This window comes from Dipteris shenzhenensis, chromosome 14 (assembly GCF_047967505.1).
Source record: "Dipteris shenzhenensis isolate YYH24624 ecotype China chromosome 14, Dip_SZ_1.0, whole genome shotgun sequence".
NCBI lineage: Eukaryota > Viridiplantae > Streptophyta > Polypodiopsida > Gleicheniales > Dipteridaceae > Dipteris > Dipteris shenzhenensis.
In genome coordinates, this window is record NC_141609.1 from 38318557 (window position 1) to 38462735 (window position 144179).

Sequence of the window (144179 nt, forward strand, 5' to 3'; positions counted from 1 at the left end):
AGACCTTCCATGCCTCCTCCGCTGTGGGACATGTTGCTCAACAGATAACAGGATCTTGTATGCAAGAAAGAAAACAAGATAGTATGGAGAATCAAAAATTTGATTACTGTAGAATTGATACAATAGATGGCGCTGCCTCCCAGCCGTGCGCTCCTATGCAAGAAGCTTCGATGGCGTGCTGAAAATAGTAGAAGACGGAGGCTGAATGCTAAGGAATCAAGGTTGCTATAGCCAGTGATGAAATGGGCTTCACGAGCTTGCTCTTATATAGCCACTAGTCGTAGTCAGTTAGGCTCAATTGGGTGGCCGACCCAGTCTACCCAAAATGGTCAACTAGGGGCCATTGACCATACGATAGAACCGGTGCACAAAATAGAGCAACTAGCCTACGGTCTCCATTCGGCCCACAGCCATCCGGGATCATTTGAGGCTCCAAACGGGTTCCGCAACCTGAGAGTGGGCTGCCCCAGGAAATGCTCCGTCTACCCTCAGTGCGGTCAGTCAATGGATGCCTTCCCGCACTTGCATGTAGCCTAGTTGATAGTGTGCCAACTCTATCTGAAGTCGTCCAACCATCAAGCCACACATGGCCCCCATCTGGTGTCTAAACCAGGACCTACTGGATAACCGAGCTACTCAAATGCCTTCTCCTCATATGGGGGGTTACAAGTAGAGTTAGCTGGTTCTCGCATAGTTACATAAGAGTGGAGCATTGATATCTAACAGTTTGTTCGAGGTTCCTATAAGGTTGTTTAGAACATCTCCTACACTCATGCCAAAAAAGCTAAGACTGCAATACTCTAATAATTCTTGCAATGTTTATTAGCCAAACATAAACAAAATGCAACCAATCTTGAAGGAGAGTGTTCTTTTGTACAAGTTCATGTGGTAGTGCAAACTCCTTTGCCGATTGTTCTCAATGACCCTTCACTGCCCTATGATTTTTGCATTCTTTTGAGGATGCTATACCTCACTATTTGCTAATGAAAGACCTTTTTAATTGGATCCTTCTTGTCTTTGTGCCAACATGGACTTAGGTGGAACAGAATGTGTGTGTAGAGTAGTAGCCATGCCTCCATCAGCTAATTTAACTACCAAGTAAGTACTCTCTCAGTCAGGACTTCTCCACTTTTCCTAGCATTGTTTCATGATGATGCTAACACCTGCTCCTCCATCTAACATTGCCATAGATTTTTGATCATGGAAGGAGATGGGTAACACTGCATTCATGTCATCACTCTCAAAGTATTGGCCTAGTTTGTTGACTGGCACCCTTGGAAGGTCTTGAGCTTGATTGGGAGATTCCATATTCTTAAGATTAGTGGATTGGGGTGTCACTATTTGCCCATTCATCCAATCCGAGATGTATCTCCATAGAGTAGGATTACCTTGTAATAATGTCGTGATGGGCATCATCTTAATCTTAGTGGTGGATAGGAATGAGGCTAATCCTGTGATGTCTCAAGGACCAGTGATGATAGGCTCCTTGCCTATTGATTTCTACTCTTCTAAGCCATATATGGACATGTTGTCATCCTCCTATAGTTGTTGCAAGGCAGGGTATTCTTCAAACATGCATTGCATTAGGGTGGATCCCTCTATTGAAGGGCATGACACACCTTATTCCTCTACCCTTTTAGGTATTTGCAAGGCTTTTGAGGCTCGAGCATTTATCTGATGTCTTGGATGAATTGCATTGGTACTCTTGCTTGGCTTGAGCCTCTTCTCACATTCCTCTTGGCACTTGTGTTCCAATTTATGCACCTCAATGAGAGCTTTTTTTAACACCCATGTGTTGGGATATTCACTGTGACCTTTAGGTGTTGTGTCTTGGCCATGAGTTAAAGCTATTATCGTTGCTTCATTTGCCTCATGTGGGTGGTTGTTGCTAGTATTGTTTGAGAGAGTATCACCAAAAGAGGAGGATGTTGCTAGGTAGGCTATCTCTTCATCCAACCCATCTTGGATGATGACCTTATTTTTTCCCTTCCCCAATCGTTTTTGCACCCTTGGTGCTTACTCGTGTTGATTCAGTTGCCCCTCTAGGATGTGACATGCTAGCTCTATCCCTTTTGGCTTGTTTGCAAAGCTCTTTATTAAGGGCTTTAGCTTGCAACCTCCTGATTACATTCAAGGATATTGATGACACTTGGCCTCTCTCAATTCTTAACAAGTTAAGGCTTGTGGACTTAGATGGCCTTCTCATCGAGCAATCCTTAAAAAGATGGTCCACACCACAACCAATGCACAATGGTAGTGGTGTATTAGACAATGGTGCACATGTGATTGGCTGCTTAGATTACCCCTTATATGGACACTCATTGGTTGGGTGTGGCCCTTGACACATATGGCATTGAATGGATTGTGTCTTCGTCAAGTTCATATATCCCATATTTTGAGGAATCGGTGCCATCTAGTAGATCGAAATGTATTGGCCACCTTGTATAATGTAGTGACTTATAATGTTGGACCAATTCTCACTGTCACCATTTTGGGGATAGTTGTGTTGATTGAAGGTAGGTTTGGGGTCTCCCCAATCACTAGGTAGCTCTTCCACCAATACTTGATTCAAGGGAGTAATTCATGGTGGTGGTGGTGGTAGTGGTTGAGGTCCCAGTTTTGGTAGGGTAATAGAATATTTTGAGCCCTAAATTGCCCTTGATTGGATAATGTGGCTCCTTGTATTGCCCATTGTGCCTGATTGGATGGATTGGGCAGTGGAGGCAATGGTAGATGTGGCCTTTATTGATGCATGGGTCGAGAAATCACCCTAGGATAATGACATTGGGATGTGTCATCATTTCCCAACGAACACAATGGGCATAGTAGAGTGTTGGCCTCGAGAGGGCATTCCTTAGTGGGATGATTTTGAGTGCATACCTCACACCATATGTTATCTCTTTGTGGAAATAGATGGGGGTTGCTAGGAGCATCTTCTGATGCTTCTATCTTCCATTGTTGACTCGAATTGTTTAATAGGTCTATGGCCAACTCTTCCATGTTGAGCACCTTGAAGGATTTTCTTGATGGGAACTTCCAAGTCCAAGGTCTTTGAATGTTCCACCCACTGCCCCAAGATGAAGTTGTTGCTTGCCATTAGAAACATAGTGAGAATCCAATGCTTCTCTTGAGGTTAGTGCATTTAGCAGAGCATTGTCAGACCTTGGCATCCCATCATGTACCAAATCTCCAAGTGCATGGTTATCAAATCTTTCAAGATTTCTCAAACACAAAGCCAATGAACCAATTGTGAAGTTAGGATCCGACGGCCACAAGGATAAAGAAAAATGACCATAACGTCCTTGACCATGTCCATGTGTGATCATGCCAGTCAAAGCCACTGGGAGCTGAAAGGATTTGTCTGTGTCCTTTGAACGATTGCGTAATCTAGGGATGGCTGTCTTCTTTTGGTCCATCTTATCATGGATAATGCACAAGTATGTCTGAGGATACATATCAGAAAATCTGCGCCAAGTGTAGTACACATTTCTACAACTTTTTTGTTGTAACATGTGCTTTCTTCTATCTTCCATCAACTTATTACGTTCATTTTGGCATTTTGTCGCTGCAAGCTGAGCCTTGATTGCACTACATAAACCACACTTAGAGAATTCACTTGTTTTTGACAAAGTTACATGCTTGAATTCAGAGTTCCATATGCGGTTGAATGTGGAAGTTGACATCTCCTTACAACCCAAACTATGCTTTAATTGCATGTTAACTTCATAGAGAATATCAACCTGCTTGTATATATCCGGTATCACCAACTGTGTTTCCCTTGATCCATCCTGAAGTGTTCTACTTTTGTGTGGCATACGCTCAGAATTGTTATCCACAAAATCTTGGATTATGGCTCTACCCAGTTCTATGTGGTCCCAACCTCTCCGCACGATTCCTTTATTACCATGTATGCACCTTCGTATACCAATTTCAAATTGCTCCCTGTATCGATAAAATGTTGTTTTTGGAATACCATGCATTTCATACCATGCTCTACAACAAACTTGAATACCATTCAATGAAAAGACATATTTGAACTGCCCATTGTCATCTTTTCGACAAGCAACCCCAAGAGTGTCATATACATAATTGGTGCGAGCCTCCAAACTTTGGCCCCAATACTCTATGCGTAATTTGGATATCATTTGACGATCGGAAAATTGACAACAATTTTGTTTACAACAATCAATCATAGATACTTTTATGATTGCATCCCTTGTGAGTCTAGATGATGCTAATGGCATGCCATGTTTTTTAGCTTTTCTCTTTATCATGCAGTAACGCCTCTTTTTTGTGGATTTTTCCATTGGGTCCTCATCTTCCATGTGCTTTTTCCCAGAACCACTTGAAGAATTCATGGTGTCATCGATTCTTAATGAAGTTCCATCTAAAAAGGTTATTTGTGCAATGGGCCATTTGATTAAGTGGATGGTATCGATGCCTGATACATCATTGTGATACTTTTCAATTCCCACACCTAGATTACCTTCACCAAGCATCTCAAAATTTATAGGTTCAAATGGGTAGACATATAAAACAACACCCTCTGCAATGCTCTTGGTTTTCTGCTCATCCCATATTAAGACTTTCTTGTCCTTCCATGATTCTCGAATGGAAAACTCATCATATTCACATAGAGATTCAACGTCAATGGTATCTAATGTTATATCATTCATTGGTACAATAGCTTCATTGACATTGTCCACACAACTCATTGATCGTGCTTTCCAACGAACAACACTACCCAAAGCCTCATAGACTAAGAATGCATCCATTGTAGGAAATGGAAGAGGTGCACTTTCATCCATACAAATATCGATCGCCACCGATACATTGTTTTCTCCCAAGGGCACACCTTGGCACATGTCATCATGTGATGTAGAGAATATTGTCCCAATGGCAACAATCTTTCCACTGACAAGCAAGTTGACTTTAACCCCCACTTTCAATGTGGCATCTACATAGTACATAGCATTTGTTATAGTTCAATATTGATATCTAATGGTGTGACTTAGGATGAAAATACTTTACAAGATTTCATTGCAAGACCAAATCTTCCTAAACCTTGGTGCTTTGAATTTTAGGCAGCAAAATTTGGCTACATGGCCAAATCTTCACAGACCATGGTGCTTTGAAAGGGAGATAGCAAGATTTGTCCACACAACCAAATCTCCCGAGATGCTGGTGCTTTCAAGAAGCCATAAAGATTTATGCACACATCCAAATCTACTTAGACCTTGGTTCTTTGAAAGAAGCCCACAAGATTTGGCCACATGGCCAAATCTCCTAAGACACTAGCGCTTTGAAAGAAGCAATAAGATTTGGCCACACGGCCAAATCTGCTCAAACCTTGGTGCTTTCAAAGAAGCTAGCAAGATTTGGATGCACAGCCAAATCCTTCGAGACCTCCGTGGCTTCTTTCAAAGCACTGAGAAGATTTGGTTGTGGCGTTCTTTCAAACTTGGGGAGATTTGGTCGTGTGGCCAAATCTTGCAGGCTTCTTTCAAAGCACTAGGGTATGGAGAGTTTTGGCTGTGCAACCTCCTCTTGCATGCTTCTTTCAAATCACCAGGTTCTGGGAGATTTGGCCATGTGGCCAAATCTTTCAAAGCATTAGGGTTTGGGAAGATTTTGCCGTGCTGCCAAATGTTGCTAGCTTCTTTCAAATCACTAGGAAGATTTGGCCACATGGCCAAATCTTATTTGAAATCACTAGGAAGATTTGGCCACATGGACAAATCTTCAAACGTTAAATTTAAAAATTGAAGATCCAGATTTTAAAATTTAAAATTTAAAGTTTAAAATTCAAAATTCAAAATTTAAAATAAAAAATTCAAATTTCAAGTTTCAAGTTTCAAATTTTGAAATTCAAATGTAGAGATCCTACTTTCAAAAAAATCGTACATGCTTTTCATGCTTTTCATGATTCATGCTATTACACTTTAAAATCATACTATTACTTTAAAAGCAAACTAGAAAATCTAAAACTATTAAAAAACCAAAACTTTAAAAGGCAAAGCTAAACAAGCCTTTTAAACCAAGCATAAAAAGTAAACCTATGAGAAAGAATTGAATTCGTCTTCATGGGGAATCAAGTGCTAGGCTCACCTTGTTCTCTCCCTTCCTAGATCTCCCAATGTGTACCTAGGGTGGTTTGAGAGCTTTAGGACAACGTCTTAGATGGGGTAGTTCTTGGAAAACACTCCTCCACCCTTGCTTAGCTAATTGCAAGCAAAAAAGTTCAAAACTATGTCAAAATAAGAGGTCCCGGGAGGTTCCCCATCCGAGTTTTGTTCTAGCAATGTGTACTTAACTATGTAGGTTTTAAAATTCCATTACCAATTCAACTCTCCATAGATTCCACACACAATAGTTGGATTAGAAAGAGGTCTTTTTTTTTTTTTTGCTCTTCATGCTTTTGGGGGGATTGCTCCCTTCCCCCCAAACTTCCTCCTTTCCCTCCACCTTCATCGTCTCCTTCTTCCTCGTCGTCGTCGCTCCTCCTCCTCCTCCTCAGCTCCCTCTCTTCATCCCCGTCGTGGCTCCCTCTTCCTCCTCGTCGTCGGCTTCGGCTGCTCCACCGTAGCGCCTTCCCGCCCTCCTTCTTCCTCGTCGTCGTCGCTCGTCCTCTGCTCCCTCTCTTCATCCCCGTCGTGGCTACTGCTGGCTCCCTCTTCCTCCTCGTCGTCGGCTTCTGCTGCTCCACCGCAGCGCCTTCCCGCCCTCCTTCTTCCTCGTCATCATCGCTGCTTCGCCTTCCCTGTACCGTCCTCATCTCCTCCTTACTCGTCGTCAGCTCCCTCTTCCTCCTCGTCGTCGGCTCCCTCTTCCTCCCCGATGTGGCTTCTGCTGCTCCACTACAACAACTTCCCATCGCGGTTTCTGGTCCTCCTTCCTTCATCACTGCAACCCCTTCCCGTCGCGGCTTCTGCTCCTCCTTCCTTCCGTCGCGGTTTCAGCTCCTCCTTCCTTCATCGCCCTTGACGCCTTTTTTCTTCCTTCTTCCTCCTGGTGCTTGGTTTCTGCTTCTCCTACCATCAGAGCCCTCGTCCTCCTTCCTTCCTCATTCCGTCCATCTTCTTCCTCATCGCCCACACCGGTAGAATTACTCCAGCAAGAAAGACAACTTCTACAATTGCTACAGCTACTCTCTCTTTAGCTCCTACGATGGCTACTCAATCATTCAAGTAAGAAAACGAAAGAAATCGAAAGTGTACCTAATTCTTGCATGTTCTCCATTTTCTCCATTTCGGAACACCACGATTTGAAAGAAAGAGTCTTGTAAAAGTAGGAATCTCGAAGTGTGATTTGAAAGTAGGGTCTTTAGTATATGATTTCACTTACATATCTTCAAATTTGAAATTTGAATTCTGTATCTAAGATTTTGAATTTTGAATTTTGAATTTTGAATTTTGAATTTTAAATTTTGAATTTTGAATCTAAGATTTTGAAATTTTCAGATTTGAAATTTGAATCTTAAGATTTGAATTTTAAATTTTAAATGGGGAGATTTGGCCATGCGGCCAAATCTTCTGGCTTCTTTCAAAACATACAACATTTGGCCGTACAGCCAAATCTCCCTAGATCTTGGTGATTTCAAAGAAGCTATAAAGATTTGGCATCACAACTAAATCTTCCTAAACCTTGCTGCTTTGAAAAGATTTGGCCACACAACCAAATCTTCCTCGACACTCGTGATTAGAAAGAAAATAGCAAGATTTGGCCGCATGGCCAAATCTCCCTCGACCCTCGTGATTAGAAGAAGCCAGTAAGATTTGGCCACACAACCAAATCTTCCTCGACACTCGTGATAAGAAAGAAGATAGTAAGATTTGGCCGCATGGCCAAATCTCCCTCGACCCTCGTGATTAGAAGAAGCTAGTAAGATTTGGCCGCATGGCCAAATCTCCTTAGACCCAGGTGATTTAAAAGAAGCTAGAAAGATTTGGCATCACAACCAAATCTCCTCAAATCCTGTTGCTTTCAAAAGATTTGGCCGCATGGCCAAATCTCCCTAGACCCTTGTGATTAGAAAAAAGCTAGCAAGATTTGGCCGCACAGTCAAATTTCCCTAAACCCTCGTGACTTATAAAAAGCTAGAAAGATTTCGCATCGTAGCCAAATCTCCCCAAACCTTAGTGCTTTGAAAAGATTTGGCTGAATAGCCAAATCTTCTTAAACTTGGTGCTTTGAAAAGATTTCGTTGCACAGCCAAATCTCCCCAAACCTGGTGCTTTGAAAAGATTTGGCTGCATGGCCAAATCTCCCCAAACCTGGTGCTTTGAAAAGATTTGGCTACATGGCCAAATCTCCATAGATCCTTATGATTACAAAGAAGCTAGCATGATTTGACCACACACAAATCTCCCCAAACCCTGGTGCTTTGAAAAGATTTGGCAGTATGGCCAAATCTCCATAGACCCTCATGATTAGAAAGAAGCTAGCATGATTTGACCACACACAAATCTCCCCAAACCCTGGTGCTTTGAAAAGATTTGGCAGTATGGCCAAATCTCCATAGACCCTCGTGATTAGAAAGAAGCTAGCAAGATTTGGCCACACGGCCAAATCTCCCTAAACCTGGTGCTTTGAAAAGATTTGGCCGCACGGCCAAATCTCCATAGACCCTTGTGATTAGAAAGAAGCTACCAAGATTTGACTGCAGCCAAATCTCCCCAAACCCTCGTGCTTTGAAAAGATTTAGCCGCACGGCCAAATCTCCATAGACCCTCGTGATTAGAAAGAAGTTAGCAAGATTTGGCCGCACGGCCAAATCTCCCTAAACCCAAGTGATTTAAAAGAAGCTAGAAAGATTTGACTGATTTGAAAGAAGCTAGCAAGATTTGGTTGCACAGCCAAATCTCTCCAGACCCTAGTGCTTTGAAAGAAGCCCACAAGATCTGGCCACAAGGCCAAATCTCCCCAAACTTTGGTGCTTTGAAAGAAGCCCATATGATTTGGCTACACATCTAAACCTCCCCTTCCAGTGCTTTAAAAGAAGCCCATAAGATTTGGCCGCACGGCCAATTCTCCCTATTGTGGCCAAATCTCCCTAGAATCTAGTACTTTTTCAAATCTACTACTAGGTCTAGTGTCAATTCTAGATTCTATTTCAGATATGTTTATCGATAATGTGTTTTGTCTAACTTTAAAGATTATAAAGATGATACTTTGTATATTGCTTGGGTCTTTTACAGGAAAGACACAAATGTGAAGAAGGTTGAGAAAGTTGTAAGTGGATTTGCAGAGAAAAGCATACCTTGGTACTTTGACATATATAGTATTGAGGGAGCACAGTTGACACGAGTTCACTTATTTGTTTTGTTACCTAATAAAAGTGCATACACTTGTGTTGGATCGGTACATCAAATCACTGAAGATGTGGTTGGAAAAGAGGGAGATATTGGATTGTTGATCATTATAAATCAAAATAAGAAGTTTCTCTTGGATCCCTGTGATTATGAAGCATCTCGTATGAAGTCTGATGTAGATGACAACATGCACTCAAGAGGCTGGATAAGTGTTGAATCAATTGATGGAAATGAAATTCACACAGTGACAACAATCATTCAATCATATCGCAAAGTTTCAGCAACATTAAAGAAGCGTAAGAGTGGGGAAGATAGTGGGGAAGGAACAAAGAAAGGTAAATCGACTATGGTTCAAGCACCAGGTGGTAGCGGAGAAGGAGCAAAGAAAGGAAAGCTAACTGTAGTTGATCTACCACAAGAAGGAACACCTCCAGAGGGTATGCTAGCAGTTGTGGAAAGAAGCAGTGGTAGTGAATTGGAGCCAAGTGGAAAGGTCATAGGAAAAAAAGGGCAAAAGAAACCATCAGGCTTGGTGGAATATGAAAAATACTACCCATTCGGGTTGCATGCAACATTTTCAATTCCAGTTGCAAGATGTCAAAAAGCTCCTCCAAGCTATGTATATAGAGGGTTGAACAAAGAGCATGTGGAGAAGCTTGCTGCAGACTTCGGTTATAACTCTAGGCCTCCTGCTACTGTAGCGGATTTAATGCCTTTCAATCCTGAAACAAAGCAGCCCCTAGAAAGGGTAGATAAAAAGGATTTAACCAAGTGCCACTACTGGATACTATCTGGACAACATTCAATATATGCTACTAAAATATTCACATCTAATGATGATAACAGCACGGCCCAAAGAAAGAACTACTACCGCACCCGCCAGGCGAGGATTGTAGTGAATTGTCCCGCACGCTTTTGTGTGGAGATATCAAAGATGGCAAACCTGGAGTCTCAAAATATCTTGAGACAATCTCCATACATTGATATACTTAAGCAGGTGAGGGGACAATGGATTCTCTTTAACAGACCCAAGAAAGCACAACAAGGGCTTGCAAAAGGACATCCAGATCGTGAGAATTGGGATGTAAGTACAGATTTTAATTATGAATCATTTTTTACAAGTTGGTTTTCTTAATGATTGCATTCTAATGGATTCATATATTTTGCAGGCTTTCATTGACACTGGCAAGGTAACATTGGGCAATAGCTTTGCCACGAAGGATGTACATATGATAATCACAAGCGATGCCATTTATGATGGTTGGATCTCCATCCTTGAGGATTACATTGCAGGCAAATATTCACAAGATGGAAAATGCCGTAGGCAACCCACAGTCTCAATGTTTAGATGCTTGCGTGGATTGAGTGATGATCAAATTGGTCAAATTCAAAATGACATTAAGGAAGGTAGAGTAGTCATAGCTAAAACAAAGACTGATGCCATGATTCTTGATATTGAAGGACGAGCTATGCAAATCAAGAGAGATGCTGCACTACAAGAAGAACTTTATATGTTTATATCGGCAGAACGGCCTTCTTTAATGTTAAAAAATTGGGATGAGTGCAGATCACATTTTAAAATTACTCCAGAATTGTATCATCGGATTCGTGGTTGCTCTGACTCATGGTTAAAAGTGAAGCTTCAACAGGGCAAGGAAACTCCACCATTGCCTGATGCTGCAAAGGGGTATCTGAGGTGGATTATGGGACAAAGTGAAGGTGCAAGTCATGGACCGAATTCCACCCGGCCTTGGAGGTTCTACACAGTCGGTTCAAACATGAAGGGAATGGAATTTATACATAATGTGTACCAAGAGCCAATGGCAATAGGGGTTGCCTTTTTGGATGTAATGTATGGACCAAGCAGAAGTAGAAATTGGAATGAGGATCGCTTTGAGTGTTTGTTGAAAAGCTTGATGACAATCGCTTCTCCCCCAGTGCAATTCCTTCTTGTGGTGTTCTTGACCATGGATCATGTATCATGTTTGAAGAATGCATTAAATAAGGCATGCGGACAATATAAAATACACTTCGGTTGCCTTAATTTTGAAACTACAGATATATTTGTCACTGGATCTATGGATGGCTTAATTGCCTGTGTACTGGTAAGCAAGGAAAAACATTTCAACAATATTGAGCGCTATACCAATGCACAATGTAAGCCATCAATATATGTTGCAGATGAAAAATATGAAAAATCAAGTGGTGCAGAAGAATCAGGTGATGAGGATGATGATGACGAGGAGGATGATGATGAATTTGACATTGAATTATCCTTGAAAAGAAAACGTTCAAGTATCATGAAAGACATGATCATGGGTTTCTGTCGAGAAGATGAGTATGTATTGGACTTGTTCTCTGAGGGGCTTGCTGCAATAGAGTCTCTTTCTTGTAAGAGGCGTGTTGTTTCAGTTGTTGAGACTTATGAGGAGTTGGCAAAGGTTGAAAGTATATGTTGCACGTATGCTTACAGTAATCATGAAATTCGACAATGGGCTGGCTTGCAAGAACCAATATTGGCAATAGAGGGGGTATCAAAAGAAGATGATACAATTGAAGGTGGAGGGGATAAAGAAATTGATACCATACCAGGACAAAAAGAGCTTCAACCCTTCAATGAAGAGCAGCGTGAGCATTTACAAAAACACGCTTCAAAGTTTTGGGAAACAGAAGAGGAAGCAACAGGTCCTTGAAATTGTCCTTTTATATGGTGTTCGTGTTTTCCATATGTTATCTTGCTATATTCTCCATATGATGTATTAATTTTGTTCCAAAGATCTTTTAATATTACTTGGAAATTCATTCTATCTCATTGCCATAATTCAAACATTCATATGTATTCTTGAATATGTTTAATTTTCTATATTTCATGAAAAGATGTGTTTGCATGTTGTAATACCTTTAGAGTGTGATACACATCCAAATTTATTTATGAGTTCATAAATGTTAAAAAGTGTGTTGAGTCTTGATCGTGATGAATGAATTAGTGTAAATTATTGTTTCTATCCTTATTCACTTCATATGAATGCTCAAATATGTTTTGGCCGCTTGGCCAAATCTTTTCTTAGTGGGAACACTCAGGCAATGCTAGATAATGTTGGACTCCACTCTATCTATTATGCAAAGGTTTTTGGCATTGTAAGGATATGTAGTTTTGGGGATTAAAATAACTTGAAAGGGTATAGATTCAACAACTTTAGGGGGTATACTAAGCATATGAACATGAATGCTTTCTTTTTTTTAGTATTCCAATTTTGTTTTAAAAAAGAAAAACATGAATGCTTTCACACAAACAAATTGCATTGAGAGCACACAACCTAAAGTTTGACAATTTGGTTTTCCATCTCAATATTCAGTTTGTTTCTACTTATGAATTTCATTTCCTTGTTTATCAACAGATATTGGCCATCTCAATTTCACATCGCTAGAAGCATTGCCTGTACATGTGACACCTGATCCAATGATTCATTATGTGCCTAATATGAACATTAGCATGCAAGTTCCAAGCTCAACATGGTTGATTGAAAATGTTGAGGATGCAATGTCTGCAGTTAATGTTCCATTGACAAATGTGAATGCAAGCTTAGAAGGTAAAGGAGAAGATGCAATGTCATTGTATGAAGCCAAGGTGCAGGAAGAAATCTTAGAAGGTAAAGGAGAAGACATAATGTCACCCTCAGAAATAATGTCAAAAGAGGTGATAACAAAAATAAGACTAGCGGTGATAATAGATTTGAAAGGGTTATTGCTCGAGCGTTGTTTTTCGAAGTCAAATAAACATATGAGCTTGCACAATGGGAAGCATTGGCTTGTTCTTCGTCCTGGGTGTTTGGAGTTTCTACAATGGTTGCTCGATCACTACCATGTTGGCATTTGGTCCACTGCAGGAGAAAAGGGCATGGTGCAACACATGCTGGACACTTTGGAGCATCATGTTAACAGAAAGTTACATTTCTTCATGGTTTGGGGTGCGATGGCATGCCACAAGCATATAAAGAGTAGAATCATTCGACCAGATAGGATGAATGTGGAAGCGGAGTTTAAACCATTGATGAGAGTGTGGTGTTGTTTTAAAGAGGAATGCAAACCAGCAAGAACAGTGTTCATTGATGTTTCGCCTTACACGGGTTGTGTTAATCCAGCAGAAAATTGCATTTTCCCTACAAAATTTGATATAGATTGTGGTGATTCTATTTTGCTTCATGAGTTATTACCGTACCTACAGATGCTAGATGATGCAGTAGATGTGCGCAGTGCCATCTCTTGTAACAGATTTGGTCAAGCTCCGATTGTCGAAGGGCATGATATGTTCTATTATTTTCAACCAGTGATCCTTGAATTCAAAGAGAAAAACAAAGAAGTTCTCGAAAGGATGAATGTCGAATCTCATATGTCTACTCGTAGTTCAAAAAAAGACACAGAGAAAGGTATTACTTCACCTATAACCAAAACTAGAGTGAGAGGGACTTGTCCTACTACAAGAAGTATGGTGCATGCTCAACATGTTACATTGAATGAAGAGGAAGAATGCATGCTAGGAAAAATTGCCAAAATGGGGCCATTGAAAGATAGTGAGGCAAAACGCTTTGCTATGGTTCTTGGATGCAAGGAAAGGGGAATCACTGCCGATGTTGCAAGGGCATTCTTAGCCAACTTGATTCAATTTTATTGCATAGACAACCATTAGGGAATGTGAGTGATCTTGTTACTTAGAGTTGTAGACACAAATGCTCAACTAAAACATTTGTACCTACATTCTGATTTATATTTGGACACTATTTGGTTAGATTCAACTAGCAAAACATTATGTTTCAATTTGTTTTGTGAAAGAATTAATAGACATTGAGTCAGTACCTTGTCCAAAAAATGCTATGTGCTTTGTGATGTGAGTTTGTATTCCTCCACTAAAAGAATGATTCTTTGATTTTAAACATATGATAGGTGTTGCAGATTGTCCTGAAAAGTTGAAGAGCTATCTTATTACAAATTTTGATCCTGCATCCAATGGCTTATGGAAACATAAATTGCCCATACCCATTGAGCACGTGTTCGAAATGGATGGCATCCATTATGAAGTAAAGAAATCAACAATACCTGGGGCAGGATATGGTCTTTTTGTACATACGAGCATCAAGAAAAAACAAGATTTGATGGTATATAATGGTCCAAAGTATGATTATGATACTTGGAGATCTCTCCTCAAGTTTTTCCCAAGGATGAAGACTTATGGAATGTTTGAAGATCCATTCATTGAGCCATTGACAGATGTGAAATGTATTGTGGGAGATGTATTGTATGGAAACATTGCTAGATATATAAATAGCTCAATGTATTATAAAGAAAGAACAAATGTTATATTTGTATACATCCCTAAACTACCACCTTGGGCTCAAAAGTCACAAGTAATAATAACGAATATTCTCCCTAAAAAGAAATAAATTAAAGTAATAATAACGAATGTAAGTTAAACTACTTTTAAAATTTTAATTTAAAATGTAATAAAATTAAAATTATACTCTTTATATTCCAAAACAAAATGCATTATAGTCTAAATTAAACTAGTAAATTAAAAATGAAAGTGAAACTCATTTTAAATTCAAAAACAAAGAAAAATTTAAAATTGAAGTTTCTACAAGTTTTGCTTTTAGCATACATTTGTCTTTTCACATCCACGGGTTTGTCTTTTGAAACACAAGGTTGTCTTTTATCACAATTTTCACATCCACGCGTTTGTCTTTTGAAACACAAGGTTGTCTTTTATCACAATTTTCACATCCACGCGTTTGTCTTTTGAAACACAAGGTTGTCTTTTATCACAATTTTCAAGTTTTCACACGTTTGTCTTTTCAAACACAAGGATTCATAGTTTAAAAAAAGGCGAGAAATTTTGAAATTCTAGTGAGAAATTTTGAAATTCTAGTTTCCACACGTTTCTCTTTTCAAACACCAAGGTTTGTCTTTTCAAACACAAGGATTCATAGTTTAAAAAAAGGCGGGAAATTTTGAAATTCTAGTTTCCACACGTTCTTCTTTTCAAACACCAAGGTTTATAGTTTTGTTTGTTTAAGTTTCGACTAAATCACACACCAATCTTCTCTAATATGCCTCATTGATCGTAGCTCCCAAATTCTTCCATCAAAACATCTCTCCTTTATCTCTTCTTGATCGTCGCCCACTCATTTTTTCTCCTCATTGGTAAGATTTTTTATCTCGATCGTACTTTCTCTTGTGCCCTTCCTCTCTAAATTTTCATCAAACACCAAGGTTTATAGTTTTGTTTGTTTAAGTTTAGACTAAATCACATACCAATCTCCTCTCATATGCCTCATTGATCGTAGCTTCTTCATCTTGTCTCGATCGTCGCCCACTCATTTCTCCTCTTCATTGGTAAGATTTTCTATCTCGATCTCTTCATCTTGTCTCGATCGTCGCCCACTCATTTCTCCTCTTCATTGGTAAGATTTTCTATCTCGATCGTACTTTCTCATGTCCTCCCTCTCTAAATTTTCATCTCTCTCACTCTTCTCTCTCTCTCTTTACTCTCCGCTCTAGTCTACGTTTCCTCTCATCTTAGTCTACTCTCTCCCCTCCTCTTCATTTCCCCTCTCTCTCTCTCTCTCCCTTTCTCCTCACCTTTTTCCTCTCTCTCACTTGCGCTCCCCACTCTCCTCTCCACTCTCTCTCTCACTTGCCGCAATCTCCCCCCCCCTCCCCTCTCTCTCTCTCCTCCCCCTCTCTCTCTCTCTCTCCACCCCTCCCTCTCTTTTGCTGCCGCGGCAGCGGCCCCTCCCCTCCTCTCTCTCTCTCCCTCCCCCTCTCTCTCGCTCTCGCATCTCCCCCCTACTCTCTCTCCCCCCCCTCCTCTCTCGCTGCCGCGGCAGCGGCTCCCCCTCTCTCTTCCCTCTCCCCACCCCTTCCCTCTCCCCCTCTCCCCCTCTCTCTCTCCCTCCCCTCTCTCTCGCTACCCCCCCTTCTCTCTCTCCCCCCCCTCCCTCTCTCACTGCCGCGGCAGCGGCCGCGGCCCCCCTTCTCTCTCTCTCCCCCTCCCCTCTCTCACTCCCTCCGCCCCCTCCCCCCTTCCCTCTCCCCCCCCTCCCCCTATCTCGCTGCCGCGGCAGCGGCCGCGGCCCCCCCCTTCTCTCTCTCTCCCCCTTCCCTCTCTCTCGCTGCCCCCGGCCCCTCCCCCCTTCCCTCTCCCCCCCTCCCCCTCTCTCGCTGCCGCAGTAGCGGCCGCGGCCCCCCCCTTCCCTCTCCCCCCTCTCTCGCTCCCCCCTTCCCTCTCGCTCGCCCCTTCCCTCTCCCCCCCCTCCCCCTCTCTCGCTGCCGCGGCAGCGGCCGCGGCCCCCCCCTTCCCTCTCCCCCCTCTCTCGCTCCCCCCTTCCCTCTCCCCCCCGCCCCCCCCCCCCCTTCTCTCTCTCTCCCCCTTCCCTCTCTCTCACTGCCCCCGGCCCCTCCCCCCTTCCCTCTCCCCCCCCTCCCCCTCTCTCACTGCCGCGGCCCCCCCCCTTCCCTCTCCCCCCTCTCTCGCTCCCCCCTTCCCTCTCCCCCCCCTCCCCCTCTCTCGCTGCCGCGGCAGCGGCCGCGGCCCCCCCCCTTCCCTCTCCCCCCTCTCTCGCTCCCCCCTTCCCTCTCTCGCTGCCGTGGCAGCGGCCGCGGCCCCCCCCCCTTTCTCTCTCTCCTCCCCTCCCTTTCCCCCCCCCCTTCTCTCTCCCCTCCCCTCCCTCTCTCGCTGCCGCTACCGTGGCAGCGGCCCCCCCTCTCTCTCTTCCCCCCCCTTCCCTCTCTCCTCCCCTCCCTTTCCCCCCCCCCTTCTCTCTCCCCTCCCCTCCCTCTCTCGCTGCCGCTGCCGCGGCAGCGGCCCCCCTCTCTCTCTCTCTCCCCCCCCCTTCCCTCTCGCTGCCCCCTCTCTCCCCCCTTCCCTCTCCCCCCCCTCCCCCTCCCTCCCCTCTCCCCCCTCCCCCTCTCTCGCTGCCGCGGCAGCGGCAGCGGCCCCCTCCCCTCCCTCTCCCTCCTCCCTCTCACTGCCCCCCCTTCTCTCTCCCCCCCTGCCCCCCCCTCCCCCTCTCTCGCTGCCGCTGCCGCGGCAGCGGCCCCCTCCCCTCCCTCTCCCCCCTCCCCTTCCCCCCCCTCCCCCCTCCCCCTCTCTCGCTGCCGCTGTCGCGGCAGCGGCTCCCTCCCCTCCCTCTCCCCCCTCCCTCTCACCGCCCCCCCTCCCTCTCTCGCCGCGGCCCCCATCCCTCCCTCTCCCCTCTCCCTCTCACCGCCCCCCCTTCCCTCTCCCCCCCCTCCCCCTCTCTCGCTGCCGTGGCAGCGGCAGCGGCCCCCTCCCCTCGCTCTCCCCCCTTGCCTCCCCTCCCTCTTCCCCCTCTCTATCCCCGCCCCCCCTCCCTCTCTCGCTGCCCCCCCTCCCTCTCCCCTCCCCTCCCTCCCCCCCTCTGCGCTGCCGCAGCAGCGGCCTCCCCCTCCCCTCTCTCTCTCCCCCCCCTCGCTGCTTCTCCCCTCTCTCCCCTCTCTTTCCCCCCTCCCCCTTCTCTCCCCCCTCCCTTTCTCTCCCCTCTCTTTCCCCCCCCTTCTCTCGTCTCTCTCCCTCTCTCTTTCTTTCTCTCTTTTGCTGCCGAGGCAGCAAGACTCTCTCTCTTCTTTTCTCTCTCTAAAAATCTTTCCTTCACTTTTCTCTCTCTATAATAAAATTTCAAAGAATACAAATTTTAAAAACAGTACCTGGAAAAAAGTTGAAATCGATGCTTGTGCTTGCTTGTGCTTGCTTTTGCTCTTCCTCCTCTTTTTGCTTCTCCTCTTGCTCTTCCTTGTTGAAATGAGAGAAACAATGAGAGAAGGAGAGTATATATAAGAAAAACTAGGGTTTTAAGTGCTTCTCTCTCATTGGTCCTTCTATAACATTATCTCCTCTCCCATTGGCCTCTCTATTAGATTATCTTCTCTCTCTCCCACCCACTCCCATCCTCCCACCCCATTCCCACTCCCACTCCCACTCCCACTCCCATCCTCCCACCCCACCTCCCCCATTCTCACTCCCACGCCCACGCCCATTCTTTCACCTTCCCCATTTCCACTCCCTCTCCCACTCCCATCCTCCCACCCCACCCCTCCCACTCCCACCCTCACTCCACCCCCACCTCCTCCATTCCCACTCCCACTCCCACTCCCACTCCCATTCTCCCACCCACTCACATCCTCCCACCTACACGTCTCACTCCCACTCCCATCCTCCCACCCCCACCCCTCCCCCCCCATTCCCACTCCCACTCCCATTCTCCCACCCTTATCCTCCCACCTCACCCCTCCCACTCCCATCCTCCCACTCCCTCTCCCACTCCCATTTTCCCACCCCCCCACCTCCCCCATTCCCACTCCCACTCCGATTTTCCCACCCCCCCCACCTCCCCCACTCCCACTCCCTCCCCCATATGGCCTCCCACCCCACCCCTCCCACTTCCACCCCCACCTCCCCCATTCCCACTCCCATCCTCCCACCTCACCCCTCCCACTTCCACCCCCACCTCCCCCATTCCCACTCCATCTCCCACTCCCATCCTCCCACTCCCACTCCCCACCCCACCCCTCCCACTCCCACTCCCATCCTCCCATCCTCCCACCCTCACCCCACCCCCACCTCCCCCATTCCCACTCCCTCTCCCACTCCCACTCCCATTCTCCCACCCCCACCTCCCCCATTCCCACTCCCTCTCCCACTCCCACTCCCATCCTCCCACCCCCACCCCCACCGCCCCCATTCCCACTCCCTCTCCCACTCTCCCTTTCTCCCACTACCACCCTCCCACACTCCCTTTCTCCACTTTCCCACTCTCCCTTTCTCCCACTACCACCCTCCCAACTATCAATTCCACTATTACTTATGAATTCTAATTAAAACTATTACTTAAATAAATGATATTACTTGAAAACACTCATAGGATTTAAGGTTTAGGATTTCGTGGTTTGGGTTTAGGATTTGGGGTTTGGTGAGTTAGGGTTTAGGGTTTAGGGTTCAAGGTTTGAGGGTTAGGGTTTGGGGGTTAGGGTTTAGAGTTTGGTGGTTTAGGGGTTAGGGTTTAGGGGTTAGGGTTTAGGATTTAGGGTTTGGGGTTTAGGGTTTGGGGGTTAGGGTTTAGGGTTTAGGGTTTAGGGTTTGGGGTTTAGGGTTTAGGGTTTGGGGTTTAGGGTTTGGGAGTTAGGGTTTAGGGTTTGGGAGTTAGGGTTTAGGGTTTAGGGTTCAGGGTTTGGGGTTTAGGGTTTGGGGTTTGGGAGTTAGGGTTTAGGGTTTAGGGTTTGGGATTTAGGGTTTAGGGTTTAGGGTTTGGGAGTTAGGGTTTAGGGTTTAGGATTTAGGGTTTAGGAGATAGGGTTTAGGGTTTGGGGGTTAGGGTTAAGGGACTAGGGTTTAGGATCTAGGGTTTAGGAGTTAGGGTTTAGAGTTTAGGGTTTGGGGGTTAGGGTTAAGGGTTTAGGGTTTCGGGTTTCGGGTTTGGGAGTTAGGGTTTGGGGTTTGGGGTTTGGGAGTTAGGGTTTAGGGTTTAGGGGTTAGGGTTTAGGGTTTAGGGTTTAGGGTTTGGGAGTTAGGGTTTAGGGTTTAGGAGTTAGGGTTTAGGGTTTGGGGTTTAGGGTTTAGGGTTTGGGAGTTAGGGTTTGGGGGTTAGGGTTTAGGGTTTGGGGTTTGGGGTTTAGGGTTTAGGGTTTAGGGTTTAGGGTTGTTATTGGTTAGGGTTTAGGGTTGTTTTGGTTTAGGGTTTAGGGTTTAGGGTTTAGGGTTGTTATTGGTTGTGTCTAATTAAATTTTCAAACACGTTCTGGATTTTTAAATCATTAATAAAGTAGATTATTGAGAAGAGACTAATGTTCTTTATAATGGTTGTTATAGCTTGTTTGCAGAGGAAACTCACAAAGGAGATGGCTACAAAATTTATTCCGGGGATGGAGGTGATTTTATGTTGCAAAAGAGAAGTAGTTGCATTTGCTACAATCCATGAAAGTGATCCAAATTCTATTTGTCACTTTAGAAGACTTGGCGAAGATAAGGTAGCGGTTATCGTATCAAGGATTCTTAGTGCACATGTTGAGCTAAAGCATAAGTGTGGGGATATGGAAATCCTTGGAGATGTTATGCCCTATAATACTTCCAACAAAGCATTTATTGCATGGGATAGAGATGAGACTTATCCAACACATGTCATCAGGAATACAAAGTGCATATCTTTGGATTTTAGAGTGGGAGATATTTTACAAATGTTATCATTTACAAATAAGTATGTAGCAGAAGGTCAAGTCTTGGGATTTGAACAAGTTGAACACTGGACATTTGCGCAGATGAGAATTCAAAAAGTTACTGATGATGGTATGGATGATAACTCAATGTCATTGGATGGTCCCTACTATGAGGTAGGTAAGGATTTGAGATGGAGCATGCAATTTTTAAAGATTGGAAAGACTCGGCATGTGGTTTTTAATGATAAACATAATGTATACTACAACATCAAAGAATTGAAAGAATATGCCAATGTACCAAGCTCTATTCCTTCAGAGATGGATGATTCCAATGCACTCAACTATAGCACTGACGTCTTATCAGAAGTCGATGAGTTCATTGGTACCGAGAAAGAAAAATATTTCACAAGTGATGTCTTATCCGGGGTGGATGAGTTCATGCACATTGAGAACTTGGGCAAACATGTGAAAAGTGTTATATCTTCAAGCATGGATGGCTTCATGGATACTGATAAAGTTCTTAGAGTCAAAGCAGGTAACTATGGAATTATGGAAATCATGCACGATAGTATAATGAGTGATGTTCTCTCTGGAGTAGAGGAGTTTCAAGACTATGGAGTTATGAAATCCATAGAAAGTGCATCAATGAGCGATGTTCTCTCAGGAATAGATGAGTTTGAAGATCATTTTGGACACTCTATCACCACTGACTATGGAGTTATGAAATCCATAGAAAGTGCATCAATGAGTGATGTTCTCTCAGGAATAGATGAGTTTGAAGATCATTCGGGACACTCTAATGCCATTGTGACAAGTGGTTCTACGATTGTATCAAAAGTAGGGATGAGATCAACAAAGGACTATTCGGTGTTTGACTTTGATTGTGAACTTGTAAATGTTACAAATGGTTTGACGAATGTATCAAAAGCAAGGATGACATCAACAAAGGAATATTCAGTATTTGACTGTCAGAGTGATAAGATCAAGGATGCAACATCTCATGAAAACAACGTGACAAATAAATCTTACAAGGAGAACTACACAAATCCAAATAAGAATGAACAGAAGGTCCCAAAACGGACATACAGATGCATGAAAAGACAACGAGTGCAGGCAGATCCAGAAAAGCAACCAAAGAGAATAAGAGTAATGAATGAAGATGTTATGCTAAAAGCAATGCGATCTACATGCTGTAAGCATACATGTATGCGATCCATTAACTTACATGACATCAAGGGTTGTAGAGAACATGTCTGGCAAAGGAAAGGAAGCAAAAGAAATGAATACCTACTCACGAGATTGTCTTGCTTTCTTGTAAATGATAAGAGAAGGCGAAGTTCAGGACATCAAATAAGGCCTCTTATAAATGGAAAAAGTATATGCAATAATGCATATCGCATTATTACAGGATTATCACATGGCACATATTGGAATTTGGCTAATAAAGCAAAGTATGGAGTTAAATTTAACATTCATGGAAACATAGGAAGGCCCAAAACAAGAGCCTCAACGGTTGCGGCAACAGCAATTTTGAAAGATTACATTTATGAAAATGCTTTACCGCAACCCCACCTATCAGAAATGCATCTTCCGATAGGTTTGACCAAAAAAGAAGTATTTAACTCTATTGGAGAAACACAGAGGCAAAGAGGGCATGCACCGGCATCTTTTCATACTTTGTATACTCTTTGGAAAAAAAGCTTTGGACATGTTAAAATCCCAAAGAGGCAAAAAATGTCAAAGTGCAACGACTGTGATGATCTAAAGCGAGCACTTGAGAGTGCAACATCTCCAGAACAAAAAGAAGCTTACAAAAGAAAGAGAGAATTTCATCATGGACTTGTTCGACATTCTAGAATAAAATATGCATTTTGGAAGGAGCAAGCTATTTCTCACCCAAATGAGTACATGTGCATTATTGTAGATGGTATGGATCAAAATACAACAACATTACCTCGATTCGTTAACACTCCACCTAAGCTACAAGGCAAATACTTTTTAAAGACACATCTATGTGGAGTGTTAGTGCACGGATTTAAGTTTTTTGCAGACATATGGATTGATTCCTTGCATCTACACGATAGCAATCAAGTTGTAACATCCGTTATGAAGGCAATTCACAATGTACATGTAGAAAAAGGTCGCCTACCAGCAACTTTGAGAATACAAGAAGACAATTGCGGACGAGAGAATAAGAATGTACTCTTCTTTGCATTTTGCTCAATGCTAATCGCTCATAGAATCTTCAATGAGATTGAAGTTGGGTTTTTGTTGGTTGGGCACACACATGAGGATATCGATCAGGTATTTAGCACAGTTTCAAGAGAACTAAAACACAAGGACATGGAGACAATGGATGACTTGATAAGAAAATGCGGGAGGCAAGTTGGTGGCCGTAAGGAAGGAACAATATGCTCAATGGTTGAGAGGATGTATGATTGGAAGAGCTTTATTCTACCTTTCATACAAAAAGGTGGTGATGCCCTGATTGGTCATAGCGCTCCACACTATTTTCGATTTTTCTTAAAGGATGAAAAACCAGTGATGCAATGGCAACACTATTCTCTTGATACAAAATGGGAACCTGAAGAACCTTACTCTCTCTTAACTTCAATCCGGAGCAAAGAAATGCATCCAACATGGGCTCCTATAAAAGAATTCAGCGAGAAATCCAAAGGTGAAATAGAAGGCTTAAAAGCTTTTATTGCATACAAAGAGGAAATGCTCCGGAGATTTCCTGATTGGAAGCCCTCTTGGAAGGAACACACTACTGTTGTCATTAGCAAGACCTACCAATTGATAAAGGACCTTGCAAAAATGCGAGAAGATGATATTAAGGCAGAACGGCCTTTATTTTGGCCAAATGTTGGTAATGACTTGCGTCCAGCATGTGGTCTCTTTGAAAATGAGTTTGAATCGTTGCTCCCATGTCCATATTGTGGACCCAAGAAGAGAGAGTTTATGCCACAAATAGACATAGATGTCCATTGTTTTGTTGCAGTTTGACCATCGGATGATGAACATGAGAACGTGAAGTTTTGGGTTGCAAAAGTAGTTGACGTGAGCATGGATGACCGGGGGAGAGCTACAACATTTACAGCGGTATGGTATGAGCCAAGGGGTAGGAAGGAGAACCAAGATAACAGTACATTGTATAGTAGTTGTTTGAAAAAGGAATGGGTCCCAAACCATGAAGCAATTTCAAGACTTTCCACAGAGACAGTCATAGTATCCTGGAAATCAAGGTCAAAGAAAACAAAGAAGCACATGGGGTATGATGTAGAAGACAAAATAAAATTACCGCAACCAATTATTATGCACATTACAGAGTTCACAAAGATGCTCGCCCGGGAGGAAGTAGAAGGAGATAGCGCAAATGAAGAATGCCCATGACAACACCATTCAAATATCGAGAAAGAGTGAAGGTGGTGGTGGTTGTCAGATGAGAGTGAATGAAGATGGCACCCAAGCGACAAGTGACGACAGAAAGGACATTCTGAACAAGCAAATGTTTGGATCACTCATTTCTGTGATCATGATAGAAAAGGACATTCAAACAAGCAAATGTTTGGATCGCCCATTTGTACTAAACTCATTGTAAAGGAAAAATTAAATTATTGAAAAGGCCACAGGAGATCCTTTGTACAAAGACTCATCCAGAGCAATATTTGTTGTAAAACTTATGACATGATAATGTAAAATTGCAAGCATAGCTATTGCTACTTTTTGGAGTACAAAAGAGGCTTCCATCATGTCTCATGTGTATATAAACCTTTTAATTTCTTGAATATTCAAGAGTGTTATAGTTTTCTGCATTGAAAGTAAAAAGAGTCTTACAGGTCTCTTATGCATACATTTTTAAAATATTGTGAATCCTCAATAGCATGGTTTTTCATGGATTTAAACTAATAACTCGGATTTTTTATTTTAAGAATATGATTCTTATAAACAAGAAATAGAAATTTAGGATTTAATAGTAGTTTTTGCATTATTTGTACAACATTGTAGAGAGATATTTTGAAATGTCTTATGTGAAAATGATAGTGCCAGAAAGTAAACTTTTGATTCTCGAATGACAGTTTCATAAAGTAAACTTTTCAGTTGGGAAGGATTTTAAGGAATAGTCCAAAAGTAGACATATGAGTCCAAAATTAATGAAATAAGTGTTCCATAAGGAAATTCGTCATTCTAAACTTCCATGCTTGGAAGTTGTTCTTGTCAAGCTTTTCAGTGACAATCTGTGAAAGAGAATCAGACGCCATTACAGAACACTGCAAAATATTCTGTCACTGCAAAAAACACAGGTTCTGCCTCACTGCAAAACTGACAAAAGTGGTTTTTGACCACACAGTCACTTCCTAGTGACGATTAGTGACGATTTTGCATCAACAGGCAATAAGGATGATTCTGCAACTCCCAATATCTCTGCGCACAGGCATACGATGCAATTTATGCGGTAACTTCTCACCGACCAGCAGAGCAGTGGTCGCACAGCAAAAACAGGGCCTTTTTTTGAGTGCCTGCGAAGAACTTTCGCCTTCAAAACGGGCCCCGAAATGGCCTCGAATCAGAAAAATAAAGTCACTTAGGGCATTGCCCTCACCCACAGCATATACTGCGCTCTTGCCACACCATGAAGGGTGTCTCAATCCGAGACAGTGCACTCTTGCACTTCTGGCTATGCTACCTGCAGAGATTTGCTCCCAAACTCGAAATAGGAAAGCAGCACTGGTCCTCTTACCAGGACACCGCGAACTTGGTTTGCTTTCCTGAGCTCCTTACCATGAACAAGGCTCTGATACCATGTGAAGATAGTGGGAGAGAGGGAAGGAGTCTCACTTGCAGCTTTCTCACATACACAATGGGGGAATACACACAAAGGTGGAGGCTGAAAATAGTTTTCCTCTTCTTAGTTGTGAAAGCCAAAAGAACTCTAGTACAAAGAAATAGAAGAACCCTATATGTGGGTCTCAAACCAAACTCAACTAACTAAGGTGGCATACTAACTGAGCCACGAACTAGTGTAGATAAGGATAGCTGTCATCCAGCTATTATTCGTGGGCGGTGTACCAACTGCATCTGTAGCTAACAAGTCGGTGACATAAGTGCACAACGGTCACCCTGGCATATTGCAAGTGGAGCTCGATATCTCAACACCTTGGGCGTCATGCTTGCATCCTTAGTTGCTTTTGAGGTTGAAGCCTGTGCTATTTGGGACATATCAGAGGAACCTAAGGATTTATCCTCTTGGGGCTTCTCCCTCATGTTATCCCCTAAGCGTGTCGTAGCTTGTTGCATAGCTCAAATGATGTGGGACTCATAGCAAACAAATGATCATGTATCTTAGCATCTTGTAGCCCTATGAGGAAGCGTGGAAGAAGCTGCACATCACTCATCCTATCATGGGGTTCACATTGTGAGTTTAGATGTTTAATCCTGGTGATATAGTCTCTTAAGGGCTCACTATCCTTCTGCTTCACCTCATAAAGCTGGTTAAGTAGGGGCAAACCCCACAATGAAAGATCCACCCAATGTGTCCCAATTTATTTTCTCCTGAGGGTTTAAGGGTCTAAATGATTGTCCATCCTTGCCATCAAGACTCAAGCTAAAAGCATATACCTTGTCTAGATCCCCAGTATTACCAAAGGTGTCACAAATTTATTCAAATCTCTCAACATGGGAGACTGGGTCTCCTTCTCCTACAAACTAGGTGATTAGCTTGGAGATTGTGATAGGCTTTCTCCTTGAGGGGTTGCTATCCCTTCCTAGAAACATTCATGGTGGAGTGGCAACCCCCCTTCCTAGCACTTGTACTAGGATTCTCATAGCTTCATCTGTAAGGACCATTTGCGATACAGGGGGAGGTTGTGGAATGATGGGCGATGTCCCATACATTGGTGGTCCTGATGAAGGGTTCCATGGATTAGATGGCACAAGGTTGGATGGGAGGATCCAGGCCCACTAGGCATTTGTATTGTGACTTGGGTTGGGTTGGGCTTAACAGGTTGGATTGGAGGTCCTCTAGGGAGTGGTATGTTCCCTGCAAGCATAGGTCTATAAGGGGCACTCATTGGGTAGGGAATATCTCCCATGATTTGTTGCCAAGGAATCATAGGGGATTCTGAGGTGGAGGGTCTTAACTGTGAGCCTTCAAGGTTACTCCTCTGCCCCCTTTTCTCTCTAGCATTTGGGGCCCTTGTGAGAATGTGGGTCCAGCTCCATCCCCATAGGATTGTCTATCATCAAAGAATTGGTACGATAGGGGTTGATTGCCATTAGGTATCGTGGGGCTTGGCTAAGTATTGATTCCGACATCGGTAGTTGGGCTGACATTTGAACCTCTGACATTGCCCTAGTCTGCTGTCTAGAAAATGGGTTTAGCCACTCTACAGGGTCTGTCAATCCAAACCTTCCCATGATATTGGAAAAGGCTTCCCTTAATGTGGTTGCTCTACTGTAGATGGGGTAGGAGAGTGGAGATCAATGGGAATGCAGTTCAGAATCACCGAGGCTCTAACATTAGAGGGTTCACCCATGTGTCTGTCTTGACTCGGGTACTCTTTCGAGAGCTGGATAATTCACCTAGTGGTGGTTCTTGCAATGAGTGAGAACCGACTTTTGAGCTTACTGACCCTGAGGATTCCAAGCTAGGTATGGAGCTTGAGAAGATGGTATTTGAGGAGCAGTCTTTAGGCTCAAGGTGTGCTTGTAGGAGTCTTTTTTATCTCAAGATCATGTGTTCATTGGCATAGTTGAGCCCCAATTCTAGATTGAGTCTGCCTTGACGCGGGGTCAAGGGGTGGCAGTAAATTTCAATGCAATTTGCATGCGAATTTCATCATTTCTTGATGCTCTGGGTCCCAATTTTCATGTGCCTTTTCTTGATTTTTGTGTTCCTAGAGCTATCCCTATGGCTGTGGGGATAGAGCTATGGTGACGAGCCATGGGGATAGGAACACGTAGTTTTTCCGACTGGTTTTTGATGATGCTTGATGATTTGGAATTTTTTGTTCATTGTTTTTTTGTGATGGGGGGATGCTAAACTACCTAATCTACCTACTGTAATAGGTAGATACTTATTTCATAATTCTACCTATTACATTACAGGAACTCAAATGTGATAAATAGTCTTTCCTCATTCAGAACTTCGAAACTGGAACATAATTTCAAAAACTCAGAAATACAAGTAGAGGAATCATTGTAATTCTACATACGTGCAATCCCTGATTGAGTACCTGAAGATAGAAGACTAAGGGAAGTTATGGGTGGTTGAAACCTCAAGGGTCCATTCACACCCCTTCACATCCCCTCATGTGACTATTCACTAACCTTATTCTAGGTGCCTAGCTGGACCCCTCACACTGGCACATCCGGTGGTTGGAATTTGAAAAATTTCCAAGACTCGAACCCACCAATTTATTTTTAGGTTCAATTTAATGGAAGTTAGTAGACCCCATTCATGATGTAAACATCATATCAATCCAAGACCATGGGGTTAGTAGAGTGAAGAGCTTGGTGCAGTACCAAGGTTCAAACCACCCCCATACATAGCTGTCCACTAATCTCCAAAAGGAAGAGATTATTATGCAGTAAAGTAAAGGTAAGCTATAGTGCATATCATCATTATGTGAGTGTAAATATTGTGCTACCAGTTTATGGCAACATGCCAAGGTTGGAAACCCATAAAAAATAATGTCATCCATGCGAGGTCATACAAAATGAATAAATAGAACCATGCATGAATAAGTATGTTCACATTCCATTGGCACATAATGTTGGGGTTTGTCAATGTCTTGCCTCTCCATAGGCACACTTGTGATCCTATGTGTGTGCTAGAGGGGCAGTTAGGTGTGTTAAGTGGAGCTAGATGCTAGGGAGAGATTCTAGGAGCTTGGTGGCCTTTGGTATGAGGTCATCTATGATGTCAGTGTGGATGTAGAGGTAGCCTACATATGGCCCTCATTTCTCTTCATCAGTTCCTCATTTGTGTCCATCTTCTTGTCTCCATTTTGCTCAACTTGCTCGTTTCCAACATGGTATCAGAGCAGTACCAGCCTCCTTGAGCCCGATCCCACCACCTCATCATCATCTTCTCCTCTCTCCTGTTGCTCACTCTCACTCTTTGCATCGTCTTTTGCTCATCAGACCTCGCGATCCTCAGCTATGGCATCTCCCCCCTTCTCTTCCTCCTCCTCCTCCTTGCCTTTTCGAAGGCCTCTTTAGTGAAAAGCAGCAGCATCAACCACAAGCCCAAGCAGCCTTCTTCGCCAGTGTCTTGCATAACCCAAACCACATCTTCTCCTTTCTGCAGAAGTCTAAATCGCTCCAATTTCTCTCGTCAAGGACAGCACCAGTAGAATAGAATTGCTTGTTCCACATAACAGATGATAAGCATGAGGTGAGGACGAGTTTCTTCACGAATGATGTATTGGCACAAGCCTCCACGAGGTTAAGCACGCCCCTGATCAATAATTTCAGCAGGTAGTCTCGGTTCCCATTTATGTCATAGTTCAGAGAGGGCACGTAAAAAAATTCCATTCCGTCTGTCGGAGCTGTTCGCAGGCTGTGACGCTGCAAGCTGCAAGCATTCTTTCACTCCGAGAGACACTAACGGTGAAGTAGACAGGCAAATCTCACCCTAGATTTTGATCAGCTATTCCCTCGGGGGGGTCACTCATCATATGTAACCCTATCACGTGAGTTCAACAGAAGGATTTTCTTTATTTCTAAAATTTACAGAAATAAATATACATAAGGAACTATTTAAAATAGTTTTGGAAAAAATTTACAGATTTGTATAGAAAAGGGGTACATTTTATTCAAGAAATTTTTTACAGATAAGGGACTTTAAATATAGGCCTTGAACGCACGTGATATAGAGGGTTTATACATAGTGACCCCCCCGAGGCTATTCCATCTCATCCTTCTGAAATATCACAGCCGATTCAGTATTGCTCCTTCCGCTCGTTGAAGTCATTGGTTGATTCGTTCTACCATTGTCGAAAGAAAAAAAAGGCCTGCTGCACCGTAACCACACCTTGTGATTCTTTGGCCCTCTTCAGTGGCCTTGGGAGCTCGTGATCCATTTCGCCCTCGATAGTGGGTTGCTAGAAGAAGTCCATTCCTTATCAATATTTGTAGCCACACTAAATTACAAGCATATGCATAAAAATTTTGTGGTCAAAGTTTGACAGAGATCTACCCTCTCATGGCACTTTCGTTTGACTCCAAGTATAAGAAAAAGATGAAGGTCAGATACCTAAGATATGCTTCTCTACACAACTATGGAGATGACAAGCTAATTGTTCTCTTGAAGGATATGATTTTTAGATCCACTTGTTTTACTTCTTTTATCATGGTACCATCTTATAAGGCACTAGACACTGCCCATGTGGTAAGACCTTGCCTTGACATGGATATTTTGCTTTGCTACAAGAAGAGGCTTCTTGTCAAGCCCACATCATCCACGAGATGATGAATATGTTTTTGAGCTCCACTTGTATCTCCCCTAGTTGTCAAGGTACTCTGCTTGGACAGTCCTCCAAAATGATTGTAATAAATTGTGAGTTCTTTGTAAACACCTCTAGTCACCTATGATGTAGACCATGTGAGTATGTGTTGTCCCCTTGGTACCTCCTACAGACTTGTGTTTGTACATGCAGGGGAGATAACCATTAGGGGGGGTTTTGTTTTTTGCCCTCATGATACCTCTTGCAGACATTTTGTTTGTAGTACATGCAAGCGAGATAACCATTGGGGGGGGGTGTGTTCCCCACTCTGTATACCTCACACCCATGGGAACCCTTGCTAGCTTGAGATCCTAGCCATTGATAGATCCATGACCACCATGAGATGGCATGTGACACCTTGTGCTAGCTATATCCTTGACATAGCTTGAGGCAGTCCCTTGAGGGGGGGTTTGTTGGGGTTTTTCAATGTCCTGCCTCTCCATAGGCACACTTGTGATCCTATGTGTGTGCTAGAGGGGCAGTTAGGTGTGTTAAGTGGAGCTTGATGCTAGGGAGAGATTCTAGGAGCTTGGTGGCCTTTGGTATGAGGTCATCTATGATGTCAGTGTGGATGTAGAGGTAGCCTACATATGGCCCTCATTTCTCTTCATTCTATGAGACAATTCTTCATTTGTGTCCATCTTCTTGTCTCCATTTTGCTCAACTTGCTCGTTTCCAACACATAATGGATATATCGCTCCGATCAAGCAAATAAGAATGCGTCGATGAAGCTCCAGCATCTGTAACATATGTCAGTGTAGAGTCCTCAAAGAAATCATTCATTTATCTTTGAAAAATATGAATTAAATTCCATTAATCAAACCACAACTGAAAATTGAAATTCTAAATTTCATTAATTTTAATGACTGAATTTTGAATTCGGAATGGAATCCACCACATTCGAACCTTCTGAATTTTGGACTGAATTATCAAGACTGTTTGAGCAACATATGCTGAATTAAAGAACACAAAAATTACTGCTTTTCTGTCATTTAGACTTTCTGAAATTTCTCTCTTTGAAATGAGATTGATAATTGGAATTTCAGAATGTCCGAAACATGCCAAAACTGCTTTCTGTTATTGGACACACTTCCAAACTGTTTGCTGTTTTTCATGATTCCAAGCTTTCATTTGCTGTATATTTTGACCTTGAACACTTGCCAAGTGTTTACATATTTGTGGTATGAAGTAGAGGTGATTTTGGAACTCCTTTGGTATCTTCTGGCTCCTTTTTGGGCTCTTTTGGATCCAGTTTGGGCTCTTCCACTTACCCTCATCTTTTACCTTTTGCATTTCTTCATCATCAACATCAACATCAACATCAGCATTCTCATTTTTCGATTTTGTTTTTGTTGCATTTACATTTGATTTTTCACATTGTGCTCTTGCACTTGCATCTTGCCAAAGGTGAAAAACTGTACCATCATTCAAATCTAAATGTAAACAAAATTCTGATTGCATAATATCATCTTTTGCATCTTAGAATTCATCCTCAAACCTAGTAAAAGCATCATAAAACATTTCATATATATCATCCTTCAAAGTTGAAAATTCTGTTTGGGAAACCACTTTAATGAGTGATCCCTCTGGAACATTGTCCTTACCATTTTCTTCACCCAATGATTGAACTGAACTTATTTGCATTTTGAAATCTTGAAAGAGTTGGTCTTCAGATTTATCTTCATCTGACTTGTTTTCTTTGTTTACCTCACCCTCAATTGGACATCACTTTGCCATGCATTGTCACTTGTGGACCACAGAAAATCAACTTTCTTGCTTAAAAAACACACTCAGATGAATGGGTTAGACTTATCCAAATCAAAAACTGTTTTAGGTGGGTATAAACCATATACATGACTAACTCTCAACCATCTAAAATCATTCCAATTAGTCCATTTGACCTGATTTTGAAGCTCCTCAAAACTGCCACAACTAGTAGACTGCACTGTTACTCCCAACTAGATCTACATTTTGGCATAGATTGAAACACACCCAAATCATATTCAAAATGAGATCTAAGTTTATGAGATTTCTATCCATACATTTGTCTTGGAATAAATAATACCACTTGAGAAGAATTCACCTTTAGGTCACTCAAAATGAAAGCTGAATTTGCCTCCTGACATAGACATGGACTACATGATTCCAGCCTTTCTTGCATAGTGTGTGTATGCATTAAAGCATGAACCTGATTAGATACATCATCTTCATCTTCAAGAGAAAGTAGTAACTGATCCACCACTTCATCCTCTTCATACATATGCTTATCATTGAAACATAACACCTCATCCATGACATCATGTTGTTGTATGTTGGGATTCTTTTCCTTCAGCTCAACCTTATTAGCTACTTGAGAATTTGCAAATAAAGTCATTAGCATCATGCATTGTGCCATACCTCTTATGGATTCAAGTACATCAACATCTTGCAAACCATCGGGTCTTCTTATTATGAGGTTTAGGGATAGAGAGGGCTCCTCTCGGCTTCTTTGGCTCTCGAGATGCTCTTCTTCTCCTCCTTGCATCACTACCTTCTCAACTCCTTTGGGTTGTCTTTGTGCGTGAACAAATCCTTTCAACAAGGAATACTCATCCTCAAAGGATAATAGAAACTGTTGAATAACTACACCTTCTTGACACATATGCTCATCAATAGGAACATAAGCCTAAACACATCTTGAGATGAACCATTATCTTCAACATTGGCATCAAACCTTTGGTACTCTTTTATCTTTGGTTGTTTATCCATTTGCTCATTGAACATAGAAAAAACACTCAGACTTGACATTTCTACATACTCCCTAAAGAGCTCCATCATCATCATCACACATGAAAGATGAGATCTTCAAATAATCAATTGCATAACTATCAAAAACAATATCAACTTCATTGCTTTGACTTTCTTCAGAATTAAAAACATATCCCAAACCTTCTTTGTTGTAAGGGCTTCTATAGCCAAGCTCCTCAAAGAATGCATTCAGATTGATCTTCTCTTGCTTTCACATCACATCAATGGCAAAAGTTGGTGCAAATGTATAGCATGCACAATCATCATATGAATCTTCAATCATTCTTTGTCAGAAAGAAATCATGTTTATCATTATTGTCATTACTTGTTGATAGATCATTGTCATGTTGCTCCATTTATCTCTGAAAATACCTAGAACTAATTGGCATTGCATAATCCTCACAAATACTTGACTTCTTTGCTGTCCATACGTGCTTTCGGAATGTCTGAAATTGCTTTCGGCCTTTGGAATGAATTTTTGATATGATTTGATTTGAAACATCTGTAATTTGATTAGAGATTGAATTATCTGAATAAACATAGCAAATACCTTGCTCATCTTTGGAATCATCTTCAGAATCTAAATTGGAATCAAAATCATCTTCCTCATGAGTGTATTTGGACTGCAAAATCTGAACTCTTTCTTGAAGTTCCAAGATATCAGCAATATATTAAAAAGATCTGCAATCATCTTTATGAAATTTGGCATACCAATCCTTTGCATTATCAAGCAAAACTGAATATTCTGAAAGCTTATCCAAGAGCTTTGTGACTTTTTGGATTGCTTTTTCTTCACATAAAGCTGGAAATATTTTATAGAACTTTTGCTCCAAAAGATCAGTGCAATACTTCCTGTGATGGCCATATTGCTTGCAATGCTTGCACAAATACATATAGCAATCCTCCGATTCATGCTTTAACTTGTTCTGACAGTTTGCACTTTTATATCTCAATCCAAAGAAATTAGATTTTGCATATCATCACCAATATTCCAGCATTATAGATCATTGCCCCATTTAGGACAAGGTCAAATCCATCTTCCTAATAGAAGTTGTATTTCAATCAAAAATTAGAACTCAATCCTCTTGGAATAGTTCAAATCATGAACCACAATCTTTTTGGAGTTGACTTGAGAGCCTTCATTGCAAGGATTGGACTTTGCCACCAAGATGAATCTCGGTCCGTTGACAAAAACGATGGCAGATTGCAACAAGGGAACCAGATTACTATTGAATCTTTGAATAGTCATTGTATTGTTTATTGAAAGGTTTCTAAATTGCATATGCTGGTCTCTTGACAACTTCCTACATTTGTACTTGTCCCATCTCTACAATATGTTGCTGTTGCCTTAATTATGTTTTTGTGACTCTTAGATTTCTTGATTGTCAAATAGGCCGACCAAGAAATAGTGCCCCCTAGAAATACTTGTCATCAATCTTCGCAGTAGTTAACTTTGCAGCCACAAGCAACCTTCATCCAAGAATTGGAATCAAAATTTGAAAATTGGACTTGTAGGTAGACTTTGACAGTCAAATTCTATGACTTGCTTCAGCCTGGATAGTCAGATTATGAGATCTGTCAACACCATCCCTCCATCCAGTAAGCCACCAATGCAATAGATGGACATAAAGTTGCATAGACCCTCGAATTATTACTAATCATCATATTGCCATTGCCCAGCTTCATATGTTGGTCGTTTTTATGGCTTTCCATACAAAAAACAAGCTGTGCTTTTCTTTCACATCATCAATCATCTTCAAGAATGTCTTTGGGTGGCCTTTTGCTTCATTGTAGCCGCTTTTTGTTGATGATTTCCTCATAAAAATAGATAGGTGTGGGACTAACTTTCATTGTAGCCACCTTTTTTTGATGATTACCTCATAAAGGTGTGGGACTAAATTTCATGGGGGTTGAAGCCTCTACGACATAAATTGGTAATCTTCATATGGCGTACTCATTCTTCTTCACCAAACTGTAACTGGTTGGTTGCAATCAGTGATGTGACAAAATATGAAGAGGGGAGAGGAGAAGAGTGGAGATGAGGAGAGAGGGCACAGCTAGATAGCACACCACAAATGACTAATTGTGCACTAGATTTAGTTGAAAAAATAGAATATATACAAACCCTTTTAGGGTTAGGGTTAGGGGATCTAACCCTTTCCTTTATAGCACTCTATAAGGTTAGTGCTATTTACATATGATCATGTGATGGTGCTATGCAGACATGATCACATGATGAGCGTGAACTCTCAACACCTTCCCTCAAGATCAACATCATGAAGTAGGACTTCCCTCAAGATGATGATTCTGGGGAATCGAAGGACTAAGCATTACATTTCATCACACCCCTTTAATGGGAATGTCCTTCCTCTGCATCAAACCAAGAGCTAGTCGGTGTTTCTCGAATAGCTCTTTAGTGAGTGGTTTGGTACAGATGTCTGCAACATTCTCTTTGCTATCACAATGCTGTAGAGTGATGTCACCAAGTAACACTCTTTCTCTGATGAAATGCTCTCTGACATTAATGTGCTTTGTCCTGGAGTGATATAATGGATTTTTGGCCAATGCTTGAGCCGATTGATTATCACAGTATATTGTTGTTGGCTTTGACTCATCAAAGTAATCTGTTTCTAACATATAGCCTCACATGCACCTGTAGTGAGTGCCCTATATTTTGCTTCAGTCGAAGACAAAGAAACAGTTGGTTGTTTGTTTGACAACCATGATATAGCACCTTGACCAAGGAAAAATGCATATACCTGTGTCGATCTCTTGGTCTCATGATCTCCGGCATAGTCACTGTCATAGTATCCATGCAACCATGGATGAGTTCCTCTGTATTCTATCCCAAACTGTCTTGTTCCTCTGATGTATCTCAAGACTCTTTTGGCTGCATTCCAGTGAGACTGTTTTGGATTTGCCATAAACTGTGCTAGTGAGCTTATTGCATAACAAATATTTGTCCATGTGATTGTCAGATATATAAGAGATCCAATAGCTGCTTGTAGTATGTATCATTGACTGTAGGCTTTTCTAAATCTTTAGTAAGTTTCAAACTCTGTTCCATGGGAGTGGCTGCAATCTTGCAATCTGCCATATGAAACTTCTTTAGGAGACTGTCAACATACTTGAGCTGACTCATGAATGTGCTATCTGAATCTCTCCAGAACTCAATTCCAAGACAATAGTGCATAAGTCCAAGATCTTTCATATCGAACTCTGTAGTAAGTCTTGTTTTAATTTTCTGATGAAGCTATCCTTGCTTCCTGTCACAATCAGATCATCTACGTACAAAAGTGCAATAGTAATGTTTTCCCCTTGAACTTTGTAGTAGAGAGTATGATCTGGATTGGATTTCATGTATCCCAGATCACCAAAATACTTGTCAATTCTGCTGTACCAACTTCTGGGTGCTTGTTTTAAGCCGTAGAGACTCTTCTTGAGATGGCAAACCTTTTTCTCCTTTCCTGGTTCAACATAACCTGCTGGTTGTTGCATGTAGACTGTTAGAGTTAGCTCAAATGTCCACCTCTCATGTAACCCACCAATATTCTGTGTACCCAATGTTGTAAGGCCCCCATATGAGGAGAAGCCATGATGGGTATCAGATATTGGGAGGGATCCCCAGTTTAGACACTGGAAGGGGTCTTAGAGTAGACCAGATGGTTATGAGACGGCTTAGGAGCCAAGAGTAGATACCCGTCTGCACAAAGGGGGGGTTCGGGGGGGCGATAGCCCCCCCGATAGCAGGGGGTCCGGGGGGCGCAGGCCCGACGGTATGACCTATGCGCGATCCTTCATCTGCCCGACGGCATGTTTTCTGAAGGGTCGGTTGGTCTTCCAGGCCGACTGTCTATTAGGCCGACTGCCTATTACAGGGCCGACCGTCAACCACTTACACTATATAAGTGGCCACCCCCTATCATCAGATCACCAGTTCTTCACGCTCATAGTCCTCCGTCCAGCATCTGTCTAGATCACCATCGAAGCTCTGTCTGTAGAGCGCACGGGTGGACAGCCAACCATCAGTTGTATCAGCAGTTTCGTATATCAGAATTTTTGTATTCTCTCCAGCTTTCCATCGTGTACTTGCGTTTTGTTGTTATCTTCCGCTGCGTACTATTTTCTTACATAGACTTCCTCGTCTAGATAATCATTGAGAAATGCATTCTTGACATCGAGCTGATACACATTCCATTTGCTGAGTGTCGCTAGTGATATCAAGAACCGTATGGAATCCATCTTTGCTACTGGACCATAAGTCTCATCATAGTCTTGACCATATTGTTGTTTCTGCCTAATTGGTTTTCTACCATGGCTTTGAATTCTTGAAATCTAGAAAACACTTCAGATTTCTCTTTTAGAAAGTAGACCCAACAATATCTGCTATAGTCATCGATGAAGGCCAAGTAATAAAGTGAACCATTGATGTTACGGTTTTGGGCATAACCCCATACATCTGTATGAATCAAATCAAGACTACCTCGTGCACGAGAGGTACTTCTAACAAAGTTGGTTCGCTTTTGTTTGCCGAAGCAACATGCTTCACAAACCTTTCCAAGAAACTATAGCTTCATAATCCCAATTACCATATTCTGATTCTTGAGATCTAACAAGTACTTGAAATTGACATGACCATATCTCTTGTGCCATTTTGCAGATAGTGGCATCTGTTGCATTTGAGCTGACATGGCATGCTTATCTGGTACTGTAGCTAGCATTTTGTATAAGCATCCTTCCTTAACACCTTTTGCTACAAGTTGACATCTTTTGGATTTGTCTCTGATAGTGCATTCATCACTTTCGAAGATGACTTTGTAGTTGTGTTCTGTCATTTGACCTACTGACAAAAGGTTCTTGCTGAGCTTCGAAACATAGAGCACATCTTTGACTAATCCTGTTGTACCAGTGAAATTGTTCATAGGGATAACACCTGTCCCTTGAACTGGATTCGGTGTATTGTCTGTTGTGTAGATGACATTTTTCTGTTCTTCTAATGGCTTCATTTCTGTGAACCATTCCTGATGATTTGTCATATGAGATGATGCACCGCTGTCGATGTACCAAGGATCCTATTCCATGTTGGAGGTGCAAATCTCTCATGGACAAAGGGGATAAGAAGAAGGAGAAAGGGTTGAATTATCCCACATACAAAGGTGTGTGGAAGATGAAGGGACATAAATAGTCCAAGTTACCCCTCCTATCTTCAATTCCCCCAAGCTTGCCTTTTGTGGAGGTTGGAGGGCTGGCTAGGCAAGGGTGCCTTATGGCAGGGGTGGGGACCTGCCATACACACATGCCAGAGCCTCCGTAGTGGCCATGAAGGTTGTGCACTTCCGTGAGGTGCTAGCGGTCTTGGCGGGGGGCACGCTAGGCACATGCTCTTGGATTCTAACATGGTATCAGAGCCCGGGTCTGATCCCCGGCCACCTCTCTCCATGATCGATTGGAGGGGGGTGTTGGAGGTGCAAATCTCTCATGGACAAAGGGGATAAGAAGAAGGAGAAAGGGTTGAATTATCCCACATACAAAGGTGTGTGGAAGATGAAGGGACATAAATAGTCCAAGTTACCCCTCCTATCTTCAATTCCCCCAAGCTTGCCTTTTGTGGAGGTTGGAGGGCTGGCTAGGCAAGGGTGCCTTATGGCAGGGGTGGGGACCTGCCATACACACATGCCAGAGCCTCCGTAGTGGCCATGAAGGTTGTGCACTTCCGTGAGGTGCTAGCGGTCTTGGCAGGGGGCACGCTAGGCACATGCTCTTGGATTCTAACATTCCACTTGGTCGACTTGATAACTGTAATCCTCTTTGGGATTGAAATCAGTGTCTAGGTGCATTGTATTAGTTTGATGCAATTCCTCGCTTGCAAGAAATGTTCATTTGCAAAATGACTATGACTAGAATGTCCACCAAGATGATTTCCTCTTCCTCAGGAATTCCCTCGATTTCTGCTGGATTGACCGCCTTGGTCATATTGCTTCTTGTGGCAATCTCTTTCATAGTGTCCACACTTGTGACAGTAGTTGCACTGAATGTTTGACACATTGGTGGATGCATTCCCTCGTCCTTGGAATCTTCCTCGGTTGAAATGATTTCCTCTTTGCTAATTCTGATGTTGCTGATTTTGATTTTGACTTTGATTTTGTTGATGATGACCACTTTTCTGATATGATCTACCTCTGTTTCTGCCTTTGCCTCTGCTTTTGTCTGAAGCTGTGAATGCCTGATCATTAAAATGACCTTTACGTGCTTGAATGGCCTGAGTCCTGAGTTCTTCACCAAATAGAACTGACTGAAGTTCTTCTAGTGTTGGAATTTGTCATTGGATGGAAATACTCTGGACTAGATTCTTGTATCCCTCTCAGAGTCCATTCAGAATGACTTGAACCATTTCTACGGGGTTCATAGTCTCTCCTGCTGCTGCAAGTTAAGTGTTGTAGTCTTTAATGCGGAGTACATAAGCATGACCGGTCTCACTGTTGTTGCAGAAACTCTAGTTGATTTGGTTTCTCAAGGTGAGAATCCTAGATGTGTTCTTGGACTCATAGAGAGTTGCGAACATATCCCATGCTTCTTTTGATGTCTTGACTGTGTTGAGTTGTCCTAGCATGACATCTTGCACATTCTGCTTGATCAGGTGATAGGCATACTTGTCTTTCTTATCCCATTCTGCTTGAGCTCGGGCAATGGTAGGATCTGCTACTGGTGCGGAAACCATTTGTGTAGATGTAGATCCCGATGTAGATTCCGTTGCTGGTGCTGTGACAACAGATGGAGTAGAGCTACTGGTGGCTGTGGATCGGCCAATGGTCTAGGTGTAGACCCATCGACATACTCCCATTTGCCCTGAAGCACAAGAATGGTCTCCATTTGGTATTTCCATGTACCGTAATTGGAGTTGTCTAACTTAGCAGATACCTCCAGATTGAGGTTCCTAGTCGACATGGTGCAAGAAATGTACTCAGAAGTGTCGTGAAGATCTCTGTATGAATCAACTGCAAATACACTGAATATGCCAAGTGAAATCTCTGAACTATCGGTGAAGATAGAACTGCAATATATAAAAAAATCTGATCTGTATTACAAGGCTTGTGGCAATGATGTCGGGAATAGCCAAGAGGCTTTACAAGGCTGAAATGATGTGCACGATGCCATGAGATAGCCGAATAGGCTTTACAATGGTGGCATGTGTGTGTGAAATCAAATGCTATCTGCCCACTGAATCAATCTGCAATGCCTCTGTACTTTGAAGTCTTCTCACTGAACTGATGAATGTAAGGTTTCAGGTAATGTAATGATGTGAAATTGGATGTCAGCATATGGAATGACTTCGAGTAGGTACTAGTCGGGAATTTCGGGCATGGCTTAGATTGGCAACTTGGGGAAATTCAAAGCATCCCCTCTATGGCGATCTAGTCTACTCTAATCTAGATCTAAACCAACCGTCGATCGATGAATGAACATCAAATAATTCCTTTTCTTTTGTTCTTTTTAAGTGTTGGGTCAGATGCGTCGATGTAGAGGCAAATGTGCATGAAGGAAGTGGTTTTGTCGGCGAGGCCCAAATGTGAGTATAACTTGCATCGAGATGTGACATGATGTGACAAGCGCATAGAGCACTAAAAAACGAGCGACTTTCCGTTTTGGAGTGCCCTCAAATTCTTCCTGGATCAAGAGATATGACTTGATCTAGGTGGAGGGGCAAAAGGAGTGCAAATGGTGCTCAATGATGATGTGTCACAGTGAGTCACATGCAGTGATGATATGGCACTGTGCCTAGCAAGAGGTGTGCCAGTGAAGCTCTGTGCTGAGGTGGCAAGTGTGTGCATAGTGTGCTTGACAAGGGACTGTGCCTGCAGAGGTCAATAATAACTAGACAGCTGAGGTGGCACGGCTAAGGTGGCAGAGGTGATGTGGCAGTGATGATGTGGCTTGATGACGTGGCAAGATGATGTGGCTTGATGACATGGAACCGATGACATGTTAGGATGATGTGTATGTTGATGTGGCAATGATGACATGTCAGCTGACATGGCAGTCGATGGTGACATGGTAGTCGGTGGTGTGGATTGCTGACGTGGTAGATAAGATGCCACGTGGAGGATAAGAGTTCCATGTGTCAATTGATTGACCATACCTCTGTGTGGTGACCCTTGTGATAGGGTAAATGCCACGTGTTGATTTCTAGAGCATCGAAATCTATTGGATATTGCGTCAAAGATTCCAATTCCATCGCGGAGGGCTATACGTCGTCTTAGAATTCCGTCGTTGTAGCTCAAGTCGTGTGCAAGAAGCTGGCTATGGAGCTCTACTACCAAGCCATTGTGGAAGCACCAAGCATGCTATAGAAGGAGGTCTTGTGTTGGAGCGTGTCGTGGGCATGAAGCTGTTGAGCCATGGAGAGGTCGAGCAGCCTGGCCGTGCAGTGGACGGGCTTTTGGTCACTCCATTGAGCATATGAGATCCCGTAAGCTAGAAGTGCATTGAGTTTTTTGTTGAGCTGGGTCGACGGCCGCTGGGAGGTAGGAGTCCGAGAAGGATCTCGCAATTCGCTGACGATGGAGGCTGTGGAGAGCCGTTTGGTGCTGGAGCTTGGTGATGGAGAGGCTTTGGAAGCTTGGAGACTTAGAAGTGGTTGGGCGATGCGTTCTGCAGTGGTCGTTGGGTAGCCGCCGTGTGAGTTGAAGGAGCTTTGCCTTAGAACTGTAGGTTGATGGGTCGCCTTGCTGGACGTAGCTGATTGCCTTATGCAGCTCGTTGAGGTCCGTGAGGTCTGGTGAGGCTTAGAGATCTTAGAGCCGCTGCCACTGTTGTTCTGTGAGTTGAGAGCTTAGAAGAGTGAGAGGCCGTTGAATGATTGATAGGACGCTTGCCTTGCTTTAGAACTACGTGGGCTCTTGCTTATTGCTTGCTTTCCCTTGCTGTTGAAGCTTTTTTTTTCTCAGATGCATTGAGTCGAGAGAGCAAGTAGCAGGCCGACTTTGTAGAGGCTCGATGAGAGGCTCGTAGAGGGTAGTAGAGCTAGAGCAAAGCCTTGGCTAGATTGTTGTAGCTCATAGGTGCACAATTGCTCTCTCAAAATCTCTAAAAACAAATAACAAAACTCTCCGAGACACTTTCTCTCACAATGATATCAAATGGACGGATATCTATAGCAGAAATCTCTCTCTCTCTCGGATTAAGAGAAAAAAATTCTCAAGAGTGAAACTCTCATAATAAGAAGAATAGATCTCTCTTTTCTCTCAAATCTTTCTCAAGAATGAAATCTCTCAAAAACTCAAAGAAAGAATAATGGATGGAAATTTCCTCTTAAATGGACGGAAATCTTCTCTCAACAAAAGTGAAGGAAGGAATCTCACAATCACTCAAGAGAACTCTCAACAAGAAGGATGGCACCTCAACGGAAGGCAAAACCATGCTCTGATACCATGACAAAATATGAAGAGGGGAGAGGAGAAGAGTGGAGATGAGGAGAGAGGGCACAGCTAGAGAACACACCACAAATGACTAACTATACACTAGATTTAGTTGAAAAAATAGAATATATACAAACCGTTTTAGGGTTAGGGGATCTAACCCTTTCCTTTATAGCACTCTATAAGGTTAGTGCTATTTACATATGATCATGTGATGGTGCTATGCACACATGATCACATGATGTTGAGTGTGACATTAGTGGTTGGGCTAACATTTGAACCTCTGACATTGCCCTAGTCTGCTGTCTAGAAAATGGGTTTAGCCACTCTACTAGGTATGTCAATCCAAACCTTCCCATGATATTGGAAAAGGCTTCCCTTAATGTGGTTGCTCTGCTGTAGATGCGGTAGGAGAGTGGAGATCAATGGGAATGGAGTTCAGAGTCAGTGAGGCTCTAACATTAGCTTTTCCTCTTCCATCCTCTTTTTTCCCCTCTCTTTCCTTCTCTCTTTTCCTCTCTTCTCCCCTACTTCCTCTCTTCTCGTATTTCCTCTCTTCTCCCCTCTCTTCTCTTTTTCATCCTCTTCCATCCTCTCTTTTTCTCTCTTCTCCCCTCTCTTCTCTTTTTCATCCTCTTCCATCATCTCTTTTCCTCTTTCTCCCCTCTCTTTTCCTCTTGCATCATCTCTTTTCGTTCACTCCTATCTTCTCTTTCTCCCCTCTCTTGTCTTTCCCCCCCTCTCTTCACCCCTCTCTTTTCCTCTTCCATCCTCTCTTTCCCCTTCTCCCCTCTCTTTTCCTTTACTCCTCTCTTTCCCCTTTCTCTTATTTTCACATCCTCTTTCTACCCTCTCTCTTTCCCTCTCCTCTCTTTTCCCTCCCTCTTTTCCCCTCTCTTTTCTCCCCCCCCCTCTCTTTTCCTCTCTTTTCCCTCCCTCTTTCTCCCCTATCTTTGACAAAATATGAAGAGAGGAGAGGAGAAGAGTGGAGATGAGGAGAGAGGGCACATCTAAAGAGCACACCACAAATGACTAACTGTACACTAGATTTAGTTGAAAATGTAGAATATATGCAAACCCATTTAGGGTTAGGGTTAGGGCATCTAACCCTTTCCTTTATATCACTCTATATGTGTTGGTCCTATGCACATGTAATCACATAATGTTGAGCGTGGTCTCTCAACACCTTCCCTCAAGATCAACATAATGAAATAGGCCTTCCCTCGAGATCATGATTCTGGGAAACCGAGAATTACATTCTATCAGACCCCTTTAATGGGAATGTCCTTCCTTTGTGTCAAACCAAGAGCTTGTTGGTGTTTCTCAAAAATCTCTTACCGAGTGGTTTGGTAAAGATGTTTGCAACATTCTCTTTGCTATCACAATGCTACAGTGTGATGTCACCAAGTAACACTCTTACTTTGATGAAGTGCTCTCTGACATCAATGTTCTTTGCCTTGGAGTGATATACTATATTCTTGGCCAATGCTTGAGCCGATTGATTACTATAGTATATTGTTGTTGGCTTTGATGCATCAAAGTAATTTGTTTCTAACAATAGTCTTCTAAGCCATGTAGCCTCACATGCACCTGTAGTGAGTGCCCTATATTCTGCTTCAGTCAAAGACAAAAAAACAATTGGTTGTTTGTTTGAAAACCATGATATAGCACCTTGACCAAGGAAAAATGCATATCCCTGTGTCGATCTCTTGGTCTCATGATCTCCGGCATAGTCAGTGTCACAGTATCCATGCAACCTTGGATGACTTCCTCTGTATTCTATTCCAAACTATCTTGTACCTCTGATGTATCTCAAGACTCTTTTGGCTGCATTCCAATGAGATTGTTTTGGATTTGCCATAAACTGTGCAAGTGGACTTACTGCATAACAAATATCCAACCTGTGACATGGCCAGTGCAAAAGGGAGTAAAGTTGACATATTTGGAAGCAACAAATTGCATGCATCAAGTTTCATTCTTCATGTACATGATCTTTGAAACATCAATAGAGGTATTGAATCCACAACAAGTAGGGCAGGTTCAACAAATGTACTTGAAACAAGCACCCTCTTCTACTCATTGAAAAATGAAGCGACTCTCTTCCATTTTGAAGGCTTGTGCAGAGCGCATCGATTGCTCATTCAGGTTGCCGACTTCAATGACCCTTGGATTGGTGCATCAATTGGATGTTGATGAAGGGTTCTTGGTCACAAGTTTTGCTTCCAACCTTATAGGAGAAACATATACTGTGCGAATTTGTAGTGAACTAGCATGCAATTGTAAAGACTTCACACATCATATGTCACAAGGTTCATTTGTGCCTTGCAAGCATGTGTACCTTGTCTACATTCGTGCGTTGGGACAAAATATGGACTACATGATGATACACTAACCACACCTAACACCAACAATCATATTTCAGCTCTTGACCTCTTCAAGGGTGTATGTGACATCCACCGTAGCTTAGCTTGATATCGTGGAGGTTTTTTGGTTATGCTAGCTATAACTTAGAAGTGACAGCTCACATACTTTGGAATCTTTTTGACCCTTGACAATAAATGCTATGTGGCTATGTTTTTTGAATTGTATATTTCAGAATTTTCTATTCCATGAAATTGTTATGCTTATGGATCAAAGAAATAGATGATAGGGTATGACAAAGCATGGAATTTGTTTGAACATTTCATCCTAAACTTTTCTTGAACATTTCATTGCAATAGAATAAATGAATTGTAAATTTGAAGGCTGTAATTGCGCCCACTAATGTTGTTTCAACTCTTAAAATGCAAAAAACTCTCAAACTCGCTATAAAAAAACTCGTCTAAAAACCAGTCCTGGAGGTAGCAAGTCCAGGTGATGGAAAGTTGAAAGTAATTGTTGAGTGGGTGAAACTTGGGAATCCCACCACCAATGGGTCAAACTATCCCCCAAATTTGGCCTCTTTTAGCATGACTACATTTGGGGGAAGTATTCTCTCAAGGCACAATCTATATCAACTGTCAAAGCTCATATATAAAGATTAGGAGGGAAGAGTTAGCCCTTATAGTGGCTTTGAATAAAAAATTAACCATGTAAATCTACGAGCATCTGAGAGGCATTAGGGGAATTTCGGACTCAAAAAGGGCCTCATAATAAGGAGTGGATTAGTAAAATGGATTAAGAACTAATAAGGCCTACAAAGGGTCCCATCACCCATATCGGAACAAAAAAGTACATCTCCCTAGGCCCTTGGTGGTCCCCAAAAGTGCACCTCCCTCTCCTAGTTGGAGGGCCCCCCCACTCTCAAAAAGTTAACTCTCTTTACAACCTTTAGGTGGTCCACATTCCCAAAAAGTATCTCGTGGCGGGTACACCCTAGCCCAAAAATTTGAAATTTTTCAAAGTGCCCAAAATGGCCCAAAACTCTTCAAAACCTTCCCCCAAACCATGCTTGTGCACCCAAATCACTTTTCAACATCTAAATTTTACTCCTCCTCACCATAATCATCTTCTAATCCCACATTCATACTCCTATCGTAAGCACTTTGCAACACCCAAATCCAATTTCTTCTCATCATTTTGTCCCAAACTTGCTTCCATTGATCCTATTATGTCTTTCCATTGTCCCAAACTTGTTTCCATTGATTCTATTCGATTCTTTGAATTGATCCAAGGCCTTATTTCTAAATCCCTCTCATGGCTCCATTGGAAGATCGCACCAACAAGCCACGAAAAAGCACCTTGCACATCAAAGTTGCACCAGAGTATGCCATGATGTTATGGCCACAAGGTTGTCAGCAAAGATACACTAGATCAATTATGACAACAAGGAACAAAGCATGTCGACTTATGGAGTGTTGGTGGACTCTGTCTAGTGGATCCTTTGATAGGTGCTCCACCTTTGTTCGAAAATGTGATGAGTTTGATAATATGTAGGAGATGGTCTTCAAGGCTTACTAGGATATTGTAAATGCATCAGCCATTCCAATGCTGAAGCACACTTTGCGAGGGTTCACTTGTTGAGAATGGAAAGAGATACAAAGATACTTAGAGATACCATGCATAACCTCCAAGAACAACTAACCCAAGAACAAAAAAAACTTGTTGACTCAGAAATTGCAAAAGAGAGGTCACAAGAGACAATCAGAAGATTAATAGATGAGAAGAACAAACTATTGAAAAAGACTTGGTGTATCTAACAAGAGCTTGCTACATTGACTAAGAGATTAGGAGGAGATTAGAAAGGATAAAAAGAACCCCTCTAGGTTACAAGCATAGGTTCAAGCTCATGCAACCAATGGAGAGCTTGGCATATGGTGGTGGAGCAAGGAAGCATAGGGTGAAAGCTACAAGGTATGCATATTTGGACTATTTTGTAATTATGAAGAATTACTTACAAATGAGTCATTTATTTTTCTAATGTTATCATGATTTCTGCATAAATTTTATGGAGGAGGTTATTGGAAGAAATTCCTCTAACAAACTTTGTGCCATAAAGAGTGTAGTTAAGAAGAAAAAATTCATTTCTATTCTTAGGGACCCCGTCGGCGTGCACTACGACATGCAACATTAGAAGAGGTTGCAACTGATTTAGAGAATATTGTAGATCCATCAGAAGTTGTCCACGCATGTGATGCTACTGGCATTAGTCGGCAAGGGTACTTAGTTGTGTATAATGTCTTTGTAAATGCACTTCGAGGTTAAGGCATTAAGAATCCTCTATTGTCGAGACCATTATACGTTAGAAATGCAAGGAAAGAAACAATTTTTGCTGTTCAAGATTTTTTGGGTGGATTTATACACATCTCATAAAGCATGAAGTTGGAAGGCACAAACAAGACAAATGTCCAACATAGCAAAAGGAAAGGAGGACCAACTACCAAAGGGCAAAGCAAGGACCAAGAACCTTTGAGTACACAGAGCATAATAATGATTTTTTGGATGTATGTAGGGTCCAAGCTGCAATGGTGGAGTTTTATAACATGAAAGCATGGGGTAGGTTAAAATTATATTGTTTAGAGAGTTGCAATTTTTATTGAAATCTTTTCTAATCAAGTAAATATTTTAATCTTTCAGATTGTGAAGGAAAGTTAGTATTCGTTATCAAATTGGATGAGTGTGAGGTTGTAAAAGGCCACAAGTTGGAGAGGGTTAGTATTACTTTGATGAATAAAGCCCTTGGACATGCCAAAGATAAGGATATTAGGGAAGATTTTAGTGTGCAATCGAAAAAGCACATTTGGTGGCTTGCCGCGTTTGAACTTCCTAAAGAGAGACACTCATTCTTGAAATGGGTATTTGATAGATCTCCAATTCCAAGTGTCATAGATGTGCAAAAAAAAGGAGTGTTTCTTCAATTTGAAGGGTTCGGATCATTTAAAGTTGAATGGCACATGGCAGGAGATCTTAAGACATTGAAGTGTATGTTAGGAATGGAATTGAGTGCAAATGTGACATATCCGTGTCTTTATTGTATGCACTCACAACAACTTCGAGGTAGTAACATAGGAATACATAGAGGGAAAGAGCAAATAAAAAGAGGAAAAGATTTTGGGAATGCTAAAGATGTAATGAATGACATCATAGATGATGATGCTAACAAACGGATGTATTGGAGCAATGGAGTAATGAGCTACAATTAGGATGGTGCACCCAATAGAGACCAGAACGATAAAAATTGGGATCCAATTTTAAGCATTCCATTACAAAGAGTGCATTTCTATGTGTTACATGCGGAGATGCGGCTCATTGATAAATTGCTTTACTTGTGCATTATATATGTATGGAACATGAAACCGGAGGAGAGAGCGGCATCATGTATAGCAAGGGTCAAAGCTTTACTCTCGAGCATGGGTCTACATGGGGGGAATGTAAAGCTAATCAAAGATGCATGCACAATTGTCAAGAAAATAAGGAAATCTTCCAAATAAAGTGTCCATGGGAGGCTCTAAGGCACGAAGCTTTTTGTCCAATCATGGAAAACATCGATTAAATCTCCATTGGAATTATTGGAAAAAGTTATGTGATCGCAAATCTAATTTGGAAGCTGATCCTCATGTCAGAACCTTGAGAATACGTGTTTGGAAAAAATTGGATAATTTGGTAAAGATATTAAGGAAGCCTTCCATAGACGATGATGATGTGCAACTATATAAAGTCATCGTGAAAGAGTTCATTGAAGCCATGGTAGATGGATGGGGTGAATCACACATTACTCACTACATGGTGTGTTTGATCTTTTCTTTTTTCAAGATTTTAATTGCAATCAATTTATTCTTGTTTACCTCATGTGTTTTTTCTATGTATGTAGCACATTCTTTATGCTCATGGTCCATAATTTCTTTGCCAATATGGTTCCTTGAATGCTTGGAGTGCCCAAGGGATGGAAAAGTCTCATTATAGAGCTCAGGGTGCTTATTTCAAGAGTACACAACATGGAGGGGGGGTTGATTGAAGTAATGCTCTTCATGAGATGTTGGAGTGGTTCTATCATGGTATAGTCGAGTCCTCCTATGCAAGGAATAAAGCTTTGCGAATGGAGTTAGCCCAAGTAGTTTGTCAAACTCAAAAGAGTAAAATAGGGCATTCATGGATATCTTTGCAAGTTTCCCGAAAACATAGAAGTTGAATAGCAACCCAGAAGTCGTGTTGGAAAGCGTTGGATCGCTAAACCAAATGTACTTTGATGTTAATTAAAATCGCACTTCAATATTTCTTGTGGACATTTGATTAATTAGCTTTTTTTGTTTAACAAGCGTTAAATTTTGTACTTGTGGACCCAACAAGGGCGGGCGATGAGAAAAGGTTGGGGGAGCTGCCTCGGGCTAAGAAACCCTATGTATCAAGGGAGTTCAAGGGGAATTTCAAAAACCCCATAAATAAGTTTTTTCCCCCAAAACAAATGCCCCTCTTTACGTAATTTTTTCCTAAAGTTGAAGGAAAAAACCCAATGTTTTAATGAACTAAGTAATTCTTTTGAGAAATATCCCTTCTCTACAATGCAGGTGGTACACTAAAATTTTGTGAGGTTAACCCGAGATGACAAATAGGGGGGGGGGAGGAGGGGTTAAGGGGGGGTAAAGAGGGGGGAGGGGGGTAAGGGGGGGGGGGGCTGACTAATAATGATGCACAAAATAAATGTACCCCTATAGATATGCAAATACCTTCATTTTCTCAGTACCAATAGTACTCTCTCATACTAATACATTCCTTCCTACTGTCACATCTCCCATAGCCCCACCATCACCGACATGGCAAGAACAAAGTAGACTGGAAGACCAGTTGATTCCAGAACAAGTCTACCAATCCCTCCCAATGTATACAATGCAATGATCAAAGAGAGAAGAAAGAGGAGGCAGGAGGAGGAGGAGGAGGAGGAGGAGGAGAGGACATAAACTAATGAGCAAATAGATGACGATGAAGAAGATCATGGGGAGCAATCAAATCCTCAGAGTCAACCCGAGGCACCTCAAGAGCCAGAAAGTAGACCAGAAGAACAAGAGTGCAAAAGATGCAAATTGGAAGAATGGACCAGAGGACTAGGCCAGAGGACAAGAAGATGCCAGTCAAATGCAGATTCAATTGGCTCATCAACAAAGGGCACGAATGGAGAGCCAACAATGACAACCCGCATGGCACAATGCCACTCAGGACTTTCCACATTCTAGACAGGGTGGAAAAAAGTTTGCTAGAATTGCATTGCACAACAAAACTTGGAAAAGGCAAAGCCAACAGTAGTGGAAGTGGAGGTGGAGGTGTCCCTAGAAGACACAGTAGAAAGCCTGGAATGAAGGTGCTTCAAGAGATAAGAAAGTATCAAAGTAGCGTGAACCTTTTGTTGAGATATTGAGCTCCACTCGTAATATGCCAGGGTGATCGTTGTGCATTTATGTCACTGACTTGTTAGATGCAGTTGGTACACCGCCCATGAATAATAGCTGGATGACAGCTATCCTTATGTACTCTAGTTCGTGGCTCAGTTAGTATGCCACCTTAGTTAGCTGAGTTTGGTTTGACACCCACATATAGGGTTCTCCTATTTCTTTGTACTAGAGTTCTTTTGGCTTTCACAACTAAGAAGAGGAAAACTATTTTCAGCCTCCACCTGTGTGTGTATTCCCCCATTGTGTATGTGAGAAAGCCGCAAGTGAGACTCCTTCCTTCTCTCCCACCATCTTCACATGGTATCAGAGCCTGGTTCGTGGTAAGGAGCTCAAGAAAGCAAACCAAGTTCGCGGTTTCCTGGTAAGAGGACCAGTGTTGCTTTCCTTTTTCGAGTTTGGGAGCAAAACTCTGCAGGTAGCACAACCGGAAAGTGCAAGAGTGCATTGTCTCAGATTGAGACGCCCTTCGCAGTGTGACGAGAGGGCAATATATGTTGCTCTCAGTGAATTTATTTTTCTGATTCGAGGCCATTTCAGGGCCCATTTTGGAGGTAGAAGTTCTCTGCAAGCACTGAGAAAAAGGCCCTATTTTTGCTGTGCGACCACTGCTCTGTAGGTCGGTGAAAAGTTGTCATAGAAATTGCATCATATGCCTATGCGTAGAGATATTGGGAGTTACAGAATCATCCTCGTTGCCTCTTCGTGCAAAATCGTCACTAGGAAGTGACTGTGTGGTCAAATACCACTTTCGTCAGTTTTGTAGATTTGCCCTTGTGAGGCAAAAGCTGTGTTTTTTGTAGTGATAGAATATTTTGCAGTGTTCTGTAATGGCATCTCATTCTCTTTCACAGATTGTCACTGAAAAGCTTGACAAGAACAACTTCCAAGCATGGAAGTTTAGAATGACAAATTTCCTTATGGGAAAAGGCTATTGGGAGTTCATTACAGGAAATGAAGAAAAACCAGTTCTTCCTAATGTTCCCAATCAACAGGAAATGCACGCATTTAAAGGATGGCATGAGAGAGATAGAATAGTTATGTACTGGCTCTCTATCAGTAATTCAGATTCTATGATTGTGCATATTTAGGATGCAAGTATGCCAAAGGAGGCATGGGATATTTGGCAAAAATGTACAGCACAAATACGCAAGCCAGGAAAATGCAGCTCTTGCACAATGTGCAGAGAGGAAATATGAGCATCAATGACTACCACATGAAGGTGAAGAAAATTGCAGATGCACTTGCTTCCATTGGGTCGCCAGTGGAAGATGATGATTTAGTTTCTGTGACCTTGAATGGTCTAGGAAAGGATTATGCACAGTTCCAGACATCCATCGCCATCCGTGAAAAATTTCTTGATTTTGAGGAGTTGGTTGCTCTTCTAATTTATGAAGAACAGAGAAATGGTGGTGCATCTTCTTCAAGAGGAACTTCAAAAGAAATTGTCTTCTACTCAAATGCTGGAAGAGGTAGAGGCAGAGGTAGAAGAGGCCGATCTGGAGGCCGTGGTAGAAATCAGAATATGTAGCAAACTCAAGAAAACCAGTCCTATGGAGGAGGACGTGGTAACTCTAGAGGCAGGGGGAGCCAAAGAGGTCATGGTGGATGGCAGAGAGGCCAAAATGCAAACATCAATGTTGAATGCTACTATTGTGGTAAAATGGGTCATATGGCTAAAGACTGCTACAAAAAGCAGAATGACATTATGAATGGAAAATTGCAGCAAGGCAATTATGCATCCTCTAGTAGACAGGGTGATGACAGAAATGAGCATTTGTTTATGGTGTAGCACATGACCAATTCTGTGACAAGTGCAAAAAAATGCAATGATGTGTGGTATGTTGACTCAGGTGCATCAAACCACATGACAAGTCATGCAGAATGGATGCAGGATGCAAGGAAAATGGAAAGACCAGGATTTGTGGAGACTGGGGATGATACTACACATCCTATTGTGCAGATTGGTAAAATATCTTTGTCTATGCAGGATGGGAAAAAGAAATACCTGTCTGATGTATTTCATGTCCCGAATATCACCAAGAACCTAGTTTCTGTTGGTCAAATGGTTGAGCAGGGCTTATAGGTCAGATTTAATCCTCATGGATGCTTTGCTGAGGATATGAAAAATAATGGTCGCTTGAAAACAAAAGGAAAGAAGAAGGGCAGGATGTTTACGTTGGATGCATGCATGCCTGAATTGAGTGCAACAATGTTTGCACATGGGACCGGTGTAGTTGAAGATATTGATATCTGGCATAAACGCATTGGTCATGTTAATGTACAGCGACTTAAATCAATGCAGGCCCAAAATACTATTGTAGGATTGCCTAAATTCAAGGTTGCAGAAATGCATAAGGTATGTGAAGCCTGTCAATTTGGAAAACAGGCAAGAAAACCATTTCCTAGACATGTTCAAGAGAGTAAGAAGCCATTGAAATTAATCCACTTTGATGTGTGTGACTACTAAAGCTGCATCTATTGGAGGCTACCATTATTTTGTCACTTTTATTGATGACTACAGCAAAAAAGTTTGGGTGTATTTTATGAAAAAGAAAAGTGAAGTGTTTGGGCACTTCAAAGCTTTTAAAGCTATGGTTGAAAAAGAAACAGGCCTGCAAATAAAATGCCTAAGGTCAAATGGAGGGGGAGAGTACCTCTCAAATGAGTTTGCAAGGTTCCTGCAGGAGCATGGCATAAAGCAGCAATATTCATGCAGTCATACCCCACAGCAAAATGGAATTGCAGAAAGGAAAAACAGGCATATTGGAGAGGTATCTCGGGCCATGCTAAATGAAAAAGATCTACCAGATTATTATTGGGCTGAAGCAGCTGCTACAGCAGTTTATATAATGAATAGGACTCCCACTGTAGCAATACATGGCATGACGCCAGAGGAGATGTATACTGGTAGGAAACCAGACATTTCTCATTTGAAAATTTTTGGTTGCATTGCCTATGTTCATGTGCCAGATGAGTTGAGGTCCAAGTTGGATCGAAAGGCTGAGAAGTGCGTCTTTATTGGTTATTCTCTGCAGCAGCAGAAAGGGTATAGATGCTATAACCCTTCTACACATAAGTTCACTGTGAGCAGAGATGTTGTTTTTGATGAGATGAGCAGGTGGTATAAACCAGTAAATGTGATGATTGATGTAGATGCACAAAATGGTAATGCTGCACAAAATTCACAGCAGTAATCACAAAGTATCAGTGGACCTGCACTGTCCTCTAGCAGTGGTTCACATACTTCGCCATGGACAGGTAGATTGAGATCAGGAGAATCTCCTCAAAGCAATGCAGATAGTGGTACGCAAGTATCACGAAAAGGAAAAGAGAAGGTAGATCAGCCCATGTTTGATGTGAATGCAGGTCACTCTTATGTGGATGGTGAATCCAGTGGCTCAGAGCAGAGCATTGATGATGAGTTGGGTATTCCTTCTGTTGTTACACCTGGAGTAAGGAAGACCAGGGATGTTTTGAGAGCACCTGGAAGTGAGCCTATTTTGCGCAAGTCTACCAGGGTTAGGTCTCCTATGGATAGGCTGAAATATGATGGATTTATAGCCATTCAATATGCCTATATGGTCAAAGTGGTATAGGAACCAGAACCCAGTTCTTTTGAGCAAGCCATGGGAAATGAAAAATGGGAGAAAGCCATGGATGAAGAAATGGATGCCTTGGATGCAAATGCTACATGGGAATTGGTGCCTTTACCTAAAGACAAGAATGCAATTGGCTGTAAGTGGGTTTATAAGATCAAGCACAATGCAGATGGTTCTGTGAATAGATACAAGGCAAGATTAGTTGTCAAGGGGTATGCACAGACATATGGCATTGATTATGACGAAACTTTCAACCCGGTTGCAAGGATGGCAACCGTAAGAGCAGCCATTTCTATGGCTGCATCAAAGGGATGGTCTTTACATCAGATGGATGTAAAGAATGCCTTCTTGCATGGTGATTTGCAAGAAGAGGTCTTTATGGAGCAGCCATCAGGTTATGTTCATGCTATTCATCCTGAGTTTGTTTGCAGGTTGAAGAAAGCCTTGTATGGCTTGAAGCAAGCACCTACAGCATGGTCTGACAAGATAGGACAATATCTTGTCACTATTGGCTTTCAGATTTCCAAGGCAGATTTCTCACTCTATGTGAGAAAAACAGAGAAAGGGATGATGTTGCTTGTCATTTATGTTGATGATTTGATCATCACAGGTGAGTGTGATGAAGATATCCTTCATGTGAAAATGCTATTGAGGCAGAAGTTTGAGATGAAGATTTGGGAGAGTTGCGTTATTTCTTGGGCATTGAGGTGATTAGATCACCAAGTGGGATACAGCTCTTGCAGAGGCAGTATGGATTGGACATGCTATCCAAATATGGGATGACAAAATGTAAGCCTATTTCAGTTCCTTTGGAGCAGAATGTGAAGCTGAGCGCAGATGCAGGTGAGCTTCTGGAAGACCCTACTATGTACAGACGCATAGTAGGAAGTTTGATTTACATGACTATTACCAGGCCAGATTTGAGCTATGCTGTTGGGTTGGTAAGTCAGTTTATGCAGGCTTCACGGAAACCGCATTTGGATGCGGCTAGACGCATACTGAGGTATGTGAAGTCCACATTGCAGTATGGACTATTTTATGAGGCTGGGGTTCAAATACAGTTGCATGGATACACTGATGCTGATTGGGCTGGTAGTATTTCTGATAGACGATCTACCAATGGATATGTGTTCTCTTTTGGGAGTGCTGCAGTCACCTGGAGCAGCAAGAAACAGCCTACAGTTGCCTTGTCGAGCACAGAGGCTGAGTAAGGGGTGCAGCAATGGCTGCATGTGAGGTAGCTTGGTTGCATAAGCTACTCTATGATATGCATCAGTCTACAGATGGGCCAGTTGTCATTTACTGTGACAACATGAGCAGTATACACTTGGCAAATAACCCAGTCTATCATGCTAGAACAAAGCACATTGAGGTGCATTATCACTATGTGCGGGAGAAGGTTTTACTAGGTCTTATTGATCTAGTTTATGTCAACACAGAGGATCAGGTAGCTGACATATTCATGAAGGCATTGGGTGCAGAGAAGCTGCACAAGTTCAGAGACCTGCTTGGTGTGTAGGAACTAGGATTGAGCTCGAGGGGGAGTGTTGAGATATCAAGCTCCACTCATGATATGCTAGGGTGACCATTGTGCATTTATGTCACCGACTTGTTAGCTACAAATACGGTTAGTACACTGCCCATGAATAATAGCTGGATGACAGTTATCCTTATGTACTCTAGTTCGTGGCTCAGTTAGTATGCCACCTTAGTTAGCTGAGTTTGGTTTGAGACCCACATATAGGGTTCTCCTATTTCTTTGTACTAGAGTTCTTTTGGCTTTCACAACTAAGAAGAGGAAAACTGTTTTCAGCCTCCACCTGTGTGTGTATTGCCCCATTGTGTTTGTGAGAAAGCCGCAAGTGAGACTCCTTCCTTCTCTCCCACTATCTTCACACCTTCTAATCCCAAGAGCTATGTTCACTCGATTGGTGGTAGAGATTTTGCAGTCCTATAGGGACGACTATCGTATTCAATCAATCGCATTGGCCGCCATACAAGAAGCAGTAGAAGTGGCTATAATAACCCTTCTTGAGGACACAAACTTGTTTGCAATTCATGCCAAGAGGATTACGATCATGGCAAAAGACATGCAGCTAGCAAGGCGGATCAGAGAAGACCCACAACTTAGGCCATAGATCAGTTTTTTGTTGTATTCACTATGGACACCAATTTTGGTTGTCAGAAGCAATTTTGTGCAAAGATGGTTGTAAATATTTTTTGTAATAAAATACCTTTGGAAACTATGTTTCTTGTAGATATAATTTGCATCCATGCAGAGTTAATTTAATATTCTCTAAATTTTTTAAGTTGTTAATAATATAATGTTTGTGTGTGATGGATGTGTGTGTGTGTGATGGGGGATGCATCCCCTAAAAAAAAACAAAAAAAACCCTCGAGGGGCCCTAGTGTGCACAGGCATGACTTGGGGCAAGACAGGGGCCCTGTCTGGCCCAAAGTTGTGCTTGTGTGCACCAAGGGCCCTCGGGAGCTTTTTTTTGTTTTTTTAAACGTTGTGTGTGTGTGTGATGTGTGTGTGTATGTGTGTGTGTGTGATGGATGTGTGTCTGATGGGGGATGCAGCCCTCCCCAAAAAAAAGAGCCCCCGAGGGGCCCTGGTGTGACTTGGGGCCAAACAGGGGCCCCGTCTAGCCCAAAGTCACCCCTGTGGCACTAGGGCCCCTCAAGGGCTTTTTTTTGTTTTTTCTTCCAACCAATCTACTCATAAGCTTGGGTTGCAGATCCTTTGACTTAGTTTTATTCCCATTTCCTTAGGTTTAATCTAAGCATCGACAAGACCTTTTCATACTAAAACCAAGTATGCCAAGACTTTGAGGGGCCAATGATGTAGATGCCACAGCTCGCAAAGCTTCCCTTTCATACTTTGTCCATAAAGCTTCACATTAGATTGCCAATGCAGAAACCATCTCACCCTCTCCTTGAAAGAACTGGTCGAGTTGCAACATCAAAGCATTTGGTGACTCCACTGCCCCAAATCTCTACTTCTTACAGCTGCAACTTGGTCCCAGTCCTCCTTGGTAGAGTCTGGTAATGCCTCAGGACAAGGCTACACCTTAAAGAAAATTGGGCAAAATCTCTCCCCCATCCTACATGGGCCATCTTGAAAGCTAGAAGCCTCGAACAAATTCCCAAAGATAAGACTCCAAGTCTTCCCCTTGGGTCCCTCGAAACACTAGAATCTTCACCATGATGAAACACAAAAAGGAAACACCAAGATCCAAACAATATCCCAAGCAAGATCCAAACAAATCCCACAGAGCCTTAGTATACCAAGACCAACGTATAATGCATAACCACTTGTTGAAAACCCTCCACAATGTGATCCTCAATCAAATCTTGAAAAATAAGTGACCAAAACCAGCACCGTGAAAACATTGCATATACATGCATTCAAGAATCACCCTTCTCATAATTGAAAGTGCACATAACAACTTCAAGATATTGTACTCTTCATCATTTGCATAGCAAAAGAAGTTGAAAGCATTGAGAATCACCACTCCACTGTTATAGTCAAAAACCACCCAAAGACTCAACTCTTCTTCACACCAAGATGCCAATGCATGAATCGATCCCCAATCTATCATTGTGCCTGATGGCATTGTCTATTCACCAACATATTCAAGAGTGCAAACATACAAGATATGATCATGATGATTGTGCGAATAGCTTGAGCATCACCTTCACAATCTTCTAGTTCTCTTAAACGGGCTACAATCTCTTCTAACAGAGTTTTTCCATGCATCCTCTTTATCACATCAGAAGAACACATGCCTATACTAGGCATAACATGCCATACACTCCAACCAATACCCTTTACTAAGGTGGGATGAATCCAATACCAAATGTACCCGGCGTCTCCACCAAAAGATGTGACATGAAGGTGGGGGTAATAAACTTCATGCACCTCTTCACATCATACTGCTTTCAAATTGAGTGACGGAGATCTTTATCACTAGAAAAGGAAAAATTAATCAAATATTTCATGCCAAGAGACCACACCATACTTTCCTCCTTTAAATGAGAATGAAGATGGTAACATCCCAAGTGATGTTGTCCTCTAGCATAGGGAGAAGGAAAGGATTAGCAGAGGCCAACAAGCCGATTTGTGCCAAAGAGAAGAGCACTACATTGTTGAAAGAAGATCTTGTGGCTCAACATGAAATGAACTAATATATATCCAGGAGTCTGAAGTGTATGATTGGGTTGAATGGGTAGGTTCTAGGGGAACATTGCACCTCCTTCATAGATACCTTTACAAGTACCTCAAAACACTCTACAAACTATCATCAGACACACAATCCCAATTCCTGCACACCAAGCAGGTCTTTGAACTTGCGCAGCTTCTCTGCGCCCAATGCCTTTGTGAATATGTCAGCTACCTGATCCTCTGTGCTCACATAAACTAGATCAATAAGACCTAGTAAAACCTTCTCCCGCACATAGTGATAATGCACCTCAATGTGCTTTGTTCTAGCATGATAGACTGGGTTATTTGCCAAGTGTATACTGCTCATGTTGTCACAATAAATGACAACTGGCCCATCTGTAGACTGATGCATATCATAGAGTAGCTTATGCAACCAAGCTACCTCACATGCAGCCATTGCTGCACCAAGCTCTGTGCTCGACAAAGCAATTGTAGGCTGTTTCTTGCTACTCCAAGTGACTGCAGCACTCCCAAAAGAGAACACATATCCACTGGTAGATCGTCTATCAGAAATACTACCAGCCCAATCAGCATCAGTGTATCCATGCAACTGTATCTGAACCCCAGCCTCATAAAATAGTCCATACTGCAATGTAGACTTCACATACCTGAGTATGCGTCTAGCCGCATCCAAATGCAGTTTCCTTGAAGCCTGCATAAACTGACTTACCAACCCAACAACATAGCTCAAATCTGGCCTGGTAATAGTCATGTAAATCAAACTTCCTACTATGCGTCTGTACATAGTAGGGTCTTCCAGAAGCTCACCTGCATCTGCGCTCAGCTTCACATTCTGCTCCAAAGGAACTGAAATAGGCTTACAGCCTGTCATCCCATATTTGGACAGCATGTCCAATCCATACTGCCTCTGCGAGAGCTGTATCCCACTTGGTGATCTAATCACCTCAATGCCTAAGAAATAATGCAGCTCTCCCAAATCCTTCATCTCAAACTTCTGCCTCAATAGCATTTTCACATGAAGGATATCTTCATCACACTCACCTGTGATGATCAAATCATCAACATAAATGACAAGCAGCATAATCCCTTTCTCTGTTTTTCTCACATAGAGTGAGAAATCTGCCTTGGAAATCTGAAAGCCAATAGTGACAAGATACTGTCCTATCTTGTCAGACCATGCTCTAGGTGCTTGCTTCAAGCCATACAAGGCTTTCTTCAACCTGCAAATAAACTCAGGATGAATAGCATGAACAGAACCTGCTGGCTGCTCCATAAAGACCTCTTCTTGCAAATCACCATGCAAGAAGGCATTCTTTACATCCATCTGATGTAAAGACCATCCCTTTGATGCAGCCATAGCAATGGCTGCTCTTACGGTTGCCATCCTTGCAACCGGGCTGAAAGTTTCTTCATAATCAATGCCATATGTCTGTGCATACCCCTTGACAACTAATCTTGCCTTGTATCTATTCACAGAACCATCTGCATTGTGCTTGATCTTATAAACCCACTTACAGCCAATTGCATTCTTGTCTTTAGGCAAAGGCACCAATTCCCATGTAGCATTTGCATCCAAGGCATCAATTTCTTCATCCATGGCTTTCTTCCATTTTTCATTTCCCATGGCTTGCTCAAAAGAAGTGGGTTCTGGTTCCTGTACCACTTTGACCATATAGGCATAGTGAATGGCTGTAAATCCATCATATTTCAGCCTATCCATAGGATACCTAAGCCTGGTAGACCTGCGTAAAATAGGCTCACTTTCAGGTGCTCTCAAAACATCCCTGGTCTTCCTTACTCCAGGTGTAACAATAGAAGGAATACCCAACTCATCATCAATGCTCTGCTCTGAGCCAGTGGATTCACCATCCACATAAGAGTGACCTGCATTCACATCAAACATGGGCTGATCTACCTTCTCTTTTCCTTTTTGTGATACCTGCATACCACTATCTGCATTGCTTTGAGGAGATTCTCCTGATCTCAATCTACCTGTCCATGGCAAAGTATGTGAACCACTGCTAGAGGACACTGTAGGTCCACTGATATTTTGTGATTGCTGCTGTGAATTTTGTGCAGCATTACCATTTTGTGCATCTACATCAATCATCACATTTACTGGTTTATACCAGCTGCTCATCTCATCAAAACCAACATCTCTGCTCACTGTGAACTTATGTGTAGAAGGGTTATAGCATCTATACCCTTTCTACTGAAGAGAATAACCAATAAAGACGCACTTCTCAGCCTTTGGATCCGACTTGGATCTCAACTCATCTGGCACATGAACATAGGCAATGCAACCAAAAAATTTTCAAATGAGAAATGTCTGGTTTCCCACCAGTATACATCTCCTCTGGCGTCATGCCATGTATTGCTGCAGTGGGAGTCCTATTCATTATATAAACTGTTGGAAAACTAAAAGGAAAGCAAAGAGTGGACACAAACTCAGAATACTTGCATTACTTGGTTGCTTGTAGAATGAAGAAGAGTGAGGTCCTTAAGTAGGCACCTCATACATGCTCACTGACATCACTGATGACTTCAGAGCTCCACAATCATCTCCTTAATCTGCTCCTAGATTCTCTCAATCATCCTATGTGGCTCTCCACCACCTAACTATGCTTGTGGGCACCTAACTGTGCCTCTAGCACTCACACACAGAAACATAAGGTGTGCCTGAGGCATACACCTTGAGATATCCCAACAAACCCCCCCCTCAAGGAAATGCCTCAGGCTATGTCAAGGATACATCTAGTCTCATAGCTTCTCATGCCATCTCATGGTGGTCAAGGATAAATCTATGGCTAGGTTCTCATGCTAGCAAGGGTTCCCTTGGGTGTAAGGTAAACAAAAGGGATACAAAAAGACCTTCCAATGGTTATCTCCCCTGCATGTACATGCACACAATGTCTGCAGGAGGTACCATGGAACAAAACATACACATGGCCTACATCATAAGGTGACCAGAGGTGTTTACAAAACACACAAAACACAATAGTTTATTTTCATTCATTTTGGAGGACTATCCAGGCTGAGTACCTTGACATAAAAAGAGAGATCTGGAGCATACATAGAGATGTGTTTAAAATGCATAATCTTCAAAGGATGCCTCATCTTGTGGAGGCTCATTAATTGTAAGTAGATTTGCATTTTCTGTCTTTGCTTTGGCTCTGCAAAACTTCTCATTATGGTTGTTCTTGCCACAGTGCTTGCATGGATTAATTTTGAAGCAGTCCTTTGAAAGGTGATTTGTCTTTCCACAGTGATTGCAAGGGGTATACTTGCCCTTCTGGACTTTTACAGCATAAGCAGTGTCATTGCCTTTCCTGGGCTCCATATGCCTTTCTTCTTCTTGGAGAGCAGAGATAATACCTTCAAGATTAGGATTAGGAAGATTTTTCAAAGTGCTAACAATGTGATCATAATCTTCAGGCATACTCTTAAGTAACACTGCCATAGCATCATCTGGAGTAATAGGAGAGTTGATAGAAGCTAATTGAGTCATAAGACTCCGCATATAGTTGACATGAGCTGCTAAAGTAGTACCACTAGCCATCTTCAACTCAAAGAAAGAGATTTTAAGTGATAGTTTAGAGATGTGAGAGCTAGCACCAAAAATCATGTCAAGCTTCTGCCAAGCTTCTAAAGGAGACTCCAAGTTAGAGATATGGTGAATATAATCATCTCCTAAAGCAAGAGCAATGATACTGTATGCTTTTTCTTCTCTAGCTAGATCCCTTGCCGGTCGTGTCGGAGTTGAGGATTCTCCAGCATTGGAGGCCGTAGAAGAAGCGGTAGGAGTCGGTTTGACAAGTCCCCATAAGTTCTCCCTCATCAATGCAAATTTCACCTTCATCTGCCATGTGTGGAAGCCCTTTCCATTGAACTTCTCGAGATTAAATAGGGTAGCCATGAGAGGGTCTAACCCAGATATTGGGCAGTGTCTATCTCTCTTACAAGGAAAAAATAACTGAAAGACTTCCAAAATATGAGCACTTGATGTAGCAAAGACTAGTGACCAATATTCAAACAATGATGCTTCTTCTTACATGCTTCATAGAAGTGGGTGAAATAAATACTTTCCAATCAAAACCAGGTCTAGTAATTCAAAACAAAACTGAAGCCACACTTGTACTAAAGTTATTGAAAGCTTCATAAAACCAGAAATGCTAGAGTAGCATTTTATGTAGCATCATCTTCAAAAACTTGTCCAAAACTGTCAAAACTAAAAAGCTGAACTTGGAGGGCTTGTAGCTCACTCTTCAAAGCAAGGAAAAGAGGGCTTTCTAAAGCAAAAGAAAGCTCATATACCAGAGAGGGTCCAGCACAGAGGTTGGACGAAATGGTGTGCACTTTTGCCCGAGAGAGTTGCTACAGTCTGAAACTGAGTTTTGATGATTTCTCCCTCGTTACTGAACCAAATGACCTGAAAAATGGCTCAAAATCTTCGTCTTGAGGTCGCCCATCTACTCCTAAGAGGGCTTAGGCAATGGCAGAGCAGGCAGGGAGTATTGAGCAACAAAATAAATTCGCTATTTGGAGAATCGCAGCCACCACAGACGTTTTTTTTTCAATTGCTTGCAGGTGGAAGTTTTCCCATACTAGAGGAGTTTCCAGCTCAGAGGGTTTAGGCAATGGTCGTTTGTAGGTGGAGAACCAAGCTCTCAAAGATTTTGGGAAGAAGGAGGAAAAATGGAGAAGAAGAAGATGATGATGTGGCAGAAATGGGCTCAAGGGGGATCAAAGGGCTCTGATACCATGTTGGAAAACTAAAAGGAAATCAAAGAGTGGACACAAACTCAGAATACTTGCATTACTTGGTTGATTGTAGAATGAAGAAGAGTGAGGTCCTTAAGTAGGCACCTCATACATGCTCACTGACATCACTGATGACTTCAGAGCTCCACAATCATCTCCTTAATCTGCTCCTAGATTCTTTCAATCATCCTATGTGGCTCTCCACCACCTAACTATGCTTGTGGGCACCCAACTGTGCCTCTAGCACTCACACATAGAAACATAAGGTGTGCCTGAGGCATACACCTTGAGATATCCCAACATAAACTACTGTAGCAACTGCTTTAGCCCAATAATAATCTGGTAGATCTTTTTCATTTAGCATGGCCCGAGATACCTCTCCAATATGCCTATTTTTCCTTTCTGCAATTCCATTTTGCTGTGGGGTATGACTGCATGAATATTGCTGCTTTATGCCATGCTCCTACAGGAACCTTGCAAACTCATTTGAGAGGTACTCTCCCCCTCCATCTGACCTTAGGCATTTTATTTGCAGGCCTGTTTCTTTTTCAACCATAGCTTTAAAAGCTTTGAAGTGCCCAAACACTTCACTTTTCTTTTTCATAAAATACACCCAAAGTTTTTTGCTGAAGTCATCAATAAATGTGACAAAATAGTGAGAGCCTCCAATAGATTGTCTGTTTTCCAAATTGACAGGCTTCACACACCTTATGCATTTCTGCAACCTTGAATTTAGGCAATCTTGCAACAATATTTTGGTCCTGCATTGATTTAAGTCGCTGTACATTAACATGACCAATGCGTTTATGCCAGATATCAATATCTGCAACTACACCAGTCCCATGTGCAAACATTGCTGCACTCAATTCAGGCATGTCCGCATCCAACGTAAACATCCTGCCCTTCTTCTTTCCTTTTGCTATCAAGCGACCATTATTTTTCATATCCTCAACAAAGCATCCATGAGGATTGAATCTGACCTGCAAGCCCTGCTCAACCATTTGACCAACAGAAACCAGGTTCTTGGTGATGTTCGGGACATGAAATACATCAGACAAGTATTTCTTTTTCCCATCCTGCATAGATAAAGGGATTTTTCCAATCTGCACAATAGGATGTGTAGTATCATCACCAATCTCCACAAATCCTGGTTTTTCCATTTTCCTTGCATCCTGCATCCATTCAGCATGACCTGTCATGTGGTTTGATGCACCTGAGTCAACATACCACACATCATTGCTTTCTTCTGCACTTGTCACAGAATTTGTCATATGCTGCACCATAAACAAATGCTCATTTCTGTCATCACCCTATCTACTAGAGGATGCATAATTGCCTTGCTGCAATTTTCCATTCATAATGTCATTCTGCTTTTTGTAGCAGTCTTTAGCCATATGCCGCATTTTACCACAGTAGTAGCATTCAACATTGCTGTTTGCATTTTGGCCTCTCTGCCATCCACCACGACCTCTTTGGCTCCCCCTGCCTCTAGAGTTACCATGTCCTCCTGCATAGGACTGGTTTTCTTGAGTTTGTTGCATATTCTGATTTCTACCACGGCCTCCAGATCGGCCTCCTCTACCTCTGCCTCTACCCCTTCCAGCATTTGAGTAGAAGATAGTTTCTTTTGAGGTTCCTCCTGAAGAATATGCACCACCATTGCTCTACTCTTCAGAAATTAGAAGAGCAATCAACTCCTCAAAATCAGGAAATTTTTCACGGACGGCAATGGATGTCCGAAACTATGCATAATCCTTTCCTAGACCATTCAAGGTCACAGAAACTAAATCGTCATCATCCACTGGCGACCCAATGGAAGCAAGTGCATCCGCAATTTTCTTCACCTTCATGTGGTAGTCATTGATGCTCATATTTTCTCTCTGCACATTGTGCAGCTCCTGCTTGAGCTGCATTTTCCTGGCCTGCGTGTTTGTGCTGTACATTTTAGCCAAAGTATCCCATGCCACCTTTGGCGTACTTGCATCCTGAATATGCACAATCATTGAATATGAAATACTGATAGACAGCCAGTACATAACTTTTCTGGCTCTCTCATGCCATCCTTTAAATGCCTGCATTTTCTATTTATTGGGAACATTAGGAAGAACTGGTTCTTCTTCATTTCCTGTAATGAACTCCCAATAGCCTTTTCCCATAAGGAAATTCGTCATTCTAAAATTCCATGCTTGAAAGTTGTTCTTGTCAAGCTTTTCAGTGACAATCTGTGAAAGAGAATCAGACGCCATTACAGAACACTACAAAATATTCTGTCACTGCAAAAAAACACAGCTTCTGCCTCACAAGGGCAAATCTGCAAACCTGACGAAAGTGGTTTTTGACCACACAGTCACTTCCTAGTGACGATTATGCATCAATTCCTAGTGACGATTTTGCATCAACAGGCAATAAGGATGATTCTGCAACTCCCAATATCTCTGCGCACAGGCATACGATGCAATTTCTACGGCAACTTTTCACTGACCTGCAGAACAGTGGTCGCACAGCAAAAACAGGGCCTTTTTCTGAGTGCCTGCGGAGAACTTCCGCCTCCAAAACGGGCCCCGAAATGACCTCGAATCAAAAAAATAAAGTCAACTAGGTCTTCGCCCTGTCCTGCGCATATAATGCCCTCTCGCCACACCGTGAAGGGCGTCTCAATTTGAGACAGTGCACTCTTGCACTTCCGGCTGTGCTACTTGTAGAGATTTGCTCCTAAACTCGAAAAAGGAAAGCAACACTAGTCCTCTTACTAGGACACTGTGAACTTGATTTTCTTTCTTGAGCTCCTTACCACGAACAAGGCTCTGATACCATGTGAAGATAGTGGGAGAGAGGGAAGAAGTCTCACTTGCAGCTTTCTCACATACACAATGGGGGAATACACACAAAGGTGGAGGCTAAAAACAGTTTTCCTCTTCCTAGTTGTGAAAGCCAAAAGAACTCTAGTACAAAGAAATAGAAGAACCCTATATGTGGGTCTCAAACCAAACTCAACTAACTAAGGTGGCATACTAACTGAGCCACGAACTAGTGTAGATAAGGATAGCTGTCATCCATATTATTCGTGGGCGGTGTACCAACCACATCTGTAGCTAACAAGTTGGTGACATAAATGCACAACGGTCACCCTGGCATATTGTGAGTGGAGCTCGATATCTCAACAGTTGGTATGCCCAAGGGATATCTCTGGTCTTTCTTCGCACATTCTGGAAGACTCTTTGGACAAGCTGGCAGCCGAGGAAGATCTCTTACTTTCTTTGGATGGTGGCCCACAAGGCTGAGGCAGATGGGGCAAGAGGGGCACTGCCAGATGTGTTTTCAAGAGGAGGAGTCCCTGAAGCACTGCCTTTGGAGCTACTCGCATGCTTAGACAGTGTGGAAGGGAGTCATGGGGATCTTAGTGAGGGCTACACACGAGCTACTACTTGGGCAGCCGTTTGCTGGTGCAGCACCAAGATGGGACATCACTTGGCTTATGAGTTCTCTAGGCAGGATCCAGTTTTCTTCATCACGCAGGCCACTTGGGCATACATCGACAGCTTCCCTTGGCATCTGATAGAGACAGATGTAGGAGTGATGACTCGGCACCCAGTTTGGGAGATCATAGGGAGTATTGCAGGCTGGCATATCTGGACTTCCAGATGCGCACAGACCTTAGGAGATCAGGCTTTTTCTGCTACCCAGACCCTAGCGGAAATTAGGAGCACAATCATTCACACGCTCAAGGGTCAGTGGGATCAGATTCAGGGGGAGTCTCAGGTAGGAAAGGAGAAGAGACGGCGCTTCCTTTGTGATTGGGACCATCGAGAGCTGTTCTTCCAGCACTCTGCTCAGAGTCTTCAGTGGCATTACTCCCCCCCTCTGTGGCTGTTTGTCCACACTCCAATGATTTTGCCCTGCGAGGCTTGTAATTAGTATTTTGTTACCTCGGGCTATATCCGTTTTGCGATTGCAACCTGCTGGCCTTTAGGCCCTCTTGTACTCTCGTTTTCAAGCAACATAACTAGCACTACTTTTTGCGGGAAAAAAAAACTAAAATCAGATTGCAATTTGGTGCAGATGATGAAATTTTGGTTCGGTTAGTATGAGATGTAATGTTGGACTTGAGTGTGATGAACTATGAAAATTTTGGTATTCATTTTGAGCTATGATGATAGAGCTTTGCATAATGTCATGAAACTTTTAGCATTTTCCTTAGAATCTCTGATTCAAAAAGAGGGCTCCTAGAGTGACAAGTAGGCTCCTTCATTCCAAATTTCTAGGCTACAATTTGGAAAGTTTGCACATCGTAAATGTTTTGCACTACAAATTCTAGGCTATAGCTTTGTAGTTATAAATGTACCTCCAATGCAAACAAAAAGATAACCCCAAGAACAATGACATAATCTTATACACAAGTTGCATTAGGAAGATGATGTTTTCTAGTGCAGAAGTTTCCATGGTTGACATGTATTGCTTGCTCTAAGAATGAAGCATCTATAGGCAAGTAAGGAAGTATGGCATCTTTAACTATTGCCTTTTTAATAATGATAGAAACCCTAGTCTACTCAAGCATTATAAAGTTACAACTGGCACAACTGGCAATAGGGTCATTTACATGAATAGAGCCCTCCACAACAAAGTACAACTTTACCATCACTACTCAAGGTTGTATAATGTCTCCTTTTTGCATCCCCATCATTTTTTAAATGATATAACTTTAGAATAAAGCAACAAAAAATGACTCCACCACTTGAATCCGTTGGCTTAGCAAATGCCCATGCATAGGATCCACCATAGATCTCTCGGGGGGGTCACTCATCATATGTAACCCTATCACGTGAGTTCAACATAAGGATATTTTTTATTTCTAAAATTTAAGGAAATAAATATACATAAGGGACTATTTAAAATAGTTTTGGGAAAAATTTACAGATTTGTATAGAAAAGGGGTACATTTTATTAATGAAAAATTTTACAGATAAGGGATTTTAAATATAGGCCTTGAACGCACGTGATATAGAGGGTTTATACATAGTGACACCCTCGAGATAGATCTAGCAGATTCATGTAATCCAATTTCTTTAAACACAACTATTTAAGCTAAGATCTGACTCCATGTCAAGCCAAGGTCCTAGCTGGCTCATAAAACATTTGGCATTTTCATATCGAATTTAACCCTAAGTATCTCAAGTGCAATAAATGTGATCAACATGATCATCCAACCTCGGAGAAGTCTATAAAGAATCTTCAAACACTTCCTATAAATTCTCTCAGTCACCTATAGGTGCAAACAACATTCTGCCTTATTTGAAGGAGTTCAAGTGGAAAGATCCCTAGGCATCGATCCATCATCTACATCATCTGTCAATTCCACTTTGCCATAGGATACTTCCTATCACTAAACATCTACATCATCTCTCAATTCTAGTTTACTGTAGTCTCCATCTTATCATTAAACATCAAATCAAGGCTAGCCCAAGAAGACTCTATAGCTGTTTGATATGCTCCTTTGTTGGCATGCACACATGGGAAACACATGCTTAATTCCTCTCACTTGGATGTGGAGATAAATGCTAGGATAAAAATACTGGTTATGAGATATCTTAAATTCTTGATTCTTTACCTTTGTACTAGTATATCATGGTACAACATTCATGTGCCAAATTTGGGTTGTTTGACATTGTAGTTGACGTTCTCTTAACAAAGTATTATTTTTGGAGTAGTTCTTCAGCTATAAAAAAAATTTGTAGCTTTACACATGGTATCTACAAGGCAAGGAGATACTATGATGCATTAATGAGTCCTAGCTCAATTTTTTCTGTGCTCGACTACCTTGATGACTAGTATATTGTCTCTTCATCACAAGAGCAAGTGATAGGAGGACAAATGTGACAGAAATTTGATGTCTTTCATTTTTATAATGACATCTATTTTATGTGTGAAATAAGATTATTGTAGAAGTGATCGATCAATGGCTTGATAGCTATCATTTGATTTTCCATTCTATAAGCTATTGTAAAGGATTGAGAGGGTGACTCAAGTGTGGAATATGATATTATATGGACTTGGAATATTATAGAAAATAGTCATATAAAGAAGTTGGCCTCATGTCAATGTGTGCTCAATAATGCAAGGGAGGCCACATGATAAAGTATGTGGAATGCATATAAAGGAGTGTGGAGACTTGTGGAAGAGTGTGGGATTCAAATGAGAATCCCCTAAAATCCTTGAATGGAGTTAGAGGACTTTTCCATGTGGAAAGTAAGAATCTATGTAAGCACCAACTCAACTTGCCTTATTTCCTTTGCAGAGTTAAGATGCCATGGGATAATTTGTCAGTAAGTCGAGACATATGTTAAGATTAGCCAAAAATGATATGGATGATAACTTGCCTGTGCAATTGATGGGGAAAGGAATCTATAGGTAGCAATTGTAACTAGGTGAAGGAGGGTAACACACTATCTATAGAAGGAGTCCTCCTTCCCCTTGTCCACAAGAATTCCACCTCTACCATCTACTCTTATATCTCTTATCTTTCTCTTAGCATGAGCCCTTTGTCTTATCCATGTATGTCCTTGTTAGACTTTCTAGTCTTACTCTCTTTCATGAGCTGCCTTGGAGCTCTCTCTCTCTCTCTCTCTCTCTCTCTCTCTCTCTCTCACAGTTGTGTTTTGCCTATTGAGATGGTAATAGTTTTATTTTTTCACTACTTATTATAAGTCTTCATCCCATTTCCTTCTCCCTTGCTTCTTTAGGAAGCATAAAAAAAATCTCATTAGGGAAATTTTGGACTCAAAAAGGGCCTCTTGGATTAGTCCCTTAAGATTTGTGAGATTAGCAAACCATCCAATGGGAAGGCTTGGGCATTAAAAGAATGGAGGATTCCATATTGGCCTCTCATTAGTGGAGAGTCCTCCTTGGTCCCCACTAGGCTTCCACTTGCCTCTCTCTTGCCCCAAACACCTCTTGAGGCCTTTACCCCCCCCCCCCCCTTTTCTTTTGGATGGTCCCCATACCCTAGGCTCTGTTGGTAGCCCCCCAAATTTGTGACTTTTTTTTCCCTCCAAAAAATCAAAATTTTCCAAAAGTGTCCCTAGCACCTCAAACTTCTCCCAAGAGTCTCCTCAAACTATCCCCATTGACTCCCCACCTTTCTCTAAGCCTCTTCCTCCCTCTACCTCCTTGCAACCTCCTTCCAACCTCTTTCTCCTCTTAACCTCCTCTCAACCTCCTCCCAACCTCTTCCTCCTCTCAACCTCCTCTCAGCCTCCTCCTCTCAACTTTTTCCTCCTCCTAACCTCTTTATCTTTGGTTGCTCACATTCTTTCTACAATGGTGAAGCGCTCCCCTTCCCCTAGGCCAAAGCTATCAATTCAATCTTGTGTGGGTTGCATTTTGAAGGATAAAAATGATATTTGGATCCCTCAAGAGTTTAGGTTAATGTCCTGGTTCACAATGCAACCATCTGCAATAGGTCCATTCAAGGTTTCTAGAAAGGATAGAGCAAAGAAAGAGAAGCATTGGAAGGGTCGCATTGTTGGGTTTCGTAATATAACAAAAGGACTTAAGGTCAAGGTTCAGCATGTGTACATGGCTCAAGAAATGAACTTGGACCCTGCCAGTTGAACTTGCTTTCTTTCAAATTGTATCTCTCTTTTACATTAACTTTTTTTCATTTTCAGTTGTGTGCATGCATTTTGAGAGAGGGTGTCTGGTGGTGATAGTAGAGGGGGATGGGGGTAGGGAGAGAGAGAGAGATGGGGGGGTTGTGGGGTGTTAGGGGTAGCTAGTAGAGGGGAGAGATTTGTGAGTGAGAGAGAGAGAGAGAGAGAGAGAGAGAGAGAGAGAGAGAGAGAGAGAGAGAGGTGCATGTGTGTGTGTGAGAGAGAGAGAGATAGGTAGAGAGTGAGAGAGACAGATTGATTGGCCCATTAACATCTTTCTTTGCTTTCTATGTAGGTATCTTTCCCTCTACCAAAGTTGAAACCCAGTCTCTGGATAGCGGGAATATTTCAAGCTTTCCATTCAAATATCGAGGAATTAATGTTCTCAGGACAGAGTGCTGCCTCCTTGACAAAGTCTAGTATTTTTTTCTATAATTCATGTTACCAAATTCCTCTAAGAGAAGGTGCATATGGAAGCCTCCGTCCTATTCCTCTCCCTAACTTTGATAGTCCACAATGGCCTCTTCCTGATTAATTCTCTACAGATGCATTTAGAATGAAGATGAGATCAGATATTCAATCATCAATGAAGTTGACTTTTGGTTCGAAATCTATGGGTGTTAGTTGGTTCATGCCCTCCATTACATTATTTATTTTTTCAAATGAGTTTTCATTCACAAGACAAAGACCATGTGGGTATGCAAAGGCCTAGAAAATGAATGTTCTATACCCAATGTGGGATGTTAGTGAGGGTTTGCAGAAGGGAGACCATTTTTTATTTATACTTACTAAAGAAAGTATAGTAATAAGATATCAAGTAGTGCGGAGTATTTGCTACATGAGATATGCTTACAGACATTGGAAAAAGAATCATGGCACATGGATACCTGAGGATTGTGATGTATTGGACACCACAGAGGTAGAGGTACATATGCCCAATGGGGAAATCCAATATCTTGAGGTCACAGATAGTTGGAGCTTGAAGCACATTTGAGAATACATCGTTGTCACCTTTGATGATAGTGATTTTTTCTTTTCACTAAATAGGAAGATAGTGAGAAGGAGACTCGAAGGAACATCAATGCTTGAGAAATGGAAGCCTCCTTGTAACTTGTCCATTCATACTGGTATTAAATAAATGTAATAGTTTTTGAAATGTGATGTCGTTTGTACTGGCAATGAGTAAGTATAAAATTAGTAGTTTTTTATGTGTATTGTAATAGTTTTGAAAATATGATATAGTTTTTGACGTGTGTTATAATAGCTGTTGAATAAATGTAAAAGTTTTGAAACTGTGTTGTAATAGTTTTTGACTAAATGTAATAGTTTTTGTAAGTGTGATGTCATTTGTATTAACATAGGCCCCTTAAATTCCAAAAAAAAAAACCATTGTTTTGGGTGGTGGGGGAAGGCAAGAGTGGAATATGATGGCGAATTATTTAGGCCAATATATTACATTGTCCAATAGTTTATTACCTAAATTACAGTCGAACCTTTAAGGTATTTAAAGAGTCTGAAGTCAACAATATAAAGGGCCATTAGGTAGGACATAGCCTTTATTCTCCTAGAAAGTCTGCTCTTGCCATCTTCTACAAACCTCCAATGGCCACACCCCGCAAGGCATACCATTACTTCCTCGCTTCTACTTGTCATTTGAGTAGAGAGGTAGAGTTGTATGACATTTTTGATCGTCAGATATATGTCATGGGCACAGTCCACAAGCATCTATATCTCTTAAGAGATGTGGTAGATTGCATGAGAGAGAAAATCAAGCATTACCTGATCCGGCTAGGCATAGATAGAGTACAGTGGGTTCCTGTGAATCTCCTCATTAACTGTCACCGGGCTGATAGCACTTTCAAGCATAGGTTGTAGAGAATTTGCAAATCCCTTAGTCCAAAAAGTTTTAGAAGGATTTCCAAGGATGAAGAGTTGGATCTGTAAGCGGGTCCTATAGGAACTCGTTTTGTATCCCTGGAAATAACCTATTGCGTAATTCTTTTGGAAATGGAGGACACAGATGCACCTCCATTCATCAATGTAGAGCCACATCTTCTTCTAGCAGTAGCAGCAAAGCAAGATGTTGAAGTTGAGGAGAATCCCGATGTGGTTGCGAAAGCTGCTGTTGCTCTAGATTGGTCTAGTGCAACTTTGGACAAGGGAAAGCACACAACAGAAATAGAGCAGAAGACTGAGTTGGTTGTGGTTCCCAAAGCAGGTAGGACATCATCCCCCACACGACAGCCAAAAGAGGAAGAGGAGGAAGGAGAGCAAAAAGAAGAGGAAGAAGGTATGAATGATGAGGTTTTGATGATTGAAAACAGAGAATATTTATTTTTGATTAACATCCAATACATTAAGAATTTGAGAGAAGATGAAGTATTGGGGGTACTCTACACTTGGGAGAGTAGTAGTAACTTAGGTTACCCAAAAGAGGGGTTGGATAGGTGCATAGATTTGGCACCTTCAAACACTTTGGAGCATCCGATCTTAATTGTGTGGGAGGAAATGCATCTCTACTAATGTAGCAGTTATAGAGATGGAGTTCCGTGAGGTCCAAGAAAGATTGGAGGCAGAGAGGGCACAAAAACACCAGAGAGTTGAGAATACTGTAGAGGCCTCATCATCAGCACCACCTCAAGCAATTGATGAGATCAAAAGCTCATCGATATAACTCGGCCGGGAATGGACGAACAAGATGCTACCCACATTGAAAGTTCATGATATTTTGTCAATATGAATGAATTTATGTTCTTAGTTTGGCATTCAAAAGATTACTGACATTATCTCAATTTTCAGGATGTCATCAAAGTTTATCAATTTGCAACACATAAAGGGGGTCAAGGTGACAACATCGGTGTGGATTCAACATTAGGACACTACATGGGAATGTTCGAGTGCCATATACTATCTAATTTTGGAGAGAAACTAGCAGGAAGAATCATGGTGGTTGCTGCTATGGGTGCTTCGGCAGGTGTTTATGATGCTGGGTAGCTGGTATGATCTTACAATGAACTCACTATTTTGTCAACTCAAAGGAGAGTAGCAATAGTAGCTAAAGCTAAGCAAGCAAATATTTTGTAAAAAGTGCATCCATTGGATGGAATATACAAGAAATACTGTATAGACATCAAAATTTAATATATATGTCTCTTGTTTTCCAGATGGGTGGTGTTTTGCATTATAATTGAGTTTCATTTCTTGGATTTTAGTGTATTCTTGTATTCCCCAAAATTTGCATCAAGTAGGGCTTGTTGTTTAATTAAAAAGTTCAAGTAGGACGTGAGGCTAGAGAAAGAGGGAGAGTACTATACGTGAACTTGATGAACTGTAAAAGTGGATAATTATAAATGATACTATGAAATTCCTTAATGGCAATGATACAAGGGTTCAACGCATCAAAAACAGACAAACATGAATAGTAATAGCACAATGAATTTCTGGAACCCTCAAAAGTAAGAAGAAATCCTTAAAATAATGACCTACCTACCAGGGCACAGAACATAAAGTGTGGCCTTATAACCAATGTAAATCATTTTGGGGTAGGTATGACAATAGCTCACTGGTATTCAAATTATATAAATATAATTATTTCATGAAAAGAAGGGCCATTGTAGACATTAGAAGCAGATACAAGCTTACATTAAGAGAGAGAGAGAGTAAAGAATATAAATGGTGCATGATCTTCGTAAGATGCACATCATGAAGAAGAATAGTAAGCTGTGAAGTAACTGGCCTCTTATATTATTTTCATTATTTTAGGAAAGCAAAACTACAGAAAGAATGGGAAAAGCTAGCAAGCACAAGGGTGTCAAAGAAGAAAAAGAAGAAAAGTGCCCTTCCTATTGTTCAAAAGGTAGATATAGATGTTGGTGATAATGTATCTGTGGTTGATGTGATCATTGATGGTCAAGTGATTTCTAATGCTTACATTGGTGAAGGTGCATCAATTAATGTCATGAGTGAGAATACCATGATAGATGCTGATTTAAAATACTCTAATACTACCTCTTTTGGCTGACAACACTAGGGTAAAGACTACTTTTCAGGTGATCCCTACCAAGCATTTATCACTTGAGAAAGTTCATAAGGGTGTTTTTGGATGATTTTTGCATTTATTCTCAGTGCTGCATAGATCATATGGAGAAGTTAAAAATGGCCTTAGCCAGGATTGATGAAGCAAAAGGGTGTCTAAATCCTAGCAAGTGTCATTTGGCTCAAACAAAAGTAGTTTTGTTGGGGCATATTGTGTCTGAAGAAGGATTGCAAATGGAACCTGACAAGGTTCAAGCAATCATATCATTGCCAAATCCAGACAGTGTGACTAGTGTTCACAGAATTCTAGGAAAGAGCAAGTATTATCAATGCTTTTGTGATAGAGATAGTGCATCCCATGAACTTATTGACAAGAAAAAAGTTTCTTTCCAATGGGGTGTGGAGCAATATGAGTCTTTTGAGCACCTTAAGGAGGCCATGAGTAAGGGCCCAATATTGAATCCCCCTGATTGATCTCAATACTTTTATGTAAATCCAAGTGTATCTTTGCTGCATTAAGTTGGTACTATATTGCTACAAAAAGGAGAGGTAGGTTTAGCAGATTTGCTCATAGGACGAGAGGATCTAGGAGAAGAAAAGAAATGTAAGGAGAACATTAAAGATGAAGGGGAAACACCACCAACAGCTTTTGTTTTGTATTTTTATAAGGATTTTAGTCCTTCATGCCAACAAGGAGCTAGGGGGCTGGTCTTGATGAATTTTGAGGGTCAAGACATATGGGCAAGAGGCAAAGAGCTTCCAGGTATCACAAGTAATAATGCAGCTGAGTATAATGCTTTGATTCTTGGTTTTGAGGGTTGTCTTCAAAGTCAAGTTAAAGAATTGGAAGTAAGAGAAGATTCTCAGCTTATTATAAAGCAAATCAAGGGAATTACAAGACAAGAAGTCCTCATTTGAAGGATCTTAATCAGAAGGATATGGCACTATGTAGTCAGTTTGATTTTTGCAAGTTTGTTCATATAAACATAAAATAAAATCAAAAGGAAAATGAGTTACCTACTCAAGCCATTGTAGTACAAGATAGGGGGTGTTTCTTTGGTAGACTCTGGATGGCCAGAACTGCAAGATGTTTACCAATATGTGGAAGAAGGCATGTTTCCTCAAGGGTTAACTCCATAACAAAAGCAAAGATTGGTAAGGAAGTTTTGCCCCTATACTATTGTTGATGACATTTTTTAAACTTGGGAAAAGATAAACTTATCCGCCGTCAAGTGGTCCATCCCATGGAAACTAGGAGAACCTTAGAAATGTGTCATGAAAGCTCCGATCATTTTGCTTCAGCGAGCACACCTAGGAGAATTCTCAATGTAGGTTACTTTTGGCCATGCCTCCATCAGGATGTAAATGAATGGTGTTGAAATTGTATAATATGCTAGAAGTTTGGAAGGCGCGAGTTGATCCTTGGGCCCTTGAAGCCTATTCCAGCATATGGACCTTTTGAAAGGTGGGGTTGAACTTTGTGGGACCACTTAGGGCAAGCATTATTTATTGGACACAGATTATGCAACTCGATGTGCAGAGGCCAAGGCCACAACCAATAACAAAGTAGGAACAGTTGTAAAATTTCTATTTGACCAAATTTATTCATGCTTTGATTGTCCTTTGGAAATTCTCACTGATGGAGTAACCTCTTTTAGAAATGAACGAATTGAAGATGTGGTGCATAAGCTATAGATAAATCATAGCATGTCCACACCATACTATCCCCAATGCTATGGCTTGGCTGAGAAAACAAATGGATTGTTGTGCAATTTAATGGGAAGCTTGTAAACACCAATAGAAGACATTGGGATAGGCACTTGATAGAAGTTTTATGGGCTTACAGAACCACACACAAGCTAGCTATTGGGTTTACATTCCAATTAGTGTACGTGATAGAAGCCATTTTGCACTTTGAATTGGAGATACATAGTCTTCGCACTGATGTTGCAAGAAGTCAAGAAGAAGTTCACCAATGGAACTATAAGCTTGAGGATGTTGATGGTATGGTGATACCCAGATGCACCAATGAGTAATGACTTAAATGCTTCTATGTTGAGTCTATGCTCAACCACCTTGAGGGCCAATAGACCCTCTCTATTACCAGAGAGAATCTATTGGGGGAGGGAAAGATGTGACGCCAAAAATTGATATGTTTTATTGGGCATTGGTATTTATTTTCACTATGTTTGATAAGAGTGTCAGGATCAAGTGATATCCTAGTGGCTCTCACTTATTTCTATTTTCTAAGATATTGTATGGGATTGAGAGGATGAGTGGAATGCATCATTGTAAATACCATGTATATGAATGATACCTTGAAGAGAGAGTCATATAAAGGGTGGGTCTCATGTCCATGTGTTCCATTAATGTAAGAGAGATCACATGCCAAGCGTGTGGAAGGCATGTGGGGGAGTGTGAAATGTTGAGCTATCGAGCTCCACTCGTGATATATGCTAGGGTGACCGTTGTGCATTTATGTCACCGACCTGTTAGCTGTAGATGTGGTTGGTACACCGCCCATGAATAATAGCTGGATGATAGCTATCTTTATGTACTCTAGTTAGTGGCTCAGTTAGTATGCCACCTTAGTTAGCTAAGTTTGGTTTGAGACCCACATATAGGGTTCACCTATTCTTTTGTACTGAGAGAGAGTTCTTTTCGGCTTTCACAACTAAGAAGAGGAAAACTGTTTTCAGCCTCCACCTTTGTGTATGTGAGAAAGTTGCAAGTGAGACTCCTTCCTTCTCTCCCACTCTGTTCACATGGTATCAGAGCTCAGTTCGTGGTAAGGAGCTCAAGAAAGCAAACCGAGTTCACGGTGTCCTAGTAAGAGGATCAGTGTTTCTTTCCTTTTTTTTCGAGTTTGGGAGCAAATCTCTACAGGTAGCACAGCCAAAAAGTGCAAGAGTGCACAAATTGGGATGCCCTTCGTGGTATGGCAAGAAAGCAGTATATGCTACGGGAGAGGGCAGTGCCCTTGGTGAAATTATTATTTTTATTCGAGGCCATTTTAGGGCCTGTTTTGGTGGCGGAAGTTTTCTACAGGCACTCAGGAAAGTGCCCTGTTTTTGTTGTGCGACCACTATTCTGTAGGTCGATGAAAACTTATCGTAAAAATTACATCGTATGCCTGTGCGCAGAGATACTGGGAGTGACAGAATCATTCTTATTGCTTATTGATGCATAATCATCACTAGGAAGTGACTGTGTGGTCAAATACCACTCTCGTCAGTTTTGCATATTTGTTGTTGTGAGGCAGAAGTGTTTGCATCTTCTTCAGGAGGAACTTCAAAAGAAGCTGTTTTCTACTCAAATACTGGAAGAGGTAGAGGCAGAGTAGAGCAAGCCAATTTGGAGGCCATGGCAGAAATCAGAATACGTAGCAAATTCAAGAAAACCAGTCCTATGGAGAAGGATGTGGTAACTTTAGAGGTAGGGGGAGAAAAAGAGGTCATGGTGGATGGCAGAGAGGCCAAAATGCAAACAACAATGTTGAATGCTGCTAATGTGGTAAAATGGGTCATATGGTTAAAGACTGCTATAAAAAGCAAAATGACATTATGACTAGAAAATTGCAGCAAGGCAATTATGCATCCTCTAGTAGACAGGGTGATGACAAAAATCAGCATCTGTTTATGGTGGTGCAGCACATGACCAATTCTATGACAAGTGTAGAAGAAAGCAATGATGTGTGGTATGTTGACTCAAGTGTGTCAAACCACATGACAGGTCATGCAAAATGGATGCAGGATGTAAGGAAAATAGAAAGACCAGGATTTGTGGAGACTGGTGATGATACTGCACATCCTATTGTGCAGATTGGTGAAATTCCTTTGTCTATGCAAGATGAAAAAGAGAAATACTTGTCGGATGTATAATTTCATGTCCTGAATATCACCAAGAACCTGGTTTCCGTTGGTCGAATGGTTGAGCAGGGCTTGCAGGTCAGATTTAATCCTCATGGATGCTTTGTTGAGGATATGAAAAATAAAGGTCACTTGATAGCAAAAGGGAAGAAGAAGGGCAAGATGTTTATGTTGGATGCAGACATGCCTGAATTGAGTGTAGCAATTTTTGCACATGGGACTGATGTAGTTGCAGATATTGATATCTGGCATAAACGCATTGGTCATGTTAATGTACAATGACTTAAATTAATGCAGGCCCAAAATATTGTTGCAGGATTGCCTAAGTTCAAGGTTGCAGAAATGCATAAGGTATGTGAAGCTTGTCAATTTGGAAAACAGGCAAGGAAACCATTTCCTAGACATGTTCAAGAGAGTAAGAGGCCATTGGAATTAATCCACTCTGATGTGTGGACTACTAAAGCTGCATCTATTGGAGGCTGTCATTATTTTGTCACTTTTATTAATGACTATAGTAGAAAAGTTTGGGTGTATTTTATGAAAAATAAAAATGAAGTGTTTGGGCATTTCAAAGCTTTTAAAGCTATGGTTGAAAAAGAAACAGGCCTGCAAATAAAATGCCTAAGGTCAGATGGAGGGGGAGAGTACCTCTCAAATGAGTTTCCAAGTTTTCTACAGGAGCATGGCATAAAGCAATAATATTCATGCAGTCATAACCCACAACAAAATGGAATTGCAAAAAGGAAAAACAGGCATATTGGAGAGGTATCTCGTGCCATGCTCAACGAAAAAGACCTGCCAGATTATGATTGGGCTGAAGCAGTTGCTACAATAATCTACATAATGAACATGACTCCCATTGTAGCAATACATGGCATGATGACAGAGGAGAGGTATACTAGTAGGAAAACAAATATTTCCCATTTGAAAGTTTTTGGTTGCATTGCCTATGTTCATGTGCCAGATGAGTTGAGATCTAAGTTGGATCCAAAAGCTGAGAAGTGGATTTGTATTGGTTATTCTTTGTAGCAGAAAGGGTATAGATGCTATAACCCTTCTACTCGTAAGTTTACAGTGAGCAGAGACGTTGTTTTTTATGAGATGAGCAACTGGTATAAACCAGCAAATGTGATTGATGATGTAGATGCACAAAATGGTAATATTGCACAGAATTCCCAGCAGCAATCACAAAATATTAGTGGACTTGTAGTGTCCTCTAGCAGCGGTTCACATACTTCACCATGGACAGACAGATTGAGAGAGGATTGAGATCACGAGGATCTCCTCAAAGCAATGCAGATAGTGGTATGCAAGTATCACGAAAAGGAAAAGAGAAAGTAGATCAACCCATGGTTGATGTGAATACAGGTCACTCTTATGTGGATGGTGAATCCAATGGCTCAAAATAGAACCTTGATGATGAGTTGGGTATTCCTTCTATTGTTATACCTGGAGTAAGCAAGACAAGGGATGTTTTGAGAGCACCTCGTAGTGAGCCTATTCTGCACAGGTCTACTAGAGCTAGGTATCCTGTGGATAGGCTGAAATATGATGGATTTATAGCCATTCACTATGCCTATATGGTCAAAGTGATACATGAAGAAGAACCCACTTCTTTTGAGCAAGCCATGGGAAAATAAAAATGGGAGAAAGCCATGGATGAAGAAATGGATGCCTTGGAAGCAAATGCTACATGGGAATTGGTGCCTTTGCCTAAAGACAAGAATGCAATTGGCTACAAGTGGGTTTATAAGGTGAAGCACAATGCAAATGGTTCTATGAACAGATACAAGGCAAGATTAGTTGTCAAGGGGTATGCACAGACATATGGCATTGATTATGAAGAAACATTCAGTCTAGTTGTAAGTATGGCAACCGTAAGAGTAGTCATTGCTATGGCTGCATCAAAGGGATGGTCTTTACATTAGATGGATGTGAAGAATGCCTTCATGCATGGCGATTTGCAAGAAGAGGTCTATAAGGAGTAGCCACCAGGTTATGTTCATGCTATTCATCCTGAGTTTGTTTGCAGGTTGAAAAAAGCCTTGTATGGTTTGAAGCAAGCACCTAGAGCATGGTCTGACAAGATAGGACAGTATCTTGTCACTGTTGGCTTTCAGATTTCCAAGGCAGATTTCTCACTTTATGTGAGAAAAACAAAGAAAGGCATTATGGTGCTTGTCATTTATGTTGATTATTTGATCATCACAAGTGATAGTGATGAAGATATCCTCCATGTGAAAATGCTATTGAAGCAAAAGTTTGAGATAAAGGATTTGGGAGAGCTGCATTACTTCTTGGGCATCGAGGTGATTGGATCCACAAGTGGGATATGGCTCTTGCAGAGGCAGTATGGATTGGACATGCTATCCAAATATGGGATGACAGGCTGCAAGCCTATTTCAGTTCCTTTGGAGTAGAATGTGAAGTTGAGTGCAGATGCAGGTGAGCTTCTGGAAGACCCTACTATGTACAAACGCATAGTAGGAAGTTTGATTTATATGACTATTACCAGGCCAGATTTGAGCTATGCTATTGTTTTGGTAAGTCAATTTATGCAGGCTCCAAGGAAATCGCATTTGGATGCGGCTAGATATATACTGAAGTATGTGAAGTTCACATTGCAGTATGGACTATTTTATGAGACTGGGGTTCAAATACAGTTACATGGATACACTGATGCTGATTGGGCTGGTAGTATTTCTGATAGACAATCTACAAGTGGATATATGTTCTCTTTTGGGAGTGTTGTAGTCACTTAGGATAGCAAGAAATAGCCTACAGTTGCCTTGTTGAGCACAGAGGCTGAGTACAAGGGTGCAGCAATGGCTGCATGTAAGGTAGCTTGGTTGCATAAGCTACTTTATGATATGCATCAGTCTACAGATGGGCCAATTGTCATTTATTGTGACAACATGAGCAGTATACACTTGGCAAATAACCCAGTCTATCATGCTAGAACAAAGCACATTGAGGTGCTTCAACCCACATGGAAAAATCCTCCAACTCCATTCAAGGATTTTAGGGGATTCTCATTTGAATCCCACACTCTTCCACAAGTCTCCACACTCCTTTATATGCATTCCACATACTTTATCATGTGGCTTCCCTTGCATTATTGAGCACACATTGACATGAGGCCAACTTCTTTATATGACTATTTTCTATAATATTCCAAGTCCATATAATATCATATTCCAAGTGTATTCTCAGTTCATACCAAGTTATTTATACTTCATACACATGGTATTGTGACGCCAAAAATTGATATTTTGAATTTGGCATTGGTATTGTTTTTCTCTATGTTTGATAAGAGTTTGAGTATCAAGTGATAGCCTAGCAGCTCTCACTTATTTCTATTTTCTATGATATTGTATGGGATGGAGAGGATGAGGGGAATGGCTCATTGTAAATACCATAGGTATGAATTATAAATACCTTGGTATGGGGTGAGAGTTATTTGTGTATGGGATATTATGGAGTTTTTTAGAAAATAGGAAGAGAGTCATATAAAGAGGTGGGCTCATGTCCATGTGTTCCAATAATATAAGAGAGGCCACATGCCAAGCGTGTGGAAGGCATGTGGAGGAGTGTGAAGTCAAGAGGAATCCTTCTAGAGCTCCTATGTGGAATAAGGAGGATATGGGCATGTGGAAAAGAGAGGGTCCCTATGGGCTCCATGTGAGGAGACTCTTGACTTTCTCAATATTTTAAGAGTCTTCAGCATCTTTTGATGGGACACATGGCAAGAGTAGCCAAAAAGGACATGGATGGTGACATACGTACTTATGTGATTGATGGGGAAAGGAATCTACAGGCAGCAATTGTAAATGGGTGAAGGAGGGTAACGAAATCTCTATAAAAGGAGCCCTCCTCTCCCTTGTTCATCAATCTCTTCCACCATTAGGCCTCATGTTGCTGTAGCTCTAGTCTCCCCAAGCCTCTTTCATGAGCCTTCTCTCCCTCTTGTAGATATTCTCTTATGTAGACTCTTGAGTCCATCTGAGCTCTCTAGTTTATTCTCTCTCTATGAGTAGTCTTGGAGCTTCCGCTCCCTCTTGTATGTATGAAACCTCTTCTTCTCCCTTGTGTTTGTAGTGTTGAAGTGGATTCTCACTCTATTTGTAATGAAGGTCACTTCAGGTTCTCTCTCTCTTGAGTGTCTCGTCCCTTTTCTCTTTTAAAGCCTTGAAAGTTCTTTCTATTCGGCCGCTCACTGTGCATACATGGTCCATTTGTTTCTCGAGCCACCATGCAAACTTCTTCCCCTCTTCTAGGCAAAATCTATGATGGGTGGATCGTTGATGAAGGTGAAGTCTTGAGGGAGCATCCTGCTCAGGCGAAATTAGCCTGGGTGGAGGGTAGTTTTCATGATAGTTTGACCCCCTGTTAGTGTTTTGTTCATAACTTTCTGCTCATTAGTCTGATTGTAATGAAATTTATATCAGCACGAAGCTCTCTTTAGACGCATGTTTATATGTTATCAAATCTTGAATCAGATACTGCTACAAAAAGTTATGAGTCTCTGTGTCTGACAATCTAGTTTCATGATAGTTTTTACCCCCGTCTAGTAAACTGTCCATAACTTTTTGGCCGTTTCTTGGTTTCTTATGAAACATATATATCAGCGCGAAGCTCTCTTTAAGACGCATGTTTTTATGTGCTTAGATCTTGAATCAGATATTGCTACAAAATGTTATGTGTCTCTGTGTTTGACAGTCTGTTTTCATGATAGTTTTTAGCCCCTTCCAGTAAACTATCCATATCTCTTCAACCGTCTGTCTGTTTTCAATGAAACTTATATCAGCATGAAGCTCATCTCAAGGCGCATCTCTTTATGTACTTAAATCTCTGATATCATGTGTCTACTGAAAGTTATAGGCCTCTAAGTCTAATAACAATTTGTAGAGTGTTTTGAGCTAAGTGTAAAGGTGTCCATGAAGGAGGTGCAATGTTTCCTCGGAATCTACCCATCCGACCCAATCATCCCCTTCAAACTCCTTGATATATATCAGTTCATGTCATGTTAAGCTGCAAGATCTTCTTTCAACAACGTATCGCTCTTCTCTTTAGCACAGACCGGCTCACTAAGATTATGGCCTCTGCTGATCCTTTCCTTCTCCCTATGCTTGATTACAACATCACTTGGGATGTTACCATCTTCATTCTCATCTGAGGGAGGAAAGTTTGGTGTGGTATCTTGGCATAAAAGCTTCCTTCTAATGTCCCATTCTCAATGATAAATATCTTTGGCTGTCAGTTCGAAAGCAGTAGGAAGTGAAGAGGTGCGTGAAGTTTATTACCCCCAACTTCATGTCACATCTTTTGTTGGAGACGTCGGGTACGTTTGGTATTGGATTCATTCCACCTTACTAAACAGTCTCGGGTGTACTTGGTTGCATGTTATGCCTAGAAGAGGCATGTGTTTTGATGAGATAAAGAAGATGCCTGGAAGAACTCCATTAGAAGAGATTGCAACCCGTTTAAGAGAACTTGAAGATTGTGAAGGTGATGCTCAAGCTATTCGCACAATCACCATGATCATATCCTTTATGTTTGCATTGTTGAATATGTTAGTGAATCGACAATGCCAGCAGCAGGCACAATGATAAATTGGGGATTGTTCCATGCATTGGCAGCTTGGTGTGAAGAAGAGTTGAGTCTTTGGGTAGTTTTCGACTATAACAGTGGAGTGGTGATTCTTAATGCTTTCAACTTCTTTTGCTATGCAAATGATGAAGATTACAATATCTTGAAGCTTTTATGTGCACTTCCTATTGTGAGAAGGGTGATTCTAGAATGTGTCATGGTGCTGGTTGGTCACTTATTTTTGAAGATTTTGTTGAGGATCACATTGTGGAGGGTTTTCAACAAGTGGTTATGCATAATAAGTTGGTCTTGGTATACTAAGGCTTTGTGGGATCTTGTTCGGATATTGTTTGGGATATTATTTGGATCTTGGTGTCTCCTTTTTGTGTTTCATCATGGTGAAGATTCCAGTGTTTCGAGGGACCCAAGGGGAAGACCCGGAGTATTATCTTCGGGATTTTGTTCGAGGATGCCGGCTTTCTAGATGGTCCGTGAAGGATCGGGCAGAGATTTTGCCTGATTTTCTTGAAGGTGTAGCCTTGAGTTGGCATGAGACCTTGCCAGACTCTACCAAGGAGGACTGGGACCAAGTGGTGGTAGCAATGAAGTAGAGATTTGGGGCAGTGGAGTCGCCAAATGCTTTGATGTTGCAGTTGGACCAGTTCTATCAAGGAGAGGGTGAGTTGGTCTCTGTGTTGGCAATCCGATATGAAACTTTATGGACAAAGTATGAAAGGGAAGCTTTGCGAGCTGTGGCATCAACATCATCGGCCCCTCAAAGTCTCTCAGGGATGGAGCACTTAAAGATGATCAAATTTGTTATGGCTTTAGAGCCTCATCTTCGCTCAAAAGTAATGAGTAAAGATCCAACAACATATGTGGAGGTGCTTTTCATTGCAACCAAGAAAGAAGCTTCTCTAAAGATCGAATCCTCTTTTGTGTCTTCAACAGCTTTAACTTCTAAGGTGGAGGTAATGAGCACTCCTCAGGTACCAAAGTCCTATGAGTTAGATCATAATATCTCCCAATTGATGGCAGAGTTTGCTGATTTGAAATTGCATTTGGTTAATGCACGACAACCTAGAGCACTAAAGAGTAAAGATAGGCCTCGAGATAGGAGTGGGGTCACTTGCTATGAATGTAATGAAAAAGGTCACTATCGCCTCGAGTGTCCTAGATTGAGAAAGAAAGAAGAAAAACAAGTATCCTTGTTAGAAGCTTCTTCAGGGGATGAGGAAAGAGAGGTAATGATGGCTAAACGGGGGCGTGGTAAAGCAAGAGAAGAAGAAGAAAGCAAGGAAGAAGTAGATGAGGAACATCAGGAAGAGGAACACCGTAGTAAGAAAAAGAAGGCATCTAGAAGGAGAATTAGCCAGTCAGACTTTCCTTTAGGACAAGGAATTGGAAGCTATGACTTGTTGTCCGACCTTAAAGAAAAGGAAGCTCATATTACCTTTGGTCAATTACTTGCTTTGTCTCCAAAACTACGGAAGGAATGGGGAAAACTAGCAAGCACAAGAGTGTCAAAGAAGAAAAAGAAGAAAAGTGCCATTCCTGTTGTTCAAAAGGTAGATATAGATGTTGGTGATGATGTACCTGTGGTTGATGTGATCATTGATGGTCAAATGATTTCTAATGTGTACATTGATGGAGGTGCATCGATTAATGTCATGAGGGAGAAGACCATGATTGATGCTGATTTAAAATACTCTAGTACTACCTCTCCTTATCGCATCAAATTGGCTGACAACACTAGGGTTAAGACCTTGGGAGTTGTGAAGAATCTAGAAGTGGATGTATGTGGAATTTCTGTGCCGACTACTTTTCAGGTGATCCCTACCAAGCCAGATGCACGTGCCTATCCATTGATTTTGGGAAGGCCTTGGCTATGCAAGGTGAAGGCTGTTCAAAAGTGGGATACTGGAGAATTGATTTTGCAGGGAAATGATAAGAAGGTGCACTACAACATCAAAAGCCACAAAAAGGAAGTTGTCAAGGAGGAGTCTTCAACATCAGAGAGTTTAAGCTCTGACTTAACCGATGAAGAAGAAGAGACAGGGTGTAGCTCCGAGGAGTCCAACTCAGAGGTTGAGGTGGAAGGAGTGGCCTTTGGTCTTTGTCTTGGTGCTGATCGGGATGAGTCAGGAAGGAACAAGGTGGTGGTGCAAGAAGATCCTATAGAGACACTTCATGTGGAGGATGTGGAGCACACTAAATGACGCCAACGCAATGAAGAGCTTCTTGGTGACTCTCTATCAGGTAGTAAGAAGCTCCAGTACTTGGATATGCTAGATGATTTTCCATGCCTCTTTGCAACAAGCTATTCACAGGTTCGACCAGTCTCTCTTGTGGAGCACAAGATTGAGTTGAAGCTAGAAAGCAAGCCAGTTGTGCAACGCTTAAGGCGATTGGGGGTGATCCAAGCTGAGGCACTAAAGAAAGAGGTAACACAACTACTTGAGGCGGGGTTCATCTTTCCTGTTGATGATTCAGAATGGATATCTCCTGTAGTTGTCACACCAAAGAAAGGAAATAAGTGGCGAGTTTGTGTGGACTTTCGTCCTTTGTTTGCATGCACTAAGAGGGATCATTTTCCTTTGCCATTCCAAGATGAAATACTAGACCAAGTAGCAGGGCATGAGATGTATTCTGTATGTGATGGGTATTCTGGGTACTTTCAAATTCATATTCAGGAGGAAGATCAAAAGAAAACATCATTTGTCACACCTTGGGGAGTTTTTGCTTACAGAGTGATGCCTTTTGGGTTGACCAATGGACCAGCTACATTTCAAAGGTTCATGAGTCAAGTCCTGGAGCCTTACTTGGAAAAGTTCATAAGGGTGTTTTTGGATGATTTTTGCATTTATTCTCGACGCATAGATCACATGGAGAAGTTAAAGATGGCCTTAGCTAGGATTGATGAAGCAAAAGGGTGTCTAGATCCTAGCAAGTGTCATTTGGCTCAAATAAAAGTAGTCTTGTTGGGGCATATTGTGTCTGAAGAAGGCCTGCAAATGGATCCTGACAAGGTTCAAGCAATCATGGCATTGCCAAGTCCTGAGAGTGTCACTGGTGTTTGCAGAATTCTCGAAAAGAGCAAGTATTATCAACGCTTTTGTGATGATTTCACAGAGATAGTGCATCCCATGAACTTGTTGACAAGAAAATGAGTTTCTTTCCAATGGGGTGTGGAGCAACAAGAGTCTTTCCAGCAACTTAAGGAGGCCATGAGTAAGGGCCCAATATTGAAGCCCCCTGATTGGTCTCAAGACTTTTATGTAAATCCAAGTGTATCTTTGCATTCAGTTGGTGCTGTATTGCTACAAAAAGGAGAGGCAGGTAGAATGCAACCCATCTATTATGCCAGCCGACAGCTTACAGATGTGGAAACAAGGTATGAAGAAATGGAGTAGCAAGCTCTCTCTTTGGTGTTTTCTGTCAGAAAGTTTCGCTCCTATTTATTACCTCAACCATTTTTCTTCCTTACCTCTCAGTCTGTATTAGCATATTTAGTTTGCAAGACTAATCCTGGGGGGAGATTTGCAAAATGGTTGTCAGAGCTTCAAGAGTTCTCTTTCTCTTTTGTCACTGAAAATACCACTAGGTCCACTATGGCAGATTTGCTCACAGGACGAGAGGATCTAGGAGAAGAAAAGAAATGTAAGGAGAACATTAAAGATGAAAGGGATACACCATCAACAGCTTTTGTTTTGTATTTTGATGGGGCTTTTAGTCCTTCATGCCAACAAGGAGCCGGGGGGATAGTCTTGATGAATCCTGAAGGTCAAGAGGTATGGGCAAGAGGATAAGAACTTCCAGGTATCACAACTAACAATGCAGCTGAGTATAATGCTTTGATTCTTGGTTTGGAGGGTTGTCTTCAAAGTCAAGTTAAAGAATTGGAAGTAAGAGGAGATTCTCAGCTTATTATAAAGCAAATGCAAGGGCATTACAAGAAAAGAAGTCCTCATTTGAAGGAGCTTAATCAAAAGGCTATGGCACTATGTAGTCAGTTTGATTTTTGCAAGTTTATTCATATAAACAAAAAAGAAAATCAAAGGGTAGATGAGTTAGCTAAAGCCATTGTAGTGCCAGACTGGGGGGTAGTTTCTTGGGTAGACACTGGATGGCCAAAACTAAAAGATGTTCAGCAATATGTGGAAGAAGGCATCTTTCCTCGAGGGAACTCCACAACAAAAGCAGAGATTGGTTACTTTTGGCCACGCTTCCATAAGGATGTATATTAATGTCACGAATGGAACCTATTAGCTTGAGGATGTTGATAGCATGGTGATACCCGGATGCACCAATGAGTATCGCCTTAAATTCTTCTATGCACGATCACCTTGAGGGCTAGCAGACCCTCTCTATACTAGAGAGGATCTGCTGGGGGGGGAAAGATGTGATGCCAAAAATTGATATTTTGAATTTGGCATTGGTATTGTTTTTCTTTATGTTTGATAAGAGTTTGAGTATCAAGTGATAGCCTAGCAGCTCTCACTTATTTCTATTTTCTATGATATTGTATGGGATGGAGAGGATGAGTGGAATGGCTCATTGTAAATACAAGGTATGAATTATAAATACCTTGGTATGGGGTGAGAGTTATTTGTGTATGGGATATTATGGAGTTTTTTAGAAAATAGGAAGAGAGTCATATAAAGAGGTGGGCTCATGTCCATGTGTTCCAATAATATAAGAGAGGCCACATGCCAAGCATGTGGAAGGCATGTGGAGGAGTGTGAAGTCAAGAGGAATCCTTCTAAAACTCCTATGTGGAATAAGGAGGATGTGGGCATGTGGAAAAGAGAGGGTCCCTATGGGCTCCATGTGAGGACTCTTGACTTTCTCAATATTTTAAGAGTCTTGAGCATCTTTTGATGGGACACATGGCAAGAGTAGCCAAAAAGGACATGGATGGTGACATATGTGCTTATGTGATTGATGGGGAAAGGAATCTACAGGCAGCAATTGTAAATGGGTGAAGGAGGGTAACAAAATCTCTATAAAAGGATCCTTCATCTCCCTTGTTCATCAATCTCTTCCACCATTAGGCCTCATGTTGCTATAGCTCTAGTCTCCCCAAGCATCTTTCATGAGCCTTCTCTCCCTCTTGTAGATATTCTCTTATGTAGACTCTTGAGTCCATCTCTCTCTAGTTTATTCTCTCTCTATGAGTAGTCTTGGAGCTTCCGCTCCCTCTTGTATGTATGAAACCTCTTCTTCTCCCTTGTGTTTGTAGTGTTGAAGTGGATTCTCACTCTATTTGTAATGAAGGTCACTTCAGGTTCTCTCTCTCTTGAGTGTCTCGTCCCTTTTCTCTTTTAAAGCCTTGAAAGTTCTTTCTATTCGGCCGCTCACTATGCATACATGGTCCATTTGTTTCTCGAGCCACAATGCAAACTTCTTCCCCTCTTCTAGGCGAAATCTATGAGGGGTGGATCGTTGATGAAGGTGGAGTCTTGAGGGAGCATCCTGCTCAGGCGAAATTAGCCTGGGTGGAGGGTAGTTCTCATGACAGTTTGACCCCCTGTTAGTTTTTTACTCATAACTTTCTGCTCGATAGTCCGATTGTAATAAAATTTATATCAGCGCGAAGCTCTCTTCAAGATACATGTTTATATGTGATCAAATCTTGAATCACATACTGCTGCAAAAAGTTATGACTCTCTGTGTTTGACAGTCTATTTTCATGATAGTTTTTACCCCCGTCTAGTAAACTGTCCTTAACGTTTTGGCCGCTTCTCGCTTTCTTACGAAACATATATCAGCGCGAAGCTCTCTTTAAGGCGCATGTCTTTATGTGCTTAGATCTTGAATCAGATACTACTCCAAAATGTTATGAGTCTCTGTGTTTGACAGTCTGTTTTCATGACAGTTTTTACCCCCTTCCAGTAAACTGTCCATATCTCTTCAACCGTCTGTCTGTTTTCAATGAAACTTATATTAGCGTGAAGCTCATCTCAAGGCGCATCTCTTTAGTGCTTAAATCTCTGATATCATGTCTCTACTGAAAGTTATAGGCCTTTATGTCTAATAATAGTTTATAGAGTGTTTTGAGCTAAGTGTAAAGGTGTCTATGAAGGAGGTGCAATGTTTCCTCGGAATCTACCCATCCGACCTAATCATCCCCTTCAAACTCCTCGATTTATATCAGTTCATGTCATGTTAAGCCACAAGATCTTCTTTCAATAACGTATCGCTCTTCTCTTTGGCGCAGACCGGCTCACTGAGATTATGGCCTCTGCCGATCCTTTCCTTCTCCCTATGCTTGATTACAACATCACTTGGGATGTTACCATCTTCATTCTCATCTGAGGGAGGAAAGTTTGGTGTGGTATCTTGGCATAAAAGCTTCCTTCTAATGTCCCATTCTCAATGATAAATATCTTTGGCTGTCAGTTCAAACGCAGCAGGAAGTGAAGAGGTGCGTGAAGTTTATTACCCCCAACTTCATGTCACAGTATCTACATGATGCACTTCAGTCACCCTCTCAATCCTTTATAATAGTTATAGAATGGAAAATCAAATGATAGCTATTAAGCCATTGATCGATCACCTCTACAACAATCTTATTTCACACATAAAATAGATGTCATTATAAAAATGAAAGACATTCTTTGTCACATTTGTCCTCCTATCACTTGCTCTTGCGATGAAGAGACAATATACTAGTCATCAAGGTAGTCGAGCATAGAGAAAATTGAGCTAGGACTCATTAATGCATCATAGTATCTCCTTGCCTTGTAGATACCATGTGTAAAGCTACAAATTTTGTTTATAGCTAAAGAACTACTTCAAAAATAATACTTTGTTAAGAGAAAGTCAACTACAATGTCAAACAACCTAAATTTGGCACATGAATGTTGTACCATGATATACTAGTACAAAGGTAAAGAATAAAAAATTTAAGATATCTCATAACCAATATTTTTATCCTAGCATTTATCTCCACATCCAAGTGAGAGGAATTAAGCATGTGTTTCCCATGTGTGCATGCCAACATCTTACTAGTCTTTCACCCCATCCATGTACAAACTGCTCTATTTATGGAATGCACCTCATTATGCATATTTTCACAATTGACCATAGCAAGGCCACAAAATTCTATATGTAACTAGAAGGAGCATAGGTAATACAAGTACCTTCAAGATCCAATTCTTCAAGGACCCCTGTATCAACATCCTATAGTTATATGAATTCTCTCTTCTTCTAGCAAGGCATTATCAACAATTAGTGCACAACATTGTTTGTCATATTCTGTCATGGTATTGGACTCCAAATCTGTATCCTTCATACGCATCAAAATTTTAAGACCATCAACATCTCGTTTCACACCAAAGTTAAGAGCATTCTCATCAAGACATACTTACACCTACTGTTATATCCATCTCCTTTTAACAATTCAAGATGAACCCTTTCTACTACTAGCATGTTTCTGATGCAATATGAATTGAGATGCAATAAAGTTCTCCTTTCATTGTGTGGTAATGCAAAATGATATAGTATAAAGTAACTTCTCTATTCAATTTGGTGTTTTTGGTCTCTCTCTCTCTCTCTCTCTCTCTCTCTCTCTCTCTCTCTCTCTCTCCCCCATGCATGCTCGATGGAGTATTCTCTATATTTACTTTTGTTGCTTTCTTATCGGGGTGTGTGCATGGGTCATGATGCTTCTCATGGAAAATTTGGGATTGATGAGGAGATGGACTAGAACAAGATAGCTCTGAGGTGTTGATGAAGAGGCTATGTGGTGCAAACTCATGTGCAATAATGGCAAGGATTTCTGATTGTGGGCTCTGATGATCAATGAAGAAATTGTTGAGCTACTTGGGATAAAAGTGCCAAGTCCTGATAGGCTAAAGGAGGAGGAACTACGTTGGTTCTATTAATAAAGGATCTCATTGAGCCCTCCTAGCATTGCAAGTTCTTCTCGAATGCTCAAAGGAGCATATCAAATAGCTATAGAGTCTTCTTGGGCTAGCCTTGATTTGATGTTTAATGATAATATGGAGCCTACGGTAAACTAGAATTGAGAGATGATGTAGATATTTAGTGATAGGAAGTATCCTATGGCAAACTGGAATTGAGAGATGTAGAGGATGGATCGATGCCTGGGGATCTTTCCACTTGAACTCCTTCAAATAAGGCAGAATGTCATTTGCACCTATATGTGACTGAGAGAATTTAGAGGAAGTGTTTGAAGATTCTTTATAGACTTCTCCGAGGTTGGATGATCATGTTGATCACATTTGTTGCACTTGAGATACTTAGGGTTAAATTCGATATGAAAATGCCAAATATTTTATGAGCCAGCTAGGACCTTGGCTTGACATGGAGCCAGATCTTAGCTTAAATAGTTGTGTTTAAAGAAATTGGGTTGCATGAACCTGCTAGATCTATGGTGGATCCTATGTATGGGCATTTGCTAAGCCAACGGATTCAAGTGGTGGAGTCATTTTGGCTACTCTATTTTACAAACATTTTTTGTTGCTTTATTTTGAAGTTATATCATTTGAAAAATGATGGGGATGCAAAAAGGAGATATTGTACAACCTTGAGTAGTGATGGTGAAGTTGTACTTTGTTGTGGAGGGCTCTATTCATGCAAATGACCCTATTGCCAGTTGTGCCAGTTGTAACTTTATAATGCTTGAGTAGACTAGGGTTTCTATCATTATTGAAAAGGCAATAGTTAAAGATGCCATACTTCCTTACTTGCCTATAGATGCTTCATTCTTAGAGCAAGCAATACATGTTGCAATGCAACTTGGGTATAAGATTATGTCATTGTTCTTGGGATCATCTTTTTGTTTGCATTGGAGGTATATTTATAACTACAAAGCTATAGCCTAGAATTTGTAGTGCAAAACATTTACGATGTGCAAACTTTCCAAATTGTAGCCTAGAAATTTGGAATGAAGGAGCCTACTTATCACTCTAGGAGCCCTCTTTTTGAATAGAGATTCTAAGGAAAATGCTAAAAGTCTCATGACATTATGCAAAGCTCTATCATCATAGCTCAAAATGAATACCAAAATTTTCATAGTTCATCACACTCAAGTCCAACATTACATCTCATTAGAATGGTCATAGATTTGAAGTGCACTTTTTTGCTTTACCCAACCTTGGGAATATCAAAATTTCATTAAAATGTCATGCCATAGCAAGGCAATGGAATTTGAATCAGATTTGGAAGCAAAAATTTAACCAAAATTCTATCATATAGTTCTGTGGTGTCTAAGCTTCATTTTGAACAACGTGAACGTTGATGAGCTCCTTTTGAAATGTCTAACAACTTCAAAAAGGAATGGATCTAGAATGCTTTTGCAATGACTACAACTTAAGAAGGATTACAAAGTTCCTCGATCTTGGATAGAATTCCAGCGCCCGCTGGGCTTTCCCTCTTGGACCTACTAACCGGACCAAATTTTCATCATCTGCACCAAATTGCAATCCGATTTTAGTTGAATGGCGTTAGTACGGATCTTCTTGGTCAAATATTCGAATCGCATGATCAAAATGCGACATAACGATCATATTGGTTGGAAATTTCCCACTTTTACATTCTAGTTAGATTCTCAGTAAGATCACGATTTCTACTGGAAATTTGTGTCGTTTGCAATGTGGATGATGTTTACTAATAGAGGAAGCTACTGAGGAATCTTAGCTTCCATAAATCACGAACTCGACGGACTGCCGTGGATGGTAGCTACTTGTCCACTGGGCTGAAACATTACAAATTCATAATACCATCACCACCTTGTTTCCCAACAACGGCCCAGGCCAAGCCTGGAAAAGAAGCAAATAAGGATTAGCAAAAGCCTGCATTCGGCTGATCATTGGTACTTATAAAGGAAGTAGGTACTTTTAGAGGAATTTAGAGCATGCAATTCGTCCCAAATACACGCAGAGTTGATTCTTGACAGTTAAATCCATCCGGACGCTAACCACTTGTAGCACATTTTGCTGGAAGGCCACAATTTCACTGATTGGCAATGTAGCTGGGATATGCAAATCATCACCAACAGAACAACTTAACGTATTGCGACCCAAAAATCGCGCTGTCCAAAACTGGATATGCTTTCAGTAAGTGGAGCTCTGCAACAGAGATCCTTGCCGTACAATTCTGTGCCTATAAAAGTCTAACCTTTTCCGGACCTCCGCAATGGTAACTCAGTTGCTTGCCTTGAGCCAGCATGTCTCAGAATTGCATGTTCTGATTGACATGTGCAAGAAAACCGATTACCATAATCATGCTCCAATAATTTTAAAATTAAAAAACAGAGGACTTCACTAATTTGGGTAGCTAACCACATGCAAAATCGAGGACATTTAACAAAATGCTGCACCTCCCGACAAAGAAAAGCAAAGATTCGCCATTTCTGCTGTCGCTGCGAGTGATTTTGTTTGCGGTGAAATGGCTACAATGCCCTTCTTCCATATTCACGTGCAATTCAAGAGCGAAGGCTGGATCAGAACTCTCTTACCAGGGCATATTAACTAGAGAATTGAGAGGAGTGCGGAATGGACGTGTTCCAAGGTCGAAGGCAGTTGCAAAACTTGGTTCTTCAGCCAGTATTCGACCGAACTCCTCTTCTCGCAGCTGTAGCGAGCGCTCTGGCCGCATCCAGTACTTCATTGCCATTCTCAATCTAATATGCAAAGTGAAGGGGAAAAAAAGGGATTTGCCTATCGTGATGAGGAGGATGTTGGAGAGCCAGGGAAGAGGCAGTGCATGGAATCTCCACGAGCAGACACGCTTCTGTGCAAGCGGAGCTGCCATGCACAGGCTCACCCTGGCTCGCTCTCGCGCGCGCTCTCTCTCTCTCTTTCTCGGTTCTAATACTCGGTGTGCACTCTGTGTGTATATGTCCAATCTCAAATTTGACATGTTTGTACTAGTAGTAGTACCGCAAACAAAATTGGAAATTAGTAGTAGTAGTAGTACTACTACTACTAGTGCAAACGGAAGTAGTAGTACTAGTAGTAGCAATTTCTCTTGCCTTGTAAGTAGTACACTTTGGTCTTCTTCGTGTACAAGTAGTACACTCAAAATACTACACAAAGAGTAGGTAGTACGCTTCTTAAGGAAGTAGTACATAAGAATTGTATGGGTGAGTAAGAAAAAACAAGCATTCCAAACTAAAGTATGTTGGTGGCTCAAAAGTCAACAAAACAAGTTGAATGACTTTTGTCATTGATAAGGCCTCCAAAAGAGGTTGGTGGAGGAATTTCCAAGAACTAGAGAGAGAAGCAACACCAAAACGAGCTCGAGACAATGGAGGAGCAAAGGTGCAGCTTCTTGTAGGGAGATGATGCGGGTGTGGAGGTGGAAAGTGGGGGGAAGCGAGAGAGAGAGAGAGAGAGAGAGAGAGAGAGAGAGAGGGGAGTGAAATAGTAAATTCAACGTGGACTAATAGTCAAATAGGAAAGTCCAACATTGACCAATACTCTTGGGATCAAAATTACAACCCAAAGAATTTCCAAAAAGCACGAATTTGGTTTCTTGAAGGCTAGATGATGATGTAAAAAGCTCATCAAGATCCAATGCTTGGAAATTTTCTCCAAATTTCTTCCTCTTCTCCAAATATAAGGGGCTACAATTTTGGCAATAAAGGAGCCTAAGTACACACCTCGAGCTTACAAAATTAAAGCTACATCTATACTTTGAAAGTAGAATATTCTTAAAGCTATCTCATTGCACAAATTGCTCTTTGCAAGCACGAGGGCCTTTAAAGCTAGAAAGGTGTAGGAAAAGAAGCAACACTCGAGCCAATGGAGATAAAGAACAAGAAAAAGAATTAGGTAATGATAATAGAGTCTAAGCAATGGTGATGACGAGTTTTGTAGGCTGCCCAGGCCACAACTCCTCTAAGTTCTCCTTGAATCATAAGAAGCTGTTTGGATGTCGTCCATGGCTTCCTTATCACTTCCCGATCCTTGCCTTTCTTTGCTATTACTTTCGACTATTTCTCTGATATAAAGTTATATATATTTGAGATGAAATCAATGACTAGACGAAATGAGTTTCTCTACCTTGGTAAGAGTAACCCAAAGCGCGTGATGATTACTCATGTTCCCATCTTAAGGTATTGTGATGATGTGAATAGCACCAAGACAATGGTGATGATGTCCTCTATGTGGCACATCACAGAGGATCCAGATTGCCTCTGTAAACATAAGGAGATTTTTGAATTGCTGAAACAGTGCAAATTGGTCTACTTTGCTACTTCTCCTTGAAAAAGTCTTGACGTATTATGCACACGGATTACGCCAACATGCTAGGTACAGGAGCAACAAACTATAGTATTGCAACTCTTGCAAGATTTTTGTTTGTAAGAAATTAATGAGAAATTAAAATTCTACTTCTAGGTTAACTCATACTATTGTCATATTATTAGTATTACTGACAAATTTTGCTTATAAAATTCTCAATAAAAGCCATATTACTACCAATATTATTAACAATGCTAGTGGTAATAAGTAGTTTATCGGCAATAATGTTAATCTATTTATTGATTATTTGTTTTGGCTACCAACATCATACTACTTTTATCATTCTATTGGTCAAATGAGGAAACAATAATGAAATCTCTCTCTCTATGATGATGTTATTATATGATGTTTTCCCCTAACTTTTCAACCACTAAAAGACTTTAGTTTGCATGAAGAATTTGTGTTTTCTAGATCACCCATATGGCTCTTAGTGTGCTACTTGTTTACTAAGAAGGGAAGAGAAATTGCTCCCAATTTTGTTTGCACTACTACTATTACAAACATTGCAATACACATCATCGTCTTTAAAGTTTAGGTTACAGAGAGCACCCTTTGGATGCACGCACACGCACCTACCCCATGGATATACCGAAAAAGAGCAAGCGAGTGACAAAGAGAGAGAGAGAGAGAGAGAGAGAGAGAGAGAGAGAGAGTATGTGGTCCAACCAAGCCTAATTTATTTGTGTGTGTATTGTAATCTACTCTTTATAACAATCATGTTGGTGGAATTATTCATTAAAAATCATGGAAGTCGATGTGTTACGTGTTAGATACTATGGAGGGAGTCAGAAGGCAAATAGTCTGAAGGAAGTCTTCCAATGGTTTTACCGAGGCATACTACAGAGGCTGCATGCTAAAAGAAAAGTTGCTAGCTCCAAAATCAAGCTTTCTTTTCTTCTAGCCCAAAAGCAAAGACGAAGACAAACTCTAGACAATTCAATGGCAGCAGAGAGACATAGACAATGGAGGGAATCGAAGATATTTAGAAACCATAAATGGACAAGTAAACATGAATAGGACTCATTTGTAACTTATTGGTGTTATGTCCACATGTTTTCAAACTCAATCAATAGAATTTGTTTTTGTGGAACAAGTGACTCTTGGTGTTATGCCTATATGATTTGAGACTCCATCAATAGTATTTCTTTTGTGAAACATATGATCTAAACATAATACAATTTGTTCACAATTTCAATATATTGTTTGTTTAATATTTAACGACATTACTCTATCTAAATGTACAAATCATTTCATCTTCAACTTATTGTTCATTTATACAAGATCATACTAGACATCAAAGACTTTGTACAAATCAGTTCAACTTCAATATAATGTTTGTGCTATATTTGATGACTAAATCCTATTTCTCCCAGGGCCTACCGATCGGAACTCTCTTTTTGATCTTGATTGGAGTCTTTTTCTTCTTTATTGGCTTGATGTCGATTGTCTGTTTATCAATGCTTGCCTCTGTTGCTTGTCTGGGAGGGGTATCCTTTTCTTTAGCTGTCTCCACATGTTCTTCTTCTTGGATTGTGTGGCCTGATGCAATCATGGGTGGCTCTCGAAAGCTTATGAGCTTGTGTTTTCCATAGCCCTCTAGACATTTAGGCTCCTTAACACCATATACTAATGCATAAGTTGAATTAATGCCATGACGGAATCACTTACACTACAAACAATAGAACACAGTGCATCTGCATTTCTTCTTATCCACGCGAGAATCTCATCCGCAATTGGTACTATCTATTGTCCTGCATTGGTTGGATCTGGCCTCGCAACCGGCCTCACATCCACCCCAATAGCAATGTCCGAAAGCTCATATGTGCTTAGGATGGTCTTCATCTTGAACTTCTAGAGTGGATAGTTAGACCCATCCAACTTTCCGCTTTCGCCGAACGATGGGATTCGCAGTCTTGCGTGCTGGGCCATCTCTCACAATCTGTTCGCAAACAGAAACACACTACCAAATCTTCTTGCTAGAGTCCAGGCTCTGATACCATGTAAGAAAACAAGACAAATCTTTTCTCAACAGATAAGAGGATCTCGTACACAAGAGAGAAAAGCAGATAGTATGGAGAATCAAAAAAATTGATTATTGTAGAACTAATACAATAGATGGTGCTGCCTCCCAACCGTGCGCTCCTGTGAAAGAAGCTTCGATGGCATGCTAAAAAAAGTAGAGGACGGAGGCTGGATGCTAAGGAATCAGGGTTGCTATAGCCAGTGATGAAATGGGCTTCACGGACTCGCTCTTATATAGCCACCAGTCGTAGTCGGTTCGACCCAATTTGGTGACCGACCCAGTCCACCCAAAATGACCGATTGGGGGTTGGAGGCCACTGACCACACGATAGAACTGGTGCGCAAAATAGAGCAACGGACCTATGGTTACCGTTCGGCCCATAGCCATCCGGGATCATCTGGGACTCCAAACGGGCCCCGCAACCCGAGAGTGGGCTGCCCCGAGAAATGCTCTGTCTACCCTCAGTACGGTCAGTCAAGGGATGCCTTCCCGCACTTGCATGTAGCCTAGTTGGCAGTGTGCCAACTCCGTCTAGCCATTAGGCCACACATGGCCCCCATCTGGTGTCCAAACCAGGACTTATCGGATAACCGAGCTACTCAAATGCCTTCTCCTCATATGGGGGCCTTACAAGTAGAGTTAGCTGGTTCCTACATAGTTACATGAGGACAATCGTCTTCTTTGAAGCGGGGTCAAACTGAACTTTATCAAACTTTTGAGCAATCTCATGTGCTAGCACCATAGTTTCTGGATTCTCCCATTTAAGCTTCATCACTTGCTCCTGCTACAAGGTAGCCCAGCACATGCTGAGTCATTCCAACTCAAAATCTGGCATTTTCCTCTTGCATGGCAATTAAACAGTCCAAGAGCACGGCCGCTCGATCCACATATCGACATGCCGTCTCACCTTCGGACTGCCTACCCAAAGCCTCATAGACTAAGAATGCATCCATTGTAGGAAATGGAAGAAGTGCACTTTCATCCATACAAATATCGATCGCCACCGATACATTGTTTTCTCCCAAGGGCACACCTTGGCACATGTCATCATGTGATGTAGAGAATATTGTCCCAATGGCAACAATCTTTCCACTGACAAGCAAGTTGACTTTAACCCCCACTTTCGATGTGGCACCTGCATAGTACATAGCATTTGTTATAGTTCAATATTGATATCTGATGGTGTGACTTAGGATGAAAATGCTTTACAAGATTTCATTGCAAGACCAAATCTTCCTAAACCTTGGTGCTTTGAATTTTAGGCAGCAAAATTTGGCTACATGGCCAAATCTTCACAGACCATGGTGCTTTGAAAGGGAGATAGCAAGATTTGTCCACACAACCAAATCTCCCGAGATGCTGGTGCTTTCAAGAAGCCATCAAGATTTATGCACACATCCAAATCTACTTAGACCTTGGTGCTTTGAAAGAAGCCCACAAGATTTGGCCACATGGTCAAATCTCCCTAGACCCTGGTGCTTTGAAAGGAGCCAACAAGATTTGGCCACATGGCCAAATCTCCTAAGACACTAGTGCTTTGAAAGAAGCAATAAGATCTGGCCACACGGCCAAATCTGCTCAAACCTTGGTGCTTTCAAAGAAGCTAGCAAGATTTGAATGCACGGCCAAATCCTTCGAGACCTCGGTGACTTCTTTCAAAGCACTGAGAAGATTTGGTTGTGGCGTTCTTTCAAACTTGGGGAGATTTGGTCGTGTGGCCAAATCTTGTAGGCTTCTTTCAAAGCACTAGGGTATGGAGAGTTTTGGCTGTGCAACCTCCTCTTGCATGCTTCTTTCAAATCACCAGGTTCTAGGAGATTTGGCCGTGTGGTTAAATCTTTCAAAGCATTAGGGTTTGGGAAGGTTTTGCCGTTCTGCCAAATGTTGCTAGCTTCTTTCAAATCACTAGGAAGATTTGGCCACATGGCCAAATCTTCTTTCAAATCACTAGGAAGATTTGGCCACATGGACAAATCTTCAAACGTTAAATTTAAAAATTGAAGATCCAGATTTTAAAATTTAAAATTTAAATTTTAAAATTCAAAATTCAAAATTTAAAATAAAAAATTCAAATTTCAAGTTTCAAGTTTCAAATTTTGAAATTCAAATGTAGAGATCCTACTTTCAAAAAAATCATACATGCTTTTCATGATTCACGCTATTACACTTTAAAATCATACTATTACTTTAAAAGCAAACTAGAAAATCTAAAACTATAAAAAAACCAAAACTTTAAAAGGCAAAGCTAAACAAACCTTTTAAACCAAGCATAAAAAGTAAACCTATGAGAAGGAATTGAATTCGTCTTCATGGGGGATCAAGTGCTAGGCTCACCTTGTTCTCTCCCTTCCTAGATCTCCAATGTGTGCCTAGGGTGGTTTGAGAGCTTTAGGACAACATCTTAGATGGGGTAGTTCTTGGAAAACACTCCTCCACCCTTGCTTAGCTAATTGCAAGCAAAAAACTTCAAAACTATATTAAAATAAGAGGTCTCAGGAGGCTCCCCATCCCAGTTTTGTCCTAGCAATGTGTACTTAACCATGTAGGTTTTCAAATTCCATTACCAATTCAACTCTCCATAGATTCCACACACAATAGTTGGATTAGAAAGAGGTCTTTTTTTTTTTTTTTTTGGCTCTTCATGCTTTTGGAGGGATTCCTCCCTCCCCCAAAAGCATGCTTTTTGGGGGGGATTGCTTCTTTCCCCCCAAAAGCCTATTTTTGGATCGCTTCTTCACCTTCTTTGCGCGATTTCTTGCCTTCTTCGTCCGCCGTCCTCGTCCTCGTCCTCCTCCTTCGCTTCCGTCCGTCCTCTCGCCCGCGCCTAAGGCCTCCTACGCTGCTGCAGTTTCGACGCCCTCCTCGCCATCGCTGTGCTCTAAGGCCTCCTACGCTGCCATCTCTTCCTCCGATGTGCTCTTTCCCTCTGCCGTCCTCCTCCTTAGTTTAGGTTGCGCTCTTTCCCTCTACCGTCCTCGTCCTCAGTTTCGGCTGCCTGCACTACCACAGTTTCCTCTACCGTCCTCGTCCTCAGTTTTGGCTGCCTGCACTACCACAGTCTGAAGCTTCTCCTTTTTCGAGTTAATCTCATGAAACCCCCTCTTCACGAAATCCCCTTTGGACAAAATCCCCTCAGCTCCTACGATTGCTTGAAATCCAAAGAGCAGAAGCTCACAAACAACAATGGCTACTCAATCATCCAAGTAAGAAAACGAAAGAAATCGAAAGTGTACCTAATTCATGCATGTTCTCCACTTTCTCCATTTCGGAACACCACGATTTGAAAGAAAGAGTCTTGTAAAAGTAGGAATCTCGAAGTGTGATTTGAAAGTAGGGTCTTTAGTATATGATTTGACTTTCATATCTTCAAATTTGAAAGTTGAATTCTGTATCTAAGATTTTGAATTTTGAATTTTGAATTTTAAATTTTGAATCTAAGATTTTGAAATTTTCAGATTTGAAATTTGAATCTTAGGATTTGAATTTTAAATTTTAAATGGGGAGATTTGGCCATGCAGCCAAATCTTCTGGCTTCTTTCAAAACATACAACATTTGGCCGTACAGCCAAATCTCCCTAGATCATGGTGATTTCAAAGAAGCTATAAAGATTTGGCATCACAACTAAATCTTCCTAAACCTTGCTGCTTTGAAAAGATTTGGCCACACAACCAAATCTTCCTCGACACTCGTGATTAGAAAGAAGATAGCAAAATTTGGCCGCATGGCCAAATCTCCCTCGACCCTCGTGATTAGAAGAAGCTAGCAAGATTTGGCCGCATGGCCAAATCTCCTTAGACCTAGGTGATTTAAAAGAAGCTAGAAAGATTTGGCATCACAATCAAATCTCCCCAAATCCTGTTGCTTTGAAAAGATTTGGCCGCACAGCCAAATCTCCCTAGACCCTTGTGATTAGAAAGAAGCTAGCAAGATTTGGCTGCACAGTCAAATTTTCCTAAACCCTCGTGATTTATAAAAAGCTAGAAAGATTTCGCATCGTAGCCAAATCTCCCCAAACCTAGTGCTTTGAAAAGATTTGGCTGCATTGCCAAATCTCCATAGACCCTTATGATTACAAAGAAGCTAGCATGATTTGACCGCACACAAATCTCCCCAAACCCTGGTGCTTTGAAAAGCTTTGGTAGTATGGCCAAATCTCCATAGACCCTCGTGATTAGAAAGAAGCTAGCAAGATTTGGCCACACAGCCAAATCTCCCTAAACCTGGTGCTTTGAAAAGATTTGGCCGCACGGCCAAATCTCCATAGAGCCTTGTGATTAGAAAGAAGCTACCAAGATTTGACTGCACACAAATCTCCCCAAACCCTCGTGCTTTGAAAAGATTTAGCCGCACGGCCAAATCTCCATAGACCCTCGTGATCAGAAAGAAGCTAGCAAGATTTGGCCGCACGGCCAAATCTCCCTAAACCTGGTGCTTTGAAAAGATTTGGCTGCACGGCCAAATCTCCATAGACCCTTGTGATTAGAAAGAAGCTACCAAGATTTGACTGCACACAAATCTCCCCAAACCCTCGTGCTTTGAAAAGATTTAGCCACACGGCCAAATCTCCATAGACCCTCGTGATTAGAAAGAAGTTAGCAAGATTTGGCCACACAGCCAAATCTCCCTAAACCCAAGTGATTTAAAAGAAGCTAGAAAGATTTGACTGATTTGAAAGAAGCTAGCAAGATTTGGTTGCACAGCCAAATCTCTCCAGACCCTAGTGCTTTGAAAGAAGCCCACAAGATCTGGCCACAAGGCCAAATCTCCCCAAACTTTGGTGCTTTGAAAGAAGCCCATATGATTTGGCCACACATCCAAACCTCCCCTTCCAGTGCTTTAAAAGAAGCCCATAAGATTTGGCCGCACGGCCAAATCTCCCTAGTGCGGCCAAATGTCCCTAGAATCTAGTACTTTCTCAAATCTACTACTATGTCTAGTGTCAATTCTAGATTCTATTTCAGATATGTTTATCGATAATGTGTTTTGTCTAACATTAAAGATTATAAAGATGATAGTTTGTATATTGCTTGGGTCTTTTACAGGAAAGACACAAATGTGAAGAAGGTTGAGAAAGTTGTAAGTGGATTTGCAGAAAAAAGCATACCTTGGTACTTTGACATATATAGTATTGAGGGAGCACAGTTGACACGAGTTCACTTATTTGTTTTGTCACCTAATAAAAGTGCATACACTTGTGTTGGATCGGTACATCAAATCACTGAAGATGTGGTTGGAAAAGAGGGAGATATTGGATTGTTGATCATTATAAATCAAAATAAGAAGTTTCTCTTGGATCCCAGTGATTATGAAGAATCTCGTATGAAGTCTAATGTAGATGACAACATGCACTCAAGAGGCTGGATAAGTGTTGAATCAATTGATGGAAATGAAATTCACACAGTGACAACAATCATTGAATCATATCGAAAAGTTTCAGCAACATTAAAGAAGCGTAAGAGTGGGGAAGATAGTGGGGAAGGAACAAAGAAAGGTAAATCGACTATGGTTCAAGCACCAGGTGGTAGCAGAGAAGGGGCAAAGAAAGGAAAGCTAACTATAGTTGATGTACCACAAGAAGGAACACCTCCAGAGGGTATGCCAGCAGTTGTGGAAAGAAGCAGTGGTAGTGAATTGGAGCCAAGTGGAAAGGTCATAGGAAAAAAAGGGCAAAAGAAACCATCAGGCTTGGTGGAATATGAAAAATACTACCCATTCGGGTTGCATGCAATATTTTCAATTCCAGTTGCAAGATGTCAAAAAGCTCCTCCAAGCTATGTATATAGAGGGTTGAACAAAAAGCATGTGGAGAAGCTTGCTGCAGACTTTGGTTATAACTCTAGGCCTCCTGCTGCTGTAGCGGATTTAATGCCTTTCAATCCTGAAACAAAGTAGCCCCTGGAAAGGGTAGATAAAAAGGATTTAACCAAGTGCCACTACTGGATACTATCTGGACAACATTCAATATATGCTGCTAAAATATTCACATCTAATGATGATAACAGCACGGCCCAAAGAAAGAACTACTACCGCACCCGCCAGGTGAGGATTGTAGTGAATTGTCCCGCACACTTTTGTGTGGAGATATCAAAGATGGCAAACCTGGAGTCTCAAAATATCTTGAGACAATCTCCATACATTAATATACTTAAGCAGGTGAGGGGACAATGGATTCTCTTTAACAGACCCAAGAAAGCACAACAAGGGCTTGCAAAAGGACATCCAGATCGTGAGAATTGGGATGTAAGTACAGATTTTAATTATGAATCATTTTTTACAAGTCGGTTTTCTTAATTATTGCATTCTAATGGATGCATATATTTTGCAGGCTTTCATTGACACCACTGGCAAGGTAACATTGGGCAATAGCTTTGCCACGAAGGATGTACATATGATAATCACAAGCGATGCCATTTATGATGGTTGGATCTCCATCCTTGAGGATTACATTGCAGGCAAATATTCACAAGATGGAAAATGCCGTAGGCAACCCACAGTCTCAATGTTTAGATGCTTGTGTGGATTGAGTGATGATCAAATTGGTCAAATTCAAAATGACATTAAGGAAGGTAGAGTAGTCATAGCTAAAACAAAGAGACTGATGCCATGATTCTTGATATTGAAGGACGAGCTATGCAAATCAAGAGAGATGCTGCACTACAAGAAGAACTTTATATGTTTATATCGGCAGAACGGCCTTCTTTAATGTTAAAAAATTGGGATGAGTGCAGATTACATTTTAAAATTACTCCAGAATTGTATCATCGGATTCGTGGTTTCTCTTACTCATGGTTAAAAGTGAAGCTTCAACAGGGCAAGGAAACTCCACCATTGCCTGATGCTGCAAAGGGGTATCTGAGGTGGATTATGGGACAAAGTGAAGGTGCAAGTCATGGACCGAATTCCACCCGGCCTTGGAGGTTCTACACAGTCGGTTCAAACATGGAGGGAATGGAATTTATACATAATGTGTACCAAGAGCCAATGGCAATAGGGGTTGCCTTTTTGGATGTAATGTATGGACCAAGCAGAAGTAGAAATTGGAATGAGGATCGCTTTGAGTGTTTGTTGAAAAGCTTGATGACAATTGCTTCTCCCCCAGTGCAATTCCTTCTTGTGGTGTTCTTGACCATGGATCATGTATCATGTTTGAAGAATGCATTAAATAAGACATGCGCGCAATATAAAATACACTTTGGTTGCCTTAATTTTGAAACTACATATATATTTGTCACTGGATCTATGGATGGCTTAATTGCCTGTGTACTGGTAAGCAAGGAAAAGCATTTCAACGATATTGAGTGCTATACCAATGCACAATGTAAGCCATCAATATATGTTACAGATGAAAAATATGAAAAATCAAGTGGTGCAGGAAGAATCAAGTGATGAGGATGATGATGACGAGGAGGAGGATGATGAATTTGACATTGAATTATCCTTGAAAAGAAAATGTTCAAGTATCATGAAAGACATGATCATGGGTTTCTGTCGAGAAGATGAGTATGTATTATTGGACTTGTTCTCTGAGGGGCTTGCTGCAATAGAGTCTCTTTCTTGTAAGAGGCATGTTGTTTCAGTTCTTGAGACTTATGAGGAGTTGGCAAAGGTTGAAAGTATATGTTGCACGTATGCTTACAGTAATCATGAAATTCGACAATGGGCTGGCTTGCAAGAACCAATATTGGCAATAGAGGGGGTATCAAAAGAAGATGATACAATTGAAGGTGGAGGTGATAAAGAAATTGATACCATACCAGGACAAAAAGATCTTCAACCCTTCAATGAAGAGCAGCGTGAACATTTACAAAAACATGCTTCAAAGTTTTGGGAAACAGAAGAGGAAGAAACAGGTCCTTGAAATTGTCCTTTTATATGGTGTTCGTGTTTTCCATATGTTATCTTGCTATATTATCCATATGATGTATTAATTTTATTCCAAAGATCTTTTAATATTACTTGGAAATTCATTCTATCTCATTGCCATAATTCAAACATTCATATGTATTCTTGAATATGTTTAATTTTCTATATTTCATGAAAAGATGTGTTTGCATGTTGTAATACCTTTGGAGTGTGATACACATCCAAATTTATTTATGAGTTCATAAATGTTAAAGAGTGTGTTGAGTCGTGATCATGATGAATGAATTAGTGTAAATTGTTGTTTCTATCCTTATTCACTTCATATGAATGCTCAAATATGTTTTGGCCGCTTGGCCAAATCTTTTCTTAGTGGGAACACTCGGGCAATGCTAGATAATGTTGGACTCCACTCTATCTATTATGCAAAGGTTTTTGGCATTGTAAGGATATGTAGTTTTGGGGATTAAAATAACTTGAAAGGGTATAGATTCAACAACTTTAGGGGGTATACTAAGCATATGAACATGAATGCTTTCTTTTTTTTAGTATTCCAATTTTGTTTTGAAAAAGAAAAACATGAATGCTTTCACACAAACAAATTGCATTGAGAGCACACAACCTAAAGTTTGACAATTTGGTTTTCCATCTCAATATTCAGTTTGTTTCTACTTATGAATTTCATTTCCTTGTTTATCAACAGATATTGGCCATCTCAATTTCACATCGCTAGAAGCATTGCCTGTACATGTGACACCTGATCCAATGATTCATTATGTGCCTAATTTGAACATTAGCATGCAAGTTCCACGCTCAACATGGTTGATTGAAAATGTTGAGGATGCAATGTCTGTAGTTAATGTTCCATTGACAAATGTGAATGCAAGCTTAGAAGGTAAAGGAGAAGATGCAATGTCATTGTATGAAGCCAAGGTGCAGGAAGAAATCTTAAAAGGTAAAGGAGAAGACATAATGTCACCCTCAGAAATAATGTCAAAAGAGGTGATAACAAAAATAAGACTAGCGGTGATAATAGATTTGAAAGGGTTATTGCTCGAGCGTTGTTTTTCAACGTCAAATAAACATAGGAGCTTGCACAATGGGAAGCATTGGCTTGTTCTCCGTCCTGGGTGTTTAGAGTTTCTACAATGGTTGCTCGATCACTATCATGTTGGCATTTGGTCCACTGCAGGAGAAAAGGGCATGGTGCAACACATGCTAGACACTTTGGAGCATCATGTTAACAGAAAGTTACATTTCTTCATGGTTTGGGGTGCGATGGCATGCCACAAGCATACAAAGAGTAGAATCATTTGACCAGACAGGATGAATGTGGAAGCAGAGTTTAAACCATTAATGAGAGTGTGGTGTTGTTTTAAAGAGGAATGCAAACCAGCAAGAACAGTGTTCATTGATGTTTCGCCTTACACGGGTTGTGTTAATCCAGCAGAAAATTGCATTTTCCCTACAAAATTTGATATAGATTGTGGTGATTCTATTTTGCTTCATGAGTTATTACCGTACCTACAGATGCTAGATGATGCAGTAGATGTGCGCAGTGCCATCTCTTCTAACAGATTTGGTCAAGCTCCGATTGTCGAAGGGCATGATATGTTCTATTATTTTCAACCAGTGATCCTTGAATTCAAAGAAAAAAACAAAGAAGTTCTCGAAAGGATGAATGTCGAATCTCATATGTCTACTCGTAGTTCAAAAAAAGACACAGAGAAAGGTATTACTTCACCTATAACCAAAACTAGAGTGAGAGGGACTTGTCCTACTACAAGAAGTATGGTGCATGCTCAATATGTTACATTGAATGAAGAGGAAGAATGCATGCTAGGAAAAATTGCCAAAATGGGGCCATTGAAAGATAGTGAGGCAAAACGCTTTGCTATGGTTCTTGGATGCAAGGAAAGGGGAATCACTGCTGATGCTGCAAGGGCATTCTTAGCCAACTTGATTCAATTTTATTGCATAGACAACCCTTAGGGAATGTGAGTGATCTTGTTAATTAGAGTTGTAGACACAAATGCTCAACTAAAACATTTGTACCTACATTGAGTTTCATGAGCTCTATTGTGATGGAACGGTGTTTTTGAACACCACATTTATATGATGGATGTCAAAGCTCTACCATAATCCTATTGCATATGTCAATACTGCAATTTATCAACATAGAAACATATGCATTTGACATTAATTTGATACATCTTATATACCAAATAAAAATTAACAGTTGTTGCAAGTTTAATTTTGTTTTTGAAGACCACAGTTATATGATGGATGTCAAAGATCTATAACAATCCTATTGCATATATCAATACTGCAATTTAATTTACTCCAATGAATCTTCCTAACACAACATCTATAAATTGGCTTTTGTTTGTGGTTTTGATGCATACAAACAACAAAAATCTTTCTTTCACTAGCAAATCAACAAATTTTTTGGCCATGGAGCCATGTTCACATCTATTAAGGCCTTTGCCATAGCAACATATGGAAGATTTTTGCTTGGGTTTAATTGGGAAAGTATTGTGCATGGTCCTCAATGGAGCTAATGTTTCAATAAAAAACATCAAATTTTACTTTTGAAGTGACTATATTTTATTTCGTGGAAATTGGGATTTTCCCAAATTCTCTAATATAGTGTTTGATGCCATATCTATGAGATCCTTGAGGATTTTAGAGGACTCTTATGGTATATTAATGTCATACATGGGCCATATATACATTGTTGAGATATCAAGCTCCACTCGTGATATGCCAGGGTGACCGTTGTACATTTATGTCATTGACTTGTTAGCTGCAGATGCAGTTGGTACACCGCCCATGAATAATAGCTAGATGACAGCTATCTTTATGTACTCTAGTTAGTGGCTCAGTTAGTATGCCACCTTAGTTAGCTGAGTTTGGTTTGAGACCCATATATAGGGTTCACCTATTCTTTTGTACTTAGAGTTCTTTTGGCTTTTACAACTAAGTAGAGGAAAACTGTTTTTCAGCCTCCACCTTTGTGTATATTCCCCCATTGTGTATGTGAGAAAGCTGCAACTGAGACTCCTTCCTTCTCTCCCACTCTCTTCACATGGTATCAGAGCTCGATTCATGGTAAGGAGCTCAAGAGAGCAAACCAAGTTCGCGGTGTCCTAGTAAGCGGATCAATGTTGCTTTCCTTTTTTTTCGAGTTTGGGAGCAAATCTCTACAGGTAGCACAGCCGAAAAGTGCAAGAGTGCAATGTCTCAAATTGGGATGCCCTTCGCGGTGTGGCGAGAGGCAGTATATGCTACGAGCAAATTATTTTTTTGATTCAATGCCATTTCGGGGCCCGTTTTGGTGGTGGAAGTTTTTCACAGGAACTCAAGAAAGTGCCCTATTTTTGCTGTGCGACCACTGTTCTGCAAGTCAGTGAAAAGTTATCGCAGAAATTACATCGTATGCCTGAGCACAGAGATATTGGGAGTGACAGAATCATTCTTATGTCCTGTTGATGCATAATCATCACTAGGAAGTGACTGTGTGGTCAAATAGGTCAAATACCACTCTCGTCAGTTTTGCAAATTTGCCCTTATGAGGCAGAAGAAGTGTTTTTTTGCAGTGACAGAATAATTTGCAGTGTTCTGTAATGGCATCTGATGCTCTTTCACAGATTGTCACTGAAAAGATTGACAAGAACCACTTCCAAGCATGGAAGTTTAGAATGACGAATTTCCTTAAGGGGAAAGGCTATTGGGAGTTCATTACCGAAGCTGAACAAGAACCAGTTATTCCTAATGTTCCCAATCAACAGGAGTTGCAGGCACGAGAGAGCCAAAAAAGTTATGTACTGGTTGACTATCAGTATTTCAGATTCTATGATTGTGCATATTCAGGATGCAAGCACACCAAAGGAGGCGTGGGATACTTTGACAAAAATGTATAACACAAATACACAAGCTAGGAAAATGCAGCTCAAGAAGGAGTTGCATAATGTGGAGAGAGAAAATATGAGCATCAATGACTACCACATGAAGGTGAAGAAGATTGTAGATGCACTTGCTTCTATTGGATCGCCAGTGGAAGATGATGATTTAGTTTCTGTGACCTTGAATGGTCTAGGAAAGGACTATGCACAATTCCGGACATCCATTGCCGTCCGTGAGAATTTTCCTGATTTTGAGGAGTTGATTGCTTTTCTAATTTTTGAAGAGCATAGAAATGGTGGTGCATCTTCTTCAAGAGGAACTTCAAAAGAAGCTGTCTTCTACTCAAATGCAGGAAGAGGTAGAGGCAGAGGTAGAGCAAGCCAATTCGGAGGCCGCGGTAGAAATCAGAACATGCAGCAAATTCAAGAAAACTAGTCCTATGGAGGACGTGGTAACTTTAGAGGCAGGGGGAGCCAAAGAGGTCGTGGTGGATGGCAGAGAGGCCAAAATGCAAACAACAATATTGAATGCTACTACTGTGGTAAAATGGGTCATATGGTTAAAGACTACTATAAAAAGCAAAATGACATCATGACTGGAAAATTGCAGCAAGGCAATTATGCATCCTCTAGAAGACAGGGTGATGATAGAAATGAGCATCTATTTATGGTGCAGCACATGACCAATTCTATGGCAAGTGCAGAAGAAACCAATGATGTGACTCAGGTGCGGTTGACTCAAGTGCATCAAACCACATGACAGGTGATGCAGAATGGATGCCAGATGCAAGGAAAATGGAAAGACCAGGATTTGTGGAAACTGGTGATGATACTACACATCCTATTGTGCAAATTGGTAAAATTCCTTTGTCTATGCAGGATGGAAAAAAGAAATACATGTCTGATGTATTTCATGTCCCGAATATCACCAAGAACCTGGTTTCTGTTGGTCAAATGATTGAGCAGGGCTTGCAGGTCAGATTTAGTCCTCATGAATGCTTTGTTGAGGATATGAATAATAAAGGTCACTTGATAGGAAAAGGTAAGAAGAAGGGCAAGATGTTTACCTTGGATGCGGACATGCTTGAATTGAGTGCAGCAATGTTTGCACATGGGACCGGTGTAGTTGCAGATATTGATATCTGGCATAAACACATTGGTCATGTTAATGTACATCGACTTAAATTAATGCAGGCCCAAAATATTATTGCAGGATTGCCTAAGTTTAAGGTTGCAGAAATGCATAAGGTATGTGAAGCCTGTCAATTTGGAAAACAGGCAAGGAAACCATTTCCTAGACATGTTCGAGAGAGTAAGAGGCCATTGGAATTAATCCACTCTGATGTATGGACTACTAAAGCTGCATCTATTGGAGGCTATCATTATTTTCACTTTTAATGATGACTACAGCAGAAAAGTTTGGGTGTATTTTATGAAAAAGAAAAGTGAAGTATTTGGGAATTTCAAAGCTTTTAAAGCTATGGTTGAAAAACAAATAGGCCTGCAAATAAAATGCCTAAGGTCAGATGGAGGGGGAGAGTACCTCTCAAATGAGTTTGCAAGTTTCCTACAGGAGCATGGCATAAAGCAGCAATATTCATGCAGTCATACCCCACATCAAAATGGACTTGCAAAAAGAAAAAATAGGCATATTGGAGAGGTATCTCGTGCCATGCTCAACAAAAAAGACCTGCCATATGTATTATTATTGGGTTGAAGCAGTTGCTATAGCAGTCTACATAATGAATAGGACTCCCACTATAGCAATACATGGCATGATGCCAGAGGAGAGGTATACTGGTAGGAAACCAGATATTTCTCATTTGAAATTTTTTGGTTGCATTGCCTATGTTCATGTGCCAGATGAGTTGAGATCCAAGTTGGATCCAAAATCTGAGAAGTGCATCTTTATTGGTTATTCTCTATAGCCAAAAGGATATAAATGCTATAACCCTTCTACTCGTAAGTTTACAGTGAGCAGAGATGTTGTTTTTAATGAGATGACCAGCTGGTATAAACCAGTAAATGTGATTGATGATGTAGATGCACAAAATGGTAATGCTGCACAGAATTCACAGCAACAATCACAAAATATTAGTGGACCTATAGTGTCCTCTACCAGTGGTTCACATACTTCGCCATGGATAGGCAGATTGAGATCAGGAGGATCTCCTCAAAGCAATGCAGATAGTGATATGCAAGTATCACAAGAAGGAAAAGAGAAAGTAGATCAGTCCAGGGTTGATGTGAATGCAAGTCACTCTTATGTGGATGGTGAATTCAGTGGCTCAGAATAGAGCCTTGATGATGAGTTGGGTATTCCTACTATTGTTACACCTGGAGTAAGGAAGTCAAGGGATGTTTTGAGAGCACCTGGTAGTGATCCTATTTTGCATAGGTCTACCAAAGCTAGGTATCCTGTGGATAGGCTGAAATATGATGGATTTATAGCCAGTCACTATGCCTATATGGTCAAAGTGATACATGAACCAGAACCCACTTCTTTTGAGCAAGCCATGGGAAAAGAAAAATGGGAGAAAGCCATGGATGAAGAAATGGATGCCTTGGAGGCAAATGCTACATGGGAATTGGTGCCTTTGCCTAAAGACAAGAATGCAATTGGCTGCAAGTGGTTTTATAAGGTGAATCACAATGCAAATGGTTCTGTTGAATAGATACAAGGCAAGATTAGTTGTCAAGGGGTATGCACAGAGTCAATATGGCATTGATTATGAAGAAACATTCACTCCAGTTTCAAGGATGGCAACTGTAAGAGCAGTCATTGCTATGGTTGCATCAAAGGGAGGGTCTTTACATCAGATGGATGTAAAGAATGCCTTCTTGCATGGTGATTTGCAAGAAGAGGTCTATATGGAGCAGCCACCAAGTTATGTACATGCTATTCATCCTGAGTTTGTTTGTAGGTTGAAGAAAGCCTTGTATGGCTTGAAGCAAGCACCCAGAGCATGGTCTGACAAGATAGGATAGTATCTTGTCACTATTGGCTTTCAGATTTCCAAGGTAGATTTATCATTTTATGTGAGAAAAATAAAGAAAGGTATTATGCTGCTTGTCATTTATGTTGATGATTTGATCATCACAGGTGATAGTGATGAAGATATCCTTCATGTGAAAATGCTATTGAAGCTGAAGTTTGAGATGAAGGATTTGGGAGAAGTGCGTTACTTCTTGGGCATTGAGGTGATTAGATCCACAAGTTGGATATGGCTCTTGCAGAGGCAGTATGGAGTGGACATGCTGTCCAAATATGGGATGATAGGCTGTAAGCCTATTTCAGTTCCTTTGGAGCAGAATGTGAAGCTGAGCAGAGATGCAAGTGAGCTTCTGGAAGACCCTACTATGTACAGATGCATAGTAGGAAGTTTGATTTATATGACTATTACCAGGCCAGATTTGAACTATGTTGTTGGTTTGGTAAGTTAGTTTATGCAAGCTCCAAGGAAACCGCATTTGGATGCGGCTAGATGCATACTGAGGTATGTGAAGTCCACATTGCAGTATGGACTATTTAATGAGACTGGGGTTGAGATACAGTTGCATGGATACACTGATGCTAATTGGGCTGGTAGTATTTCTGATAGATCTACAAGTGGATATATGTTCTCTTTTGGGAGTGCTGCAGTCACTTGGAGCAGCAAGAAACAGCCTACAATTGCCTTATCGAGCACAGAGGCTGAGTTTAGGGGTGCAGCAATGGCTGCATGTGAGGTAGCTTGGTCGCATAAGCTACTTTATGATATGCATCAGTCTACAAATGGGCCAATTGTCATTTATTGTGACAACATGAGTAGTATACACTTGGCGAATAACCTAGTCTATCATGCTAGAACAAAGCACATTGAGGTGCATTATCACTATGTGTGGGAGAAGCTTCTAGTAGGTTTTATTGATCTAGTTTATGTCAGCACAGAGGATCAGGTAGCTGGCATATTCATGAAGGCATAGGGCGTAGAGAAGCGCAAGTTCAGAGACCTACTTGGTGTGTAGGAATTGGGATTGAGCTCGAGGGGGAGTGTTGAGATATCAAGCTCCACTTGTGATATGCCAGGGTGACCGTTGTGCATTTATGTCACCGACTTGTTAGCTACAGATGCAGTTGGTACACTGCCCATGAATAATAGCTCGATGACAGCTATCTTTATGTACTCTAGTTAGTGGCTCAATTAGTATGCCACCTTAGTTAGCTGAGTTTGGTTTGAGAGCCACATATAGGGTTCACCTATTCTTTTGTAGTTAGAGTTCTTTTGGCTTTCACAACTAAGAAGAGGAAAACTGTTTTTAGCCTCCACCTTTGTGTATATTCCCCCATTGTGTATGTGAAAAAGCAGCAAGTGAGACTCCTTCCTTCTCTCCCACTCTCTTCACATACATGCATACATACATACATTTGAGGACTCGTATAGTAAATTAATATCATGCATGGGCCATACATAAATACATACATTAGAGGACTCTTATAGTAAATTAATGTCATCCATGGTCCATACATACATACATACATTAATTAATTTATTTATTCATGCATTTAAATTATTTTTATTAACTTAAATTATAATAAATAAAGTAAACAATTGAGAAAAAATTAAGTCTTTTGATGTAATTATTAATGAGAGTTTACAATTGTTTTTTATGGATTAAACTATGTCACGTTAAGTTTTATAATTTTGATTTAATTTCCTTCAAAAAACTCTAGTGAGGAGAAAATAAGAGAGATTCCTCATACCAAGTCTAAGCTAGATAAAATGCAACAGTGCATATTTGCTAAATTTGAATGTAGGTAGACGAGATGCAGAGAAATGGAGTGGATAGAGGAGAAAGAGGCTATACTAAATTTCCTACCTGTGTTGGGTGATATAGTTGTTCAATGGGAAATGGTAAAGCAATTAGAGTCCTTGATAGATGTAGCAAGGACGAAGGTGGATAGGTGGCTCATAGAATGGAAAGAATCCCGCGCTGCCATTCATAGAAAAAACCAAAAGGAGAAAGGGTCACACTATTGAATGTCGCCATGCAATATTATACCCAAATTGCTAGTGGTTCCTCATAAAGAATAGACACGAGAAGTCAAGACGGTAAGGCACAAATAGATCTATGCATGAAGTTTGCCGACATGTGGCACTGCTCTACAACCGTACACTTCCCACTAGTTGCATTGACAATTCTTGAGGAATTGGGTGGGGTAGTGGAAGGAAAAGTGTATTGGGGGTTAAGATGGAGGGTGTGCCAGGTTTCAAGCCAAGCCTATCTTATGCTGGCAAGAAGTTGAGGGCCGATACTGCACATGCACATAAATCGTTGAAGATAGACTGGCAATGACCGTAATGCATAGGGCCATGTGTTGAGCCATTGGTTACACACACGTTAGTGATCTTTGGTTAATCATTCCATACTTCAATGGAGGTAGTATTCATGACATGCTCATGAGTCTACCTTCCATGTATCATGATTATCCAAAATGGCCAAGGCGAGGCAGCCCCAGTGAGCAACCTCAAAATGGATGGCATGATACGCGGAGTTAGATGCCTATTCTATAATAACACTCTTGCCATTTGTGTAGTGCATGAGTGGGGGTTTAGGCACATTGACTTGAATGTCGGGAACTACGTGCTAGATTTCACACCAGAAGGAAAATCTATACGTGTGAGCATTATTGATTGGGGAAGGTGTCTTCATAGAGCTGAAAGCAAGCCTAAGTAGGTTCACGTGCTTGCTCCAAAGTCACGATTTCCTTGGTTTGCAGTAGAGCTACATGCAAGAAATGATGTATACCCTAAACCAAATGGTGCATGATCATACATGTCAGATTGCTATGTTGTTAGTTGGTTACTTGGCAAAATAGCCAACTTCCTTGTGGGCTATAGGTTCGCATTGTCAAGTGATCAATTATACCCAGGGCATGTAATAAAGCTATTGTGGGATTACAAACTCCAATTGTGCCAGAATGAGCCCAGAGAATGGATGACAATGGACTTGTTGCTTACCAAACTAAATGCACACAATGTTGATAAAAATGATGCAATGCGACCAATCGATGATATGAAAACTTATCTATAAAATGTGCAATTTTGACATCTCGTCATATCTCAATTTACAAGGTGGATAGCTTAGTATTTACATAATGATGTTGCCAGATGGTTTGCAAACAATGTTCGTTTATAAGTCCTATACTTTTTAAATATTCCTAAATCATATTCTGCACTATTTTGAAATGGATGTTGGTTACCATGATTGGTTGTTAAGGTTTTATGGTTTGATATTTTGAGAAAATGATCTTTTACAATTGTATGAGAACCAAAATGTTGGAATGTTTGTATGTCTCATGTACTGAACTCTTATCTTTTCTATTACTAATTAGGTTTAGCATTTCCATGATCCTAGTTCATGAACACAACAATGGCATCATCATCAAGGACACCCTCTCGACCATCCACATAGGACGAGCATGAAACACAAGATGAACGCACACGTTCTAGTCAAGCAAAACTCCTGATGGATGTGACTAACACCACCATGCAACTTACAAAGAGAGAGCAAACAAAGGCAATTGCCCTTGCCAGCCCTTTCCATAACTCTGAAGGCTTGAAGTGGATAGCTGCTGTAAAGGCCCTCATCTCAAACGAGGATGTTGAGGATATATGGGATATGAGCTCAACCTCCGTTGGCCACGGATGATGGCCCATTTTGTGGTGTCGTAACCAAGACATCAAAGAGAATGCCGCCACCATATGGGAGATGATATTCGCAAAGAAAGCTTGCTCCGATATTCCCCTATACTTTGTGAAGATGCTATATGCAAAGTTCATGCTTGGTCATGAAGTGGAATTTTACCACATGTGACAAGTGCCAGACCCATGGTAGCAGAACCTCTAGCACACATCGACGGTCCAATGTCAGGTGAATATAATATTTAAATATCATGTCGACTATTTGCTTGGATTTCTTTGGGGGAATTCCACCCCAACATCAACTGATAAGTTTGTATGTAACCTTATTGGGCGTGTAGCCTCAATGATGACTGGCGAACTCTTCATGAATATCAAAGAGGAAGTTGGAGAGGGAGCACATGCCGAGCGAGATGTCTGCATAGATTCATGGTTATGAAGGGTAGTAAGCTGAGGTTAGTTTGTGGGTGTTTTTGTTGAGTGCTAATTCTTTTGTACAAATGTAGAGAATAGGATGGTTTGGATACATGTGACTTTGACAAGAAACAAGGATTTGATGAGAAAAATCTTGCAATGAAAATGTGCTAAAATGTTTGGAAACTTTTCCATTCCAAAGTTGTGAGTCATTGCTAGATTTTCTTTGCCACCACATTTTACTTTCTTCCAATGATAGTACCACACCTTGGCATGTGCTCGCTAATAGCAATGCACATGGAAAATTGCACACATTGTCAAAAAACACATTTCTAAACATGTGAGTACTTCATCTATTGCCAGGACTTTTCTTTTTTATTGCTTATAGAATATTTCCAACACCATATTTACTATGATATGTTTTGATGGGGTCCCAATATCCAAGGTGCTTGAGGTTTGCATAGTGATAATGCAAGAAAAACATAATCTCTTGCTGAATGAGACTGTAGCTCCTCTTTGCCTGGTGCCAATCAAACAAAAGCGCTCACATATGGCTTGGATTGAAGAGCATGAGACAAAGCTTCTCCAACTAGTTGAAAGTTACCCTATCTTAACTACAAAAGATCTTGTAGCTAGGTATGATGACGGAGATTTCAACCCATGGAGAAAATCAGGCTCCCAAGTTGCCTTCAAAGCGGGCGTTTTAAGTCTAGTTTCATGAACGTCACATTGTTGTTATAATGAAACGACTTAGAAGGGGGGGAGCTTCAACCCATGCAACCAAGCATTCAAGTAGGAGCCATGGCTTTTATCGAGAATTTTATAAGTAAAAATTATCAGTTATACTAATAATATGACAATAGTATGACTTAACCTAGAAGTTGAATTTTAATTTCTCATTATTTTCTTACCAAAAAAAAATCTTGCAAGAGTAGGGTGAGAGAAAGAGTGTTCATTATGTTTGCAAGAGTGATCGACTACTCCAATATTTGGCATATTCGGGTAAGTGTTTACCACAATGCAAGCCAATTAATGCAATTAGGGTTGTGGAGGAGATTGAGGTAATGAGAAATTATATATTTTCTTTTTATTTGGTTTGAATTCTAAAGCAATTTTCATGCAGCACAATTTCTCATAATATACATTTGCATAAAGTGCTCATGTTATTTGGAGAGAGTGGATTAACACGTCTATGTTTTTGCGCATTTTGTTTGAAAAGCTATAAGTATGGAGGTAAGAAATAGATGCATAGATACTAAAAATTCAACAAGAGAACCATCAGTTGTTGCCAAAAGAAGGAGTCAAGTTACAAAATGAGTAAAAATATAAGATTTTCATTTATTCATACTATGTATGTGAAAAATATACAAAAAGGGCATTAAAAATTTCCTTCCATTGAACCCACGCGCTACTCTTACATATTTATGAGTGCCCCCCCCCCCAGTATTCCTTAATCATGCAAGTAATCTATATGATAGATGTTAGACTATGAAAGCCATTTGTTAAACAGATGGAAGTAATCTATCCAATAAGTGTGAGTCTGTGAACGCAATCTGTGTGCATAGTACGTCAACAATTTTTCAATGAGAAGTAGCAAAGCAGACCAATTTGCAATGTTTCGACAATTCAAACATCTCCCTGTGTTTACAAAGGCAATCTGGTGATGCTCCGTGATGTGCCATAAAGATGCCATCATCACCGTTGTACTGGTGCTATCCACATCATCACAATACCTCAAGATGGGAATACGAGTAATCACACGTGTTGGGTAACTCTTGCCAAGGTAGAGAAACTCATTTTGTATAGTCATTGATTTCGTCTCAAATATATATAGCTTTATATCAGAGAAATAGTCGACAGAACATCAAAGAAAGGCGAGGATCGGGAAGTGATAAGGAAGCCATGGACGACATCCAAACGGCTTCTTATCATTCAAGGAGAATTTGAAGGTGTTGTGGCCTGGGCAGCCTACAAAACTCTTCATCGCCATTGCTTGGACTTTGTTATCATTGCCTAATGCTTTTTCATGTTCTTTATCTCCATTGGCTCCAGTGTTGCTTCTATTCCTACACCTTTCTAGCTAAGGCCTTCGTGCTTGCAAAGAGTAATTTGTGCAATGAGATAGCCTTCAAGAATATCCTACTTTCAAGGTATAGCTTCAAGAATATTCTACTTTCATTTAGTATAGATTTAATTTCCAAGCCTTGGATCTTGATGAGCTTTTTACATCAGCATCTATAATTACTACTTAATAATAAAGTAAAGAAGCCTTACAATGCAAACCATTGTATATTCTTGAAAATCAATACCTATAAAAACAACACATGGTTTAGTGAGGGCTCTAGGTAGGCAGAAGAAAAGGATAATTTTTTGCCTGCCTTGTGAAGGGAAGGTCTTAGTAATAATGAAATCAACCTCCAAGAAACAAAATTCGTGCTTTTTGGAAATTCTTTTGGTTGTGATTTTTATCTGAGGAGTATTGGTCAACGTTGGACTTTCCTATTTGACTATTAGTCCATGTTGAATTTACTATTTCACTCCTCTCTCTCTCTCTCTCTTTGCTCGCTTACCCTCAGTCTCCACCTCCACGCCCGCATCATCTCCTGTGATACATACAAGAAGCTGCACACTTGCTCCTCCATTGTCTCCAGCTCGTTTTGGTGTTGCTTCTGCCTCTAGTTCTTGGAAATTCCTCCACCAACTTTTTTGGGGGACCTTATGAATGACAAAAGTCATTCAACTTGTTTTGTTGACTTTTGAGCCACCAAAAGACTTTAGTTTGCAATGCACATCACTCTTATGTACTAAGAAGCGTACTACCTCCTTTTGTGTAGTACTCTGAGTGTCGAAGAAGCCTAAAGCGTACTACTTAGTACTTACTAGGCAAGCTGCTAGTACTACTACTTCCGTTTGCACTAGTAGTAGTGGTACTACAACTAGTTTCGAATTTTGTTTGCAGTACTTCTACTAGTACAAATTTATCATATTTGAGAGTACTGATTGGATGGGCATACCCACACACTTAGTATTCGAACCGAGAGAGAATCAGAGAGAGAGAGAGAGAGAGAGAGAGGGGCAGAGATGGGAGAGAGAGCGCGAGCGAGCAAGCCAGGGTGAGCCTGTGCATGGCAGCTCCGCTTGCACAGAAGCGTGTCTGCTCGTGGAGATTCCATGCACTGCCTCTTCCCTGGCTCTCCAACGTCCTCCTCACGATAGGCAAATCCCTCTGATTTCGGTGATGGGCATGCCCTTTTTCTCCCCCTTCCCGTTGCATATTAGATTGAGAATGGCCATGAAGCACTGGATGCGGCCATAGAGCTCGCTACAGCTGCGAGAAGAGGAGTTGGGTCGAATACTGGCTGAAGAACCAAGTTTTGCAACTGCCTTCGACCTTGAAACACGTCCATTCCGCACTCCTCTCAACTCTCTTAATATGCCCTGGTAAGAGAGTTCGTCTGTGCCCTGATCCAGCTGTCGCTCTTGAATTGTACCTGAAAATGGAAGAAGGGCATTGCAAACAAAATCACTCGCAGCGATAGCAGAAACGAAAATGGCGAATCTTTGCTTTTCTTTGTCGGGAGGTGCAGCATTTTGTTAAATGTCCTCGATTTTGCATGTGGCTAGCCAAATTAGTGAAGTCCTCTGTTTTTAAAATTTGGAGCATGATTTATGGTAATCGGTTTTCTTGCGCATATCAATCAGAAAATGCAATTCTGAGAGATGCGGGCTCAAGGCAAGCAACTGATTTACCATTCCAGACGTCCAGAAAAGGTGGGACTTTTATAGGCACAGAGTTTTACGGCAAGGATCCTACTTACTGAAAGCATATTCAGTTTTGGACAGCGCGGTCGCAATACGTTAAATTTACTACGCCCATAGCGCTGGAGGGAAGTTGAGGGTGGCTGTATGCCCCCAAAGTTGTCCTGTTTTCAGTTTTCTGTTGGTGATGATTTGCATATCCCAGCTACATTGCCAATCTGTGAAATTGTGGCCTTCCTGAAAAATGTGCTTGGCGTCCGGATGGATTTAACTGTCAAGAATCAACTCTGCGTGTAATTGGGACGAATTGCATATCTAAGTTCTTCTAAAAGTACATACTTCCTGTGTAAGTACCAATGATCAGCCGAATGCAGGCTTTTGCTAATCCAGAGTTGCTTCTTTTCCAGGCTTGGCCTGGGCCGTTGTTGGTAAACAAGGAGGTGATGGTATTATGAATTTATAATGTTTCAGCCCAGTGGACAAGTAGTTACCATCCACGGCAGTCCTTCGAGTTCGTGATTTATGGAAGCTAAGATTCCTCAGTAGCTTGAACTCTATTAGTAAACATCATCCACATTGCAAACGACACAAATTTCCACAGTAGAAATCATGATCGTACTGAGAATCTAACTGGAATGTAAAAGTGGGAAATTTCCAACCAATATGATGGTTATGTCGCATTTTGATCATCCGATTCAATGTTTGACCAAGAAGATCCGTACTAAGGCCATTCAACTAAAATCGGATTGCAATTTGGTGCAGATGATGAAGAATTGGTCCGGTTAGTAGGTGCAAGAGGGAGCGAGCGCTGGAATTCTATCCAAGATCGAGGAACTTTGTAATGTGCATTTGGAATGTAGACCCAATCCTTCTTAAGTTGTAGTCATTGCAAAAGCATTGCAAAAGGAGTTGTAGATGAGAGTAGATTCATTCCTTTTTGAAGTTGTTAGACATTTAAAAAGGAGCTCACCATAGAACCATATGATAGAATTTCAAAATGAAGTTTAGACATTGCAAAGTTTCACACTAATAATCTCTACTTTCCCACGATAGAACTATATGATAGAATTTTGGTTAAATTTTTTCTTCGAAATGTGATTCAAATTCCATTGCCTTGCTATGGCATGACATTTTGATGAAATTTTGATATATTCCCAAGGTTGGGTAAAGCAAAAAAGTGCACTTCAAATGTATGAACATTTTAATGAGATGTAATGTTGGATTTGAGTGTGATGAACTATGAAAATTTTGGTATTCATTTTGAGCTATGACGATAGAGCTTTGCATAATGTCATGAAACTTTTAACATTTTCCTTAGAATCTCTTATTTAAAGAGGCCTCCTAGAGTGACAAGTAGGCTCCTTCATTCCAAATTCTAGGCTACAATTTGGAAAGTTTCCACATTCCAAATGTTTTGCACTACAAATTCTAGGCTATAGCTTTGTAGTTATAAATAAACCTCCAATACAAACAAAAAGATGACCCCAAGAACAATGACAGAATCTTATCCCAATTTGCATTACAAAGATGATATTTTCTAGTGTAGAAGTTCCTATGGTTGAAAATGTATTGCTTGCTCTAAGAATGAAGCATCTAAAGGCAAGTAAGGAAGTATATGGCAATCTTTAACTATTGCCTTTTCAATAATGATAGAAACCCTACTCTACTAAAGCATTATAAAGTTACAATTGGTAGGAGGGTCATTCGCATGAATAGAGTACTCCACAACTCGAATCCATTAGCATTAGCAAATGCCCATACATAGGATCCATCATAGATCCAGCAAGTTCATGCAACCCTCCATCTTGTGTGCACTCAGCCATCCAATTTCTTTAAACACATCTATTTAAGCTAAGATCTGACTCCATGTCAAGTCTAGGTCCTAACTAGCTCATAAAACATTTGGACGTTTTTTAACCATTTGGCATTTTTTACCCGAAGTGTCTCAGGTGCAACAAGTGTGATCAGCATCATCATCCAACCTCGGAGAAGTCTATAATGAATCTCCAAACACCTCTTGTAAATTCTCTCAAGCACATAGCAAATGGCATTTTGATTGCCTTATTTGAAGAATTTCAAGGGGAAAGATCCCAAGGCATTGATCCATCACCTATGTCATCTCTCAGTTCCAGTTTGCCATAGGATAGATCCTCGATACATCCTATCACTAAACATCTACATCATCTCTCAATTCTAGTTTATCGTAGGCTCCATCTTGTCATTAAATATCAAATCAACACTCACCCAAGAAGACTCTATAGCTGCTCAATATGCTCCTTTTAGCATTCGAGAAGAACTTGCGATGCTAGGAGGGCTCAATGGGATCCTTTATTAACATAACCAAAAGAGTTCCTCCACCTTTAGCCTATCAGACTTGACACTTTTATCCCAATTAGTTCAACAATTGCTTCATTGATCACCAAAGTCCACAATCAACAATCTTTGCCATTATTGCACATGAGTTTGCATCACATAGCCTCTTCACCAACGTCTTAGAGCTATCTTGTTCTAGTCCATCTCATTTTCCATGAGAAGCATCATGACCCATTCTCATAAATTGAGTATTCAAAAATTTTAAGTCATATGTAGCTTGTAGATCACCACCTCGAAAAGAAAGCAACAAAAGTAATTATAGACAATGCTCCACAAAGAGAGAGAGAGAGAGAGAGAGAGAGAGAGAGAGAGACCAACCACACCAAATTGAATAAACTTGAATAGACAAGTTGCCTCAGTACTATATCATTTTGCATCACCACATAATAAAAGGATAACTTTATTGCATCTCAATTCACTTTGCAATAAAAAACATGCTAGTTTAGAAAGGGTTCATCTTGATTTGTTAAAAGTAGATGGATATAACAATAGGTGTAAGCATATATTGATGAGAATGCTTTTGACCTTGGTGTGAATCAAGATGTTGATGGCCTTAAAATTTTGATGCTTATGAAGTCCGATATAGATTTGGAGTCCAATACCATGACAGAATATTACAAACAATATTGTGCACTAATTGTTGATAATGCCTTGTTGAGATATCAAGCTCTACCGCCGATATATCTCCTGGATGACTATCATTTATGTCACCGCCTATGTTAGTTGTACTTGTGGTGTAGTTAGACTACCACGTATGTTTTTGGTTTGGGTTCACATATGAACCACGTATTCTAGGGTTTGACATATAGGGTATTTCCCTCTTCTATTGTATGGTTGTTGTGTGCAAAAGTGAAGAAAGGCTTCACCCTCCAACCTTGTGTCCTCTCTCTTTTGTGTGTTGTGAAGAAAGCTGAACTTGAGTCTCCTATCTCTCTCCCTTATTCTTTACATGGTATCAGAGCCTTGTTCGTGGTAAGGAGCTCAAGAAAGCAAGCCAAGTTTGTGGTGTCCTTGTAAGAGGACCAGTGTTGCTTTCCTATTTCGAGTTTGGGAGCAAATCTCTGCAGGTAGCACAGCCAGAAGCGCAGGAGTGCACTGTTTCAGATTGAGAGGCCCTTCGCGGTGTGGCGAGAGCGCACTATATGCTACGAGCGTGGGCGAAGCCCTCGGTGACTTCATTTTTTTGATTTGAGGCCGTTTTGGGGCCCGTTTTGAAGGCGGAAGTTCTTCGCAGGTACTCAGAAAAAGGCCCTGTTTTTCGCTGTGCGACCACTGCTGCGCGGCTAGTCGGTGAAAAGGTGCCACAGAAATTGCATCGTATGCCTGTGTGCAGAGATATTGGGAGTTGCAGATTCATGCCTGTTGCCTGTTGATGCAAAATCGTCACTAGGAAGTGACTATGTGGTGAAATACCACTTTCGTCAGTGTTGCAGATCTGCCCCTGTGAGGTTTTTTGCAGAAGTTTTGCTATTTGCCCTTGTGAGGCATTTGCTGTGTTTAGAGGTTGCTGTTGCAATTCGTGATTTGTAAAATGTCTGAGAATCTGTCTACCATTGTCAGTGAGAAGCTTGACAAGAACAACTTCCAAGCATGGAAGTTCAGGATGACAAACTTCCTTATGGGAAAGGGAGTTTGGGAGTACATCAGTGGTGAAACTGCAGAACCAGTTTTGGGTGCTGGTCCCACTCCTGCTGAATTGAAGGCCTTTAAAGAATGGCATGAAAAAGCCAGAAAATGCCTGTATTGGCTGTCTGTTAGCATTTCAGATTCTATGATTGTGCATATACAGGATGTAGAGACGCCTAAGGAGGCATGGGATACATTGGTGAAGCTGTATAGCACAAATACCAAAGCACGAAAGATGCAGCTAAAGCAGGAGTTGCACAATGTGCAAAGGAAAAATCTGAATATAAATAAGTATTCCTTGAAAGTGAAAGGCCTTGCAGATTCTCTTGCCTCCATTGGAGCACCTGTTGATGATGAGGACTTAGTGTCCGTGACCTTGAATGGTCTTGGGAAAGATTATGCACAGTTTCGGACATCCATTGGAGTCCGTGAAACATTTCCTGATTTTCAGGAACTTATTGCTCTCTTGCTGAGTGAAGAGCAAAGGAATGGTGGTTCAGCCACCTCTTCTCAAGAGATTGCTTTCTACTCGAATACAGGTAGAGGCAGGGGTAGAGGAAGAGGCCGTTTTGGTGGCCGTGCAGGAAATCAGAACCAACAGCAACAACAGGAAAACCAGTCCTATGGAGGAGGACGTGGTAGTTCTAGAGGCAGGGGGAGCCAAAGAGGCCGTGGTTCATGGCAAAGGAACCAGCAAGTAAATAGCAGCACAGAATGCTATTATTGTGGAAAGCCTGGACACAAGGAGAATACATGCTATAAAAAGCAGAATGATATCAAAAGTGGGAAGTTGCAGCAAAGCAACTATGCATCATCAAGTGGGCATGGTGACGACAGAAATGAGCACCTTTTTGTGATGCAGCATATGGTTAACTCCATGTCAGGAGATGCTGCAGCTTGCAATGATGTTTGGTATGTTGATTCAGGTGCCTCTAACCACATGACCAGTCATGGTGAGTGGTTTCATGATGTTAGAAATTTGGATAAGCCAGGTTATGTTGAAACAGGTGATGATACTGCGCACCCAATTACGCAGGTTGGTAAAGTGCCATTGGCTATGCAGGATGGCAAAACGAAGTACTTGGCAGATGTACTTCATGTTCCAAAAATCACTAAGAACCTGGTTTCAGTAGGCCAGATGGTTGAGCAAGGTCTGCAGGTTAGATTTAATCCTGATGGATGCTTTGTTGAGAACTTGAAAAATAAGTGCCGCTTAGTTGCGAAAGGCAACAAAAATGGCAGAATGTTCACCTTGGATGTTGATATGCCTGAGGTGAAAGCTGCTATGTTTGCGCATGGGAGAGGTGTCATTGCAAATATTGAGATATGGCACAAGCGCATTGGGCACGTGAATATACAAAGGCTGAAATCTATGCAAACAAAAAACATTGTTGCAGGTTTGCCTAAATTCAGAGTTGAGGGAATGCAAAAGGTATGTGAAGCATGCCAAATGGGTAAGCAGGCCAGACATGCATTTCCCAAAAATGCTAAGGTGAGCAGAAGACCTTTGGAAGTGATCCATTCAGATGTTTGGACAACCAAAGCTGCTTCTATTGGTGGATGCCATTATTATGTGACGTTTATTGATGACTACACTAGGAAGGTGTGGATTTATTTTATGAAGCACAAAAGTGAAGTATTCAGCCATTTCAAGGCTTTTAAGGCCATGGTTGAAAAAGAGAAAGGTGTGCATATTAAAGTGCTAAGATCTGATGGAGGGGGAGAGTACTTTTCAGAAGAATTTTGTGAATATCTGAAAGAACAGGGAATTCAAAGGAAGTACTCATGCAGGTCTACCCCTCAGCAGAATGGGGTTGCAGAAAGGAAGAACAGGCATATTGCAGAAGTAGGACGGGCGATCCTAAATGAGAAAAACATGCCTGATTATTTTTGGGCTGAAGCAGTAGCAACTACTGTTTATATTATGAACAGAACCCCCACTGCAGCTGTCCATGGCATGACGCCTGAAGAAATGTATACAGGCCAAAAACCAGATATTTCTCACTTGAAGGTATTTGGTTGCATAGCTTATGTTCATGTTCCTTATGAGAAGAGAACAAAGCTGGATCCAAAGGTAGAAAAATGCATCTTTATTGGATATGCTCTGCACCAGAAAGGGTATCGCTGTTATAACCCTTCCACCCACAAAATGCAAGTGAGCAGAGATGTTGTTTTTGATGAAATGAGCAGCTGGTATGCACCAACTATTATGGTAGGAGATGTAGATGCAGGAAATGGGAATGCTGCAATAAATGCAGAGCAGCAATCTCAAGCCTTGAGTGGACCCAGAGAGTCCTCTACTAGTGGATCTAATGCATGGACAGGGAGATTGAGATCTAGTGAATCGTCACATGGCAGCCCTGATAGTGTTGTGCAGGTATCACATAAGGGAAAAGAAAAAGTAGACCATGCTCCAGTGTTTGATGTGTCTGCTGGTAGCTCTCATGTTGATGGAGAGTCAAGCGGCTCTGAAATGAGCCTTGATGAGGAACTTGGGATTCCTTCTGTTGTTACACCTGGTGCAAGGAAAAGCAGGCATGATTTAAAGACTCCTGCAACTGATCCAGTTGTACGGAGGTCCACTCGTATTAAGTATCCAGTTGACAGGCTGAGATATGATGGGTATACAGCACATCACTATGCTTATATGGTCAAGGTTCTAGAGGAGCCAGAGCCCACATGTTTTGAGGATGCAGCAGGGCATAAAAATTGGGAAGCAGCTATGGATGAAGAGATGGCTGCCTTGGATGCAAACCACACTTGGGATTTGATGCCTTTGCCTCATGATAAGAAGGCTATTGGCTGCAAGTGGGTTTACAAAGTAAAGCACAATGCTGATGGGTCTGTTAGCAGGTACAAGGCAAGATTGGTTGCCAAAGGTTTTGCGCAGACATATGGAATTGACTATGAGGAAACTTTCAGCCCAGTTGCAAGGATGGCAATCGTGAGAGCAGTAATTGTTATGGCTGCTGCAAAGGGATGGTCTTTGCATCAGATGGATGTGAAAAATGCCTTCTTGCATGGTGATTTGTAGGAAGAGGTTTATATGATGCAGCCAGAAGGTTATGAGGATAATTCACACCCCGATTTTGTATGCAGGTTGCGCAAAGCCTTGTATGGCTTAAAACAGGCGCCGAGGGCATGGTCAGACAAGATAGGGCAATATCTTGTCACTATTGGATTTCAGATTTCCAATTCAGATTTTTCACTTTATGTGAAAAGGACAAACAGAGGGATTGTGCTTATAGTCATCTATGTTGATGACTTGATTATTACAGGTGATAGTGATGCAGACATTAATAAAGTGAAGCTGCTGTTGAAGCAGAAATTTGAGATGAAGGATTTGGGAGAGTTGCGTTACTTCTTGGGCATTGAGGTTATTAGATCCCCGAGTGGGGTATGGCTGTTGCAAAGGCAATACGGTTTGGACATGCTGTCCAAATATGGGATGACAGGCTGTAAGCCTATTTCTGTTCCATTGGAGCAGAATGTGAAGCTCAATGCAGAGACAGGTGAGCTTCTTGAAGATATTACTATGTACAGGCGCATAGTAGGTAGCTTGATTTACATGACTATAACCAGACCAGATTTGAGCTATGCTGTGGGGCTGGTAAGTCAGTTTATGCAGGCACCGAGGAAGCCACATTTGGATGCGGCTAGGCGCATACTGCGGTATGTGAAGTCCACATTGCATTATGGACTGTTTTATGAAGCTGGGTGTGCATTACAGGTACATGGATACACAGATGCTGACTGGGCTGGTAGTGTCTCAGACAGGAGATCTACTAGTGGTTTTATGTTTTCCCTTGGGAGTGGTGCCATCAGTTGGAGCAGCAAGAAGCAGCCAACAGTTGCCTTGCCGAGCACAGAGGCTGAGTACAGGGGTGCAGCAATGGCTGCATGTGAGGTAGCTTGGTTACGAAAGCTACTTGCAGATATGGGACAGTCAATTCATGCAGCAGTTGTCATTCATTGTGACAACATTAGCAGCATCATGCTTGCTAATAACCCAGTTTATCATGCTAGAACGAAGCACATTGAGGTGCATTATCACTTTGTGAGAGAGAAGGTTCTAGCTGGTGAGATTGATCTTGTCTATGTCAGCACTGAGGAGCAGGTGGCTGATATTTTTACGAAGGCATTGGGTACCGAGAAGCTTCGCAGATTTAGGAGCTTGCTTGGTGTACGTGAGATGGATTTGAGCTTGAGGGGGAGTGTTGAGATATCAAGCTCTACCGCCGATATATCTCCTGGATGACTATCATTTATGTCACCGCCTATGTTAGTTGTACTTGTGGTGTAGTTAGACTACCACGTATGTTTTTGGTTTGGGTTCACATATGAACCACGTATTCTAGGGTTTGACATATAGGGTATTTCCCTCTTCTATTGTATGGTTGTTGTGTGCAAAAGTGAAGAAAGGCTTCACCCTCCAACCTTGTGTCCTCTCTCTTTTGTGTGTTGTGAAGAAAGCTGAACTTGAGTCTCCTATCTCTCTCCCTTATTCTTTACATGCCTTGCTAGAACAAGAGAGAATATAACTATAGGATGTTGATATAGGGGTCCTTGAAGACTTGGAGCTTCAAGGAACTTGTATTACATATTCTCCTTCTAGTTACATATAGAATTTCGTGGCCTTGGTATGGTCAATTGTGAAAATATGCATAATGAGGTGCATGCCATACATGGAGCAGTTTGTACATGGATGGGGTCAAAGACTAGTAAGATGTTGGCATGCACATATGGGAAACACATGCTTGATTCATCTCACTTGGATGTGGAGATAAATGTTGGGCTAAAAATATTGGTGAAGAGATATGTTAAATTCTTGATTCCTTACCTTTGTACTAGTATATCATGGTACAACATTCATGTGCCAAATTTGGGTTGTTTGACATTGTAGTTGATGTTCTCTTAACAAAGTATTATTTTTGGAGTAGTTCTTCAGCTACTCTTCAGCTACAAAGAGAATTTGTAGCTTTACACATGGTACCTACAAGGCAAGAAGATACCATGATGCATCAATGGATACTAGCTCAACTTCTTCTATGCTCAACTACCTTGATGACTAGTACATATTGTCTCTTCATCGCAAGAGCAAGTGATAGGGGGACAAATGTGACAAAGAAATTCAATGTCTTTGATTTTTATAATGATGTCTATTTTATGTGTGAAATAAGATTATTGTAGAAGTGATCGATCAGTGGCTTGATAGCTATCATTTGATTTTCCATTCTATAAGCTATTGTAAAGGATTGAGAGGATGAGTGAAGTGCATCATGTAGATACCATGTCCATGAAGTACAAATAACTTGGTGTGAGGTGAGAATAGACTTGGAATATGATATTATATGAACTTGGAATATTATAGAAAATAGGCATATAAAGAAGTTGGCCTCATGTCAATGTGTGTTCAATAATGCAAGGGAAGCCACATGATAAAGTGTGTGGAATGCACATAAAGGAGTGTGGAGACTTGTGGAAGAGTGTGGGATTCAAATGAGAATCCCCTAAAATCCTTGAATGGAGTTGGACTATTTTTCCATGTGGAAAGTAGGAATCTATGTACAAGCACCAACTCAACTTGCCTTTTTTTCTTTACATAGTTAAAGATGCCATGGGATAATTTGTCAGTAAGTCGAGACACCATGATATATGTCAAGATTTGCCAAAAATGATACAGATGATAACTTGCCTGTGCAATTGATGGGGAAAGGAATCTACAGGTAGCAATTACAACTAGGTGAAAGGAGGGTAACACATTATTTATAAAAGGAGGCGGAGCCTTCCTTCCCTTCGTCTACAAGAATTCCACCTCTACCATCTGCTCTTATGTCTCCTATCTTTCTCTTAGCATGATCCCTTTGTCTTATCCATGTATGTCATTGTTAGACTTTTTAGTCTAACTTTGTTTTATGCACTGCCTTGGAGCTCTCTCTCTCTCTATCTCTCTCTCTTGTACTTGTGTTTCACCTATTGAGGTGGTAATAGAGTTATCTTTTCACTCTTTGTTATAAGTCTTTATCCCATTTCCTTCTCCCTTGCTTCTTTAGGGAGCACAAAAACAACCTCCTCTCAGATGCTTGTAGATTGACATGAATAATGTTTTCTTCTAAGCCATTATAAGGGCTAATTCTTCCCTCCTAACCTTTATATATGGGCTTTGGATAGTTGATATAGATTATGCCTTGAGAGAATACTTCCCCCAAGTGTCACTCTAAAAGAGGCAAAATTTGGGAGATAGTTTGACTCCTTGGTGGTTTGACTCCTTGGTGGTGAAATGATCAAGTTGCACCCATTTGACAATTACTTCCAACTTTCCATCACCTGGACTTGCTACCTCCTATTACCATCTTCCAAAAATTTGATCAACCCATTTCCAAATAAGCATCAATAGAATGGGTGGTACATGGAGCAAACTCTCTTGTTCAATACCATGCAGAGATGGAGTCATTGTGAGCTTGCATTTCCTATGATGATTTCTTCCTAAATGCTATCATTGAAAGAGATGAAGGGAGCATTGTAAGGCAAGCTTCCTCTCACTAGGACATGGACGTAAATGAGCTCCCTGGACTCTTCCTTTTGAAGAGGTATGTCATTGCTCATGAAACACTTATGGCAGTTGATAGGATGGATGCTAGTGTACAGTTATCTCCTTTAGTGTATGTAACAAGTTTTTCTAGCCTAAGGATACCTTCTATCAATATAAACTTGATTAGACCAAGGAAATATGCTAAAGATTAATTCTATGCCTCCATGACATATGTGCCCAAGTTAGAACCTAAGCAATTACAAAAACGGTCATCATCAATTTAACACTAGCAATAGTAAAACATTTTGTCATGTTATAGAGGATGAATGACATTGACGTTGTGTCTAGAATTCTAAATTCTTGCCCAATATATGGATATTTAAGGTGAAGTTTCAAAACTCCAACCCTCCAGGACCAAGTACCTTAGAGTCCTAGACACATTTAAATGGCCACCTATTTTCTTCCACCACATATGCTATAATAGAAATATAATGTTTGCTATGAAATGTAGTACATCATAGCCACACAGTCCTTACATCCATGACATTGAGACATAATACCCTACCTATATAGAAATATGATGTAGCAGAGAGATCGTTTGACCACAATGATTGTACAATAACCAAATAATAGACATAATAGAGCAAAATAAAAATATCGTATCACCAAATAAGATACAACTGATGATGTTGTCCACCCATGTGCTCTCCAGTAGAGCTTTGATGAAAATATAGACAGACTTTGGATGGAGAATGAGTCATGACTTGAGGTAGGGGTATTGGCATTCGATGTTGAGCCTTGATAAGTGGCCTCCTTATATAGCCCTTTGTGGTAGACCAATTCCATCATACTGGTGGGTTGGCAATGGCACATGCATATTGACTTAGCACATTGTGTGAATAAGTGTGAGGACGGTGACATATGTTTGCTTAAATTTCACCATCGATCAAAGAGCATTGACTACCAACCAACGACCATGTGCATGAAGCAAATTGAAACACAAATGCTCACGTGCATGCGATGGAGGGCATACCATTGAGGCCTACTAGTAGATCCCAAATGGTGCCACTAGGGGCATTGCCCCTAGACACCTAGGATTGGGGACGCTACCCCCAAATCCCCAAGGAGTACGTTGTTCCTTCTACCATCTCCTAACCATCAAACGGTCACCATGAGACCTCATCTAGTGTCAAAACTAGGATCCTACAAATGTCCAGTGCTCACACCATGGCTTCTCCTCATAATGGGGGCCTTACAAAAGGGCACTATGGAACATTGGTGGTTAATATGAGAGGTGGGCATTGCACATATATTAACAACCTAGTCCTAATGGGGGCCTTACAAAATGGCACTATGGAACATTGGTGGTTGATATGAGAGGTGGGCATTGCACATATACCAACAACCTAGTCCTACAATTCTTTCCAAAAAATCATTAAAAGCATTTTTATATAGAATCGATGTACACTTTTTTTATAGTAATGCATCATCCATGGTCAAAAAAGAGAAAATGTGCATTTCCCACTAGACAAATGCTATAAGGTCCTTACGAAAATTGGTAAGTATTGTTGAGATATCGAGCTCCACTTGCAATATGCCAGGGTGACCATTGTGCATTTATGTCACTGACTTGTTAGCTACAGATGCGGTTGGTACACCGCCCACGAATAATAGCTGGATGATAGCTATCCTTATCTACACTAGTTCGTGGCTCAGTTAGTATGCCACCTTAGTTAGTTGAGTTTGGTTTTGAGACCCACATATAGGGTTCTTCTATTTCTTTATACTAGAGTTCTTTTGGCTTTCACAACTAAGAAGAGGAAAACTATTTTCAGCCTCCACCTTTATGTGTATTCCCCCATTGTGTATGTGAGAAAGCTGCAAGTGAGACTCCTTCCCTCTCTCCCACTATCTTCACATGGTATCAGAGCCTTGTTCATGGTAAGGAGCTCAAGAAACCAAACCAAGTTCGCAGTGTCTTGGTAAGAGGACTAGTGTTGCTTTCCTTTTTCGAGTTTGGGAGCAAATCTCTGTAGGTAGCATAGCCGGAAGTGCAAGAGTGCACTGTCTCAGATTGAGACGCCCTTCGCGGTGTGGCGACAGGGCATTATATGCTGCGAGGTCATTTTGGAGCCCGTTTTGGAGGCAGAAGTTCTCCTCAGGCACTCAGAAAAACGCCCTGTTTTTGCTGTTGTGCGACCACTATTCTGTAGGTCAGTGAAAAGTTATCATAGAAATTGCATCGTATGCCTGTGCATAGAGATATTGGGAGTTGCAGAATCATCCTTATTGCCTGTTGATGCAAAATCGTCACTAGGAAGTGACTGTGTGGTCAAAAACCACTTTTGTCAGGTTTGCAGATTTGCCCTTGTGAGGCAGAAGCTGTGTTTTTTGCAGTGACAGAATATTTTGCAGTGTTCTGTAATGGCATCGGATTCTCTTTCACAGATTGTCACTGAAAAGCTTGACAAGAACAACTTCCAAGCATGGAAGTTTAGAATGACGAATTTCCTTATGGGAAAAGGCTACTGAGAGTTCATTATAGGAAATGAAGAAGAACCAGTTCTTCCTAATGTTCCCAATCAACAAGAAATGCAGGCATTTAAAGGATGGCATGAGAGAGCTAGAATAGTTATGTACTGGCTATCTATCAGTATTTCAGATTCAATGATTGTGCATATTCAGGATGCAAGTACGCCAAAGGTGGCATGGGATACTTTGGCTAAAATGTACAACACAAATACGTAGGCCAGGAAAATGTAGCTCAAGTAGGAGCTGCACAATGTGCAGAGAGAAAATATGAGCATCAATGACTACCACATGAAGGTGAAGAAAATTGCGGATGCACTTGCTTCCATTGGGTCACCAGTGGATGATGATGATTTAGTTTCTGTGACCTTGAATGGTCTAGGAAAGGATTATGCACAGTTCTGGACATCCATTGCCGTCCGTGAAAAATTTCCTGATTTTGAGGTGTTGACTGCTCTTCTAATTTCTGAAGAGCAGAGAAATGGTGGTGCATCTTCTTCAAGAGGAACCTCAAAAGAAATTGTCTTCTACTCAAATGCTGGAAGGGGTAGAGGCAAAGGTAGAGGAGGTCGATCTGGAGGCCGTGGTAGAAATCAGAATATGCAGCAAACTCAAGAAAACCAGTCCTATGCAGGAGGACATGGTAACTCTAGAGGCAGGGGGAGCCAAAGAGGTCATGGTGGATGGCAGAGAGGCCAAAATACAAACACCAATGTTGAATGCTACTACTGTGGTAAAATGGGGCATATGGCTAAAGACTGCTACAAAAAGCAAAATGACATTATGAATGGAAAATTGCAGCAAGGCAATTATGCATCCTCTAGTAGACAGGGTGATGACAGAAATGAGCATTTGTTTATGGTGCAGCATATGACAAATTCTATGACAAGTGCAGAAGAAAGCAATGATGTGTGGTATGTTGATTCAGGTGCATCAAACCACATGATAGGTCATGCTGAATGGATGCAGGATGCAAGGAAAATGGAAAAACCAGGATTTGTGGAGACTGGTGATGATACTGCACATCCTATTGTGCAGATTGGCAAAATTCTTTGTCTATGCAGGATGGGAAAAAGAAATACTTATCTGATGTATTTCATGTCCCGAACATCACCAAGAACCTGGTTTCTGTTGGTCAGATGGTTGAGCAGGGCTTGCAGGTCAGATTCAATCCTCATAGATGTTTTGTTGAGGATATGAAAAATAATGGTCGCTTGATAGCAAAAGGAAAGAAGAAAGGCACGATGTTTACGCTGGATGCGGACATGCCTGAATTGAGTGCAGCAATGTTTGCACATGGGACCGGTGTAGTTGCAGATATTGATATCTGGCATAAACACATTGGTCATGTTAATGTACAGCGACTTAAATCAATGCAGGCCCAAAATATTGTTGTAGGATTTCCTAAATTCAAGGTTGCAGAAATGCACAAGGTTTGTGAAGCCTGTCAATTTGGGAAATAGGCAAGGAAACCTTTTCCTAGGCATGTTCAAGAGAGTAAAAAGCCATTGGAATTAATCTCCGCGGGGCCAGTCATCATATGTAACCCTGTCACGTGAGTTCAACAGAAGGATATTTTTAATATCTAAATTTTACAGAAATTAATTTACATAAGGGAGTTTTTTAAATGATTTTGGAAAAATTTTACAGATTTATATAGAAAAAGGGTACATTTTATTAATGGCAAAATTACAGATAAGGGATTTTACAAATAGGCCTTGAACGCACGTGATATTGAGGGTTTATACATAGTGACCCCCCCGAGGAATTAATCCACTCTGATGTGTGGACTACTAAAGCTGCATCTATTGGTGGCTGTCACTATTTTGTCACATTTATTGATGACTTTAGCAGAAAACTTTGGGTGTACTTTATGAAAAAGAAAAGTGAAGTGTTTGGGCACTTCAAAGATTTCAAAGCTATGGTTGAAAAAGAAAGAGGCCTGCAAATAAAATGCCTAAGGTCAGATGGAGGGGGAGAGTACCTCTCAAATGAGTTCGCAAGGTTCTTGCAGGAGCATGGTATAAAGCAGCAATATTCATGCAGTCATACCCCACAGCAAAATGGAATTGCAGAAAGGAAAAACAGGCATATTGGAGAGGTATCTCGGGCTATGCTAAATGAAAAAGATCTACCAGATTATTATTGGGCTGAAGCAGTTGCTACAGCAGTTTATATAATGAACAAGACTCCCATTGCAGCAATACATGGCATGACGCCAGAGGAGATGTATACTGGTAGGAAACCAGATATTTCTCATTTGAAATTTTTTGGTTGCATTGCCTATGTCCATGTGCCAGATGAGTTGAGGTCCAAGTTGGATCCAAAAGCTGAGAAGTGCATCTTTATTGGTTATTCTCTGCAAAAAGGGTATAGATGCTATAACCCTTCTACTCGTAAGTTTACAGTGAGCAGAGATGTTGTTTTTTATGAGATGAGCAGCTAGTATAAACCAGTAAATGTGATGATTGATGTAGATGCACAAAATGGTAATGCTACACAGAATTCACAGCAGCAATCACAAAATATCAGTGGACCTGCAGTGTCCTCTAGTAGTGGTTCACATACTTCGCCATGGATAGGTAGATTGAGATCAGGAGAATGTCCTCAAAGCAATGCAGATAGTGGTACACAGGTATCACGAAAAGGAAAAGAGAAGGTAGATCAGCCCATGTTTGATGCGAATGCAGGTCACTCTTATGTGGATGGTGAATCCAGTGGCTCAGAGCAGAGCATTGATGATGAGTTGGGTATTCCTTCTGTTGTTACACCTGGAGTAAGGAAGACCAGGGATGTTTTGAGAGCACCTAGAAGTGAGCCTATTTTGCACAGGTCTACCAGGGTTAGGTATCCTGTGGATAGGCTGAAATATGATGGATTTACAGCCATTCACTATGCCTATATGGTCAAAGTGATACAGGAACTAGAACCCACTTCTTTTGAGCAAGCCATGGGAAATGAAAAATGGGAGAAAGCCATGGATGAAGAAATGGATGCCTTGGATGCAAATGCTACATGGGAATTGGTGCCTTTGCCTAAAGACAAGAATGCAATTGGCTATAAGTGGGTTTATAAGATCAAGCACAATGCAGATGGTTCTGTGAATAGATACAAGGCAAGATTAGTTGTCAAGGGGTATGCACAGACATATGGCATTGATTATGAAGAAACTTTCAGCCCGGTTGCAAGGATGGCAACCGTAAGAGCAGCCATTTCTATGGCTACATCAAAGGGATGGTCTTTACATCAGATGGATGTAAAGAATGCCTTCTTGCATGGTGATTTGCAAGAAGAGGTCTTTATGTAGCAGCCACCAGGTTATGTTCATGCTATTCATCCTGAGTTTGTTTGCAGGTTGAAGAAAGCCTTGTATGGCTTGAAGCAGGCACCTAGAGCATGGTCTAACAAGATAGGACAGTACATTGTCACTATTGGCTTTCAGATTTCCAAGGCATATTTCTCACTTTATGTGAGAAAAACAGAGAAAGGTATTATGCTGCTTGTCATTTATGTTGATGATTTGATCATCACAAGTGATAGTGATGAAGATATCCTTCATGTGAAAATGCTATTAAAGCAGAAGTTTGAGATGAACGATTTGGGAGAGCTGTGTTATTTCTTGGGCATTGAGGTGATTAGATCACCAAGTGGGATACGGCTCTTGCAGAGGCAGTATGGATTGGACATGTTGTCCAAATATGGGATGACAGGCTGTAAGCCTATTTTAGTTCCTTTGGAGTAGAATATGAAGCTAAGCACAGATGCAGGTGAGCTTCTAGAAGACCCTACTATGTACAGGCGCATAGTAGGAAGTTTGATTTATATGACTAATACCAGGCCAGATTTGAGCTATGCTGTTGGATTGGTAAGTCAGTTTATGCAGGCTCCAAGGAAACTGCATTTGGATGCAACTAGACGCATACTCAGGTATGTGAAGTCCACATTGCAATATGGACTATTTTATGAGGCTGGGGTTTAGATACAGTTGCATGGATACACTAATGCTGATTGGGCTGGTAGTATTTTTGATAGATGATCTACCAGTGGATATGTGTTCTCTTTTGGGAGTGCTGCAGTCATTTGGAGCAGCAAGAAACAACCTACAGTTGCCTTGTCGAGCACAAAGGCTGAGTACAGGGGTGCAACAATGGTTGCATGTGAGGTAGCTTGGTTGCATAAGCTACTTTATGATATGCATCAGTCTACATATGGGCCAGTTGTCATTTATTGTGACAACATGAGCAGTATACACTTGGCAAATAACTCAGTCTATCATGCTAGAACAAAGCACATTGAGGTGCATTATCACTATGTGCAGGAGAAGGTTTTACTAGGTCTTATTGATCTAGTTTATGTCATCACAGAGGATCAGGTAGCTGACATATTCACGAAGGCATTGGGCACAGAGAAGCTGCGCAAGTTCAGAGACCTGCTTGGTGTGCAGGAATTGGGATTGAGCTCGAGGGGGAGTGTTGAGATATCGAGCTCCACTCGCGATATGCCAGGGTGACCGTTGTGCATTTATGTCACTGACTTGTTAGCTACACATGCAGTTGGTACACCGCCCACAAATAATAGCTGGATGAGAGCTATCCTTATCTACACTAGTTCGTGGCTCAGTTAGTATGCCACCTTAGTTAGTTGAGTTTGGTTTTGAGACCCACATATAGGGTTCTTCTATTTCTTTGTACTAGAGTTCTTTTGGCTTTCACAACTAAGAAGAGGAAAATTGTTTTCAGCCTCCACCTTTGTGTGTATTCCCCCATTGTGTATGTGAGAAAGCTGCAAGTGAGACTCCTTCCCTCTCTCCCACTATCTTCACAAGTATAAGGTAATTAATCATTGAAAGTCTTTGAAATGTTTTGTGACCATTGGCATTATTCACCTATGGTATAAGCATACAAATGCACAAATGTATTATCCTTATGAAAATTTGAAAGTATAAGGTCATTAGTTATTGAAAGGTATTTGCAAAGTTTCATGACCATAAAAAATATACACCTATGTTGGAAGGATACAGATGCACCTTGTTTTGGCACTTACACATTATGCATGTTTGGAAATGAGAATATGTACTGCATGTTATGTTCAATCATTATTAATCTTTGTGAGTATAAGGGTATTACTTATTAAAGCTTATTTAAAAAATTTTGACCATCAGCAACATACGCCTATGTTATAAGCACACCGATGCACAATTTTGGCACTTATGCATTATACAATCTCCAAATTCAAAAAATTGCATATTACACCATTTGAAAGATGCCCATGTACTATATTAAAAAACTTTGAAATTATAAATAATATAATCATATAAAGGTCTTTGAAAAGTTTTTTGATCATTGGACTTATAGAGGTGTGGTATTAGCATACCAATACACATTGTTTTGATAGCAATGCATCATTCATCATCAAAAATGAGAAAATATGCATGCCTTAACACACACATGATGTACACCATTATTTTCAAGTATAAAGGAATAACTAAGAGAAAGGCATTTGAAAGTTTCTTGACCATTAGACAAATAGAGCTATGGTATAAACAAACCGATGCATAATTTTTTGCAACTACACACAACAATGCATGTTTGAAAATGAGACTTATTAATGTCCCTCCATACAAAATGATGTTTGATCATTATTAATGTTTCTAAGTATATGATTACCATTCATTCTAAGGTCTTTAAAAAATTTTATGACCATTGAATACATAGAGGTAGAGTATAACTATACCGATTCATTGTTTTTTAGACAATAATTAATGTATCATGTAATTAAAAAATATGCATGTCCCATAATGCAAATGATGTGAAATCCTTCTGAAAATTTTAGATTATAAGAAAATTACAAATTTGGTAATTATTTTCAAGTAACACCTATGGGAGAAGTGTACTAATGCACTATCTTTTGGCAATTATGCCTTATGCATGGGAGGAAATGAGAGAGTTGCATGGTACCACCATGCAAATGATGTACTATTATGAGTACTTGTAATTATTATTTACTTACTCATCATTAAAAGGGTTTTGCAAAGTCTTTCAACCATGGCAACATACACCTGTGTAATGGTGTACAATGTTTTGGCACTTATGCACTGTACATGCTTAAATTTGGAAAATGTACTAATCACACCATAGAAAGGATGTTGAAGGCTTGTGAAAATTTTTGCGTATTGTGTACCAATTGGTATTTTTCTTGTTAATTTTCTCCAAGGACACATGGAGGTATGATATAAGCATACCAATGGTCCAATGCATAGTTTTATTATAGTAATGCGTCATCATCCATGGCCGTAATGAGAAAATGTGCATACCCACCACATAGATGATGTAAGGTCCTTAAAAGAAAATTATAATTTAATTACTCTTTTAAAGGTATTTTTAAAGTTTGTTGACCATCATAAACATACACCCATGGTATAAACATACCAATGCATAATTTTTTGCAACTACACCCCGTGTGTGTCCAAAAATGAGAAAATGTGCATGTCCCACCACAAGAATGATGTATGATCCTTATGAAAATTTTCAAGTATAAGGTTGTTAGTCATTGAAATGTCTTTGCAAAGTTTTGTGACCATTGGCAATGTACACCTATGTCCCGATGCACAAATTTTTGGCACTTACACACTATGCATGTTTCATAAATGAGAAGATGTACATGTCCCACCATATAATTGATGTTCCATAATTATGAATCTTTGTGAGTATAAGGGATATTATGAAAGTTATTTTCTGAATTTGTCACCATCAACAACATACACCTATGGTGGTACAAGTGTATCGATGCATAATGTTTTGACACTTGCACATTGTACATGCTCCAAATTGAGGAAATGAGGATGTCTCACCATATAAATGATATTAAAATCTGATTAATATTTTAAATAATAAGGAAAAAATCATTAAAAGGTCTCTACAATTTTTCTTGACCATCAAACACATAGAGGTGTGGTATAGGCATACTTATTACCCAATTTTTTGATTGTAATGCATCATCCGTGCTCGAAAATGAGAAAACGTGCATGTCTAGCCACACAAATTATGAATGATCTTTATCAAACTTTGAAATTATGATATCACTCATCATTTAAAGTTCTTTTCAAAGTAATATGACCATTGGCAAGATACAACTATGGTGTAAGTGTACCGATGCACACTTTTTTGCAACCAACACCATGCATGTTCCAAAATGAGAAAATGTGGGCATTGCACCCTATAAATTATGTCCAAATATTATGAAATTTAAAATTATAAATTAAATATGCATTGAATGATATTTGCAAATTTTCTTGACATAGAGGTGTCATATAAGCATACCAATGCAGAATTTTTTAATAGTAATGCATCATTCGTTAAAATGAGAAAATGTGCATGTCCCATCATAAAGTTGATGTAAAGTTCTTATAAAATTTTCAATTATAAGGTAATTCTGAATTGAGAGTTTTTTTCAAGTTCATGATCTTTTGCAACGTATGCCTATGGCATAAGCATACCGATACACAATGTTTGGCAACTACACATTGTGAATGTTTGAAAATGAGAAAATGTGCATGTCCCACCACATGAATGATGTATGATACTATGAAACTTTGCAGTATAAGGCCCTTACTCATTGAAATTTGTTTGGAAAATTTCATGACCATCAGCAGTATACACCTATGGTGGTGTAATCATACTGATGCATAAATTTTTGGCATTACACACTATGCATGTTTGAAAATGAGAAGATTTGCATGTCCCACCATACTAATTATTTCCAATCATTATAGATATTTGAAAGTATGGCATATGTGAATAGCACTAACACTTATAGAGTGCTATGAAGGAAAGGGTTAGATGCCCTAACCTGAACCCTAAATGGGTTTGTATATATTCTACATTTTCAACTGAATCTAGTGTATAGTTAGCCATTTGTGGTGTGCTCTCTAGCTATGCCCTCTCTCCTCATCTCTACTCTTCTCCTCTCCCCTCTTCATATTTTTTCATGGTATCAGTGTGAAGTGGGAGAGAAGGAAGGAGTCTCACTTATGGCTTTCTCACATAGACAATGGGGGAATACACACAAAGGTGGAGGCTCAAAATAGTTTTCCTCTTCTTAGTTGTGAAAGCCAAAAGAACTCTAGTACAAAGAAATAGAAGAACCCTATATGTGGGTCTCAAACCAAACTCAGCTAACTAAGGTGGCATACTAACTGAGCCACGAACTAGAGTACATAAGGACAGCTGTCATCTAGCTATTATCCATGGGCCATGTACCAACCGCATCTGCAGCTAACAAGTCGGTGACATAAATGCACAACGGTCACCCTAGCATATCACGAGTGGAGCTGATATCTCAACACTCCCCCTTGAGCTCAATCCCAATTCCTGCACACCAAGCAAGTCTCTGAACTTTCGCAGCTTCTCTGCACCCAATGCTCTCATGAATATGTCAGCTACCTGATCCTCTGTGCTGACATAAATTAGATAAATAAGACCTAGTAAAACCTTCTCTCACACATAGTGATAATGCACCTCAATGTGCTTTGTTCTAGCATGATAGACTGAGTTATTTGCCAAGTGTATACTGCTCATGTTGTCACAATAAATGACAACTGGGCCATATGTAGACTGATGCATATCATAAAGTAGCTTATGCAACCAAGCTACCTCACATGCAACCATTGTTACACCCCTGTACTCAGCCTTTGTGCTCGACAAGGCAACTGTAGGTTGTTTCTTGCTGCTCCAAATGACTGCAGCACTCCCAAAAGAGAACACATATCCACTGGTAGATCATCTATCAAAAATACTACCAGCCCAATCAGCATTAGTGTATCCATGCAACTGTATCTAAACCCCAGCCTCATAAAATAGTCCATATTGCAATGTGGACTTCACATACCTGAGTATGCGTCTAGTTGCATCCAAATGCAGTTTCCTTGGAGCCTGCATAAACTGACTTACCAATCCAACAGCATAGCTCAAATCTGGCCTGGTATTAGTCATATAAATCAAACTTCCTACTATGCGCCTGTACATAGTAGGGTCTTCTAGAAGCTCACCTGCATCTGTATAGCATATTTATGGACATGTTTCTAAAGAAGTTTAAATTACTATAAATAAGTATTAACTTGGGCTTATATATCACTCTCATAAAATACATGTAATATTTAATACTATATATGAAAGATTTTCCAAAATATAACTCCATAGATGTGCTCAAATGGGGTGTTCCGATCAATTTGAGTGGTTGAATGACTATATTTGGACATTGGATATGAAAGTTATGTCACTTTTAAAAGTGCTGTCCAAGGTAGTTTCGCCAGCGAAACTACCTTGGGAGACTTGCTTCAAAGGGGTTTCGCTGGCGAAACTACCTGGATGGCTTGCTTCAATGAGTTTTCTTTGAAGAAACTCTTTCATGAAGATAGGTTGAGAGAGGGTTTTCAATGTCACCCCCTATTAAGTAAAAGTTGTAAGAAGGATCATAAGGGAATTTTCAATGAGAAGTCTACTCTACATGTGGGTTTCTTCAAAAGCCATCCCATTATGCTCTCACGATTCCTACAGATTCACCTAAATATTTTTGTATAAAATAGGCATTGCTATAATACTTTGCATATTTCTAAGTGAAACTATGTTTTCTTCTGATCGATTTTTACCATATTTATGCATAGTTGGAAGCTTTTTTTTTCCTTCGCTCGAACGCTCGGAAGATTTCGCTCAGAAAATGCTCGTCCCCTGCAAGAGCCGTATCCCACTTGGTGATCTAATCACCTCAATGCCCAAGAAATAACACAGCTCTCCCAAATCATTCATCTCAAACTTCTACTTTAATAGCATTTTCACATGAAGGATATCTTCATCACTATCACTTGTGATGATCAAATCATCAACATAAATGACAAGCAGCATAATACCTTTCTCTGTTTTTCTCACATAAAGTGAGAAATATGCCTTGGAAATCTGAAAGCCAATAGTGACAATATACTGTCCTATCTTGTTAGACCATGCTCTAGGTGCCTGCTTCAAGCCATACAAGGCTTTCTTCAACCTACAAACAAACTCAGGATGAATAGCATGAACATAACCTGGTGGCTGCTACATAAAGACCTCTTCTTGCAAATCACCATGCAAGAAGGCATTCTTTACATCCATCTGATGTAAAGACCATCCCTTTGATGCAGCCATAGAAATGGCTGCTCTTACGGTTGCCATCCTTGCAACCGGGCTGAAAGTTTCTTCATAATCAATGCCATATGTTTGTGCATACCCCTTGACAACTAATCTTGCCTTATATCTATTCACACAACCATCTGCATTGTGCTTGATCTTATAAACCCACTTATAGCCAATTGCATTCTTGTCTTTAGGCAAAGGCACCAATTCCCATGTAGCATTTGCATCCAAGGCATCCAT